This window comes from Bubalus bubalis, chromosome 22 (assembly GCF_019923935.1).
Source record: "Bubalus bubalis isolate 160015118507 breed Murrah chromosome 22, NDDB_SH_1, whole genome shotgun sequence".
In the NCBI taxonomy this organism is placed as follows: domain Eukaryota; kingdom Metazoa; phylum Chordata; class Mammalia; order Artiodactyla; family Bovidae; genus Bubalus; species Bubalus bubalis.
The window spans coordinates 22,670,865-22,815,043 of record NC_059178.1 but is presented as its reverse complement, the minus strand read 5'-3'; the positions used below and the strand labels follow the sequence as shown (position 1 = coordinate 22,815,043).

Genomic DNA, 144,179 nt, shown 5'->3' with positions numbered 1-144,179 from the left:
TGAGAAAGGCCCTCCTCTTTCTACTCGGCAGCTTCATGGGACCGTGGCTCGTATGCCAATGTCTCTAGTCCTGCTCTGAGGGTGAGGACACAGGCTGGACACATGGTCGATCTTTGCAAACGGTCTGGGGTCCTAGTCACAGGAGAGGAGTCCTGGGGGAGATCCTAAATTTCTCCTCAATCATCATTTTGTTTGGATTTGGTCTCCTTCTCACTGGTTCGCCCCCAAGGGACAGTGACAAATGCCAACTACCTCCCAGGAGGAATGGAGCCACATTTCTCGGATGAAGCTTAGTTTGCTTCATCCGAAAGGATGGAGAGGGAGAATGACATATTCAGGGACACCTGCTCCAAGGTGTTCATAAGACTCTGTTGATGGTAGGTTTTTCTTTCTTTTTTTAAAGGAAATATTTGTACTTCAATTTTTATCCTGCCCACATCAAAACAGCAACAATGAACACATTGGAGTTAACTGTCACCATATCAGCATGGAATTATTTATCATGTTAACGGTAAGCATCCCCCGACACTGTGGGAATTGTATGTTCCATCCTGATTAAGACAAGCACAGAGGTGGGCCTGGGGTGGGCAAGAAGATGACCATTTGTGGCCTGGAAAAAAGGAGCACCCCAGAAATAAGATTGTAGGAAGAGGTTACATGTCATCATTTTGCTGAGTTTTTCTTTTTCTCCCCCAAAGAGAATACTTACATCCATGGTATTTCTGCCTCAAGATGCATTTAATTTCCGGCTAATTGAGTCAGATTACAAATCAAATCTGTTTAATGTAAACAGAAATCCAGTTAGGCTTCAACCTTCCACCTGAGTCACCCTGCTAATTAAATTCCTGATTTATCAGCTTCTCTGTCTTTCTCAGTCTCTCTCTTGTTCTCTGTCTCTCCCTGTCTGATTGCCTGTGATCAGTTCACCCTCATGACTTCCCAAGACAGAAGTGAGATAAATGAATAGCCCAACATCTGGCAGCCCTTGATGCTCCAGTTTGGGGGATCAATTTACTCTAACTTGATCAGCATCGTGGCCAATATGGCCCCACCCGGTGAGAGATACTTCAGCACATGATACACTCCTTGTCATATTTTGCAATGTGAGTTTACTGTTGAAATACCCTTTCCAGAGTATGAGGCATTGATTCTGACATTAAAAAGACCCCGTGAGTTGTGTAAAACTGGCGCTATTATGGATTATTGCTAGAGGTCAGAGAGACTAAAGGAGCCTGATCAGTGTGTGTAGTATAGCTACAAAGCTAGTACGTGGGAAAGCCACGAATACGGATATGATGGTTTTTTCACTCAAGGTGTCATGGTTTGGGACTTTTTCTTTTTAACTACATCACTAAGAAGATTGAATCTCACTAGCACTAATTGTGAATCTTAAGAGCATCTGATTTTATAGGTAATAATCTGAACCTAAATAATGATGGAGAGAGCATCTGAATGGCTGGTGGAGTCATCTTGGGTTTCATGGCTTTCTGCCGAGTCCATCTTGCTTCTGGTGTCTAACCACAGTGGACAGCTGAGGGCACTGTGTTCCTCAGTATTTCTCTGGAGGCCCAACTGAAATGCAAATGTTTTTACTGGGATCCTGGGAAGGTGGTAACTAACCAAAACACACCCATTGGCTGCCACTGTAGATGGAGCAAGACTGAGAGACCATAGGAAAGGCAGGACTCAGTGGGGATGGAGAGATTTGAAAAAAGAACCTGTTCACCAGGTTCTAAGGCAGGAAGTCTCAGTTAGACTGAGGGTTGCCCCGTGCATTATCCCAACAGCCCAGCCTTGACCTGTGGAGGGGACCAAGGACAAGGCAGAGAAGGACAATTGTCATCAAAATCACCCCTCCTGCCCAACAATTTTTTTCTTGAACTGGCAGGATTTTTGCAGTGTCTCATTTCTTTTTAAGGACAAATTCTCATCAATTTCAGGAACAGAAGTTCAGGATAAAAGAATTTTTGTTCAATGTATATCTCACTTTCCAGTGACTGACATGCCCTCTTTTAATGCTAATTAGAAACCAAACAGAATGAAATACTTGACTTTGACATACTGTAGTTATTTTAAAAGACTTTTCAACTCCAGCACCCAAAACACAAAACCAGTCATCCAAAAGGCATTAGTATGGCCCTCCCACCACCTTGTGGGCACAGGAAAGGCTAAATTAATCAAAATGGTAATTGCACTGCGAATCAATTACTATTTAGGATTATTCCTACTGAACTTGGGGAAGCCCCAGTGGCTCAAGAGGCAAAGAATCCTCCTGTCAATGCAGGAGATGTAAGAGATTCGGGTTTGATCCCTGGGTCGGGAAGGTCCCCTGGAGGAGGGCATGGCAACCCGCTCCAGAATTCTTGCCTGGAGAATCCCAGAGGACAGAGAAGCCTGGTAGGCTACAGTCCATGGGGTCGCAAAGAGTTGGAAACGACAGAGTTGACAAGGCAACTACTGAACTTGACCATAAAACTATTCATATTCACTAAACTACAATCTTAACTGTTTTTCTTTTTTTGCAAAAATAAGCCCTGGCTTATAAGATACCCTCTCATACATGCTCGTGTGTATGCGCACACACACATCCTGGGCTATTAGCCAAAAGGCGATCACCTCCCTCATTTTCTCAAATAGCATATATCATTCGCATGGAGCCAAAGCATAATTTGAATGAAATAGAATGCAATTTTCCTTAGCTTCAAATGAGTTGTAGTGGGAGATAATAATGCTTTCTATTTTTTCTTATCTGAAAAAGATCAGAATTTAGATCTTTAAAAAAAGTCTCCCAAAGTGTTTCAGATTTAAATGCATTGTATTTAATGCAGTTTCTAAATCTTAACTACTTCTGATTCTTTTAACTGCTCAGAAAGACATACTAAGATGTTCACATCTCCTGATCTAATGAAATCAAGCCCACAGGCATCAGTAAAAGTCAGGATGCTGCCTGACCTTCTGGAAAATCTCCCCGTGTCTCCAGTTCTCCATGCTGGAATTGCATCCTTCCAAACTAAAATTTTTAAAAATTAAAATTTCAATCAAATCAAGTATCTTTTGAGAGAGACCAGGAGAGGGAACACTTGGGTCCAAGTTTTAGGTAAACCATCCTTTATGAGTAGATATAATTTTACAGTGGACTGGAATAGTGTTTTACTTGCTCCTATGATCTAGTTTGGGCTTCCCAGGTGGCTCAGATGGTAAGGAATCCACCTGCAATGCAGGAGACCTGGGTTTGATCCCTGGGTCAGGAAAATCCCCAAGGAAGAAATGGCTAGAAAACTCAAAAAGTTTTGAAGAAGAATAAGCAAAGCCATTCTAAATTAAGTTGCATAAATTATTTTTCACACTTTCTACTTGAATGTCTATGTCTGTATTTCATTGTCTTTCATATTATTTATAGAGGTGCAAACAACTGTTTGATATCTCAAGTGTATTCAGAGACAGCTGGATGGTTCAAAATCCCAGTTCCTGTTTTCTTAACCAAGTAATGTTGCATTCTGTGCCTCTCGATTTCCTCATCTCACAGATTCTGGTCAGTTCTCCAGTTCCTGTTTCATCTGTGCTCATAAATCTGTAATTTTTGGCTTTGTCCTCATTGGGAAAGTTACTCATGTACTAATAAACCACAGAATGTCTGTTCTGAGCCTGGTATTTCTTCAGACTGCTGATTGGTCTAACAGCAAAAAAAATGACATCACAGATACTTATTTAGCAAATGAGAATGATCCTCTCTTAAGATCACAGGTTCAGTGGGGCCTGAGGCTCAGAATAATCTCTTTTATTAGAAGTTTTAGGTTTCTTTAAATAAAATTAAAATGTCATTAGGCAGAAGTTTTTAGCTCTAAGCCCATAGGAAACAATTTGTTATCTCTTATCTTCTCTTGAATGCTTTTGCTTCTACAATGCCTCTCTGACCCCAGTGGATTAGTCAAACATATGTTGGCAGCCATCTGCACAGTGGCCCCAAACGTGAGCCTCAAGGGGAAGAAAGCCACGTTTGGAAGATAATTCATCTAGACTTTAAATGTTTCAGAGCTACTGAATCACAAATCCCTGGTGATGGGGTGAGGAATGGGGAAGAGGCCAGGGATTGGTAGTTTAAACAAAATTTCCTGGTGCATTTCTTTCTTTTCAAGATACATTCATTTTATTAATTCGTAGTTTAACTTGTGAAAAGACATATTCATGAATTCTTTTGTATACCTGCTCCCCAGGTCAGGAAGATCCCCTGGAGAAGGGAATGGCTACCCACTCCACTATTCTTGTTTGGTTAATCCCGTGGACAGAGAAGCCTGGCAGGCTACAGTCCACGCGGTCGCAGAGTCGGACATGACTGAGTGACTAACGTGCCTCATAGTTCTTTCAGTCTTTATTGAGTTTTTACAGTATTGCTTTCATTTTATGTTTTGGTTTTTTGGCTTCAAGGCATGTTGGATCTTATCTCCTGGACCAGGGATGGAAACAGCATCCCCTACACTAGAAGGTGAAATTTTAAGCACTGGACCAGAGAAATACCTCCAGGTGCATTGCTAATGAAAGTTTGCAGGAGGCTATGCTGCTGGTTCGAAGAAGGCAGTGGCACTCCACTCCAGTACTCTTGCCTGGAAAATCCCATGGATGGAGGAGCCTGGTGGGCTGTAGTCCTTGGGGTCGCTAAGAGTCAGACACAACTGAGCAACTTCTATTTCACTTTTCACTTTCATGCATTAGAGAAGGAAATGGCAACCCACGCCAGTGTTCTTGCCTGGAGAATCCCAGGGACGGGGGAGCCTGATAGGCTGCCGTCTATGGGGTCGCACAGAGTTGGACATGCCTGAAGCGACGCAGCAGCAGCAGCAGCAGCATGTCGCTGGTTAGAGAACCACAGCTTGAGAGTCAGTGGACCAATGGACAGTGTTAAGTTTTCTGAGGAAGCTGCAAATGCAGATGAAGAATTTACAGATGTTTTTTGCATATGTTAACCAAAATAGAATGATAAGGAAAGCTACCTTCAGATGATACATTTTGTGTGGATGAAACTGGTCTCTATTGGAAACAAATGTCTTCAAAGACCTACATCTTGAGGGAAGAAACTGGAGCCCCAGAATATAAGGATGCTATGATGTCTGGACTGTGAATTTAGATACAAATGCCAGTGGAGATTAAACTGTGCCAGTATTTTAATAAGGGTTGCTGTTGTTTCTGTCACTTCTCTGATTAGAAATTTTATGCGTAGTCCATTGAACCCTATTTTTGCCTTGAGTCCCGTAGGTTTCATCATGTGATAATTTTCAGGAATGCAAATATGGCAATTAGATACAGTAGATAATAAAATAATTAAAATTAATAAAGTGATAATAATACAGAATAGTATTAGAATACAGCCTCATTAGAGCTATTAATATATAAATAAATTCTTACCAAATCTAGTGATAATGACCCAAGAGTAGAAGATGGAGAAGAAACGGCAGATGTAGGTGGAATTGATGAAATGGAGATGATGTGAGTTGGATGAACGCTTCTTGCAAGACTGAGTTAAACATTTTCCCTGAATTCGTCCAAACATCATCTCCAGCTGCTAAGCTAGACATGTCTTCAGTGCCAAAACTTGAGAGATTAAGTTTGGGGACAGAATACCTTCGGCCCTTGATCTCTCTCTTAAATTAAACAAGCCTGCTCTCCTTGATCATGCTTTGAACATCATTCATCTCTCCAAATGCTTCCCTCTGGGGCTCTCTGATTAACCCTTGTCTTGCCAACCATTCACCCTCTGTTTACAAGAGACACCTGTTTGTTCTCCATGAAAACGGATCAGAGGGCAGCACTCCTGGGAGGCTAGGAGGAGAAAGCCAAGGATCAGCAGCTCTGGTGTCAGATGAGGAAAGAGCCCACAGGAAAAGGGTCCCCGGAGGAGTACTGAGATTTGAGATCTTGTCCCCTGCGTCCTCACATAGCCACGCATCTTCCTTCACGAGTAAATGAAGCAAAGATGTAGCCCCTAAGGTTAAAGTTAGAGGAGGAGAAAGAGATGGTTGTCATCCCTCATCTGTGTGGCCTGAATACCAGCTTTTCTAGGTTCTCCAGCCTATCACACGGGAATGGGTGCGGGGGCAGGTTTACAGGAAGCCAGTCTCTGAGGGTCACTAGCCCGCCAGCAGTTTACACTGTCATCCACATGGAGCTCTATGGAGGATTTATACTTGGACCAAGATGTAAGACTATGCTAATATTTTAATCCTATGTAAGCTTTCAGCAGCTGATTTGGCTAAATTAGACAATGTGGAAAACGAGTGCAAACTTGCTGAAAATGCGTTTCTCAAAGGAGCGAAGGTGGAGGAATTAAAGACAGAAATCTGGTGAGCTGCTGTCTGCAAAGTGGTCAGAACAGAACTGACTAGTTCAATTAACCAGAAATCGCAATTCTAAATGATGAGACGAGGCTCTTTGTGCAAATTTGACCTCACCCCTCACCTCCAACAATGGCTTTTATTAAAAAGCCTGCAGTCCTGTGCTGGTGGAGAGGTTCTCCTAAGTCTGGAGAGAAGGAGTAGATGGAGTTCACTTTAAGTATTCCGGTCCCCATGACTGCCAATAGGTCATTGCTGCTGCTGCTGCTGCTGCTAAGTCGCTTTAGTCGTGTCTGACTCTGTGCGACCCCATAGACGGCAGCCCATCAGGCCCCGCTGTCCCTGGGATTCTCCAGGCAAGAACACTGGAGTGGGTTGCCATTTCCTCCTCCAATGCATGAAACTGAAAAGTGAAAGTGCAGTCGCTCAGTTGTGTCTGACTCTTAGCGACCCCATGGACTGCAGCCTTCCAGGCTCCTCCGTCCATGGGATTTTCCAGGCAAGAGTACTGGAGTGGGTTGCCATTGCCTTCTCCGCAATAGGTCATTAGATGGACGTAAACTGTGGGATGTCCTTTCTTAGTGGCTCAGTGGCAAAAAAAAAAAAAAAAAAATCCACCTGCCTTGGTCAGGAAGATCCCTGGAGGAGGAAATGGCAACCCACCCCAGTGGTCTTGCCTGGAGAGTCCCATGGACAGAGGAGCCTGGCAGACTACAGTCCTTTGGGTGGCAAAGAGTCAGACACGACTTAGTGATTGAGCATGCATGCCTGTGGGACAACTATCTGAATTCACAGTTGACCTTGAGAAACACAAGGTTATGTGAGTTACAAATACAGTTTCCCATCTGCTGTCATCTTAATCATTAGCTATCAGAGTAACCAAGGTCAGGCCGCTTAGTTTTACTTGGCTTGATGTAATGGCTTCTTGCAAATCATGGTTTGAATTCTTATGTGAAAATTACTGATAAATAGAGAATTCAGCCTCAGGGTGCTGGTGAATGGTACTCTGTTAATTCTTCCAGAAATTACTGATAGTGAATGTTTTCACACAGGACACTTGAAGAAAAAAGTAACCTAAGTTGTCCTTATTGACCAATTGCTTCATAATCAGCAAACGTCCAACTTCAGAATCAGCAGGTAGTGTCTTAGGAAGGAGCTCTGACCCGTGGGCTGAGTTCCACCTCACAAACCCGAGATCCTCTGATGCCGACACTGTTTGTGAGCTTTTCATGCGATTTAGCCTGAGCTGCTTTGAGTCAAGGCTATCGGTCTAGGGATTTCAAGACACTAGGAAGGCTCATTGATTATTTTCTTTTAAATTATGTCACGTATGTTAGAAGTCACTAGGTAATAAGTTCTGTGAAAATCTCATTTGCCAGAGGAGAGGCAGCCACTTAAATCTTGTGTTTCAGGCAAGGAACAGAATAGCGGCAGGTAACCAGGAAGCATCTAGAAACCATTACTTATCGTGTTTTATGTTCACTGATGAACGATTCTCTATCTGAGCCATCCTACTTCTGAAATGGAAGTCAAGTCTGCTTCCTGTTCATGCTGGGATAGGATGGGGGTGGATCAGTGCCTCAGCTGAGACATTTGAGCTCCTTGCATGTTGTCATGTATTTTTGTTACATTGGCATTATAATTAAAATATTTATGCAAAATTTAAAAATTTTAAGTTTACATAAGTTTTGAAATATTAATACAAATGAAAAGTAGATTTTACTGTGGTAAATATTTATAACAAATTTATCATTTTAACTAATTTGAAGTATAGTTGATTTATAATATTGTGTTAGTTTCAAGTATACAACAGTGATTCACTTATACATACATAAATACCTTTTTATTTTTCCCAGATTCTTTTCATTTTAACCATTTTAAAGTGTGTAGTTCAGCAGGATGAAGTACAACCAGAGCAGCTGGGCAACCACCACTACCAAATCCATCTCCAGAACCTTATCTTCCCCAACTAAAACTCTCCAGCCATTAAAAAACAATTCCCATCCCTTCCCCCGACAGGCCCAGGTGACCACCATTCTACTCTCTGTCTGCATGAATTTGACTACTCTAAGGACCTCATAGCTTCACCAACACAATGGACATGAGTTTGGGTAGGCTCTGGGAGTTGGTGGTGGACAGGTAGGCCTGGTGTGCTGCGGTTCATGGGGTAGCACGCAGAGAGTCAGACACAACTGAGCAACAAAACTGAAGGACCTCATAAAATGGAATCATACGATATTTGTCCTTTTGTGACTGGCTTATTTCACTGAATATGATGTCTTCAAGGTTCAAGCATGCTGTAGCATGTGTTAGAATTTTTAAGGCTGCATAATATTCCATTGTGTGGATGGACCACATTTTTTATCCAGTCATCCATCGATGGGTATTTGCCTTATTTCCTCCTTTTGGCTATTGTCATTAATACCACTGTGAACATGGGTGGACAAATATCTATTAAACTCTTTGAATGTTATGTGATTGGGGGAATGTAAAACATTGGTGCATAATTCAGAAATATATAAAGAATAGTTTTGAAGTAATTCTCAGATCCCTTACCCATAAGCAGCACATCCTATTACTTATTAATGTATTTCCACTGGACATTCTACCCTTGCCCCAGACTGAATCCCACACTAGTGAACGGTCTTCCCTAGTTTCCTTATGTGGAGCCATTTGGGTATCCTTCTAGAAAACCAGTTTGGAGTATCATTTTATCTTCTTCATTGTTAACTGACCATGGACAAAATCAGCCTTTCTTTATGGATACTGATAAAGAACTTTATCAGTTTAAAAGTGAGTACTCAGCCATTTCTCTGCTCTTTCCCATTTGGGGGACATCATTTTCTGGGACAGACAAGAACGTAGTTTTTTGGTTTAAAATCTGCTACAAAACCAGAATCTTTTGATGGAAGAGAGAAAGCTGTTATGTTTTCCAATAGACAGATTTTTTTTTTTTTTTTGTATTATTGTCACTGTGATCCCAACCTTGTGTAAAAGTTTACTCATTTCTGGGATTTCCTTTCTGGTCCAGTGTTGAGACTCCAAGTGTCCCCTGCAGGGTTCCCTGGTGGGGAACTAAAATTCCACAAACTGAGTGGTGTGGTAAAAAAAAAAATTCATTTCTGCAAAATGATTTTATTTCACATTCAGAAAAGGATGTTCTAAATATTACATAATGCAGTGCATTTAGAAGACAATGATGTGAGCAAAGTATAACTGGAACACATTAAGAGGATGCTCAAACCACAAGCTGTGCACACTTTTCCCTTAAATTACCTTTGTACTAAGAAAAAAAACTACACTAATATGAAGAATATAGATTTTCAATAAAGTAGAACCAGTTATCTTTCAATTCTAAATATAACACAATCTGTACAAGCTGATGATTACTTATAGCAATAATACAAAAAATTCCATCATCCAAAGGTCTCAATGCATTTTCCAATTTTAAAGATTTCTTTAAGCATTATAAAGTTGATTTCTGAATGTTACAGTGACATTGCATAGTTAACCTTTTAAATGTCATATAAATTAGGAATAGAGAATGAATGTTAACTTTCATTTTAACAGTTTTTTGCAAATTTTTATAAACAGCTCTGTGTGTGTGCTCAGTTGCTTAGTTGTGTCTGACTCTTTGGCGACCCCATGGATTATAGCCTGCCAGGCTCCTCTGTCCATGGGATTTCCCAAGCAATAATACTGGAGCGCATTGCCATTACCTACACTAGGGGATCTTCCCAACCCAGGGATCCAACCTGTGTCTCTTGTGTCTCCTGCATTGGTAGGTGGATTCTTTACCACTGTACCACCTGGGAAACTCCAATAAACAGCTTTATTGAGATAAAATTCAATAAAGATATGCATGCAAATCACCATGCAATTTAGAGTGTACAATTCAACCGTATTTAGTTATTTACCAATTTATGCAACCATCACCACTGCCAATTTTAGAACATTTTGATCACCTCAGGAAAAAACTCTGTGTCCATTGTGTTTGGTTTCACCCCTCTACACACACCCCTCACACTCCTCAGCCAACCACTGATCTACTTTCTGTCTCTATAGGACTTTCATACGAATGAAGTTCTATTATTATTACATGTCTTTTGTGCCTGGTTTCTTTCACTCACTATAATGTTTACAATGTTCATTCACATTGTTGGGTGTATCAATATGATTCCTTCTTATGCTCAAACAATATTCCATTGTATGGATATATCACATTTTGTTCGTCTATTTGTCTGTTGGACATTCTGGTTGTTTCCAGGTTTTGGTTGTTATAAATATTGCAGCTATAAGCATCCATATAAAAGTTTTTATGCAGACAGACATTCTCATTTATCTTGGATATATATACCCAGGAAGGGAATTGCCGGATCATATGATAACTGTGTTTAAACATTTGAGAAACAACTTGTCTTCCAAAATGGCTGTACCATTTTATATTCTTGCCAGTGGTACACGAGGGTTCTGATTTCTTCACCTTCTCACCAGACCTGTTACTGTATGACTTCTGGATCCTAGTCATCCTAGTGGGCATGAAGAGTTCTCATTGTGGTTTTGATTTGCATTTCACTCATGGCTAATGATGTTAAATACTTTTTAATGTGCTTATTGGCCATTTGTATGTCTTTCTTGGAAAAATGTGATGTCTTACCCCTTGCTCATTTTTAAATTGGATTTTTTGGTCATTGTATTGAGTTTTAACAGTTATTTACCTATTTTTAGATACAAGTCCCTTTTCAGATATTTGGCAAACATGCTCTCCCATTCTGCAAATATTTCACTTTCTTAATGGTGTCCTTTGGAGCACAAATACTTTTATTTAATGAAATTCACTTTCTTTTTCTTTGGTGCTGTTTTTCATGCTTTTGTTGTTATATCTAAGAATCCTTTGCCAAATCCAAGGCAGGGCATGAAGATTTACCATTATGTTTTCTTCTATAAATTTGATAGCTTTCGGTTCAGTTCAATCACTCAGTCATCTCTGACTCTTTGCAACCCCATGGACCACAGCGTGCCAGGCTTCCCTGTCCTTCACCAACTCTCAGAGCTTACTCAAACTCATATCCATTGAGTCAGTGATGCCATCCAATCATCTCATCCTTTATCGTCCCTTTCTCCTCCTGCCCTTCAATCTTTCTCAGCATCAGGGTCTTTTCAAATCAGTTCTTTACATCAGGTGGCCAAAGTATTGGAGTTTCAGCTTCAACATCAGTCCTTCCAATGAACATTCAGGACTGATTTCCTTTAGGATGGACTGGTTGGATCTCCTTGCAATCCAAGGGACTCTCAAGAATCTTCTCCAACACCACAGTTCAAAAGCATCAATTTTTTAGCACTCAGCTTTCTTTATAATCCAATGCTCACATCCATACTTGACTAGATAGACCTTTGTTGGCAAAGTAATGTCTCTGCTTTTGAATATGCTATCTAGGTTGGTCATAACTTTTCTTCCAAGGAGTAAGTGTCTTTCAATTTCATGGCTGCAGTTACCATCTGCAGTGATTTTAGAGCCCCCCCAAAATAAAGTCTGTCACTGTTTCCATCGTTTCCCCATCTATTTGCCATGAAGTGATGGGACCAGATGCCATGATCTTAGTTTTATCAATGTTGAGTTTGAGCCCAACTTTTCACTCTCCTCTTTCACTTTCATCAAAAGTCTCTTCAGTTCTTCTTTGCTTTCTGCCATAAGGGTGGTGTCATCTGCATATCTGAGGTTATTGATATTTCTCCCAGCAATCTTCATTCCAGCTTGTGCTTCATCCAGCCCAGTATTTCTCATGATGTACTCTGCATAGAAGTTAAATAAGCAGGGTGACAATATACAGCCTTGACATACTCTTTTTCCTATTTGGAACCAGTCTGTTGTTCCATGTCCAGTTCTAACTGTTGCTTCCTGACCTGCATACAGATTTCTCAAGAGGCAGGTCAGGTGGACTGGTATTCCCATCTCTTTCAGAATTTTCCACAGTTTATTGTGATCCACACAGTCAAAGGCTTTGGCATAGTCAATAAAGTAGAAATAGATGTTTTTCTGGAACTCTCTTGCCTTTTTGATGATCCAACGGACATTGGCAATTTGATCTCTGGTTTCTCTGCCTTTTCTAAATCTAGCTTGAACATCTGGAAGTTCATGGTTCATATACTGTTGAAGCCTGGCTTGGAGAATTTTGAGCATTACTTTACTAGTGTGTGAGATGAGTGCAATTGTGCAGTAATTTGAGCATTCTTTGGCATTGCTTTTCTTTGGGATTGGAATGAAAATTGACCTTTTCCAGTCCTGTGGCCACTGCTGAGTTTTCCAAATTTGCTGGCATATTGAGCACAGCACTTTCAGAGCATCATCTTTTAGGATTTGAAATAGCTCAACTGGAATTCCATCACCTCCACTAGCTTTGTTCATAATGATGCTTCCTGAGGCCCACTTGACTTCAAATTCCAGGATGTCTGGCTCTAGGTGAGTGATCATACCATCGTGATTATCTCGGTGGTGAAGATCTTTTTTGTATAGTTCTTCTGTGTATTCTTGCCATCTCTTCTTAATATCTTTTGCTTCTGTTAGGTCCATACCATTTCTGTCCTTTATTGTGCCCATCTTTGCATGAAATATTCCCTTGATAGCTTTAGGTTTTGTTAAAACCTAAATTTTGCAAGTCATGTGAGGTAAAGGTCCAATTCCGTTTTTTTGCATGTGGCTATCTAGTTGTTTAATACCATTTATTGAGAAAAGAATTATTTTCTTATTGATTGTTTTAGAATCCTTGTGGAATATTAGTTGACCGTAGTATAGGGGTTTCTCAATTTTTTTTTTAATTGGAGTATAGTTGTTTACAGTGTTGTATTAATTTCTGCTGTACAGCAAAATGAATCAGCTATATGTATACACGTATCCTCTCTTTTTTGGAGTTCCTTCCCATTTAGGTCACAACAGACCATTGAATAGAGTTCCCTGTGCTATTTAATTGATTCTCATCAGTGATCTATTTTATGTGCCTGCTAGGTTGCTTCAGTCGTGTCTGACTCTGCATCCTATGACAATAGCCCACCAGGCTCCTCTGTCCATGGGATTCTCCAGGCAAGAATACTGGAGCGGGTTGCCATTTCCTACTCCAGGGGATCTTCCCGACTTCTCTGTTTTTCTTCTGCTGAGAAGTTAGATTTTCATGTGATAGGGGTTCTCTTGTAAGTGGTAAAAAAACACCTGTTTTGCAGTGGGTTGTGACGTGGGACGGGATTCTTGAGCCTCGAGAAGCTTAATTTTCTGTACTGAGCAGCGAACATGTTTTGCCCCCAAAACTGTAAATGTTTTAAATGTACATTTCAACATCTTATAGAACTGATACCATCCCTAGTGGTCAGAGTAATAGTGCCAATAATATTGAAGCATGGATGGCACTGTGGAACACAACTATTAGAGGCAGGAAGGCTTCTATGGGAAGATGCCCGGAAGCAGAAGACTTGGGGCAGGCAGTGGTAACGGCAGAGAGTTAGAGAGAGATGGATCCCAGAGCACTGTGTTTCACGGGGTTTGGTATTCACGATGGCTGGCTCATAGTAAGTGGTAAATAAATGACTTACTGGCGTGCTTATGGTATTACAGCCGTAGCAAACAAAGAGAGGAATCAGTTAGGAAAATTACTTCCCAAGTGTTAGAGATTTAAATTGGTCATCGTGTCCCATTTCTAATAATAATGATAAGTTGCTACTAGCCTTGCTTTTTAAGGGACATTTGCCACACTCCAGGCACTGTGCTGAGAGATAGACAGATGGATAGGACATGTATACTATGTACGCATCTAGGTATGAGTATGTGTGTGCGTTTATCCCACATACATACACATATACATACTACATAAATATGTGTGTACTGGTATATATTTAATTTTAACAACCACACACAGTATTGTTATCCCCCTTTTACAGATGAAATATTAATAACTGAGCTTATGAGCAGGTAAGTAACTAGTTCTACATAAACCAGCAATATGTCTGGGATTTGAACTTAAAGTTTTTCTGACTTTAAAACCCATATTATTATTATTATAGCCACACTGCATGGCTTGTGAGATCTTATTTCCCCAACCAGGGATTGAACCCAGGCCCTCTGCAGTGCAATCATGGAATCCTAACGCTGGACCTCCAAGGAATTCCCTAAAACCCATATTCTTAAATCCTGCCTCATTCTACTTCCTACCAAGATGCATGAACTTAGATACCCTTTGCCTTCTCTAGTCTTACTTTAGAATCATCATCATGATTTTTTTATGCTTTTCTGGCGCAGGTCTTAGAGAGGCAATCTTTTCCACTACCAAAATAATGATGGAAACTACTAGATTTTCCCTTCCTTTATGTCCTTCTTCCACTGGGCATTTACGTGATCAGGGCTATTTAGTAAGATCAATAAGGGCTTAGGCAGACAGAGGTCCTTCAAGAGCAGTTGTCTAGGGGGCAAACCACATTCTCTCATACTGATTTCATTTCAAACTCCTTCCATTCATTCTACCCCAATATTCTGTAAGAGGTATTTTGGCTGAACAGGGTCATTTTTATAAGAGAGCTGGTAAAATTCTCTATGCAGAGAGACCTGAGACAGAGTTGGGAGAAAACTCTTCTTCCCCATCGCCCCAGGAGTGCCCAGTCTTAGATATGTCAAAGCTGGCACATTTCACAAGGTGGCTAAGTTCTCACAGAGCATCCTGGATGCCTGGATGCCCAGGCTTCTTCAAGTCCTGCCAAGCAGAGCAGAGAGCACAGGTGAGTTCTGGTCCTGCTGGGGACCAATGATAGACTGGCAACTCATCCACTTCCTCCCACCCAGACAGGATCGCAACTGATGATGACCACAGATTCTAAGCAAATGTTGGAATATACTATCTGATGGACTTTTCTGCTGATTTGAATACCTACTGCAAATAAAAGCTTGTTATAAAATATGACAGTTAAGGAGTAACTTTTTAAAATTTATATAATTTTTAATTGGAGGACAATGGCTTTACAAAATTGTGTTGGTTTCTGTCATACATCAACATGAATCAGCCACAGGTATACATGCATTCCCTCCCTCTTGAACTGCCCTCCCACCTCCTCCACCCCAACCCATCCCGGCCCTCTAGGTTTCACAGAGCACTGAGTTTGAGCTCCCTGGGTCATATAGCAAACTCCCACTGGCTATCTATTTTCCATATGGTAATGTATATGTTTCCATGCTGAATTGAGAGTAGCAGGGAATAATTTTCTTTCTTATTGGAAAGAAAAACATTGCATGGGATGCAGATTATTGGTTCTGAAAGGGTTATCCTTGGATGTTCTATTCCAGAGCTCACTGAGATGCCTGCTAAAAATGTAGATGCTTAGGTTCTACTGAATCAGAATATGCCAGAATACATAAGGATCTGCATTAACACCAATTCAAGAGATTCTTTTGCCTGTGGGAGTTTGAGAAGTGGTGATTTAGGATAGTGTGTTTTTCAGATTTGTCACTATAATGTGGTATTTCAAGCTCTGTATTTGTGTGTGCCCATTTTGTCTAGGAAGGAGAGATGCCCCCTCACCCAAGTGACTAAGAATACCCAAGGGAGGGTGGTTTTAAAATTACTCTATATAAGACCACAATTATAAATTAAATTACATCTTTCTTGAACTCTTCTGCTGTATATTTTGAGATTTTTTGATGTAAGTGGCTGACACATTCTCTATCTTAGCTTTCAACCTTAATTTCCACAAGTAATGTTGGACTTGACACTTCCTTGGAGGAGAAGGTGGTCAGAGCAAAATCTAATCTAAAGGACAGGCACATTAAATCTCAACAAATCCAGTTCAATATTGTGTAAGGGGGACTGGCATGGAGCCTAAGAGAAAACGCTTAGCCATCTTTGAGAAGAGAGAGATTTGTACTGGAAATGTCGTGACATCCTATGATTATTCCAGGAGGTCTTATTTATTACAACTCACTCAACTGCCATCACGGTTGTAATGCTTTAAACAAATTTTGCATTTTAGGTAATGGAAGAGAGTGTAGATGGAGGTGAGGACAAATTTAATTTTCATAATTGGATAGAGAAGTTAATGGTTAACCTTATGCCCTACCTACTAAAATTGAACAGCAAGGGGCCATTCACATTTATGGAAAAGGACTCGACTTGGCGAGAACACTGAGGTTGACCTGAAGGAAGAAATGAAAGACCTGAATTTTAAGAGAAATTGATCGAGACTGTTGGTTGGGATTCTCCAGGGAAGTGATCAAAGCAAGGTGCAGGATTTGGTTAGTTTTCTGTGGCTGCCGTGAAACCAACTACCATAAACTGAGTGGCTTAAACCAGCAGACCCTAATCTTGGCACCAAGAACTGGTTTTGTGGAAGATGATTTTTCCAAGGACCTGAGTGTGTGTGTGTGTGTGTGTGTGTGTGTGCGCATGCATGCACATGCACACAGGGGGATGGTTTGGGGATGATTCAAGTGCATTACAGTTATTGTGCACTTTATTCCTATTATTACTTCAGCTCCTCTTTAGACCATCAGGCACTAGATCCTGGCAACTGGAGAGCCCTGACTTAAACAACAGAAGTTTGTCCTGCAGTCTTGGAGGGTACACATTCAACATTAAGGCAGTGGCAGGGCCACGTTCTCTCTGAAGACACCAGAGAAGATCTGTTCCAGGCCACACTCCTGGTTTCTGGCAATTCTTTGGCTGGAAGCAGCTCACCCCAGTCTTCACATGGCTGTCTCCCCACATTCCTGTTTCTTTGTTCAAATATCCCTTTGTGTGAGGACACCAGACATATTGCACTAGGGCTTACCCCACTCCACTATGACCTCATTTTGACTAATTTCACCTGCAATGATCCCCTTTTCCACATAAGTTCACATTCTGCGGTCCTAGGGGTTATGACTTAACATATGGATTTTGGGGGAACAAAAATCTAACCCATCACAAGGTGTATGAGAATCAGTGAGCTAGCTTCAGAGGAAAAGATGTGAATAGTACATTGATGATGAAAATGTATTCTAATTCCTACAGTGCTGTCCCAGGGTTCGTTTTTCTATCTCTTTGAGAAAAGTATTAAATACTAGAGTAGAAAGGTATCAACGGATCATGTAATTTTTTTAATCTTATGATGCAGAAGGGAAAATTGAAATCTTCAGAAGTCAGGTGTTCAGAGTCCAACATTATGATCAGTTCAGTCCAGTCGCTCAGTTGTGTCTGACTCTTTGCAACCCCATGGACTGCAATACACCAGGCTTCCCTGTCCATCATGAACTCCCAGAGCTTACTCAAACTCATGTCCATTGAGTTGGTGATGCCATACAACCTTCTCACCCTCTGTCGTCCCCTTCTCCTCCCGCCTTCAGTCTTTCCCAGCATCAGGGTCTTTTCAAGTGAGTCAGCTTTTCACATCAGGTGGCCAAAGTATTGGAGTTTCTGCTTCAGCATCAGTCCTTCCAATGAATATTCAGGACCGATTTCCTTTAGGATGGACTGGTTGGATCTCCTTGCAATCCAAGGGACTCTCAAGAGTCTTCTCCAACACCACAGTTCAAAAGCATCAACATTATGATAGAAAATGGTAGAAAATCTAAAACTTGAATCCAAGTCTTCTTATTCCCAGTCTCTGTCACCTTACAGGGAGCCGAGATACTGTGAATAGCTGCCCTTGAAACCCAACACTGGCTATCATTCTCTGCATGTTAAAGGCATGAGCCAACCCTTTCAGAAAGTAAAATTGGGCACTCCTTAAGTTGTGCCTTTCTGGTATTCACTGCATGGACCATACGACACTCTAAGGGTACAGACTGAAGTCTCATGTTGCAGCTTGGACAGGGTCCTGGGCTTTACATATCTCCCCTCTCTTCTCCAGCTCTCCTTTCACAAGTTCCCTGTCTTGTCATCTCAGAGCCCAGCCCAGCTCCAAGATGCTGATCAAAAATGCGTTCACCTAACTTACTTGTTTCTTAATAGGTGATATTTTAATGGTAACAAGCCAGCTCTCTACTCCCTCTTCCTTTACTTCAGAGCCTTGTGAGTTTTCTGAGTGCCTATCTTTGGAGGATAAAATAAGACATCATTTGTGTGGTTCATTTTGCCTAAAGAGTTGAGTCATTAGGAAAGAGTCGGCGGTCATCATGGGATTCTTCAAATTGCAAACAGTTGGTCACCAACAATTGTCTGTTCTTGAGACTTGGGCACCTTGGGTGGTCCACACTGAATTTAACACATTGATGGGTAAAGAGCTACTATTGCAATTGGGATGTTGTTCAGCTTCAGGGCTTGTCTTGAGCTGTCTGGACAAACTATATAGTGTATCTATCACACGGAGTTTTTTCTTCCCTTCCAAATTTCATCTTTTTCAACCTATTCAAAAATAAGCTTGAAACAATGCTTTCATGCTGTTTTCACTTAACTCCTCTGTGCATAGGATTTCAAAAAAGCTAAATATTGATCAGAAAACTCTCCTGGTTTGTCTGAGAAAATATCTGTTCCCTGAAACAAGTTATTACCCTCAGTTGCTTTGGAAGATGCATCAGATTCACTCTATCAAATTTATAATTGGAAAATGGCAGGAGATTAATTATGGAAATGCTTGTCAATTTCAATAGTCAATTAACAGGCAACTGTATGAAGACCACAATAATTACATTGTTCTATAAGCATTGCTCCAGAAGTCTTATTTTAGTCTACTTAGACTTGTAGAAGAGAATCTGATTAGCACTATTTGTTTAATGAATTTGACATTCAAGGGGTGCATGAATTTCCTTTGGATATTGGATTATAAATTAATGCTTATCAAATTAACATTGATTTTCTTTATCTAGGTCCATCATCATAGGGACATTTTTCTGCATGAATGCCTGCCATAGTCATTATGTTCAGGTGGAAGATTTCAGAAGGAATGTGAACTCCCATGGACCCTATTAAACCTATTTTCTTGATATCAATGGGACCTATAGGTCTTATAGATCTTTCCTTTTCCCTTCAATGTGGATATTGTTTTTCTCTGTTCTGACCAACAGGGAATATTTAGTGCAGGCTCCTGGACATGTTCAATTTCAGTAAACCTTAGGACTTATTTCGATATTATAATTGTATGCTGTCAGAAACACAGATGCTAAGTGCATAGTTGGATAAGTTAGGACAGACGTATAAGCAACGTTGAATCAAGACATAACATTCCCATCATTTTACAACAGTCTCTTGATAAGCACTCTCTCTCTACACAGACCTACTGTCGCCTAAACTGCCAGGGAATTTGCAGTTATTTTGCTTCCTTCTTCTTAGAAGTGTGGAAGAATGGGAAAGACAGAGACTATTATGGGATTATCCTTGAGGAAATCAACCCTGAATATTCACTGGAAGGACTGATGCTGAAGCTCCAATACTTTGGCCACCTGATGTGAAGAGCCAACTCACTGGAAAAGACCCTGATGCTGGGAAAGATTGAGGGCAGGAGGAAAAGGAGACAGAGGATGAGATGGTTGGAGGGCATCACTGACTTAATGGACATGAGTTTGAGCAAACTCCGGGAGATGGTGAAGGACAGGGAAGCCTTCCTTTGAACATGGTGTGTTTCAGTCCATGGGGTGGCAAAGAGTCAGACGTGACTTATCGCCTGAACAACAATTGTGGGTTGGTACCCATCGGTACCCTCCCTTCTCTTAGACTTTGGTGGAGCACTGACTCAGGAATGTAAGACCTAGGTCTCACCTCTTAGCTCTTTCCCTACTTAGAGTCATTTAGGATGTGTGAATTTTAGTTGCCTTATTTGTAAGCCAAGGATGCTAAAACCTATCTCATAAAGTTGTTGTAAAGATTAACATATGTAAGCACCTGACATGGGACTTCCCAGGTAGTCCAGTGGCTGGGACTCTGCATTCCCAATGCAGGGGGCCCAAGTTTGATCCCTAATCGGGGAACTAGACCCCACATGCCACAACTAAGACCCAGTGCAGCCAAATAAATATTTTTTTAAAGCACCTGACATTAGGAACACATTCGGCTGATATGCCATTCATCCTTCTCTGGTTAAAATCTTGGGCCCTAGGTATTTTCTCACCCCTTCCCCCACTCCAAACAACCAATCCAAAAATATATTCTAGTCTTTTAGGATAATGCATTTGAAGGAGGTACTTTTCTAATCAGAAAAACTAATCATTGCTGATGTATTAATAAACTTGAATAACTTAGAGCGATTCCCATTCCAAGTAATATGTTTGCATTTTAATTTAAGCCTTTAAGAAGTGTTGTTTTAACCCGAATAGAGGACTTTGAGCTGAAAAAGTCAGGAGACTGAGGAATGGTGTAATGTTTGAGGTCAGGGAGCTCCATTTCTAAATTTCAGACAGTTATCCAGCAGCCTGTGTGCTCAGCTGGCTGCCTTAAATGCAGGTGATTTTTCTTAGAAAAAGATGTGTACAGGTGGCAGGCAAATTTGGAACAGCCTGGTTTAAATAGGTTCATGCTGGCATTAAAATCAGAGGGTGGAATCGAAGTGCTATAGCAAGGCAGCAGCCTTCTCATGCCTGGAGGGCAGTCGCTGCTTAGTGGATGAGAGGTAGAGACTAAAGGTCAATGCTGGGGGAGACCTAGGCAGCAAGCAACCTCTCCCCCTTATGCTCCTATAGGTGAAAATCACCCTGTGGTTTCTGGAAGCACAGGAGTGTATCAGGGAGGGAAACTTATCAGCTTCCCAATTAAGGACTGGAGTTTGGGGTTAGCAGATGCAAACCATGACATATAGGATGGATAAACACCAAGGCCTTACTGTATAGCACGTAGTGCATGCGTGCTCAGTCACGTCCAGCTCTTTTGCCACCCCATGGACTGTTGCCCACCAGGCTCCTCGGTCCATGGGATTCTCCAGGCAAGAATACTGGAGTGGGTTGCCATTTCCTCCTCCAAGGGATCTTCCCAACCCAGGGACTGAACCTGTGTCTCCTGCATTGCAGGTGAATTCTTTACCCACTGAGCCATCAGGGAAGCCACTGTATAGCACAGGGAACTCTATTCAATATCCTAAGATAAATCATAATGGAAAATATTAAAAATGTACATATTTGTATAACTGAGTCACTCTGCTGTATAGCAGAAATTAACACAACATTATAAATCATCTATGTATGCGTGCATGCTAAATTGCTTCAGTTGCCTCTCTTTGTGACCCTATTGACCATAGCCTGCCAGGCTCCTTTGTCCACGGAATTCTCCAGGCAAGAATAATGGAGTTGGTTACCATGTCCTCCTCCAGGGGATCTTTCCGACCCAGGGATCAAACCTTCGTCTCTTATATCTCCTGCATTGATAGGTGCATTCTTTACCACTACTGACACCTGAGAAGCCCCAAAGTATAATATTTAAAAAGGAAGGAAAGTCAAATACTAGCACCACTAAATCTTTGGCTCTAAATTGCTTTCTTTACACCTGTCTGTTCAGCAGCAAGTTGTCAATGGAAAATATGGAGGAACTTCAGCTTACAGAAAATAGTTAATTAGACCAAATGAATTAGACACTGAGGGGAGGGTGCCCAGCAGAACATGTTCCCTTGGCCATTAATCTAGTTTATGAAGAGCAGCCTTGGTGGTGATTTCTCAGTATTTTGGTTACAATACCTGCATCAACTGTCAATGGCAATGGCATTCACCAACCAGGCAGCAAGACTGCAAGTAGGGAGTTACGGTGAAGAAGAAAAGGTCAAAGTAGATTTTTCTTTCTTAATGTGACTCAAACCTCCATTTTCCTCATGTCAAGAAGAGGCTGGATGGTGATCAATGAATTTGATGAATATGAGCAATGTGAAAGACTACTCAGTAATCAATTTGGCAGCTTTTCTTTAATCATCTTGGAGCAATTATGTGAATGCAATCCATTGGGTGTGTTACTAAAGCATAAGCTTAGGGATTTTAGCAATGTTCTTTTTGACACAAAATGCCAAGGAAAAATGTTGTGGTGGTTTAGTCGCTAAGTTTCGTCCTACTCTTACGACCCCATGGACTGTAGCCTGCCCGGCTCCTCTGTCCATGGGATTTCCCAGGCAAGAATACTGCGATGGGTTGCCATTTCCTTCTCCAAAACAGTCAGGAAGGTAAAATAGTGACCAAGAAAATTTTTTTAAAAAGTTTTTGGTCAGCCCACATAGCATCTGGGATCTTAGTTCCACAATCGGGGATTGAACCTGTTCCCTCTGCAATGGAAGTGCAGATTCTTAACCAGTAGACCACCAGAGAAGTCCCACCATGAAATTCTTGAAGCTTCTATTTGGAAACAGGCTGTTCAGTGTGTCAGTGATAAAAATGGAATAGTTGTGCAGTAATGATTAAGTTAATCAAGTCACCTTCAAATCCCTGGGCCTTCTACAGGGCTGTGGAATAAATCTGATGGCTTAAAGAGTGAGACTATTCGAAACAGGCAAGCTGGAGGCCCCGTCTTGACTCAGCATTTGTACCCCAAACCTCAGCAGGCCTTATTACAGAAGATAAATGAGAAATATTTTCCACTCACCTGTCCTTGCTTTCCACAGAGTGAACTTTAAATCAAATTTTTATTTTTATGTCACTTGAGAGCAGTGAGAAGGGCTTCCAGGTGGAAGGAGATTAAAGTCTGTGAAGGGGTGAGAACAGATAGGCGGTGAATGTATTTTTTTTTTTTTTTATGGTGCCAGGCATTTAGAGTAGCTGGGGCAGAAACAGGACACATGATACACTCCCAGGAAAGAAGGGGTATATGTTTGATAAAGAACAGTGTCCCACCACCCATCAGTGAATTTAGTGGACAGCTCTTTGCCACTACATGCTGCTGCTACTGCTGCTGCTAAGTCACTTCAGTCATGTCCGACTCTGTGCGACCCCATAGACAGCAGCCCACCAGGCTCCCCCATCCCTGGGATTTTCCAGGCAAGAACACTGGAGTGGGTTGCCATTTCCTTCTCCAATGCATAAAAGTGAAAAGTGAAAGTGAAGTCGCTCAGTCGTGTCCGACCCTCAGCGATTCCATGGACTGCAGCCTACCAGGCTCCTCCGTCCATGGGATTTTCCAGGCAGGAGTAATGGAATGGGGTGCCATTGCCTTCTCCATTGCCACTACATAACATCCGGGAAAAGAATATAGGTGAAACCTAAGGCACCAGTACATCCCGAATCGAATAACATCACTATGTGCAGGAGAGAAACCTGAAACAAGAAATAAGAAGCATCCAGTTTAGAAAAGCTGGGCTTCCCTGGTGGTTCAGTCAGTAAAGAATCTGCCCGCAGTTCAAAGATGTGGGTTCAATCCCTGGGTTGGAAGATTCCCTGGAGAAGGAAACGGCAACCCATTCCAGTATTCTTGCCTGGAGAATTCTATGGACAGAGAAGCCTGGAGGGCTACAATCCATAGGGCTGCAAAAGACTTGGACATGACTGAGTATCTGAGCACAAAGGGCATAGGTAAACTCTTCAGGTGTTCATGTGGAACTAAAAGTGGCCAGATACATGGTTAGTGGTCACTTCATGAACTAAGGCAACAGATGAGCTGAGAAGCAGATTGCATGGCCCCAGGCACCCAGCTAGGGAGGTGCAGGGGCTGAACCATATAGCCCTCACCTGGCCATGCCTCATGCCAGAGTTGCATGTCCTGAGGAAGGGGCAACTCTTTGCCCACCTAGGAAGTATAACTTAATGACTGCACAGTACACACAGGTGGAAGCCTGGCTGAGAAACCCCTGTGGTCAGAGGAAAAGTCACTTCCTTCAAGATGAAATGGAAGATCAAAATTAGGAAATTAACTGAATAATGATGGTGGCTTATGATGGTAAATAATCTATCTGCAAGGCAGGAGACACGGGTTCAGTCCCTGGGTGGGGAAGATCCCCTGGAAGAGGAAATGGCAACCCACTCCAGTATTCTTGCCTGGGAAATCCCATGGACAGAGGCTCTGAGTGTCTCCTGAGGGCAAGGTACTGGACTAGGTGCTTGGGAAAGCATGTGGTCCTTACAACTGCAAGCAGGAGGGCAGGCACTGAACAAAAGAACTGATACTGTTTAATCCCTGTTGTAACCAAGTTTACAGAAGATGCTAAGCCACCCAGAGGAATTAGAAACTCAACAGTAGTTAGGGTGGAGGAGTGTAGGTCTCATTCAAAGCCTGTTCTTGAGTCTTCAAATCGGGAGTTATGTGAATGGCACATCCACCTGCTTCCAGTCATCCTTGTATAACCTTTTATTCCTTTTACTTTGGGTGTTGCTCCCTCACCCCAGGGACCAATACTGATGAGAGACACCTCTCTTAGGTCTAAGACACCTTACTTAGACACCTAGAGTCTAAGTAAGCCCCATAAAAAGGTATCTACTGTGGGTCCCAACCTATCAATGCCGCTTGAGAAGGATAAATTGGACAAATGAGTTTATTCTACTATATTAATGGATGATTGTGTTCATGTCATCACTGGGGTAACACGTGTTTTAAAGGGGCCCTCAAATCCTTAACCTCAGAGATGCACTAACACAGGGGTGATGAGGTGGCAGGGAAGGTGTTCTGGAACAACTGGTCTTAGATCATCTTAAGTCATAGCACAAATAAAAAAGTTCTGATTTAAAACTATAGAGCTTGAACACTTATTAGCATATTTTTAAATTCCTCAACAGAATTATGGAGAAGGCCTTTGATGTATCAAATATTAAGCCTTTGATGTATCAAATGCTCTCTGCCTGGAGGGATTAGTTCTTATTAGAAAATTCTGGTCTCTGGTCTCTCTCCAGGCCTTTAATGACTTGTGTATCCTTTCAGTAATAGGCAAGTGGCAGCTGGTGTCGTCTGGGGAAGGTGCCGTGTCTGCAGCGGCAGGCTGCGTGTCCGTCCATGAAAGACAGTTCAGTTCCTATTCTGCCGAGGGTGCTTGGGAGGCAATGGAGGGGGCTCGCTGATTGTGGGGATATAGTCTGCAATAGCAGGACTGGGTGTTTCATGTATCTTTTTAAGGATGAGTACTCCTTTCTGGAGGAGCTTCCCTGGTAGCTCAGTGGTAAAGAATCTGCTGGCAATGCAGGAGACTCGGGTTTGATCCCTGGGTCAAGAAGATCCCCTGGAGAAGGAAGTGGCAACCCACTCTAGTATTCTTGCCTGGAGAATCCCATGGCCAGAGGAGCCTGGTGGGCTATCATCTTTGGAGCTGGAAAGAGTCAGACAGGACTGAGCGACTAAACAACAACTTCTTTTCCAGGTCCCTGGTGCCCATTGAGCCTCTGTTTCCTTTGTCTGCCAGGAAGGAGAAACAACACGGCGGCCTCCAGGTACTTTATGCTTCTCCTTGTGTGTGTGTCTTACACCTGGGCTCTTTGGGCACGGGGCAGAGCTAGCCTACAGTAGAAGGACTTTCCCAAAGAAAAGTCTTAATCTGACCTGATGGGCTGGGTCGCTTTCCCAGCTGAGTGGTTATGTGGAGGTGTCTGTAGAAGGACAGTGGATGCTGGGCAGGGACCTGACATCCCCGACACCAAACTGCCATTTCTGTCACGTCTATATATGTCCATCTATAGTCTGATCCTTAAAACAATCTGAAATAACTCTGCTTGAATACTGTTCAGTGGTCACACCCTATGTAATATTCACTCTGGAGGAAAAGGAAAAAATGTTCTTACAGGGAGAAGGCTGCTCAGTGTTCCAGGGAAGTGTCTGGGGATACTACTGACAGGGGCAGCGGAGGGCGGGGGTGTCTCTTGTGCTTTCTCTCCCCCTCCTCAGGAAACCACTCTGGGTCCAGCTGCCTGGTACAGACTCCAACCCATGGAGAAAGCAGAAACCAGAGCAACTCCAGCTTTGAGCCACTTCTTGTAACAGCTGAGGCTCTCAAGACTGAACGGTTGAGCCAAAGCAGAAGGTCTTTTTCTGGCCAGGGCAGTGACTCCAATTGTCCCCTCCCAGGGCTGCTTACTATGTTGAGTGAATATCTAAGCCATGCTCGGGTTCATGGCTCACCAGGTGAACCTGGAGGGGCACATTTGTTCTCCCTAAATAACTGCCTGCCCCACAAAGCAGGAAGTGGTTATTCCCCGCCACCCCCTTCCCCGTCTTGGTGAAGTCAGCATAGGTTTTATTACTGATGCCTCCAGAAGTAGCTTGGGTGAGATGAAAGAGGTACGCTGGAGGTCTACTTGGTACTTTGGGCTCTTCTCCTGCACGGGGAACACGTTCACAGAAGCCTTTCCTATTGAGCACAGCTGATGGCAGTTGCTGCTGCTTCATTTTCCCTTCCCTTAGGAATAAGGAAAATTATTTTCTTTGTTGTCTTAGCAAAAATCCCCACCCAGATTCAGAAAGGGTCACAAATTATTACAACAAAAATTTGCTAGGTGCCAAGTAGAGTTCTAGGCACACATTGACTCACACCCAAACCCCCCTCATTGTAGGAATCACCCACATCTTTAACAAATAAATTGTAAGGAGTGCTGGGTCACACACAAGACCAAATTGGAAAGCGAGGGTTTGGAACTCCGATAGTCTGATTTTGAGCCTAAGTTCCTACTCAGTTAGCTACTTCTTTATGAAAGGACTTCTCCTAAAGAAAAAGAGAATGACAACGGCTTCCTCCCACATTAAAAAGGTTGGTAGATTGGTTTTAAAATTACTAGGTTGTAAGTTTTTTTTCCTGCAGTTTGCTTAGTCCGCTAAGTTGTGTGGGACTCTTTGCGACCTCATGGACTGCAGCCCACAAGGATCCTCTGTTCATGGGATTTTCCATGCAAGAATACTGGAGTGGGTTGCCATTACTTTCTCCAGGGGATCTTCCCAACCTAGGGATCAAACCCATGTCTCCTGTGGCTCCTGCATTGTTGGCAAATTCTTTACTGCTGAGCCACCCAGGAAAGCCAAGTTTTTTTCCCCAGGTACCTAGGTCTATACAAAACTTGTCTCTGTTGAAAATGGCTAAGTATTACGAGTCATTTTAAAACTCTTCCCTCACGCTGAGGACTTGGCTAAGTAGATTTAGCTAGACAGTGAGTTTGTTTGAACTCCCTATGACAGCATAGGCTAGGAAGTCCAGACCAGGGGTCACTCCACTACCGAAGCAGGTTCGTTTTGCTTCCACGCCCAGCAAACCAAACCACTGAACCCCCCAAATTTGCAACAGAAGGAAAACTTATGCACAAAGCAGCCAAAGACCAGAGAAGAAAGTCTTCGATGTGTTCTCTTAGAGGCAGGGGAATGGGGATATTTATGGGATAAGCTGGCGACCCAGGCACGGGGAGCTTGGGGAGAGGGGGAAAGGTGATGAGAAATAGGTGCATCCACCTCATTCTGCGCAGGCGCAGCTCAGCCACAGTTCCACATGTTCAACACAGGGAGTCGGGTGCTCGGGAGGTCAAAGGTCACAGGACACTGACGCATGACCAGTTGGGAGGGCCGCGGGTCCCATCCAGTCTTAAACCAGCCAGGTTCCAACTAGACGCAGCTGATCTAAGTTCCTGGAAAACAACTCGGGCAACCGGCTCATTTTTAGGCTCCATGCAGCTGCGAGGATGCGAGCTTTTTGCAGCTACGATGGAAAAGGACCTTGATTAGCAAGGGCAGGTCAAGTGGATCTGACTAATCATTACCCAGGGTTTCATCCGTACCTGTTACGTGGAAGGAAGGTGAAGGAGAAGGGATACGAAAGGCCTTTGATAAGCTTGTCAGGCGGTCACTTGTACCTTTGTCGCTAAAACCCTGGCAGGCAGTTCCCTGCGACGGTTTATAAATACCTCCTCGTATGGACCCAAAGTCAGGATGAAGCCATCAGTTCTACCTGCCTGTTGAACTCTGGAATAAGTACACGTAATAAGTTGCTACTCATATTACCTTTCCAGGAGAGTGTTTTCTTAAGCTACTTAAGCTTTTTAAGAAGGCACTATTGACCTGCTGCTGGTAGAAACTTTAGAAGGATTAGGAGGCATTTTTCCTAAGGGCTTTCTTAGGAAAGAAAAGTTGTACCTTTTCCTGTCTACTTTTAAAAAATGCTGGCTTCTTGGTTGGAGTTGTCTTATGGGAACCTAGAGGCCGGTTCTAGGTCCCCATTGCTCACACTTACATGTATGAAGAATCTGTCTGGGGTTTCCAGGGGAAAAAGAATCCACCTGCCAATGCAGGAGACACAAGAGACACGGGTTCAATCCCTGGGTGGGGAATGTCCCCTGGAGAAGGGAATGGCAACCCACTCCAGTTTTCTTGCCTGGAAAGTCCCATGGACAGAGGAGCCTGGTGGGCCACACACACAGGACCTATTTCTGGGCGCCAGGACCTGCTGTGTATATGTGCCATCTGGACCACTCTGGCAGGGACCCTACATAAGTGTGCACAGTGCAGCGCAGGGCCGGCTCTCCACAAATCCAGCTTCTGGAGACAAACAGAGATGCTTAAAGCTTCCGTGAGGACGTTCCCGAGAAGCAATCAGGCTTGACTGAGAAGTCCCTGAATGGATGCTGATGTTGAGGGTGGCGAGTGGCAGATGAAAGGTAGGGGGGCATAAGAAGGCAAAAGCAGGATCCCTAGCATGTCAGCCAGGCTGAGGGTGGAGGTGAGGATGCCTCAGTCAGAGAGGGATTTGTTATAACAAGTCATTTTATGTGGCCCCACAATAAATGGATCTATGCTAGCTTGGACTCTTCAGTGTATAATAACTTTGATGGATTCAATTGATCAATCATTTTGCCTAGAGGATTGGAATTAAGGTGATGATATAGCCCTGTGCCCCATTTCCGTAACTGTTTAGAAATCCCTTGTTCACCCCAGATTCTGGAGGGAGCTGTTGGTGAAACTGTCACAGGCAGCAGAGGTTTGGAATCCCACCTGATGGTCCTTGAACCTCCAGAGCAGCTTGGTGCAGAAGCCTGATAATTATGTTGATTGAATCCTCATGACTGAGCTCCTTTTCCGCTGCTTTCATTTATTCTTTGGCGTATAAATGAGTTTTCAATGAGCATCACAGAATGGGCAATACCAGAGAAAAAGAGTGCCAGCAGGAGCTACGCTTCGAGATGCTGTTCCAAGTAGCTATTGAATTCCTTGAATCATTCCCTCTCTAAGCCCTGTTCCACCCTCCCTAAACCTACAAGCCTATGGCACTGAGATGAAGGAGGAAGTCTGGCACCACAGAAAGGCTCCTAGCTGTTCTGGGAGCGACATCCTGACCCTGGTCTCGGGAGCAGCAGCTTCAAGCAGGTGAGCCCCTGTCATGTTTTGCCCATACTTTCTTTTTTCTGTTTTTTAATTTTTACAATGTTGTGTTGGTTTCTGCCATATAACAATGTGCATCAGCTATAATTATACATACACCCCCTCCCTCCCTTCTGTCCCCCCTCCCCCATCCCATCCTTCCTGGTTATCACAGAGTACCAGGCTGGGCTCCCTGACTAGACCGTAAGAAATATTTTTGAATGAAACCTTCCTATCCTAAAGTCATAGCCTCTTAACAGTGGGGTCAGCAACTCATCCAGGTTTGTCCAGGATTTGACTAGTCTTAATGCAAAAGTTCAACCTCTGGGAAACACCTCAGTCTGGGACAAAGTAGGATAATTGGTCTCCCTACTTGAAAGGCATTTAAAATGCATCTTCCTAGGATCCAATGTGATTCTGTATTCGTTTTGTGGTCGAGCATGCTTGTTATAGCCCTATTCTACAGGCAGTTATCTGCATGATCAGAATGGCACCAGGGAACGCATTTAGCTGAGAGGAGGGGTGTGTGTGTGTGGCGGGGTGGAAGATAAGAGATGAGAGAGCAGGAAGATGAATGTCATGTCAGAGTCGGACTGCAGGGCTTCTTTTTCACCATAAATATTGTATGAAGTGCTGATGTAACCTTTACTGCAGCATGACATGGGAGTTGGCAGTTTTTATGGCTCGTGATTAAAGTAAGAAACAAGTCTCTGATTAGATTATTCTTTTCCCCCCATAGACCTCTGTCCTTCCCATTTCCAAGAATGCTGTTTTATTTCTGCAATCAGTCTAACTCAAACTCCAACACCAAAATACATGGGTCACAACCTAGAAAGTGCATCCTAAGAAACATTCTGTTTATTCTTTGCCCCAAATTATTTATAATCTCAGATATTGACTTCAATATGCAAGGTGGGGGCAAAAATAAAAAATAAAAAAGAGTTAAGACTTGTAAGCCCTGCCTCCTTTTAAAAAGTATTATAATTTCTGTGTGTGGGAAAGTCCATTGAAGTTCTGTTCAGGCTGCATAAGAAAATATATGGGTCTTTAATGATTTTAGTTTGTTACAATTGCAGATAGCTAAACACAGTCGGCTGAAAAGCAAATTGAGCTCTAAGGAACAGAATTCAAGCTATTGGCTTTTTCTTTCTGCTCTATCCTAGTCAGTAATTTAATTATTTGTGAAACTTTTAAACTCAATTGACTCCTATGGAATTTATCCAAGTGGAGGGTGTTTAGTGTTCCACTCATTATATCTTTTGGGCTTGATCCAGCAATTAGCAACTCGGCTTTATTCAATCATAAAGAACTAAGTGTGTTTGAAATGCCTGTGTGCAGTGTTTCGTGTCTTTAAATTATCTCTTTTTAAAATTCAGAACATTGCATCTGCTTCTTATGTGGAAATGCAGTTGGAAATATCAGGTTCAAATTAAGGGAAAAAATTTTTTTGTCTCCTGTAGCTCTTTAAGTGAATTTATTGGATGGGGATTTAAAAACTCAACTGTGATGAGTAGAGCTCAAAATTAAAATGATTCAATATGAATAACAGCGGAGGGTTGTTGCTCAGTCGCTGGGTTGCGTCTGACTTTGCAACCCCACAGACAGTAGTAGCACGGCAGGCTCCTCTGTCCTCCGCTGTCTCCCGTAGTTTGCTCAAATTCGTCTCCATTGAGTCAGTGATACTATCTAAAAATCTCATCCTCTACTGCATCCTCTGTCTTTTACTTTCAATCTTTCCCAGCACCAGCATCAGGGTCCTTTCCAAGGAATCGGCTCTTCGCATCAGGTGGCCAAATTATTGGAGCTTCATCTTCAGCATCAGTCCTTCCAATGAATATTCAGGAGGTAAGCCCTCATAAATCAGAAAATCTGATGTGAAAAATAGGTGTCAGTCTAGAACCTTGCTCTGGCAGTTAGATGCCATCTACTGGCTGTTAGTTACTGTTTGATTCAAGTAGCCATCATTTCAATGCAGAGGGAGAATCAATCACCAGGGCTTGTTGTTAAAATGCAGCGTTATACAGCATAGTTATTTTGTAAAAATCAATAAGCATAGCTACATTTTGAAATTCAGATTGTGTGTTTTAAAAAAACTGCTATGAACTTAGTCTTCTGTATATTTTACTTTTTTTTTAGTCTCCCAGGAATACCATGTTGCAGGACCATCTGACTGCTATTGATTCTACAATCTAGCTTTTTTCCAGATGTATTATTATGTACAGGCATCAGAATATAGTTCTTTGGTCTTTGAACCTTATTACATTTTGCAAAAGCAGTCAGATCCTAGCTGTTCTCCATGTAGAATGTATTAGGTGCCAATGAAGATGGTTCACGTCCTACTGACAGACACACTCAGACTCTATCTGCAGTTCTCCATTTAGGAATGATTGGCACTGGTATCTAGCATGAAATTAAATATATAAACCAATCTCTTGTCCTTCATATCTATGAATTCTAGCACTTGAGTATGGGGACTGTGTTTGTGCTCTAGGTAGGAATGCGTAGTACGAATCACTGAGTTAACAGTTCCTGGGTATCTTAAATTAGAGGCAAACATATGTATAGACATTCTGCTAGTGTTCTAGAACAGGCATTGCTTAACTGCAGCCAACAAACTAGATCCAACCTATCCCCTGTTTTTGTAAATAAAGTTTTATTGGCACCCAGCCATGCCCATTTGTTTACATTTGTTTGTCTAAGGGTCCTGGTTTGTTGTTTGGTGAAGCTGAGTCACTGAGACAGACACCCCAGGGCCCGATAAGCCTATCGTATTTACTCTCTGGGCTTTCACAAAATTTTTGCTGACTCCTGTTCTAGAAACTTAGACTGTTTATTTCATTAAGGCTATCTCTTATTTAAAATTCTGAATCAGCATCTTTGCTTCAGTCAGCAGAAACTTTCCCACAGCTCTGGGTTGCCCCATGAGAGATGATTCTGCCCAGAGAAGCGGAGGGTGGGGTGGTGGACACCCTGTTCCTGGGCAGCTCCGGGCTCCCAGTGACAGCCCAGGGCTGCCCTCTAGGGCTCAGTGCAGGGGAAGGTTTGTTCCTGAACTGAGCAGAGGGGCTTTTTTCCTTCGCCTTTTGATGTCCAATGGCTGAAATACATGCAGAAACATTGGTAATAAAATTGACCTTTGTATTCATTGAACTAGAACTACCAGCCGGCTGTGGAGGGATGTGCTTTCTCACAGTTTGGTGAATTGTCAGCAGCTTTGCGTGGTGCAGACCATAACCACTTAAAACAGCTTCACCAGGTCCCAGGATCAGAGGCGCCAAAAAGGGAACGAGTCTGAAATACATGAAAAGCAAAAGCCCATTTGTCTTTTTTTAAAAAATAAAGTCAAATAGGCCAATTGACAGGAATTGGGGGAAATGATATTTTCATATATTCAATACTGTTGTAATGTAGAAAAGAGATTCAGGAAACCCCACATGGTAATTTTTCAAATGCCCCATTTATACTAGAGAACTTTCTTTTCGTTAAAACTACCTCCATTGGTGATAACAGTGGAAAAAACAATTTATATCATGTCTTTCAAGGTCCTTTGGGGGCATTATCATTTACATTCAGACATGTTCCACGGTAGAGAGAGGGAGAGCTATCATTTATCTCCTATTTCAATGAAAAGAAAGACAAGATTCAGAACAGGACGTGTTAGAACTGAACTGGGTTTGGATGACAGCTGTTTCCTGGCTGTGTGATGTTGGGGTGAATTATCTCTTGGGGTAAAAAATCTCTAAGCCTCAAATTCTCTCAGCAGTCTCAGGAGATGCTCAGCTCTTGGATTTGTCATCAGGACCATAGGAGAAGATGTATGCAAAACAGCTAACACTGTCCCCTCCGTGTTGTGCAGTGAAATGTGAGTGATGCTCATAAGTTACTCCACTTGTCTTGGGACCCATGACACGCAGTGTATAGTTTCCTCATGCGTGCATGTGTGCTAAGTCACTTCAGTGTCCGACTCTGAGACCCTGTGGACTGTAGCCTGCTAGGCTCCTCTGTCCATGGGATTCTCTAGGCAAGAATACTGGAGAGGGTTGCCATGCCCGCCTCTGGGGGATCTTCCCGACCCAGGGATCGAACCTGGGTCTCTTATGTCTCCTGCATTGGTAGTCAGGTTCTTTACCACTAGTGCCACCTGGGAAGCCCACAGTTTTCTCATATTTTAATACTACTAATAATTTGACTAGGCTAGCCCAGGGATTCCCATCTTTGGCTGTAATTCACATTTCATGGGAAATTACACATACAGACACCCCTCCAACTGCCTGCACCCTGCCTCATGGCAGTCAGATCAGGATTTCTATTGCCTAAGATCCAGGTATCCATCTTTGGTTCTGACATTTCCACTAGGTTCTTCTTTTTATTTATTTTTTTTAACATAGTTTCTATGTCTTTCTGGAAATTCTCCTTCCCTCCAGGCATGTTGTCATCCTTCCCCACTAGATCTTTTGGCATCTTTTTTTTTTTTTTTTTGGTCTTTTAAATTTGATTTTGAAATCATTTTAGATTCACGGAAAAGTTGAAAGAACAACACAGAGGGAGCCTGCATAGCTCTCGCAGTGCTTCCTCTACTGTTCACATTGTGTGTAAAACAGAGTCTGATTGCCAAAACTAAGAATTCACATTTGCACGTTATTGTCCACTAAACTGCAGGCATCATTGGGATGTCACCAGACCTCATCAGCAATGTTCTTTTCCTGTTCCAGGATTCCACCTCCTATTTTTATAATTGTCATGTTGCCTGAGCCTCCCCAGTCTGTGAGAACTCCTCCATCTTGGTCTTTGATAACATTGACACTTGAAGGTACTGATTTTTGCAGATGGTCCCTCAATTTAGGTTTATGGGGTGTTTTCTCTTTAGATTGAGTCTATATATTTTTAGCAAACACTGCAGGAGTGATGTACTTATCTCAGTATATTATAACAAGGGCACACCATCTGACAGGTCTTACATTGGTGGTGATGTTACCCTTGATCAAGGTGGTGTCATCTGCGATTCTTCAGTGCGAAGTTACCATTTATCTCTTTGTAGTTAATAAACCTCTTTTGGAGGGACATTGAGACTCTGCAAATATCCCACTTCTCAAAACTTCTGTCCACTGACTTGAGCAGGCATCTGTGAGTCTTGGGTTGGGAAGATCCCCTGGAAGAGGGCATGGCAAACCACTCCAGTATTCTTGCCTGGAGAATCCCCATGGACAGAGGAGCCTGGCAGGCTACATAGTCTATGGGGTCACAAAGAGTCAGGCATGACTGAGCAACTAAGCATGGCACATGGTAGGCAGGATGTGTGCGTGTCATCAGTTGCTTCAGTCCTGTCCCAACTCTTTGCGACCCCCTGGACTGTAGCCTGCCAGGCTCCTCTGTTCATGGGATTTCCCAGGCTAGAATACTGGAGTGGGTTGCCATTTCCTACTCCAGGGGATCTTCCTGACCCAGGGAGCAAACCCATGTCTCCTCAGTCTCCTGCATTAGCAGGCAGGTTCTTTACCACCGAGCCACCTGGGTAGGCAGGATAATGGCCCCCAAAACATGGATACCCACATTCTGATCCTCAGAAACTGCGAATATGTTAGACTACATGGAAAAGGGGAATTAAGGTTGCAGATGGAATTAAAGTTTCTGGTCAAATGATGGTAAGAAAGGAAGATTATGCTGGATTATCCTGGTAAACCCAGTGTAATCACAAGGGTCCTTCAAAGTGGGACAGGGAGGCAGAAGAGAAGAGGTAGAGATGGAGATGGGGTGACTAAAGCAGGGTCACAGAGCCCCCAGGTACTAGCTCTGAATATGGAGGAAGGGCGCCCCCAGCCAGGGGGGCAGGCGGCTGGGAGGTCACTGAACCTGGAGCACAGCGCACTGGAGATGTTTTTTCCCTCCTTTTAACTCAGAATCTGCCCAGTAGATTAGTGGTTCTGATAGTAGTTAGCTACCAACAGTGACCCATGACAAGTTTCCCCTGGTTCCTGATTTCCTATAAAATAAGAACAAGGTACTTGGAAATGTATATGTTAGAAGATTTGCCTGTTGAGTTCTGTGTTCATGCCCCAGATTTTTCTGGGAGAATGTCCAGAGTCCGTGATGGTAAGTTATATCTCTGCTCTCCATTGTTGGAAGAAATGGACATCTTCCTGTCCAGTTCTGAGGTCTAAGTTTTTGTGTCATATTTCAATTGCTTTGACACTTCTCTTACAGGGAGGTTGTTTGCAAGCTAAGTGAACCCATCTGGATTTCTGGCACGTATCTTAGTGTTTTCTTTCATTATTGTTCATGTATAATGGCTATGATTCTCAAAAGGGGATTAGGCGTGCCCCTCAAGGGACTCATGGCAATGTCTAGAGATCTTGTTTGTCACACACAGAAGACAGAAGTGTTCCTGGCGTTCAGGGATGCTGTTAAACTTCCCACAATGCACAGCATGTGCCCTGCCTCCAACAGAATTATTTGGCCCCAAAATGTCAATAGTGTTGAAGTTGAGAAATCTTCGCCTAGGGAAAGCACCTCTAAAAACATGTAAGTTTTTTTTTTAACTTATGGTTAATTTTAGATGAAATTTATAGCTTTTCATCATGCTTTATATTCTTATTAATTAAATGATGCTTGTCTACTTTTTAATTAGCATTAAATAACTTCCTCTGTATTCCATTGCGTTTCTCTGGTGGCTCAGACAGTAAAGAATCTGCCTGCCATGCAAGAGACCCAGATTTTATCCCTGGGTTGGAAAGAGCCCCTGAAGAAGGGAATGGCAACCCACTCCAGTATTCTTGCCTGGAGAATCCCATGGACAGAGGAGCCTGGCGGGCTATAGTCCATGGAGTTGCAAAGAGACAGACATGACTGAGCGACTAACATATTACACGGCTATAGAAAGATTTGTTCAGATCTATGTAAAGACTATGGTGACAGTCCCTTTGGGGCAGAAATCTTTAGCAAAACTGCTCTGTGCTCCGGGGACAAGCAGCAGCAGGCATCTGGGTGCCATCACTGTAAATGTTCCAAATAACAGGCTCCTGGAAGCATAAAGCAAGATCACAGGACACCAACAAAGATGGATTGTTCTGAAGATACAGATGCAAAGTGCATCTCAGTCGGGTCCCAGAAGGCAGAGAGGTCAGTAGGCATTGACACTCTGTTTCCTGGGTAGCGGAGGACGCTGAGAAGCCAGATGACAATATTGCTATCATCAAGACTGAAGGAAGGCAGTTCATGAATGAGGTGTTAATTTTAAATGGGGTCTTCACTACTGATGGAGAGCCTTTGCTCTCAGCCAGATCCCACGCTTCTGCCAGTTCAGCCAAATGCAGTGAAGGGAGGAGGTAAGGGAGGAGAGAGGGCAGAGCTGACAGATGGCAATTGGTGAAGAGCTGAGTCAACATAAATTATATCTCAGCAGTGAGCAGGGAAGCAGAAGGGCGTGTGCCAGGGCTCAGCTTACCATGGGGCTGGTGCACGCGCCAAAGCACAGCTGGCAGACCACTGGGTGTCTCACAGGGCTGGGAAGCAAGTGCAAAGGGGGAGAGATGCCCTTTGAGGGAAAGCCACCTGGATTTCACTTAGTGGGGAGGAATGTATTTGAAACGATACAGTACTTAAAAGTCATGAACATTTGAAATATTGGAAAGCCGCAATTATAGACTACAGACAACCAAGGGGAAAAATTGCCGATAACTATGTTGTTGTTTAGTCGCTAAGTCATGTCTGACTCTTCTGTGTCCCCATAGACTGTAGCCCACCAGGCTCCTCTGTCCGTGGGATTTCCCAGGCAAGAATACTGGAGTGGGTTGCCATTTCCTTTGCCAGGGAATCTTCCCGACTCAGGGATCGAACTTGAGTTTCCTGCATTGGCAGGCGAATTTGTTACCACCAAGCTACCAGGGAAGCCCCACTGATAACTATATATGTTAATATACATATACTGCTTGTAAGTATCTCTATGACTAAATACTTGGAAATAAGACTCACCAGTTCAAAATCCACCTGTTTAATTGTGTCTCAAATGTAACTTATTTTCTGACATTGAGGAGAGTTCATCTAAGTCGCATATGAAATGTCCATATAATCAAATTTTTTTATCCTGTAGATTTGACACTTGCTTCCCTGGTGACTCAGAGGTTAAAGCGTCTGCCTCCAATGCAGGAGACCTGGGTTTGATCCCTGGGTCAGGAAGATCCCCTGGAGAAGGAAATGGTAACCCACTCCAGTATTCTTGCCTGGAGAATCCCATGGATGGAGGAGCCTGGTAGGCTACAGTCCATGGAGTCTTAAAGAGTCGGACACGACTGAGCGACTTCACTTCACTTCACCACTTCTTAGAGATTATATAATTATACAGTAACATTAACTTTCCAAAATATCAAGGGAAATAAAAAGTCAACCTGTCAGCCTTAATACATTATAATAATATACAATACAAAGTACTATAACACAGACATGAATAGACATATGAATGACTGGTAATTATTGCTTTAGGAGTTAAGTAAAATGGAAATATGACAAATATCAGGTGCCTGTGAAGTAAAATTGTTTTAACAAAATCTCTGGGTGAAGATTTTTTTTTATTACTTTAAAAATCTGTAACTTAGAAAAGTCTGAGTTTTTTTCAGTGTATTGACGCTTACAAACCAGAACCAGAATATCCAGACCAGCAGGTGGCACTAATAGAGAAACCAATGGTCCCTGAGATTTTTCAAGGGAATTTAAAAATTATAGACGGGGAAACTTCTGAAGTGAATGTAAAATAGGTTAAAATCTTGCATCCCCATTATGCCCATCAAAGGAATGGATTTGGGGGAAAGGAATAGAAGGCTATGACACACACTCCCTCCTTTTCCCTCTCATTTTGAATTACTGTTGACTGGTGGACAAGTTTTATAAGCCTTGAAGATTGTCTCTAATCCACAAATATATTGTCTCAAGTTTCCGTGAAAACCCTTATTAGAGATGCTCTTGTAGCAATTGTTCAGATTGGACAGGCTGCAGGCAGAGCTCACAGGGGACCGGCAGAACCCCGACAGGGTGACTTTCCCAAGGAGCCCTTTGTGGCTCAGGAAGAGTCGGGCTGCCCTCCTGGACGCCCCCACCATTTGAGGCTTTTGTGTAGGACCAACATTTGGTGAAGGTGGAAAACGGTATTTAATATTTGATGAAGTCATCCTCGGCTGAGGATTCATGGCAGGTGTGCATGAGAAAGCATCGGAAAGAATATGTAGAGGCAAATACACTAAAAATTATCAGACATTCTCATAGCCGCTCCCGAGGTGTCTCTGAAGGGTAATTATCTTGTGCCCAAGATGGAAATGAAATGGGGAAAAGCATTTTCGTATGAAAGTGCAAGAAATGATTTTACTGTTGGTGGGAGTTGTAAGCTCCAGATGCATTATTATTATTGTTTTTGCTGCTTCCAGCTTCTTTCTCCCCTTTTTATCCAGATGAGTTCTGCATTATATACAGGACTTACAGAGGAACAATAAGAGACTTTAATAATTCATATCTGAGGGGAGTGAGAGAAGGGCACTTCTTATTATGAGGACATCAAATGGATTGCTTATTCTAGTGCCTAGGAAATGCTACAGACCATTCTAGTTCCTACTGAAAAGGCCTGTTCTTTTCTGTCTTGGAAATTTCTGATATTGGAGGGTCAGTGATTCTTGGACAAGAACCTCTTTGCTAAATTGTCTGTGCTCCTTTGGAGTTTCAGCTGAAGATGTGGGTGTAATTTTGTCAGCCAGCGGGAGGAGAAAAGGGAGGGGAGGAGAGGAAGGAAGAATCTTGGAGAGTCAGAAAGGTCATCGCCCCGTCATGCTCTCTGCGTGTTCTGATGTGAACTGGCAGCGGACTCCTGCCCCAGGAAATAGCATCGCAAGTGGCCTTAGCCCAACACTGTTGAACAGACATAACGTGTGTGCTCCTTTCTCTGGACCACGTTCCATCATCTGAATCTGAAATGGCAGCTGCGTCGAAACACGTTTGCATTATGTAGACCTAATTCCAGTTTTTAAAATGCTGATTCAAAACCCTGCGTAACCAGCAGCAATCAGTTATGTTTGTCAGTTTCTTTGACTACAGTGTATGAATCTCTCAACACACCAGGACTGGATTCCATGCCATCACGTGATAGAGAAGCTGTGTTTTCTGAATCATTGATAATAGAAACTACCATTTATTGGACTTACAACGTCCAATTCTATAGCAGACCAGACATGTGGTGGGGACTGGGGAGGGGCGGGTTGGTTTGCTAAAGTCCTGCTGAATTCGGAATAGATTAAAACAAACATGCTTGTTCAAGCAGTGTAAGCAAACACGGAGAAAATATCTTTGGCTATCTGTGGAGAAAAGTTTTGTGATAGATCATTAAAATGCATACCCCTTAATCTGTGAACTCATACAGGGTCCTAGCATAAGGAGTAAGGAATGACCCATGACCACACGAGTGTGTGTGTGTTTGTGTATGTTTGTGTTACACAGTACAATTTATGATCCCCAAAGGAAACAACAAATAACAATGGCAATAGAGTGAAATGTTTATGTCTGATTCTGGTTCCACCACTTGGAAAAATCATCAGTCCTCTTTAACATCAATATCTTCCTGTATAGAATGAGAATAATTATGATCCCTACTTTATAGGGGTGTTGTAAATATGAGATTAGTGATGTCAAGTACATCACATGGTTCCTGGCACGCACTATGTGCTCAGTAAATGTCACATAGTTTTACTATTACTGCCTTGAAATACCATTCCATTGTATGAGCAATTAAAATGGTATAGAATGGTAAATTTATTTGCCTCAAAATGCATTCATAGTTTATTAAGTAAAAGGTTAAGAAGACAATATAACTAGTTCCATTTTTCTAAAGAAGAAAATCTATCAAAAAATTCTGTGAATATATACACATCATTAACATTCAGCAATGCAGGTTATTTGTGTATTTTTTTTTCTTCTGTGTATCTTTATCTTCTAATTTTTCTTCAATGACTGCATGAGTTTTCCTTCATAACTGAACAGTGTCATGACTGACACCAGAGGGCGCTGACGCTTGTGAGTTTCTTTGGCGCTAACTTGAGGGTGGAGCCCATGGTGAGCTGTCCAGGGGCTGAAGAAGGCGAGAGCCTCAGCCCAGAAGAAGGAAAGAATGGTAGCTTCCCTCCAACAAGCGAACAAAAAACCAAATACCTGCACATTAGGAGCTACTGATGCTAGGATCCCTCCCCTGGCAATTTCTATCTCACTCTCTGCAGCAGGTCCAGGCAATTCCAATGTATAACCAGTACAGCAAGGTCCAGAAGCCTGAGGAAACTGAAAGCCATCTGATCCCGGGTACCAGGCAGGATCAGGAGGAGATTTGCCTGCAGCTCTCATTCCCTCAAAGACGTGGTCCGTCTGCCCCTGCTCCACAACAGTGAGCCTCCTTTCCGCCTCTCCTGGCCCCCTCCTCAGCTCTGGGAAGGACCAGGGCTCCCGGTTCTCCTCCACCAGACCCAGAGCACAGAGCAGGGGCGGCCCTGAGAGGACCATGCGGACCACAGTCAACCCTGCTCCCTGCAGAGGCTCCACATAGTGAGTTCTCCCCAAAGCTGAGCTCCTCGTTCTTCACTGCAGACCCAAGCTCCCAAAGATGCCCATGGCATGATGAAGCTCCTGACTCACAGCTCCCCCTGCGCCCTGCTTCTGGTCACGGAGAACAGTGTCTGGAGCTCGGATAGCTTGGGGTGGTGGGAAGCCTGCAGTCTGATTCCTCGGGCTGCATGACTTGGGGCAAGCAGACCCAACGGCTCAGGAAGCAGGCAGGGGAGAGAAGTGGGTTGAGGACAGCGGGGAGCATCGTCAGTGGCTGTGGCTGTGATTATCTACCCACAGAGTGTGGAAGGCTGGCCGGGCTCTGCCCTCTCCAGCCCCAGCCCCGCCTCACACTGCATCCTTCTGGTCCTCGGCATCCTGCTGCGTGTTGGGTTTACCTGGAGGTGAGTGACCACAGAAACGTCCTGAGGTGTGCAGCCCCCATTCTCCTGGTGTGTGAACAGAATACCAGCCTCTTGTGGAGTTTTCCAGACATCCACACGCAGAATATAGGATGGATGTAACCACATCATTGTTTAACGGAGATCTCAATTCCGTGCTATTGTTTTCCTATCTCTTCTCTCCCCTCAGCATACCCCAACTAGTGCTGACTTGATTGCAATGGGGGAGCAGGACCCAGTGGTAGTTAGAAAGTCTGCACCAGTGGTGCCTATTTCCCCCAGAATTTCATTGGTTTGGTTTCATCACTGAAGACAAAGGAGCTTTAGCTGCCGTCCTCTCTGAAATCACTTTCGGCAGGTTTGTGGTAAAGATCTGGTGGACTGTGGCTTAAATGCCGGAGAAAGTAAGCTTCGTGCATCCCCATCCCAGTTAGTCACCAATAGCTGCATGGCATACCAGCCAGACCCTAGGGACGTAAAACAACTGGTTACCCTTTCTCACCGTGCTGTGCAGTGGCTGTGGGGTGCCTGGGGCTCTTCTGATGACCTCCTGGGTGCAACCAGGACAGTCTTCTATCTATTTGATCTTTCATCTTGGGCTTCTTCCAACCATGATGGTCTCAGGGCAATATCCCGAGATAACCTGGCAAGTGGTCTCAGGGAGAAGGGGCAGAAGCTAAAAGGCCTTCTGGGACCTCAGCTCAGGAACGTGAACATCACTTCCACTGCCTGCGATTGGTCCAGGCCAGCCACCGTGGGAAGCCCTCCATCTCTTGATGGAAGAAGTGGCAAAACATTTGGGGCCATATCTATATAGCACAGGGTTTCTTGTTTGGGGCACTAATCAACATTTCAAGACAATTAAATCTTTGTCGAGTGGGGTGGGGAGTGGGGAGGCGGGGGAGAGAGAGGACTCTCCTGAGCATCATAAGATCTTAGCAGCATCTGTGACCTCTGTCCACCAGATGCCAGGAGCATCCTCACACCCCAGGGGTGACAGCAGAACTACCCCCGGACCTCGCCAAGTGTCCCCAAAAAGGAGACCAAATCTCCCCCAGGAGAGAATCACCTATCTGTTGAAGGTGTGGATTTCTTTTTCTAAGATGGATTCTCTCTTTCTTGGTGTCAGCACCTACTTTGTCAGGACAACACTGACTCAGGTCTGCTTGTGTAAGTTAATATCTCCATGGGGACTAACTCACCTGGCCAGAACAATAGGTTCCCCTGCCAAAGTGTGGGTGGATTCGGGGCCCCTCTGCTGAGCAATGTGAACTGCCCCATCACACATGGACTCTCTCTTGCCTTCTTCCTTCCTTCCTTCCCTTCTTCTTCTTTTTTGTTGCCCACAGTCACATCCAGTGAGTTCTTCAGGCTCTGTGGAGCCAGAAGAAGCTGGTGGAGCCACTTCAAGGGACAAGGGACAAGAGTTCAGTCTGTGGATGGGCGTGGAAGAAGCATTTTCCAGGTCCCTAGGATGTGAGTTACTTCATTTCTATTCACACACTTAAAAGATTGACCACAGTTTGGGGGTCATATTTTGTGGAATGGCAGCTCTTTGTAATTTCAACAATTATTTCTTCCCAAGCAATGATAAATTTTCAGTTTTTTTCTTCACTGCTCCCTTCTCCCAAATACCAGAGATGTAGTTAATCTTTACCAAAGAACAGGCCATCTTAACATCCCCAAATGCTGGATGCATTTCTGGTTTGCAGATGGCATCTATGCCTGTGCTTTAACAACCCAGCTTTCTTTCCAGCTCTGCGGGGCTGTTTGTGATGATGCTAATGTCAGCTGAGAGGTGTTGCTGACACCATTATTTCTTGAAAGAGACTGAAGGACCCAGCATCTTGGTGTTCAGAAAGCATCCCATTTTGTCGCCTTGGTTCTTTGATGTTGCCAGGCATCACTGAACTGTGAGGAGCTGAGAGCAAATTCACATTCCACTGAAAATACACTTTGCTCAAAAAAGAAGGAGCATAATTTGGGGGGAGAACGTTCTGTTTATGGAATCTGACCCACAGAGGAGCCAGTGGTCAAAACCTCCAGCAGGACTCCGCCAAGATTATGAGACCCAGAGCGAAGTCCTTTTACCACTCGCCTTAGAGAGGAAGGGCTCCCCAGATTTCTTTGTCACTGAAAACAAGAAGCCGATTTGGGAAACCGGAGCCAGGTTGCACGAGTTATGTGACAAGGCTAACAACAGCTACGGCGCTGTCTTCACAGCCCTGATGAATTGCTGCCAGATTTTAATTGGAACCTACCCATGAGAAAGACTCTTTTGACATCTATAAATAATCAAACACAGCGGAAATGTAGCAGCTATAGAAATAGTTACAGCAAATAAGAACTTCCTTTGGAAAGCTGCAAAGTCTTTTTTCCTTTTTTCTCTCTCCTCTTCACCCCTCATCAACTCTTCCTGTTGGTTCATATCCCAGCTTCCTTGTCTCTAATGCGTGTGTGTGTGTGTGCACACGCACGAGTGCCTGCAAGCTTGTGCACACCCAATCACTCAGTCGTGCCAGACTCTTCATGACCCCATGGACTGTAGCCCTCCAGGCTCCTCTGTCCTCTGCCTCTGGGGATTCTCCAGGCAAGAACACTGGAGTGGGTTGCCATTTCCTTCTCTAGGGGCTCTTTCTGACCCAGGGATCGAACCCCTGTCTCTTGCAACTCCAGCATTGGCAGTTGAATTCTTAATCACTAGTTCCACCTGGGAAGCCCTTGTCCCTAGAATGACCCCCTAATCTACATTTGTTAACACTGGCCATGCAACATTTGTTCACTTCTGTTCTTCTTCAAAATCGGGCTGTGGCATTATCTGCCTTGGTTTTTAAAAGCTCGTGTATGTGATTTAAAATTTCATTTTTATTAGCATGGTGGTTTAGGTCCTTAAGTTCTGGGGGTGACAGACAGGTGTCTGTTAACCTCCCCAGGGGTTGTTTACTGTACCAGCCTGTCATTCACCCCCACTATAAGACTTCAAAGGTCGCATCAGATCTTTGAGATGCATGCGTCCTGTTAGAAGGGTTAAGACTTATTCCTCAACAGTCAGAGACCTCTTCCTATACTTCAAGAACCCAAGGACCCAGCACCAAGAAGAATATGTGGATTGAAAATAATTTAACATCGAAAGATCTCCAGTCAGACTCAGGCTCTCATCTTTAAACAAAGCATGGGCTTCAGTGTTGAGCTCTTTGTTTTTCAGATGGTTAAACAGTCTCACATGTGACCAGGTGAGCCCATTTCACCAGGTCCAGCATGTTGGGGGGCAGGACTCAGTATTTTCAGTGACATAAAGTGTGATTGTATCATATTAGGTAGAAGCATGATATTTTTCCATCTTTATTTGGAAGTTAAATATGATCCGGGAGGTGTATTGAATGGCAAGTCAATGGCAGATAGACTGTTGTTTTCTCAACTGTGTCAACTTGGTCAAGCTGGATCTTTCTTTTCTAGAATGTTCTGTGCTGTATGATTCTGAGTTAGGACTTGGCCAAAAGACCGATTTGCAGAAGGAGGAAGTAAAGAGGCTGCCGTCACCCTGGGATGATGTGGTGGGGTTACACAGATGCAGAGATGCTGGGGTCTGAGGTTTGGCCTTTGCTCTCCTCCACCCCACGTCCGCTCTTCCAGACTGATGACCCTGGGGGACAGCAGCAGGGCCAGGCCAACCCCCAGATGCGTGGTGGTACAGTCACGGGGGTGTTGATACACCAGAGTCTTGCCTCACTCAAAATACTTTCTCAAGCCAGCTGAAGGAATTTTGAGTCCCAAAGTGATGAGGGAAGAGTGCCCATCTCAGGAAACCCAGACAACTGCTGGTGATCGGTCATAGTGAAAGTGAAAGTCACTCAGTCGTGTCCGACTCTTTGTATAGACCCCATGCACTATACAGTCCATGGAATTCTCCAGGCCAGAATACTGGAGTGGGTAGCCTTTCCCTTCTCCAGGGGATCTTCTCAATGCATGGATCGAACCCGGGTCTCCCGCATTGCAGGTGGATCCTTTACCAACTGAGCCACCATGGAAGCTATCAGGTGATTGGCCATAATAGCTGGCATTTATTGATCACCAACTATAGGCCAGACACAGGGCCTTATCTGCCTTATGTGCTTTATTTCCCTCGAAAACCTTTTGAAGTAGGTACAGTTTTGCAGGTGACAAAATTTGGGGGTTTAGCTCAGAGCTGAAAACACACATTCTTAACAATGGATATGATATGTATATATACACATATGTATATGTATATTCCCTGGTGGCTCAGATGGTAAAGAATCTGCCTGCAATGTGGGAGACCTGGGTCCAATCCTTCGGTTGGGAAGGTCCTCTGGAGGAGGAAATGGCAACCCACTCTAGTATTCTAGCCTGGGAAATGCCATGGACAGGGGAGCCTGGTGGGACTGTAGCCTGGCTACACTCCACTTGTCACATATTAAATCTATTTGTTTGCATGTCAGTGTCTGCCTCTAGAATATGATAGTTCAAGCTCAAGAAGTGCATCCTTTTCATATTTCTCTGTTAATCACACGGTCTGAAAATGAGATTTATGATAGACATTTGTAGAATAAATGAACAAATAAAAGTGACAGTGATGGGAAATGTGATCGGCCTTGGCAACATAGATCAAGGAAAACTGGCAGTGACCCTTGCAGTGAATGTTTGTTCCATGGTCAGGATGTGAGCCTAGCTACATTCAAGAATTCAGAAAGATTACAGATTAGAGTGGGATTATTGATGTCAATGGGCATAGTAGTGATAGAAATGTTTATTATCTAGCTTGCCTCGCACACTGACCAAGGAGCACCCGGGCAGGGCACTAATTTTACAGAAAAAGCGTAGAATACCTTAAAACGTGGAATTTTTTTACTTTAGGGAGCAGAGACATCTTCTCAACGGTAGGGGGAGCAAGGTGCAGAAAAATGTAAAATTGTAACTCAAATGAGAAGCTCTCTGAGTCACCTAGGGATAAAAGCATGAGAAAGTGATTTTACATGAAGCAGTCTGAAAATGGGGTGTTGATAAATTTTAAAGACTGACTCTCTTTTTGAAAATGGTTTTGGAATTGCCCACCAGAGCAATTCTAGCACAAAGCAGTTCAGGGAAGATTTCACAAGGATCAATGTAAATGTTCAATAAGGATAAAGCCGGATAGATGGTTTTTAACCTAAATCAGATGATTCATCCTTCAACAGTGGTAAAATTCCCACCGTGTTTATGCCAATTAGACCCAGCCTTGAACCGTTTATTGTGATCTTTGGAAAACCAGAATTGAAGTGAATGTTACTGATGCTATTTAAATGAAGTGCATGAAATAGTGTTATCAGATAAAATTTGTGTTGCTATTGCTGTGTTTTTGTTGTTCAGTTGATAGGTTGCAGCACTCCAGGCTCCTCTGTCCTCCTCTATCTTTCAGAGGTTGCTTAAATTTATGTCCATTGAGTCGGTGATGCTATCTAACCATTGCTGTGTTTTGCTTAGGATTATATTCTGCCTTGAAATTCGAGAAGTTCATAGACTGGTTCTAAAAAGACTAAATCAGAGAAAAGTAAGTTCATGTCAAGTGTGTGATCCCCACCAGTGACTGTTCTCGGTGTGACATGCTGAGTTCTTTAAATACTCTTCCTAGCAAATCTTCCCTTAAAAATGCCCCCAACTGGCATGCATTAGAACAAACATGAGCTCTTTCAAAATTTATTGTGACCATCTCTGAATTTTCTAATTAGAGTCTAGGGGGAAAAAAATCCTGTCTATTCAAACTGAGCAAGTTAGTTGCATAATAAATTATTCCTATTTTATTTTAATTATGCAAATTTGGTCTGCAGTCAGTTCCAGGGCCTGTAAAATTGACATTTGTTTGCTTTGTTTTACTTTCAGGGCTTTTTTCTAGTTTCATTAAGCCCACTTGGCAAGGCCCAGAGCTTCTAAAGCATTTAGGTCTTCACTGAGGTTCATAGTAGTGAAAATGGCAACCTACTCCAGTGTTCTTGCCTGGAGAATCCCAGGGACAGGGGAGCCTGGTGGGCTGCAGTCTATGGGGTCGCACAGAGTCAGACACGACTGAAGTGACTTAGCAGCAGGATGTGTAAGGAGAATACCCACTACACGATAGGAAAATAAAAATACAGCATCTGAAGTGACCATGGAGTCTTACATATCTACTTTGCTGCTTATAAATATGAGCACCGTTTCTCCTAAGCCTGGGCTGTGACAGTATTCTGTGACATAGAAATGAAGTCTTGCTATTTGGTGATTTTCTTAAGGTTGCCATCTATATCATAAGAACTATTATCTGCTTGAAGCAAGGGTTTTCTGGCTATGTTGTTTTTGTCCATAGATCTCAAGGTAAAGCATACATGATCTCAAGTAAGTTGCAAACATGACCTTTTTCCATGTTGGAGTGGGACCACAGGGGTACACGTGAACACATCCGAGATCTCCCTTCCTATGTCACTTCTACTCAAAGACCCAGGAATCCTCCCACTTGATCATTCTACCATCAATCCTAATTTTCATTTCAGCAGCCTGATTCCCAAATCTGTAATTTCAGGCCAAGACCTAGACATCAGTCTCAGGCATTCATATAAGTTTCAGGACATAATGGTACAAATACCCCAGATTTTAAGAGGTCCTTGGGCTCATTTTTCTCAACTATCCCCCCTTCCTCTGCCTTGAAGATGGATTGCACAGAACTCTTATAAATCAAGAGATATGATGGCTGGGTTATTTATTCTGAGACCTGGTTTAATACCTTATCACTGTCGTTCTTCCATGAATTAAGTATGCTGAACGATCCTGGGCAAGAGAGAAAGCATTTAAGGTGAGACCTGATTGTTGTTAATGCTGTTCTTCCTAAATGAGTCAATGAAATCACAGATGAATGAAACACAATTGTGACACTTCTGGGACCTCATCATTTTCAGGGGATAGAAAAGGCTTTTCTTTCAACCACCAGCTCCAGGGCTTAGAATCCATAAGAGCCTTTCAGAGTTGGAACTTACAGTTTCCTTCTAAATGACTGTGGGAGCATGGCTAAATAATTATACGTCTCAACCATTGTGTAAAACCAGTTTAATTAACATTTTTCAGGCATGTCACATTTATACAATCACCAAATAATTTTCTAAAATTAGGCTGCATTAGAAATTGCCACTCATCAACTTGGATTATTTTTACTCACGGCCCTAATCATGCCTGAAAGAAGTTTTTTCTTTTCATATTATTTTATATACTTAATTTTTTACTATTATTTGGTAATTCCATTGAAGATGATTCATCCTCACAGGCTAGCCAGATTCTCTGTTCAATTTATTTGTAAGTGTTATGTTTAATTGCCATTGACTTAATCAAAGCTGACATTAAAAAAAAAAGCAGCTATAGCATTATTAAATTTCTTTTTTCATTTACTTTATAATAAAAGAAATCTTGGAAAGCATCCACCCCTAAATCTCAACTTAGAATATATGATAAAAATAAAAGAAAATTTTTAGGGTCCAACGTTCATGGCATTAAGAAAGGCAGATGTTGCAAACATGCATTTTAATTGTGTTTTGGCAGCACATGTTTTAAGAAGATATCATTCAATTTACTCTCTGAGAAGACATTTTTTAAAATGGGCACAAATAATTACTATATTATTAGTAAAGTATTCAGATTATTCTTTGGGTTCCTTTAAGCCTATTATAATTATTGTCATATATGTTGTTATTATTATTATGACTTTCATTATAAATGCATTCTCTTTTCCCCTAAGTTAGTAATCCCAAGCAAGACTAATAAATCAGGAAATGTTCCTAGGCATAAAGCTGAAATGAAGTTAGGAATACAAATGGAAGGAACTGTACAATAAAATGTGCAAGCAGTGAAATAATATTTTGTGCTCCAAACACATTGAGATGTGTGGTTATATAAGCAGAAGGATTAGCATTTAGGTCACCAAATTAGTCTTTTGAATTTTCTTGCTCTATCCAGAATTCTATTTTCTTCCTGACATCATTTGCCAGGCCATATTAACTATAGCATTTTAGCTCCCAGTATTTTCCAATTTTAAATCTCTTACCAATAAATATATCTCTATGAAAGATTTACGGCTCTGAAGATGACACTGCAGTTGATAATATCTGTTGAACTTGATCTGTGATGCAAAATTCTTACTTTGATGGATTAGAGAAAAGAACACATTTTATACTTTTGTTTTGACCATTTACCCACTAAAAAGATTTCAAAGAAATCAAAATGTGAGAAATACAAATAAAATAATACTGGGTTTTTTTTTTTTTACTTTATTAGAATATTTGTATTGAAAAAGTAGGTTTTCCCCCCTATCTTTTAGTTTGCAGTTTTATGTGTAAATGAAGTATTAGGTTACATTTATACAGTGCAAAACCATTATTCTGGCTGAATCTGGTTTCAGTAACTATCCTCAAATGACTGGCTACTTAGAAATTTAAAAGCTTAGCCTTTTGGTGCCAATTCATAAAGAATATTCAGATTTATCTTGTTCTTATTTGCATCAGAACAGCTAGGTTATCTTTTGCTTTGCTATGAACATGGGTGTGAAAAAATAGGAATGGGATGCTTTCTTAACAAAGATAAATTATTTTTGCCTTGATATAGATGATGTTGCAAATTAATGTGGAAATACATTCCGTTGTCATGTCTAGATTCTGGAAAGTGCCCTGCAGCTTGATAAAATAGCCCTGAGTTCATGTTCCCAGTCCTGTTCCCAGTCCTCAGGGCAGGGTGAGCAACATGACATTATCCACCTTGCTGGAAACACACACACAGCGCTGTGGATTCCCCATCCCAGTCTTATCCCTCCCTACCACACTGAGAGAAGTGATATCCAGGACTTGAACATTTAAACTATTGATAAATGGTTATTGTAAAAGCATTATATGATTCAACAAAAATAATTTTTGCTCATAAAAAGAGCTCGGTTTAGTTGCTAAGTCATGTCCAGCTCTTTGCAACTCCATGAACTGTAGCCCACCAGGCTCCTCAGTCCATGGGATTCTCCAGGCAAGAATACTGGAGTGGGTTGCTATTTCCTTCTCCATAAAGAAAGCTTAGGGCCAGTGAAAATATGATTAGTTCCATGTAGTGATTCTTCCCAGGGGAGAAGCCCTGCTGGTCAAGATAAGTTATAAAGAGGGCATAATTAAATGTGTGTGTGTGTGTGTGTGTGTGTGTGTGTGTGTGTATGTATTTATGTATGTGTGTGCTTAGTCGGTCATGTCCAACTCTTTGCAACCCCATGGACCATTAGGCTTGTTTGTCCATGGCGATTCTCCAGACAAGAATACTGGAGTGGGTTGCCATTCCCTTCTCCAGGGGATCTTCCCAACCCAGGGATAGAACCCAGGTCTCCTGCATTGCATGCAGATTCTTTACCATCTGAGCCACCAGGGAACCAAATTAAATATCTAATAAATACCAAATGGTATAGTATATACTTTTTGAGTACTTTAATGCCCAAATCACTTTAATCTTGATCCCCAAAATGCTTCTGCTGCTTATAGAAGGAGATATCTATCCGTCAACCTTTCCCATACATAGATAGATAGTATTATTGTTGTTTTTCATTGTTTTGAAACAGGTCCCTCTCCGCAAGTTGGGGGATTCTCTGGAAAAGACATATTATGTTGTGATGTGTTATAACAATCTAGCTTGTTCAGTTGCATTTTTGCCTTCACACAGTTGCTCAGGCTGGTTCTGCTGTTTGATACACCTATTGTACCTTTTTGCACCAGCTGACACTTTCTTCATTTCTTGAGATTCAGCAGCAGGGTCCATGTCATAGCACTCATATTTCTTACATTTTACTGAAGTGACTGGTAACATGCCTGTATCAACAACAATCGCAAACCCCATGGTCTGGAACTGTGTTTGCTTCATAAGCACCACCTTCCCACCTTGCACCGTGCGTACCTGCCTCCTATATGTGTGTGTTAGACTCTTTGCAACCTATGGAATATAGCCCCCCAGGCTCCTCTGTCCGTGGGATTTTCCAGGCAAGACTACTGAAGTCGGTTGCCATTCCCTTCTCCAGGGGCTCTTCCTGACCGAGGGATGGAACCCAAGTCTCCTGCATTTCAGGCAGATTCTTTACCATCTGAGGACCATAGAAGCCCTAAACATCTGAACTGATCTGAAAATGAATTTGGTTACCCAGAGGACAGCAGCTTCAGCTAAAGTTGTTTGTTCCTCCAGGTGAAATTGTTTTCTCTTGGGTTATAAGCTATGTAAAATGGAGTCAGGCAATTATCATGTAAAGTAATGGCCAAAGTCCTACACTGAGACAAAGTAGTTTTTTAGCCTGTCTGGCTTTGATGGATCTGATGGGGAAACAGTGGAAACAGTGTCAGACTTTATTCTTTTTGGGCTCTAAAATCACTGCAGATGGTGACTGCAGCCATGAAATTAAAAGACGCTTACTCCTTGGAAGGAAAGTTATGACCAACCTAGATAGTATATTCAAAAGCAGAGACATTACTTTGCCAACAAAGGTCCGTCTAGTCAAGGCTTTGGTTTTTCCTGTGGTCATGTATGGATGTGAGAGTTGGACTGTGAAGAATGCTGAGTGCCGAAGAATTGATGCTTTTGAACTGTGGTGTTGGAGAAGACTCTTGAGAGCCCCTTGGACTGCAAGGAGATCCAACCAGTCCATTCTGAAGGAGATCAGCCCTGGGATTTCTTTGGAAGGAATAATGCTAAAGCTGAAACTCCAGTACTTTGGCCACCTCATGCAAAGAGTTGACTCATTGGAAAAGACTCTGATGCTGGGAAAGATTGGGGGCAGGAGGAGAAGGGGACGACAGAGGATGAGATGGCTGGATGGCATCACTGACTCGATGGACATGAGTCTGAGTGAACTCCAGGAGTTGGTGATGGACAGGGAGGCCTGGCGTGCTGTGATTCATGGGGTTGCAAAGAGTCGGACACGACTGAGCAACTGAACTGAACTGAACAGACCAGTTACAACAACTTGTGTACTTTTCTCCCTTTGAAAGTATGGATATAGTTTAAAGGTACTTGAGTTTCTCATCAGAAAACAATTCTTTGTAAATATACAGATACATTTCCCTCCTTCCATTATTAAACATTATTAGACATTTAGCAGTCCCTAATATCAAGTGGATTAATTTCAATAATACATAGTTTGAATTTCTTAAATATTGGAAAATATTCAGCCACGCATTTGCTGAATAGTATTTTCTAAGGACTAAAAGTTACCAAAATGTTTCATTTAAAAACACTTGTCTTATAAAGAAAGGTGAGCACTGAAGAGTTGATGCTTTTGAACTGTGGTGTTGGAGAAGACTCTTGAGAGTCCCTTGGACTGCAAGGAGATCCACCCAGTCCATCCTAAAGGAAATCAGTCCTGAATATTCTTTGGAAGGACCGATGCTGAAGCTGAAAATCCAATACTTTGGCCACCTGATTCGAAGAACTGACTCATTGGAAAAGACCCTGATACTGGGAAAGATTGAAGGCGGGAGGAGAAAGGGACGACAGAGGATGAGATGGTTGGATGACATCACCGACTCAATAAGCATGAGTTTGAGTAAACTCTGGCAGTTGGCGATGGACAGGGAAGCCTGGCATCCTGCAGTCCACTGGGTCCCTAAGAGTGGGATACCACTGAGGAACTGAACTGAACTGAAAAGTTACCGTAATGTTTCATTTTAAAACACTTGTCTACATACAAATAATCTGTAAACAAGTGTAACTAAGTGCTTGTTTGTGAAACAGAAAAGCTTTCCCAGCTTAGCGTTATCTTTTCTTTTTGCAGGAGGTCAGCTCTTCCACACCTGGATCTGCCCACTTTTTTCCTCTCTTGTGGTTGACAGTCGACCGTCTCAGCCTTAGTGGCCTTGGCCGCAGCGTAGGATCAGAAGCTCAGGTAAAGTGACACAGCTGGTGAGACAGGGCATGGGCTTATGATGCTCTAGGTGGATGTGCTTAAGCTTTTTTAGTCTTTTGACAGTAACATTATGAACATAGAGAAAAAAAACAACAAACTATTATCTTAGTATTGGTTTAGCCAAACATTCTGTTTGCCATACAGGGCTATATTCCAGGCTGGCACTGTTGCTGGGGTGAGGGTTTTCGGAAGCCCATTTAAAATTGAATAAATATATCTGAGATTCTAGAAACATGAGAGAACCCTGGCTCAGGGATGCAACCTAAATTTCCAGGGTTGGGCCATTTTTAGTTCCTGCTGTGGTTCTTGCCCAGAGGGACCCACCACCAGCGCAGGGCTTTTCTGCCACTGCAGAAAATTAGCACGCCGGGAGAGGTTGCTCCCCAGGTCTTTGGAGGTGTCAGGCAGCTGTTTGACTAAAATTATTAGTACAAATGGACTCCCCAGTTTGTGGTGACTTAACTGAAAGTGTTAGTTGCTCAGTTGTGTCCGACTCTTTAAGACCCCATGGACTATAGCCTACTAGGCTCCTCTGTCCGTGGAATTCTCCAGGCAAGAATACTGAAGTGGGTTGCCATTCCCTTCTCCGGGGGATCTTCCCAACCTGGGAATGGAACCTGGATCTCTTGTATTGCAGGCAGATTCTTTACCAGGGAAGCTGGTGACTTAAATCACATAGAATTTTCCTACCTGTTAAATGGAAGTCATTCTTTTTGAAGAGAGGACCTAAAAGATGATTTTGCTAAGAGAAATGAAGGGAGAAAAGCCTTAGAATGCTTTTCAGAGTTTGTGATTCAAAAATTTAAATATTCACCCATGATTTTGTGTCCTAAATCAATCAATCGGACAATGGCCTGAGTCTAAAGAAAACAAATTCCATGAAGATCAATCCTGTTCCTTACGTGACTGTAAAATGTATTCGTATATATTTATATTTTTATATCTTGGCAAAAATACTATTCTGATTAAAATGCAAATTCATACTTTGTTTCTAATTTAATATATTTGGCAGATTTTTTTTAAGTTCTCTAAAAAGTTTCAAAATTCCATCATTAAAAACTACACAAAATGACTCAAGAAAAACTAGTATATAAAGAACTATTGTTGACATGGTTCTGAAAATCCACAAGCAGCAGCTCCTCACTTTCTCCCATGCTGGCTCCTCTCATAGAAAGGGGCTGGACCATGGGGGTGGAAGTTGGGGGTGGGAAGGGTGGGAAGGAGCTAGCTTGGCCTCTTTGATGTCACCAGCCCACCGTAAACGGAAATGAAATAATGGTGACCAAAACCAGCCAAGTAAGCTGGTTTGCATAGTCATTGCTTGTCACAAAATATTATGATGCCAGACCGTGAGGAATACACATCCAGTGCTCATTCATCCCATGGTCTATTGGGGACCATTGCAGGAGCCTCCGTTCTCACTTTTTAAATTCTCTTTTTTCTAACATGTCTAAATTATACAGATTTTTTTTTCCCAGTATAATAAGTTTATACGATTGTCCCTAACAACTGAGCAGTAAATTTAGCCTACTAATTACTTTTTTCTATTTTGCCTTTAATAACAGTATTTAACATTTACCAAAGGTTTATTTGTGCCAGGAGTTATTCTAAGTCCTTCACGGATGTTAGTTTATGTAGTTTAATTAAATAATTAATTCCAAATTATTTCCATTGAACAGATGTGGACCCCAGGTCCCATGTTCCGAACCAAACCCCAAGTCAGGCTTCCAGCCACCATGCCGTGTTGCCTTACTCTCTAGATTTCAAACCTAACATTATTCTGTTAATAAACAGGAAGGTCATATGAAATCATTCTGTTTAGCAGTTGATTCTATTTTAAATAAAGCTCTAAAAACTTTTTATAATACTCTCTACCTTCCAAGCTGGTTGTAAGCCCTCTGCACAGGTGTGAATCCATTTAATCCAGTCCTGTGAGGGGGGACACAGTTGTTATTCCTGATGTCTGAAGAAGGAAATGGAGACCCAGAGATGCTGAGTAGTCTGATAGGAATTCAGGATGTGGGGCAATGCATATGCCAATTATTGCAATTCTTTTTAACATTCTAGTCCTGCCACTGCTGTTTGCCTTCGAACAAATGACTCTATCTTTCTAGTTCTTATGTATAAATAAAGGAGGGGGGGCTGATTCTGTCATCTCTAAGATCTCTTCAACAAATGCTGCAAAGTTGACTTTAAAACAGCTTTGTCTGTCCCAGTCTGAAGTCTTAAATGCAAAGTCCAGATTTTAAGTGGCTGTGCATTCCGATTCTTCCCTGGATATCCCCAACAGTGGTTTCTGGAAAGGAATCAAGCAGGATGCTAAAAACATAGACAATATTTTGATGGTCTCTAGAAATGCCAGCTTCAGCCTGGCATATGCCAACACATACAGATAATCTTCAACACTGTAAATCTTGGCTCCGCCGGGCACCAGCTGTGTAACCTGGGTGAGTACTCCATCATGCCTTGTGTCTTTCTCTGTAAAGTGGGTGTAATAATAGCCCTATCTCCATAGAGCTGAGTGAGGGTTGAGTGGGGAGTTATTGAGATCAATGTCTAGAGTGTGCAGAAGATAACTTGGTCCATAGAAAGTAGTAAGTAAACATTTAACATTATTATTGCAGAAGATCTCTGCTCCTGTGAACAGGAAGGATCATGTACCACTATGATCATAACTGCAGAGGATTCCTTCTGAGGTCTGATGACAGCCTAGCTCCTCCCAAGATTTGGAAAATTGGGCTCATCCTTTATTTCCAGGTTAAAAAAAAAATCCATTTAAATTGCTCGGTAGTTAAGAGAGATGTGACTTGATACGGAGCTAAATTAGTTTGCTGACGTTACTCAATTTCAGAGGGCCTGTATCTAGATCAATGTGAGCTACAAGTTTTTATTTAATCTGATTAATATCATGAGGCAATCAGCGTTGTTAAGTCCAGGCAATTGGTGGAACTGAGTTTTCTGAAGTTTGTAAGATATGAATGTTCTGCCCACCCCTATTTAGTCAAACTAAGCGGCTGTGGGTTTATTATTTGCTAAACATCTGATAGTGTATTTTTTGAGGACTAGGAACAGCATTTTAGAGCACTAGAATGTTTTTCCTTTTAGACAACTCATCAGATTCTCTCAGTATATGAAGTACCCAGTGTGCAAGATAAATGAGAAGAAAAATGAGGAGATTTTTAAATACTTTGGTTAAGGGCTATAAAATAATTGAGACTTGAAATTTCACACTACCTGATGGTGTGGTTTTGTTTGTCACTCTTATTAGTGGGAACTTACTTTTGCTCTATGGAAGAGTCAAACAAATTAATCCACAGCTTTAAAGTGTGTTATGAGCATAATGCAGATTCAATCTGGGAGTAAATTAGGCCCTTTAAAAATTGATCACAGAATGTGACACTAAATGGAGTTGACAAAGTATTATGTTCACTTGGCAAAGTTGTCTGTGCAAATATGATAGGATTGTATCCGGGACAAAACAAATACCCCGAATTTAAGTAAAGCTTTTACAGCTGAAGGCAATCATAGAGATTATATCATCCACCAGAGGCCCAGAGGAATTAAGCGATATGCCTAAGGTTACACAGATAGTAAGTGGATCTTCCAGATTTGAGCCCAGGCTTTCTAGAGCTTAGTGGGAGGGAGGCCCCCTCTCCTGCAGCATGCATTCAGACACCATTATCATGATAACAGTCTCAGTAACTACTGTCTTTGAGTACTGCTCTGAACCAAGCTTTCGATCAGGCTCTGTCCACATAACCTCCTCGTCCCACCCCTCATGGCTCTATGTGGAATGTCTGGTGGTTTTTAGTCGCTCAGTCGTGTCCGACTCTGCAACCCCATGGACTACAGCGCCTCCCCCCCACCCCCAGGCTCCTCTGTCCATGGGATTCTCCAGGCAAGAATACTGGAGTGGCTTGCCATTTCCTTTTCCAGGGCATCTTCCCAACTCAGGGATCCAACCCTCGTCTCCGGTGTCTCCTGCATTGCAGGCAGATTCTTTACCCATTGAGCCATTGGGGAAGCCCTTGGTATGTCTAGTTGTCCCTCTTTTATAGATGAGATCACAGAGACCCAACATTTGTGACTTATTCACGGCTACACAGCCAGCAAATGCCCAAAGCTGGGGTCCAGCTTCACCCCTGAATCTGCATTCTGTCCCTGGGACCCACTCTTTCACCCCTGGGGGTCAAGAGGACTGCATCTTTGACAAGATTTTCCTTGAAAATCAATATTTTAAATTCCTGCAATGCTAGCCTCAGCTACCCATAACTAGAGAACCTGTTTCATCAGAGTGGTACACTAATTACTGTGTGTGTCTACTGTTCTTGAAAACTAACTAACTGACTTTTAATAATATCAAGCATAAACGACCTACCACATTATTAAAACATGACCTGCTAGCCTTTGTAGGACATGGATTCAAGATCTTGAATTTAAAAGCAAAAATCAAATAGTCAACTGCCAAAGGATGGCAGAAGAACATGAAGCATGGGTGCTCTGTAGATTAATCCTAAAGGTAAAGTAGAAGCATTGTTGAAAATTACTATTTAATATTTCATTTGGAAGAGATGCTCCCAAACGTTCAATTCTACTCTGTATTTAAGTTAAAAATATGCTTGAAATGACTGAGGATGGCGCTGAATCACAATACTAGTGTCATAGCAAAATATCTTAGGTCTACCAGCCGAACTGCCCCATGCTTTACATGCGTTAAAGTATTAGTTCCGAGGCAAAATGAGGCAATATTATGTTTAACTGTTTGTTTGGAAACTTGTTTTATTAAAAAAAGATTTTTTTCATGGTAATGCCATTTTCAGTACAGGTGTGATAATACTCCATAAAGTATCGTGTACTTGATATAGTGAATTGAGGAAGGTAACGGTCCCACTCGATGCTGGCCTCTAGTCTCCATGAGATACCCTAGTAGCAAAATGTAAATACCCTTTTCAAAAATAAAGAGGCCTTTGTGTGGTGGGATGAGCAGACAGGGGTGGGGCAGGGAACTGTGATCTCTTCAAACTCATGCTTTTGGCTTTGACGTCACTGAGTAAAATCAGTTCTCAGAGAACTGAGACAAACCCTTCTATGCTCCCCAAAAGCACAGAAGGAAGAAAGCTTGTCATTCATGAGCAGCTAGGGACAAAACCAGCGGCAGAGTACAGGTCAGGGGGATTAGAGATTAAAAAAAAAAAAAAAATGTTGGAGTAAAGTGCACAGTTACTGTCAAAAATATATTATTTTGATCCTAAGAAAATTAAGAGAATTTTATCTAAGGAACTAGATTGCTGACCTTTTAATACATTTGGTTTTCAGAGAACATACAATCACCATCGGACCTATAAGACTAGTTTGCTTTGAAAAAAAAATTGCTTGGAATTATCTACAGGAATCTCGTGAACGCAATTCAAGGCTAACATTCTGCAGCTCTTTGGGTAGTGGGCGATTTCCGCGGATAAACCCCCTGCTTCCTGCGGGCATTTCTCCTATCTTCTCTCTCTCTCCCTAAATGCCAGCACTCTCCAGTTCTCCGTCCTCAACCCCTGAGGCGTGAGACCGGGAAATCATGTAGAGTTTCTCCTTGTTTGTAAACTGCCTCTGCACCGGCTGGGAGGGCTCGGCCTCGGGGGCCTCCTGGCCGGGATCCTCTGGGGGTCTCTGCTCCGGCCCCGGGGCGATGGAAGCCTCCCCGTCTGGGTTTCCACCGGCCCGCAGGTCCCCCATCGACTCCAGGGAGGTGCCTGTCTCCCGCAGAGGGGTGTAGCCCTTATTGTTGCAGGACGGATCATCAGACTGGGAACTCGGCGAGTCCGGCCGGGCGGGGGACTCCGGGGAGGCCGCGAGCTCCGGGAGGCTGGAGTCCAGGTCCGCGCTGCGCCAGGCGGACGGGGGCTCGGGGTACGAGGCCGCCCGGTAGTCCGGCAGCCCGCTGGTGCTGCGGCGCCGCAGGGCCGCGTGCCTGCCGGTCCTGGGTAGGCGGCCGCCCTGCCCCCTGGTGGTGCGCGCGGCCGCCGGCTCCTCCGGCTCGCGGGGCGCCCAGCGCGCGCCGCCCCGGGCACCGCCCCGGAGGTCGGCGAGGCTCAGGTTGAACGGGATCTCCCGGGCGCCACGCTCCCCGGGCGGCCGCTGCCAGCCGCGGCTCGCGGCCCCCGCGGCCCCGTCGCGGTCCCCCGGCAGGGGCAGCAGCGCGAAGGCGCTCAGCGACGAGCCCACGAAGGAGCTGGCAGTGCTCGGGCGCCCCCAGGTTTCGGGGGGGCTGCCGGGCGCCGGGCTGCTGCCGCTGCTTGCGGCCCGGCGACGGCCGGCCACGCCCGGGCGCTCGCGGTAGATGCTGTACACCGCCTCCGCCAGGCTCGGGGGCTCCCGCGGGCGGCGCGGGGACGAGACCAGGTCGGGCGGGGACGCGGCGCCTGAGGTCCCCCCGCCACCCCCGCTCCGGGCCGGGGGGTGGGGCCAGGCGCCGCGGGCCAGCATCGCTGCCGCCCCGAAGGCGTCCCCGGCGGCGCCGCCGCGGGTCCCAGGCTTCAGCTCCAGGCCCCGCGACTGCACGTAGCCCAGGAAGCCGTTGAGCGGCGCGGCCCCGGGGGGCGCCGAGGCGGGGCCGGAGGACGAGGCGGCGGCCGCCAGGTCTTTGGCGCGGAGGCTGTGCACGTCGATGACGGTGGAGTAGAGGTCCCGCAGGTTGATGATCTTGGTTTCCTTGTCCCTGTTCTCGTGGAGCACGGCGTTGGCGCAGATAAAGAGGAAGATGCCGATGCCCATGATGAGGGGCCCGAAGACCTTGAGCTTGTCGGAGTGCAGGTAGCCCGAGAAGACGCGGAAGAAGAAGCCCACCGACGTGGAGGACGACGGAGAGGGGGCGGGGGATCGCGCTGGGGGCGTGCTCCTGGGCGCGCCCACCGAACTGGCAGTGACACCTTCCGGAGGCCCCGGCTGGGTCCTGGACCGGTTTCTGTTGCCCCCGCTGCTGCTGTTGGTCACGGAGGGGACGCGGTGGCCGCTGTCCCCGGGCGGCGGCGGCGGCTGCTTAGCCCCCTCCCGGTGGGCCCCGTTGGCCTTGGGCCAGTAGCCCACCACCGCCAGGGCGATGCCCACCAGCAGCACCACGATCCCGCAGAGGGCGATGAGCCCGGAGACGGAGCACAACTTCAGCTTGCCCTTCACCACCACCACGTCGTTCTTGCGCCTCTTCTTGGTTTTCCGCTTGCGCTTGGGGACCTGGCCCGGGGGCCGAAGGGGGTCCTGCTTCCGGGCGGAGATCCTCAGGAGGCCGCCGGTGGCGATCATAGCGAGCGGTGGAGAGTGGGGCTAACCCGGGGCCGGAGGCCTGTGCGGGGGGCAGGGGTGGGGGGGGTGGGTGCACCAGCTGCCCACTAGCCGCTCCTCCACCTCCTCCTGCTGCAAAGCAGAGGAAGACAGTCAGAAGGTGTAGGCTTGGCTGCGGCAACATCCCACGCGCTCTGCCATAGTCCGACTCCAGGATCCCACCACGTGTACGCGCCCCCACCCCACCCCTTCCCACATAGCCGGGCCATGACCCGCTAACATGAGTGCCCTACTTGGAGACCAGGGGGTGCCGGCAGTGGATTAGGGACGAGAAGCGCTGTTGCCGTAACTGATCCGAGACGGTTAAACACACTTGGAGAGGACTTCTTTTCTCCCCCATCCCCCGAACACTGTAGGTACTATTCCAGCAGTGCTCAATTCAAAAGCTCCAGGCTGACAGCCAACGGAGTTCTGACCATGAGTGAAAACTAACGTGGGGACTCAGCGCTCGTGGGAACGGGCTCTCCTGGTCTCCCAAGGGGGGGCGCCCCAGACTTCCAAGTCTCTTAACTGAGAGGAGGGTCTGTTTGTGGGGCCTACAAAGTCCCTGAAACAGTCACAAAAGTTACCGATTCATAAAGAGAAAAGGAAGTCCTTTCACTGGATGGAAATGAAAAGTCATATCCTGGCAGACGGCTTATTTACCCCAGGTAATTAATAAAGAGTTCACGGCTGGGGGAACACCGGAGAGCTATGTCAGTACTCCGACCATGAATCCTTCCACCAACTTGTCTCTAAGCCATCACTGTTCTCAAGCAAGCTGATCCTTCTCACAGCCCCTTCCCTCTCATCTCATTCCTGCAACATCTGGACAGCTTCTTGGGGTGGAATATTTAGTTTTAGGTAACAGGTTATGTAACTGCGCTCTTCTTTCTGGTCTCTTCTCCTCCCTCAGAGGAACTCCCTTAAAGGTATCATGTGCTCGAGTCCATCAGGGAATTTAAGCAGTCCTCCCAGCATCTCCAAGAGAAAGATCTTTTTCTCATGTGGGAAAATTCCAATCTTTAAAAAAAAGAAAGACCTGCCATCATAGCTTTCTGACCCCTTATTAATGTGCCAACAGCACATTCTGAAGAATCCAGATATTCAAATGAGGAGGCAATTAACTAGGTACAGCAGTCTACATAATAATGATGGCTTGTAGGATCTCCCAAGGGAGAGCAGTTCCCATGTTTTTCTCATGAGGTCATTTTTAGGAAAGGAGGGGGGACAACAATCAGTAGACTATCTCACAGGAAGTTTAGTGGTTTATAATAAAGCCTGGGTAGATAAACGGCACAGATGCAACTCTGTGGATATCTGTCAGCTTCTAAAAATTTCAGTCCTTCTGGATCCCCAGAGTAACACATTTTCTGTTCCACTGGTTGTGTTCCCTCCTATAATAGAGATGCTAAAATTAAGGGCATTGTATGAAATTGAAAGGCTTAGATATCACTCACAAGCCTTTGGGAATTATATCCTTTATAAAATAATTCATGTTTTAGAATAAACTGCCCTTTGAAAATGGGGGGTTGCTCAGGTTGGTGCCTGGGTGAACAGCTTTGCCCGTTGATCCCCTCTATCATACCAAGACAGGAGCATTTCTCCACTGGTGGAAAAGCAAATGGCAATCAGCTATTTACAATGCTTGCAAATCAATATCTCCTTGGAACTTGGTTGGCTTTCAGTAAGCAGGAATGTGAGGTGGGCTAGAGAGGGGTTAAACACTGGGTAGGTGAGAGAGGGCTTAGTGGAGAGAATACATTTACAAACCCTTTGAATTTTGTTTTTAAGTAGGAGCTGCACCAGTAAGCAGAGATTGGGGAAAAAAACAAAAACAAAACAGAATCCAAGAGTAGCTTACTGTCCATTCTTCCCCCCAAATAAGCACATTTATTATGTAGTTGTAACTGCAAAGACTGCAGTGATACACAAACTCCAGCATCTTTAATGTAATAATCTGGAGATGAGTGATTGTCTTAAGAAGGACTGGGGAGCCAGACATGTTAGAAGCAAAGGCAGCCTCAGTTGGCGAGGTGGCTCTCCCAGAAAAAAGAGAAGCGCTAACATTTTGTTGGGCACTGATGGGGACGCTGGACGTCTTGGGGGAGGAAGGTCCACACATGTTTTTTCTCTTCACAAGGCAGCTTTGGCTCTGGGTACAAAGTAAGGAAGACTGGAACGGATTTCAACAATCGTTTACAGAAGATCTTTAAAATTAGTTTAATAGCTAGTAATTAACTCCCTAGTTTATTATTCCTTCAGCTCTGCTGAAGCCTGAACTCCTTTATAACGTGTCTCCATCTGACGGGGAAATACTGACAAAGGTCAGATGGCGAGGAAGAACCACCTTGGAGGTTTTCTTCGTGCATAATGAAGGAAAACAAACTTAGCATTCGAGCTCGGCTGCCCTAGCAATTTACAGCCTGGTGCTGGTCTTTCCGCGGCAAAGGAATGGAGGCTGGGGGAAAAGAAAGGAGGGATGTCTAAAAATACAACTGCTTCCAAGAGAGACGTTCAAGTTCTCGGCTCGTGACGGATTAAGCCCCACTCGGTGTCTGCTGCTCCGAGCCCACAGGACTGGGAGCGCCCTGCCCTGCCCGGGTCCTCAATACCCCCGGCCCCTCCCCGGCAGGGCAGCGAGCCCCCCTTGCCCTTCCTTTTAGGTCTGCTTATTTATGTTGGAGTCACATGAGTGCAGCAGCTGGGAGTCCGCCTCTGGAACGAAGCCAGGCGGGAGCGAAGTGAGGGCAATCCTGAACTCGCTTGTATCCGGGCAGCGCGTGCCGCGTAGCCCGCCCAGGAACACGAGTGTCCCGAACACCCGCGCGGGGGACCCGGGCTGGGGCCGGGGGCTGGGGAGGGGGCGCCCGGGGGGACGGACAGAACGGCTCAAGATGGCAGCTCTGGAAGCCAAGAATATCGCTCACTTACCCGGGAAGACGGGGGCAAGTCGGGGCCGGCGAACGGGCGCTCGGGCGACACAAAGGAACCATGAAGAAACTTTTCGAGCCGGAGCCGCCGGCGGAGCGCGGGGACAGCGCCGCGGGGTCCTCGGTGCGAGCGCGGCTCAGCATCCCGGCGGGGGCGAGCGTCAGCCCCGGGTGCGCATCCCTCTCCGGCGCCGGGGCGGGAGCCATTTCCCGGAGTTTTCAAGAAGTGTCAGGTTCTCTGCATCCCGCATCCCGCCCGGAGCCGCTCTCCCCGCCGCCCCGGCCCCTAGTCCGGCCCTGCCTGCTGGTCGGCCCCGCGCCTCTTTGTGTGGCTGCTGCGCGCCGGGCACCGCCGTGTGGAGTTGAGCTCGCGGCGGCGGCGGCGGCGGCGGGGAGAGCGGCTCGGGGCGGCCGGACCCGCGGCGGTTGCTAAGAGACCGGAGCCATGACACAGGGAAATCGCTGCAGGATGGCAGTCGGTACCCGGCCCGGCTAGGCGGCTCGGGGGCGCACCCGCCCCCCGCCCCGCCCCGCCTCCCGCCTCCTCCCCGGCTCCCGTCCCCCCGCCTCGCCGGTCTCCCCTTCCACACTTCCTCTCCCGCCGGCGCGCGTCCCTTCGGAAGAACCGCTTCCCCAGGAACGAGGAGGCGCGAGGGGAGGTGGAGGAGGGGGCCCGGGCCGGGGGCGCGCGGAGAGGGCAGGGCGCGGGGCGCCTCAGCCTCGGCCCTCCCCGCCCCTGGGGCGCCCCGGGACCGCCGCCTGCCCCGGGGCTGGAGCTTTGTTCTTTCCCTCCCAACTACCTGTCTGAGCCGCGGGCCGGAGGGTCCCCAAAGGACGGGCCGCAGCTCCCGGAGGGGCTCCCCATCAACATCCGAGGGTAGCGCCCGCGTCTCCCTGCCTCCCTGCCACCCCGCCTCTCCTCTCCTCTCTTCCTCTTTTGTTGCCTCTACTCCTGGACACGACACAGCCTGGGCTGTCTCCCCCCTCCCACTCGGGAGTTGGCAGTGTGGACGCACAGCGAACACAGTAAGTTGTCCCCCAGCGAAGTCAGGCCGGGCCGAGGGGAGCCGCCCCCGCCGCGCCGCGCGCCCCGCGGGGCTCGTGGCCGCCGCTGTCCGCTGTCCACGCGCTCCAGCCCCGCCGGGCTTTTGTGGCCGCTCCCCCGGACTCGGGCAGCTGGGGCTCATCGGAGATTAGAATCGGCTCCGGGGCTCTCGCTTGGCAGCCCCTCTAACCCGCGCGCTCATCAGCAAGCTTGCAAAGGAAAACTACAATTCTCCAGGAATCAGGGTTAGCATCAGAGACGGGAGGTGGGGGGAGGGAGGCCGTCCGAACTCCCTACGTCATTTTTGAAAAAGCGAGAGGGAGAGAGGAGTCCTGTTTCCTGGCTCATCCCTGCCCTCTCAACTGTAAAGTAAAAATGACAGGAAAGCGAGCATTTCAAAGTGGAATTTCCCCATGGAGAATTGAGAAGAAAGTAAGAAAGATTTCAATTATCTATTGAAATAGGACAGCCAGGGTTCAAGAATAAAGCAACAGAAGAGCAGGTGCTGTCAGAACTTTGGGGCCCAGACAGAAATATATTGCTGGGGTGGGGTGCGGTGGTGGTGGTGGTGGTGGTAGAGGCTGTTGTGTATTCTGAGTTTGCCTGTTCAAGGGTTCACGAAGCCCACCCGGGAGGGCCTTGCAGCCCGCAGCGTCAGGGACAAGATTGTTCCTCAAGGTACACGGCATCCTCTTGTGTTTACCGCTAGAGCTTGCATTTTGCAAAAAGAACAATAAAGACCAAACATTTATGGGTTTAAAGACAGAAATGTGGACACTTGATGTGTGAGGTGGGTGTGGAGACGGTGGGGAGGCCGCAGGGGGTGGAGGAGAAATATTTCCCTCAAAGGAAACCATACATCTGCATGTTTGGAAGGTGGCGTCCGTCTCCCTTTCCAAGCAAATATTGAAGCTGGATAATGATGGGGTGATCAGAGCCCACCTCCTTCTACCTCTGTTCCTATTCAGACGCTAGAAAACAAATCAAAATAAGGGAAAGTTTTCAGTTCCACAATAGAGTGTTTCCTTTTAGAGAAATCACTGCAAAGGAGAAATCACCTGGTCTAGTAGTCATTTTCAAGGTGCTTTTTTTTTTTTTTTTTTTTGGCTCGAAACATCTAGACTTCAGGCAGATTCTTTACCCACTGAGCCATCAGAGAAGCCCTCCAGACTTCTTGAATCCCAATAAAAATCTGGTGATTTGCACAAAGACTGGATCTGAGATATCATTTCATTACACAACTGGCTGCCAGGGGCCACGGGTGGCAACTCCTGTCCTCATTGGCCTCTGCTGAGCTGTGTAAACAGGAATGGCATTGCAGAACTTCATTAGGGTCTGAGGTGGATTAAGCCATTAACAGTTTCAAATTTCAGCAGAAATGATAGCCATCATTGGCACAGTTAAAATTTATCTGAGGGATTTAGGGAGAAAGGGAAAGAATGCTTTTCTAGACAAACAGGCCTTGGGACATACTTTTCTTCTGTGGATGACTTATTATTCAAAGGCTTCCTTCCAAACTGGAGTTCTTTGGAACTTTGAACTATTACATTTCACCTGAGTGTATCATCTTCAGTTATTTTCTTTGTTTTCAGCTCAGGGTATCAGAGGAAATCAGATCACATCTGATTTCCAGTGCAGTCCTTTATCCTCTCTGTAATAATATCATATCAACATACATTCCCACGGGTTTGCAAGTGATGTGGTTATTTTGAAAAGAACAATGGTTCTCTTCTGGAGTTATTTTTTTTCTGATTTCACTGGCCGTTCAATTGGGGTGATTTCAGAGGTTGTGGGACACCCCGTCTTTCTCCCTGCTGGATACTGAAGGGTGAAGACTACCTACTCATAACAGCTCATCAGTGTTTATAGAACTGAGGGCTCAGCCGGGCATTCAGAACATGTGGCAACAGGAGAGAAATGAAGGCCTTGGGAAAAAAGAAGAGGAAAAAGATGAACTTAGTTTTGTTGTTCAGTTGCTAAGTTGTGTTCGACTTAGTGTTTGTGACCACATGGACTGCAGCATGCCAGGTTTCCCTGTCCTTTACCATCTCCTGGAGCTTACTCAAACGCATGTCCATTGAGCCAGTGATGCCATCCAACCTGTCTCATCCTCTGTCGTCCCTTTCTGCTCCAGCCTTCAATCTTTCCCAGCATCAGGGTCTTTTCCAATGAGTCAGTTCTTCACATCAGGTGGCCAAAGTATTGGAGCTTCAGCTTCAGCGTCAGTCCTTCCAATGAATATTCAGGGTTGATTTCCTAGTCTAGTACTGACTAGTTTTAACTAACTAAACTAAGAACAGTATGAGCTTAGATTAGTTGGATTAAACTTTGAACTGAAGCCTTTCATCTGCTCTTTCTTAACAATAACCCTTATGTAATATATGTAATTCACAATCCATTTACTTCCCTTGGTTGGGTCCTCAACCTGGACTGGTTCACCTGCCTGTATTTGCCGGGGGGCTCAGGAGGAGACGTGGTGGTGGGCAGCCTGCCGGGGTCCTGGGTGGTGAATGTGAACAGAACAGGAGAGAGGATAACAGTGTGCAGTGGGAGAAGCCTGCCCGTGTCTGCAGCCCCACAATTCCTGCTTCTCCCCACGCTCTGATCTCTCAGGTTTTTCAGTTGCAGGAACCAGATAGTTTGGAGGTGTGTGTTCTGGAACCAGTTCGTATCCTCCACACACTAAGTACGGAATTTAATCAGATAAGTCAGTGGTGTTGGCTTCTCTGCCTCAGTTTCCCCATATGTATTGGGATCATGACACACGCTTGCCTCATAGCATTATTGTGAGGATTAAGCAAGGTTAGTTCACGTTCACTAATGTTTGTTGCTGCAGTCATGTCCAATTCTGTGCGACCCCGTAGACGGCAGCCCACCAGGCTCCCCCGTCCCTGGGATTCTCCAGGCAAGAACCCTGGAGTGGGCTGCCATTTCCTTCTCACTAATGTTTAGCATGTGGTTAACACTCATTAGGCTTCCCTGGTAGCTCAGCTGATAAAGAATCCTCCTGCAATGCAGGAGACCCTGATTTGATTCCTGGGTCAGGAAGATCCACTGGAGAATGGATAGGCTACCCACTCTAGTATTCTTGGGCTGCCCTTGTGGCTCAGCTGGTAAAGAATCTGCCTGCAAGCGGGAGACCTGGCTTCGATCCCTGGGTTGGGAAGATCCCCTGGAGAAGAGAGATGCTACCCACTCCAGTATTCTGGCCTGGAGAATTCCATGGACTGTATAGTCCATGGGGTCTCAAAGAGTTGGACACGACTGAGTGACTTTCACCTTCACCTTAACACTCATTACATTTAGCCATCCTCCTTGGTAGTCTGAACCTCTTCTCCCACCTTGTTACCCTCCCTCTCAAGTTCTGTTCACATTCACCAACATTGATGTGGGAGGTCCCTACCCTTAATCACTCTGAAATGTGATTACAGGATTGTCTATTGTAACTGAGCAACGTTGCCCTCATGACCCACATGGCCTTGGCTCAGTGTCACTTAAGAAGCCCACTCTCTAGGGGGGCAGGGGTGAAAACCCTCTCCCCATTGCCACCTCACTCATTTTGCAATTACTAGGGCCCTTTCATTTCAGTGCTGGAGAACCCAGATTGCAAACTCAAGTCACTCTAGAGTCAGCGTAGGAGTTTGCAAAAAAAACACAACCAAGAGGACATTCTTCAGACTGGATGTTTCAGGGATTCACAGAAGAGACTTCAAAGCCTTTTTCTGGCATTGCCACAGAAGGAAAAAAAAACACTATCCCAAGGTTGAGCATGGGACACCAGATATCTCACTCCTCTTTCCTACTTCCTTCTCCATACTCCAGCCAATAAAAAAACATGACAAACAAAAACCCAATCAAAGAAAACAATAAACCAAGCACCAGATTTAGCAAATAAAATCTTAGGTGGAACATACACTAAGAAGCTCTCTGTTGTTTATCTGAAATGTAGATTTCACCAGACACAGTCTTTGATCTGCATCCCACCATTACATACATTGTTAGCCTCAGGCTTTTTTTTCATGGCACATACAAAGGATAATACAGTTTGATAAAATAGGAAATGCAACAGTGGGTTAAAGCCCCATTAGATTTCTTTTGGAACAGAATAGGCAAGAAGACACCCGGCAGAGCCTGGATGAAGCAGAACTTGGAAGCCCAAGGGTGGGAAACTGTTTCTCACAGTTCCAGATTACACGGTTTGTGTTTCCAGCCCTTCCCCAGCGACGCTGCTGTCCCAGAGGGACGGGCATTTGCCTCTGCCTCCATTCCCCAGAGGCCCACAAATGAACCTCTGGGAGAAGGAACTCGGCATCACTTTCGAGAACTTCTGTTTGAAAACTAAGGGTGAACTCATGCTGTGTCAAGGTCACAATCCAGCCTGTTTTCCTGTGCTTCTGAAACATGTCAGAGTTCAAGCGAGAACACTTCCACCGCAGAGGAAAGGGAATGATGAAACATATCAGCCAGGCACCTCTACCTCCGTTCCAGACAAACGGGGCATGTGGCAGAGACAGCCTTCGCTTTCTGCCTCCAGCCCCATTCATTCTTAATTTTGCAAGTCACCAAGAGACTGACTGGGGGTTGTCTTCTCTAATAAGAAGGCTCCTTTCTGTACATTCACTTTCCCCCGACGGCCTGTATTTTCTATCATTTTCCATGGACACCATCAAAGCTGGATTGTGTGCCTCATAAGATAATTGAGGTCTGAAATGAGAAACCAGGGTGTGTTGGCACAGCTGAAAGCACATCAAAGCCGAGCTTGGAAAGGGCTTTGCAGAGAGGGCACCAACAGCAGAACAGCCAAGAAGAAGCTCACAACTAAATGTGCTCTGTGTTCCCAAAACATATCCCAAACGTCCACACCAAGGCTGTCCCCATTATTTCTAATAATCCATGAGCACTCCAGATAGAAGACTTGTCCTGCTGAGAACTAATAGAAACTCGCATGTCGGAGCTCCTTTCAAAATTAACTGTGATGTGAGCTGCTGTGAGTTCCCGGCAGGAAGGGAGAAACACAGAGACACGGAACCCCTTTTCAAAAGTAAAGAAACCAAGACTAGAGCTTGGATGACGAGTCTCAGACTCATCCTGCAAACATTTTATTTTAAGTGCCTCTTGTGTACCCAGCTTTTTGCTTCTTGCATTTATTCACTTAACAAATATTTATTGAGCAGTTACTAGGTTATAGTTATTCTTCTAGGCACTGGGAGTAGAGTGATGAACAGGTAAACAAAGAAACATAAGATTTCAAGACTAGAGCTTGGGTGACAAGTCTCTGACTCATCCTGCAAACATTTTTTTTTAAGTGCCTCTTGTGTACCCAGCTTTTTGCTTCTTGCATTTATTCACTCAACAAATATTTACTGAGCAGTTACTATGTTATAATTACTCTTCTAGGCACTGGGGGTAGGGTGATAAACAGGTAAACAAAGTCCCTCTCTGGGAAGGGGGCAGGTAGGTAATAGAAAAGTTTGAAGCAAACAACTGAGAAAATTTCAAAGCTTGATGAGTGTTATGAAGAAATTAAAAGAGGATGCTGTGACTGGTGAAAGGAGGCAGCAGGAGAGAATAACTTAGATCAGATATTCAGGGAAGATCTTGCCAAGGAGTGGTGTCTGTACTGAGAACTGAAGGCTGAAAAGGAGCTGACCATTTGAGAGTATTCCCCAGTAAAAGAAAAGATTAAGGGACATGGCCCTGTTAGCCTATAATTTAGTTAGAGTCATCAAAAAATAACTAGTGACCAATGCAGGGCAAGAGGGCAAAATCTCTAAGTGCTAGAGGACTTTAGAAGATAATGATCACTGGGGAGAAAAAGCTAGGTCAGGAATACCTCGTGGCTCCCACCTTTGACCTGAGGTAGATTTGGGTCAGTGGAGGGAAGGCATAGAACTGGACATGTGAGCAGTTGGGACATGAACATAAGCTCTCTGATGAGTGTAAGAGGCCCAGGAGTAGGGGCCAAGCATGCCATTGATGTGAAGATGCTCAGAATGGGAAGAGCCCTTCAGATGCTCTAGTCCCTTGCTTCTCTCATGTGGTCCATGGACCAGCAGCATCAGCACTACCTGGGATTCACCTCATCTCCCATATTTACAGGCATCCAGGTGTGAGAGAAAGAATTTTGCCTTTAACTCTTTATTTCACAAAGTGCACGCAGATGTACATAATGTCTGTGACCAAATATGTGTTTCTTACACGGGGCAGCAGCATGTTTTTTAGCTCAAATGAAAGAAGAAATTAAAACCTGTGTCTTTTGGAGGTGTCTGTATCTATCTAGGAAATAGGTTTGATGGAAGTGAGGCTTGAGTCCAGTTTTCTGAAAGATCAAGTTCACTCTACTCTGGGACCAGTCTTTGGGTTCAGACCCTTTACACTCACGTAGTCCTGCCCCTTCTAGTTATGGGATGTTAGATACATTATTAGATACCCAAGTGTCTGATTGTCTGACTCCTCTCTTGCAAGGTGGTTGTGGGGAGGAAACGAGATAGTCGGGGGCAGCTTGGGGAAGAAGAGGTCCTCTGGTCCCCCATCATCTCTACCATTCCCCAGAATACCTCTAAATGAATATATAGAAGTAAAAACTGAGTACTTGCTATAGAAAGGTTTCTCATCCCATCCTATCACTAAGCCTGTTCTATGTGGAAATTTTGGGGCCGCTGCTGTAGGTGTTGCTTGGGGTACAGGTATTAATGTCTGTGCAGCCTTAGTCAGGTGTTAGTGCTGGTGATGACGGTGGGGAATCTTTACAGGGCTCATCGTGGGTCCTGGAGACAGAGTGGAGGGCAGAAGCCACCTGTGAGGTTTGGGTCTGATCCAAAGACAGAGAAGAGTTTCCCAGAGTGCCTTGCGGTTCCCAGTGAGCCCAGGCAGGCAGCGGGTGGTGACTGACACGCTCGTCTCATCTTTGGAGCCCCACGCTGCTCCTGCAGCCATTGTGTTTTGGTTTGTTTGTGGGAATTTCCTGAAGCGTGCTTGCTTTTCCTTTGCCTTCGGTTGCTGAGCCTCAGCAAGATGATCACTTCCTCCATAGATGGGACTGGAAATGGTTTTAATTGTACTTGTAAAGCTTGAGGTAAATGTTTTCATTTTCTTTCTGATGGAAGCCAATGGCATTTTCATATGCGTATCTCCTATTCGTTGTCTCAGAAGGCAGGGTCTGTATCCCTTTTACTTCTGTTCTCTACTTTCCAACTTAATTCTCATCAAAGCCAGCCCCCTTCCCCTCCTGCAAAAACAGAGGCTGAAGATCTACGTGTGTGGGTGCCGGATATTGTTCTTGTCTTATGTTTGGAACAATGCAAACTTATATATATGTTTTGTGTATGTGACTATGGACTTGTGAAATTAAATTGACTGACTAGGGTGACTTAAGAGACCTTTATTATACCTGTCCAAGGACAAAGTATTGACCAATAAAAACCTGTATTTCATTTTAAGTATCTTTTTGAATTGTGGTTTTCTCAGGGTAGATGCCCAGTAGTGGGATTGCTGGGTCATATGGTAATTTTTGTGGTTAGTTTTTTAAAGGACTCTCTGTACTTTTCTCCATAGGGGCTGTATTGAATAGGGATTTCCTCCAACATTGCCTCCAACATTTCCACCAACAAAGCAAGAGGGTTCCCTTTTCTCCACACCCTCTCCAGCATTTATTTTTTTGCAGATTTTCTGATGATGGCCATTCTGACTGCTGTGAGATGTAGATACCTCATTGTGGTTTTGATTTGCTTTTCTCTAGAGCTATGTTCGGAGAAGGCAATGGCACCCTACTCCAGTACTTTTGCCTGGAAAATCCCATGGACGGAGGAGCCTGGTAGGCTGCAGTCCATGGGGTCGCTAAGAGTCGGACACGACTGAGCGACTTCACTTTCACTTTCCACTTTCATGCATTGGAGAAGGAAATGGCAACCCACTCCAGTGTTCTTGCCTGGAGAATCCCATGGACGGAGAAGGCTGGTGGGCTGCAGTCCATGGGGTCGCACAGAATCGGACACGACTGAAGCGACTTAGTAGTAGTAGTAGTAGAGCTATGTTGGGAGAAGGCAGTGGCACCCCACTCCAGTACTCTTGCCTGGAAAATCCCATGGACGGAGGAGCCTGGTGGGCTGCAGTCCATGGGGTCGCTAAGGGTTGGACACGACTGAGGGACTTCACTTTCACTTTTCACTTTCATGCATTGGAGAAGGAAATGGTAACCCACTCCAGTGGTCTTGCCTGGAGAATCCCAGGGACAGGGGAGCCTGGTGGGTTGCCGTCTATGGGGTCGCACAGAGTCGGACATGACTGGAGTGACTTAGCAGCAGCAGCAGCCAGTGTTCTTGCCTGGAGAATCCCAGGGACGGGGGAGCCTGGTGGGATGTCGTCTATGGGGTCGCATAGAGTCAGACACGACTGAAGCGACTTAGCAGCAGCAGCAGCAGAGCTATGTTGAGCATCTTTGCATATGCCTCTTGATCGTCACCTGTATGTCTTCTTGGGAGAAATGTCTGTTTAGGTCTTCTGCTCACTTCTGATTGGGTTGTTTGTTTTTCTGATATTGAGCTGCATGAGCTGCTTGTGTATTTTGGAGGTTGATCATCTTAAGTATCACTATGAAAGGAGTCCTCACCAGAATATATCTCAAGGTCATATTGGAAACTTAGATCATTGCTTCCTTTCTGAAACAAAAGAGTGGGGAAAAAATTATGCCGTTATGTCAGGAGAGAAGTTGATATTATAAACCTATATCATTTTATTCAAAATATTAAGATAAATTAAAATATATCTACACTTGGAAAATGGCTCAGATAGTTTAAAATTAATTATGTTTTGAAGTGGGCTTGGGTTTCCTCAATCTCACACCTGGGCCATTGCAACCATTCTATGAGCCCCAGGCTTTGCTCCACTGTTCAGGTTATATGGTGGCCTCACATAACCTCACAGTGCTGGAATCCCCGCTGCTGACTTACTGATCATGTAACGATAGAATCTGCATATTTGGGGCTCAAGATCATTGGAAGCCAAACAATCACAATGAACAAGTAACTTTGCATTTTAGAGTTAATTTCTTAACGCACACCCCTTTCGGATGACCCCATTGTAACAACTATAATACATTCACATTCCTTTTAGAGTATAAATACAGTCAGAGCAAAGGAGAAAACTGCCTGCCCCAAATGACCATCACAGAATACATAGATATCTAACATATAAAGCCAGTAAATCAGCCTTGATAGAGTATTTTTACCCAGTGAAACTCTTGTCAGAACCACAAAAGAGTTACATGATTAAAGTAGGCTCAAAGTAATATTAATATAAATTTTTTTCTGAAGGGAGAAAGCATGCAGTATTTTCCCACACCTAATTTAGTTTTGAATTTCTATAAAATCTTACTGACAACAATTTCAGCTGGCTTCTTTATATTGAAGAAGACAGAAATACCACGACATCGGAAAAGTATCACAAGAAGTTATTTTCCAGAGAGAAAGATGCCACCATGATTTCTTGACAGGCAAGATAAAGTGATTACACAGCTTTTTGCAGAGGGGAAACACTGGTATGGTATACTGGAAAATGATACACAGAGAAAGCAGAGGTAATGCTTCAAAATATTCCTGGTTTTTATTATTCTCCAGAGCCACTTCCTTCCAGGATTAGGGTTGGGCCACCGAAAGGTCTGTAGCATTCTGACTGTTTCCAGCATATCATATAAGAGCTTCATTTATTCCGCTCACCAAAGGGAACCTGTGTCACAGATTGCCTTCCAATGCCTCCCAATCACTTATAACTTCTGGCTTTTGATGACATTAATATGAATGAAATGATAGAAAAATTATACTTTATGGAAATTAAATACCAATCAGTATTACAGCTCTAACCTTTTTTTTTTCCCCCAAGGAAATGATGTTTTTCCCATTTACAGAAATAAGTATATTATCATCAAGACAGAATTCACAAACCATAGGAGGAGGATTAGAAAAGATGGTCATTTGCAGCAATCACTTTAAGAGGGTACACATCAGAATGTGCATTTAATGGCTGACTTTAGAAGTATTAGAACTTATAGACTCTCTATGGCTTACCCTAGTAGGCAGTGAAGGAATCTCTCCAGGAATCTGCAAAGGCTGAGGGCACAGGTGAAAGGGGAGTGGGGCCCAGGGTGGTACACAGAATCATGGATCTCAAGTCAGAGGAAGTTACAAAGCTCCAAGGATTCCATCAGTGGAGCCAGCTTTCTGGTTTTCTGTGCCTGTCTCTACCAGCACGTAGACATGGAAATGTCAGCTAGCCTTTCCGGCTCTGAGCAAGATGGGATTCTAAACCACTTTGAAACAATACTTTTTGTACCCTTTTCCTGGGTGATCCTTCAGTGTGCTATTTATTTAAAAGATGTATAAAGTCAAACTGGATAATTTGATTCCCTCTTTGCTTTTGCAGCCATAAAAAAAAAATCTCAAGGACACGTTGCATAACCTCTTGGACACCATACATATTAATGCAGTATTTAAATGATGCATAATATTGAACAGTTGGTATTGAACAACGGGATTTGAAGAAAGCACTAGCTGGCTTTTAAAGACACCATCCTGTCTTCTGGTTCATCTTATTCTTACTTCATGCTGTGGAGACAGGGGATCAGTCATTTTTGTAATATTCATTCGGCCACTGTGTTTTCTAGAAACTCTGGTCTGTACAAAAGGTAGTAAAATTACAATGTCCACAAACAGAAGCTACTGTGTTTGGTTTTTAGATTTTGGCCTCACTTGGATTCAATTCTCAGACTTCTTCAGGAGATGGGATGTTTGAACATCTCAGACCTCCTCTTGGAATATTTTCAGGTAGCAAACAAAATTAATTCATGTATGCTTTTTGATTGAATCACGAACCATCTAACATTAGAGTCTTACATAAGAATCGAGTAAGCATCAAATATTGAAGGGATATTTATGGAAGAAAACCTTAAAACTGTGAATCTTTGTCTGATAACATTTTTCCCCCTAAAAATTGGGCAAGAACACGATCATTTATTTGCACCATGGGACATTTTGACCTAGTTACAAACACCAGTGTATTCTCCCAGAAAGTAATTTTAAAACCATGGGTTTAGTGATCTTGATGCTTAGATAACTAAGACTCTTTGTCTTCATCTATTATTTTTGCTTTTGCCTCTTTGACCTTCAGGCTCACCCTGCAAACACATCCCTGTTTCTTATTCTGTCTCTGCTGTGGCCTCTTTCAGCAGCACTGCTTTTCAGGTTTCCTTAGCTCATTAACTACCTTGTTTCTCTGGACAATTCCCTAGGGGTATAGTTGGCACTTTTCCCCAGTTGACTCTATTCTCCCCCCCTTCCCGCCCACCTCCCCACCCCAGCACATTTTCTTTGTCCAAGCAAATCCTCTGCTATCATTTCTTTATCCTTGCAGTTGTCCATGTAGCTCATTCACTGGGTATCACCATTAGGGAGGGTACTGTTTACTCCCTTCGTCTGACCGTTAGTGAACTCGCAGAAGGTTCCTGATCACCAGGGGAATTGCTCTTCTGGTTATTTGTATTCAATCCCTCCCTATCCGCAGAAGGACAAGCCCCTGGGGGCTTGTATTGTTTGAAGGCAGAGAAAGGTTCAACCCACTCTGAGTCCGCCTTTGAAGAAACAATTTCCTGCAATGTCTCTCTCTACTTACCTAAATCAGGTAAACAACTCCCGTTGAGTTCTAACAACTGTCAGTTTCCAGCTGCAGGATTGTGTAAGGAGTGTTCAGTCCCTAGATTATCTAACACGTTTTCATCACAGGATTGCTGTATGAGGTGGACGATGGGGGACTAACTGTAGAAATCTCTCGCAGGCTTTCTGGAGCCGGGGCAGTGGCGGGCGGGGGTGGGGTGGTGGGGTGGGGATGTTCCTATGCCCCACCCCGACTCTCACAGGAATCTCAGACAAACTCTGAGCTCTTCAGCTTCTGCAGGGAAGCCCTTCTTCTTACCAGAGGGCCTTCCTCACTGTCCAGTCTCTCTGGCCCCCTACTCTTCTTCTCAGCAGACCCCCGGGGTGCCGCTCACTTCCTCTTGGGAAGTAGCCTCCACCATCCCCCCACTCTCCTGGGGGGGTGCGGTTTTTTCTCCCCAAACTCATTCTCCATGTGGGATGTTTCTTCCTGGCTGCCACCTTTTTTACACCCTCCAAACAAATGTGCCAGCATTGCTGAGAGTTCTGCTGTCAATCACGTGGGCTGAGCACCTGCTTTATGTGAATAACACACTGAATAACACATGTAAAGAATATACAGGGATTTACAGGATCTAACAAACCGCTGAGATCGTAATGGAAGTCCTATTGGCTTCATCGCAGGGCGTTTTATCTCTGAGTGCGTGGGTCACCCATCGTCCCCTCCCGGCCTCAGGTTAGCAAAGATGCACAGATCCATCTGTACTTTGTCAGAGCCCCTCTTCCTGGCACCACGGACCAGATGAGTCAGGACAGAACCTTAGGTGCAGGCTTGTCTGAAGAAAATGGGTTGGTCGCATCTCAGAGACCTTCTGGGTTGGAAAGATCGTCCCCGAGTCCACCTGAAACACTGATTCCTTCGCTTCTCACTCTCAATGCTGTCACTGCTCTACCGTTCCATCAGCTGTTCAAAGCTTTGGGGCAAATCAGCCCTTCCTTCAACTAGAAAGTAACTTGAGAGAGCAGCTACTAGGTCTTGTTCATTGCCATGCCCTTAACACCAAAGAAAGTGACTGGCAAGCATCTGTCATGTACTTTTATTTATTTGTTTGTTTGGCTGCTCTGGGGTCTCAGTTGCTGCATGAGCATCTTTGATCTTTGTTGAGGTATGTGGGATCCTTAGTGGAGGCTTGTGAACTCCACTAGTTTTCATCACAGGATCGCTGTATGAGGTGGGATATGGGATCTAGTTTCCTGACCAAGGATTGAACCCAGGCCTGGAGCAAGGGAGTGTGGGAGTGCAGAGTCTTGGCCTCTGGATCACCAGGGAAGACCCCCTATGATGTACTTTCCCTGTACAAGACAGTTAATGGATTTGTGGGCAAATGGGAAGTGTACAAAAATGAAATGGAAATATTAGTATCCAATTAACCTAAGTAGAAAAATTGGAAGAAGGTTCTAACTTTTGAATAAGTGCAGGAGCACCATTTTTCTGGATGTCAAGACTCAATATGGTAAAGATGCCAATTATTCCCTTGTGTGCTCAGTCGCTCAGTCATGTCCAACTCTGTGACCCTTTGGACTGTAGCCCAGGCTCCTCCGTCCATGGAATTTCCCAGGCAAGAATACTGGAGCGGGCTACCATTTCCTTCTTCAGGGGATCTTCTTGACCCAGGGATCAAACCTGCGTCTTCTGCATTGCAGGCAGATTCTGTACCTGGTGAGCCATCTGGGGAGCCAGTTATTCCCTTAGCTGAATGCAATTCCAATAAAAATCTGACTTTTGTTTTTAATATATCAACATTACTCTAGGGGTCTATTCAAGAAACATGAAAACACATTTGCACATAAAACTTGGACATGAATGTTCATGGCAGCATTATTCATAACAGCTCAAAAGTGGAAACATCTCACACATGCATCAAGTTGTAAATGGGCAACCAAAGTGTGGTATCCATACCATGAAATACCACTCAGCAATAAAGAGGAAATACACATGCTGCAACAGGGATGAGCTCAAAATCGTTATGTTCAGTGGAAGAAACCACGTGTAAAAGATCACGCTATCACTATGTTTATTTTTTTTTTTTTTTTTCTGCCCTAACACCACCCCATCTCCTGTAGAGCCCCTCCTGGGACTTCAGGAGCCTTTCAGCCTAGAATATGCATCATCTCATCATTGTATTCAAATGTAGATTCTGATTCCCTAGACAAGGGCGGGGCCAACAACCAGTATCTGCAACCAGCTCCCAGGCGGCAGAGCTCCTGCTAGTCTGCAGGCCACAGCCTAGCTGCAGGGACCTGGGTTGGGAGGGCCCAACCTTCCACTGAACTGAGGTTCTTAGAGGGCTGATTCCAGCGGGTAAAGGGCCCTCTGGGGGTCAAGCAGTGCTTCTCAGGCCCGCTGTACATAAGGGTCAGCTACAGAGTGGTCAAACAAGACCTAGACCCCAAACCTCCAAGACTCTGATTGAGTTGGTCTGGGGTGGGATCCAGCAGGGTAGGTTCTTAAATGTCCCCCAGTGACTTCAAGATGGAGCCAAGACCAGGCCGTCTCAACACCCAGTCCTCCGTGTAGAGACCTTGAAGCAGCTGGTAGGCACAGCCTGACGCTCCATCACCTGGGCGCCCGCAAGGCAGGAGGCCTCCCTGTGTCCTGATCGGTGCTCACCCCACACAGCCTTCCGGCCCCAGGTCCAGTTCACCCGCTCACAACAGGGGGCCAATGAGAAGATTCACACACATATATACTAGAGACATGCACGTATATACATAATGCAGACATGCACGTACAACACTCTCCACTTGGGGATTGTTTCCTTTGACAACTTCCACTGAGGGGAGGACTCTTTGGCCAAAAGCAGACAGTGAGCAGGCCAGCTATGGCAGAGACATTCAACTCCGTGCAGGGGGAAGGAGGCGTGAGTGCCCCGTGCCCTGGTGGCTGACCACACAGCAGGGGCACTGGCTCTGCCCAGCGTGGGCTCGGCCTGCAGGACAACGGCCCTTGGCCCCCTGAAATCCTGTGCTCTGGAAACGAGAGTGAAAGGAAGTGGGCAGGGCAGCCAGGCAGAAGCCCACCGCAGCAGTCAGAGCCACAGGACAGAAGCCCCCTCCTCGGCCCAGATGGCGAGCGGAGGGGAGCCGGGACCAACTCCCCACCGCCCGGGTCCAGCCCCGGTGGATCCAGGGAATTCGAAGCGGGGACAGCGTCGGTGAGGATCAGGAAACAATTGCTTAATTAAACGTTAATTAAGGATATAAAGAGTGGTTAAATAAGGATAGCTCAGTGAGGAAATTCAGTGGAGAAAAGAGGCTGAATAACTTGGTTTACGTGGAAAGCTAATAAAATTCCAAGGCTAGGAATTTACGTCACCAACATAGGCCGCAGGCGTCCTCCCGTTCTCCCGAAGGAGAGGAGACACTAAGGCCTCCCCAGTCAGATATTAGAAGCCCAGGCATAATTAGTAGGCTTGACAAGCCTCCACGCCCCAAATGGAAATTCAGCCAGAAGGTGAGAGAAAGAACGACATGGGGAGACCAAGTTTCGGTGAACAAAGCCCCTATCACTATGTTTAATATTAAAAGTCTGGAAAAGCAAATCTATAGAGATTGAAAATAAATTTGTGGTTGCTTTACCCTGGGAATTGAGGAGTGATTGGAAATAGGTACAAAATTTCTTTGAGGGGGTTGGGAATATTCCAAAACGAGACTGTGGTGATGGTTGTACAACTCTGCAAATAACACTGAAAACCATTGAACTGAATACCCAAAATAGACTGATTTTTTATTATGTAAATTATGTATCCATAAAGCAAAGGTTTTTCTGCGTAAGTGTTTATATAAGAATGGAGAGAGAGGTATGCAGAGCCAAAGCACTTTTAGGGAAAAAAGAAAGCTGTGACAGGACATTAATTATTTCCTTTGGGAAAAGCCTTAGAAGGAGAATTTCTGGATTAAAGGATATACACAAAGTGAATAATAACAGTAGTTGAAGACCATACATGATATTGATAATAAACAACCCAGGGTCAAACTTCACACCTTAAATAAAATGTAATCTAAAATATATTAGAGTTTAGTATAATTATAACATGTTTAAAGCAGACATAGGAAAAAATCTGTGGGTTACTTTCGGGCTTGATGAAGTGTTCTTAAACATGCATAATCCATACAGGAATTTAAAAAATCAATAAATTGGGCCTCATCAAAATTAAAATCTTTTGCTCTGTGAAAGACCAATCCTGAGTATGAAAGAATAAGAAAGAAATAATAAGAGTATGAAAAAATAAGCTACAGACTGGGAAACAATATTTGTAAATTACATAGCTGACAAAGGACTCATATCTATAATATCTAAAGGACTTAGAACTCAACAGTTAAAAAAATGAAATCCACTTAGAAAATGGGCAATAGAGATGAACAGATATTTCACCAAAGAGGATGTCTGGATGACAAATAAGCCCACAAAAAGATGTTCAACCTCACTAACCAGTAGGAAAATGCTAATTAAAGTCATGATGAACTATCACTACATTTCCCTAGAACAACTGAAAAAAAAAATGACAACATCAAATGTTCGTTATGATGAGATGAATAGAAGTCTCGTACATTGCTGCTGTGACTATAAAATGGTACAGTCACTCTTAAAATTATTTAGTGGCTTTTACAAAAATTTAACCCACTCTTAACATATGACCCAGCACTCATAAGTCTGGGCATTTATCCCAGAGACATAAAAACTTACAGCCACACAAAATCCTGGATACAATTGTTTATAGCAGCTTCATATGTAATAGCCAAAAATTGGAAACAATATATCCCTCAAGTGAATGGCTAAATAGATCTTCATACATCCACACCATGGAAGATGACTTAGCAACAAAAAAGAACAAACTTTTAGAGAGGCAACAACTTGGATGAGTCTCCAGGGCAAGCTTCTGAAAGAAGCCAATCCTGAAGGGCTCCTATTGCATAATCCACTTTCAGGAGCCTCTCTAAATGCTAGTATTACAGAGGTGGAAAACAGGTTAGTGATAGTCAGGGGTTATGGATGGTGATGGGGTGGGGAAGGTGAAGAGGGAGGGAGCTATGTGTAATGAAATGCTAGAAGAAGGGACATCTCTGGGGTTATAGACTAGTTTTGCAACTTGATTGCATTAATGCAACTCTATACACATACTGTATCAGTGGCAATTTCCTGGTTTTGATATTGTACTATAGTTATGTAAGATGTTGTTACTGTTGTTTAGTGGCTAAGTTGTGTTTGACTCTTTGTGACTCCATGGACTGTAGCCCACCAGGCTCCTCTCTCCATGGGGTTTTCCAGGCAAGAATGCTGGAGTAGGTAGCTACGTGTTTCTCCAGGGATTCTTCCCAACTCAGGGATCAAACCCACATCTTCTGTTTGGCAGGTGGATTCTTTACCACTGAGCCATCTGGGAAGCCCTATGTAAGATAGAACCACAGGGAAATACAGGGTGAGAGGTACATGGGACCTCTCTGAACTGTGTAACTTTCTATGAATGTATAATTATTTTTAAATTAAAAATTTAGAAAATTGGTAAAGAAAAAAGGTGTGCAGATACAAATGTATTATAAAATATAATTAGAGCAAATTATTAAATTTATAATAATTAACTAATATAAATAATTTAAAAGATATAGATGGATAAATCAATGAAAGATTTTTAACATGTCAAAAATGATAACTTTTGTGAGCAAGTCAAGATTCTTTAAATAAATCTTGCTAGGAGTTATTCAGAGAAGGCAATGGCACCCCACTCCAATATTCTTGCCTGGAGAATCCCATGGAGGGAGTAGCCTGGTGGGCTGCAGTCCATGAAGTCGCTAAGAGTCAGACACGGCTGAGCGACTTCACTTTCACTTTTCACTTTCATGCATTGGAGAAGGAAATGGCAACCCACTCCAGTATTCTCGCCTGGAGAATCCCAGGGACGGGGGAGCCTGGTGGGCTGTCGTCTATGGGGTTGCACAGAGTCAGACACGACTGAAACAACTTAGCAGCAGCAGGAGTTATTCAGTTTTAAAAAAAGAAGTTAGGTTCCTGCTTTTCACTGTACTCTAGAGTGAATTCCAAATGGATTGAACAGTTAAAAGTGAAAAAAATTAGACCACTAAAAAATTAAAGAAAATGTGAATGAATATATAGTGGATCACAGGACAGCAATATTCCTTTTAACCAGGAATCAAAGATCAAAGTCATAAAGAGAAAAAATGGATAGTTTGCACTATATAAAATTTTAACATTTTAACTAATGAATATCAAAAAGAAAATTCAAAAACAAAAAATGAGGGAAAGAGTTTCAATATAGTCATCAAAGAGTTGATATCCTTAACATATAAAAGTGTTTCCAATATCTAAAAAAAAAATCTTAATTAGAAATAAGGGATAAAGAGAAAAAAACTGGCAACTCCTAAAATAAAAATTTCAAATATCAAAAATAATTTCACTAGTAACAAAAATAACAAATTTAAGAATATAATTTTATTTATTCTATAATTAATTAATAATTGTAGTTCAGTACAATTATTCACTTTCAAAACAAAATTAGACCAAAATTCCTTTTTTTTTTCATAAAGGATAAAATTCACTGTTTCTCAGAAATTAAGAAAACCTATTTGTGTGAAATGTAATATGTGTTAAAAACTGTATACTCTGCAGTTTCACTTTTAGGGATTTTGTTTATTTTTAAAATTTTTTGTGGGGATGAGAGGCTGCTCTGGGTCTTCGTTGGGGTTTGAGGGCTCTCTAGTTGTGGCTCTCAGACTTAGTTGCCCTGTGGGATGTGAGATCTTAGTTTTCTGACCAGGGATTGAACTTGTGTGCTCTGCACTGGAAGGGGAGATTCCCAACCACTGGACCACCAGGGAAGTCCTTTTTTAGGGATTTAACTTACTGCTAATAATAACAATGGTCAAAACATTTTTTCGAAGTCAATAATAGCTAATACAGGTGGCATTTACTATGTGCAGTCATTTTTCTAATCTATGCATGTTTTAACTCACATTAACCTCACTGAGGTGAGAAAACTGAAGTTCTTGAAAGTTAAATCATTTACTCAAGGTCACACAGCTGCTGATGGGCAGAACCAGGATTTGAACCCAGCAGCCAAGCTCCAGAGTACATGCTGTTAGCTACTGAACTATACTCCCCATCTTCCTATGAAAATACTTGGAGATCCATGCAAAGATGTATGTAAAAACATGGATGTTCATCACCATTTTCTTTACAATGGTGAACACGAGAGTAACTTCAATATAGTAAAGTAGAAAATCGATTAGCTAATTGAGAAGCTTTATCTATCCATTGTATTGAAAATCAGCCTCCATTAGAAATGATGCTGTCAAGTTAGGCTGGCAGACTTTTCCTGTCAAGGGCCAGGTGGTGGGGACATTGACCTTGCTGGCCATATGGTTGCTGTCAGAGTTCTCCAGTCTGGCTTTGCAGCATTAGGGCGTGCAGACTTCGTGGGGACCAGTGAGATTCAGGATGGTGTCTGAAAAAGCTTTCATGTGATTGATGAAAGGACACCTACAAGCCTGGAGATGCTGTCCAGCTTGTTCAGGATAATAGAGCCCCAAAAGATCCTGAGTCCCCAGTGCACCCCTGAGCCAGTGCCCCAGTCCTGCCCTGCCAACTCCTTGCATGTGAGAAGCAAAAAATCCCCCTTCATTTGATAAAGCCTTTATTGGTTGGATTTTTGTAATGAGCACTCAGAAGCATCCTTAACTCGTATAAAATGGAAGGGAAATTAACCATTTACAGTTTTGCTTCAGACAACCTGACCTCTCAGAACTTCAGTTTTCTACTTGATGGAACCTAGAATGAAGGACAGTGTGGAGAAACCTATTGGAATTGCACAGAGCTCAGCTCTTCAGTGGGGCTTTCCAGGTGGCGCTAGTGGTAAAGAACCCGGCTGCCAATGCAGGAGACTTAGGAGACGTGGGTTCTATCCCTGGGTGGGATGATCCCCTGGAGGAAGGCATGGCAACCCACTCCAGTATTCTTGCCTGGAAAATCCCATGGACAGAGGAGGCTGGCAGGCTACAGTCGATGGGGTTGCAAAGAGTCAGACACGACTGAGCAAGTAACACACACACACAGTCACCTTTTCAGTGAAGGGGCTTCATAGGTGATGTTTCTTTCACTTCTTTCCTTGTGTATCCTTTTCCTTTTAGAATTCTTGGCTTCATAACAAAAGAATAGAAGGTGAATGTCTGTCTATCTACCAATCATCTGTCTGTCTCTATACAATCTAAGTACCACACAGCATGAAGTGAGAATTAGAAATAACACTCCACAGTGTCATCTTTTAAGGTGAAGCTTTTGAGACAGTAATGGATTCTTCCCTATATACATTTTTCTTTATTGTTTTAAAAGTATTTTGTAGTCCTCTCAATTCTGCAGAGATCTTTACAAGGCTTGCTTTCTTCCAACCATTGGTATTTTTTTGTGTTGACTCCTGTGTTGACTCCTTTGTTAGTCAAAACAAGGGGTCCTCTGAGGACTTGAATTTTAAAGAGGATGAAGAACTGAGCATTTGCCTTAGGATACACATCCTAAACTTTCCTCCTCCTGCTTCTCTTTTAAAAGTGCCTCCAATCGAGCCACCAACATGGCCAGTCCTCGTGGGTGTGTATGTCTTTCCTTGGCATCTTTTGTGCTGAAGCTTAGGCTCCAGGAAGATTCCTGGGAAGGACCAGGATTCTGAGCTTCCGAAAGCATGTTAAGTTCCTTCCTTGTCTTGGGCAAAACCTTAAAAGCCGGAGAATACAGGGCTCCCTTCTTACAGCTACAGTCTTCCTGGCTTTACACCCATAATTCTAAACTAGGAAGGTGAATGTCTTAAAAATACACCCCGTATCCACTTGGGCCTGGCTCTTTGGGACTTCCTAGGTTTCATCCAGTCAATTTGATCAGTCAACCAGTATTAATAGGAAACATCTGGATGTGGGTCTCGGAAGACTGACCAAAGCCTTCTGGAGATAACATCCCTCCCCTTCCCCTCCGGACCCCTACCCCCAAGTCACTCAACTAACCTGAATTTCAGGAGTGGGGAACCTAATTTAAATGTTGACAGACGCATCCTGGCCAGTGGGTCTAAAGAGCTATTTGAAGTTCAGCAAAAGATGCAGTATGCTGGAAAGGTGCCAGATGGACCATGGAGCAGTCTGCGCGGCCCGGGGAGCAGCACCGCGTGAGTAACAGGGTGCTGTGCGCTCCTTTGTCAGCCTAGACATCATCTTGTCAGTCTGTTAGGACAACACAACCTAATAATAATTCTCGGAATTGTCAGAGGCAGAGATCTTCACACACCTGGGTTTATTTTCACGGCAGCCCCATCAGTGCACGTTGATGGATTATTTCCATTGTAAACATGGAGAAATCAAGGCAGCATCAGAGACAGAAAAAGATGAGTCAGAGTGAGAATGAACCCAGGTGACAGTCTGTGTATTTCTTCCTTCTGAGTTTGCCACAAAAACATTATTTATGGATTGTATGAAATGATCGCACCGAGACCACCCCTTCAATCAAAACACAGCACCTATGTTGTAGCCCCGTTTATTTTTAACTGAGCGGAGGTGGCTCGGAGCAACAATTGAAAAGGTGAAAAGTCACCACTTCCATCACCCATCTCTCGGGTTACCTACTGAGAGCAAAATGTCTGAGACTTTCTCCTTCTGGCTTTGGTTAGAGATGCTTCTTCCTCCTGGGCTCTGAGCCTTTTCCCAGAGGACTTCCTGCTCCTCTGCTTAGAGATCTCTGAGCAGACATGGGCATGCCATGTTTCCTAAATGAGTTGCCTAAGACTCAAAAGGTTATTTTAAAATAAAAATATACACCCAAACTCATTAAAATAATGGCCAAGGAAAAGTAGGGCAGAAGGCGATGACTGAATGACTGAGAAATGGCTGTTACCATGGTAATAACGGAGTGGGCGGGGCTAATTCTGGCCCTTCAACATGTGCTCCACTGGTTCTCAAATCTAGGAGGCCTCAGAATTACCTGAAGGGCTTGTTAAGAGGCAGGTATCTGACCCCACCTCCACATCTGCTAATTCAGTAGGACCTTCTAATTTGCCTTTCTAAGAAGTTCCCAGGTCTAGCCCAAGGGCCAGATCTGTTTTGCCCCCTGCTTTGGCAAGGCGCCTATGGCTTAGGGGTAGAGAATCTGCCTGCGATGCAGGAGACTCGGGAGATGCGGTTTTGATCCCTGGGTTCAGAAGGTTTGGGAAGGTCCCCTGGAGAAAGAAATGGCAACCCACACCAGCATCCTCGGCTGGAGAATCCTGTGGACAGAGGAGCCTGGTAGGCTACAGTCCCTGGGATTGGGAAGAGTTGGACAGGACTGAACAGGAGCAACCTAGTAATGGTTCTTATGGATGAAATTTTGCAATTGATTCCCTGACAGGGGACACTATCTTTGAACCCCGATTAAGCAAAATGCTGTTCCCTGCAAAAATGATTTCATTCTTCTCATTAGTATTAATGGATCTAGATTATAAAAATGTATAGCCAACGTGATGGCTTGAATTTCATCAAACTGGGGATGCTGATTTCCTCTCTTGTTATATAAGTACTCACATAATATCCTCAGTTTTGCCTATTGGCCCAAAAAGCTTAAAATATTTGCTCTCTGGCTCTTCACAGAAAATATTTGCAGCTCCCTAGTCTAGCAGAGGCTGCGGATCTGGGAATGACGTTGAGGACCACTGCTCCAAACTGATTTAACTAAACATCCCTCCTGCTCCCTGGCACAGTCCGCCCTGGCCATCACACAATGTCCAGAGACACACTCCTCAGTTTTTATTGTTCCGCCCGAGGCAGGGAAGCTGTGGGGCCAAACAATGTGGCAAATGCCTTAGCGTTTGTATAGAAGAGAAGAGACCAGGGATTCGAAAAAATACAGTCTTTAGCTCTCGGCAGATTTTAAGGGAGAAGAAATTTGTCGTGGGTGCCATCCCACTTCTTTCTATAAGCCTTGCCTCCTTGGCATCCCAAGAACTTGGTACTCTGGGGATTTTCTGACTGTTCAAGGTCCCCAGCCTCTTCTCTTCATGCGGACCTCCCCACCGCAGACCCCACAACCACAGCTCTATAATCACCTCCCAAGCTAAGTGATGGGTACGTAGTCTGTAGAGTAAATCTTCCGAATTTGTAAATCTCTTGATTCATTTCAAGTGTTTGTGGCACAAATGCTGGCCTTTTCTGTCCTTTAATATACAATTATAGGGGCTTCCTAGGTGGCTCAAATGGTAAAGAATCTGCCTGCCAATGCAGGTGCAATCCCTGGGTCAGAAAGATCACCTAGAATAAGAAATGGGAAGCCACTCCAGTGTTCTTGCATGGAAAATTACATGGATAGAGGAGCCTGGCTACAGTCCATAGGGCTGCAAAGAGTTGGACTCGACTGACCACATACGATTGTAGGTTTTAATATTATTTGGAAATGATTGCACTGAAAAATGTCACTTTTAAAGAAATGTTGACCTTTTTCTTGCCCCCACTCTTCAGCTCTGCTGTCAATAGCAGATTTTCGGTATTAAAAACTGCTGAAGGTAAAGTTTTATTTCGTAGCTTGTCTTGAAGAAGGAGCACCACCAGGCTCCTGCCAACTCATGGAAATAACAATTTTCTCCAAGAAATACTGTGGCATCTTGACTCTTCTAACCAATAGATAAGTCAGCCCAGATCCTCGTCCTGGCTGTTCCGTGGGCTCAGACTGTAGGCAAACCCCAAGGAAAGCAGCACGATCTCACAACACGATGAAGATTGCTTTTGCTATCATGTTTATTTAGCATGCCCCATGGCAGCAAATTACTCACCTTTCTCCCCTTTTTAAAATTTGAGCCACAATTTGGAAGCCTCTGGCTTTTGTGAAAGCTGAGAGAGGCCAGTATAGTAAGGCAGTTAAGAGACCTAGAGTCAGAAGACCTAAGTTTGAGTCATGACTTTATCACCAAGGGTGTGAGCTCAGGCACAAGGCATGGCTGCTCTTCACACCAGCTTCTTACACGTGCAATGGTGTGATAATCATGGCCACTCAGAGGTGCATGTCAGAATTAAAATAGGTAACTCACAGAGAGGTTGTAGGACAGTACTTGGCACGTAGCTTTGTGAAGGCTCCATAAATTGTAGCTTTGGTGTGAGTTTATAAGAAGTTCTGTATTAACCAGAAGTTAATGATGTATGTGTCTGTGCTCCCCACTAACCCATCCATCCATCCATCCCTCCCTCCCTCCATCCAGCTGTGATAAGCCAAACACTCGCCTGGATGTAGGGATCCAGTGTGAGCAGGCCAGATGAAGCCCCAGCCCCTTCACAGCCTCATTTTAGTGGATTTTGGGTTCTCAAAGATGGAGATCCTGTCCATGCAACTCCGTCTAGAGCCCAGCATGGCACTTAACCTAGAGGAGATGCTTAACAGTGTTTATTAAAGAATGACTGACTGGGTAATTGACACTTCTACAAAATGAAAAGTCAGCTGTGGTTAGACTTCCTCTCCGCTGGCACTGGGACCGGGTCGCCGCTTGGAGCAGCATCTCCACAATGTGCTGCTGGAACGAGATCAGAGCTGGGGGGTCCTCAGCCTTGCCTCAGGGGCCGTGCCAGGAACTCTCTTCCCAGGGAGCACAGATGGGAAGTGATGGCCCCTGGAGAGATGGCGGTCATTCAGACAGCGGGCTTCATATTAATTGCAGGATGTAATTCCGCACTGAATTCCAAGGGACAGTCACACGTAGGTGATTTTCCTATGTAATTCAGTACTCTTTTCATTGCCATGATGTATCAAGCTGACTGTTAGTGAATTCGGGGAAGGAAACTCTGTTATTAGGCTGCATTGCACGCTGAGAGGCAGAGAAAGCTTTCAGATTATGGAGCAATTAATTAAAGAACAATCATGAAAATGTTCCTGATAATTCACATCAAGCAGCTACTCACTATTCTTTATTATTTTGGATAATATTCATGATTATTGTTTAATTTGTTTTTAATAGGGATATACAGTTTTATGTAATCCTTCTGTAATTGTGAAGCAGTTTAGAGGTCCAGGTGCTCTGAAATTCTCCTTTATTTAATTATCCAACTTTTCAAAGAATCCCATTATGTAATTAACCCAGTTTATTAACACAGACATATACATTCTGCCTCTTTATTGCATGTAAACCTAATTATAAACTTACCTGATTTAAATTTTTAGCTTCATAGCTAAAGTCATATTTCCATCTCTTTGTGATTCTAACTAATTTTAATAGGTCCACAGCCCCTACTAAGGAAATCCATGAATAGTCAACAAATATTTCTTGGGCAGTTACCCGGTACAAGGTACAGAGTTGGAATTTGGGAGCTAAGTATATGAAGAAATTGATCAAGGTTTGTCCTGGATCTCTAGGCATTTTTAGTTTTGTTTGGTAAATAAGATAGCATAGAATGGTAGCTAATCATATAAGGCAATATTTATTGAGTGCCAAACAAGAAGACAAAAAATAACTGCTGTAGAAGTTCACAGAGACAGCAGTTTGCACAGTCGCACTGGTCGTGGAAGCGTTGCCCAGTTAATCGTATCCACTTCCTGCAAGTTTGCCCGATGAAACAGAAGGATGGCAGGTTGAGCCTTTTCCTTTGCTGCTCAGAGTGTGAACTGAGAACCAGCAGCTTCAGCAATAGCTGAAAGTTGATGGGAAATGTGTGCATCCTAATTCCCTCCAGACTGTGTGATTCTGGTACCTCACCTGGCAGATGAGGTTAAGGACCCCGTGCCAAGGAGATTATCCTGAATTGTCCAAATGGGCCCAACGTCATCACTACAGTCCTTAATAGGCTCAGAAAAGGAGAGGTGACGACAAAGGCAGAGTGTGAGAGTCAGAGGGACTCAAAGCTGCCTCCCTGCTGACTTTAAAGATGGAAGGAAGCTGTGAGCCTAGGAAGCAGCATCTTCTGAAAGGAATACCAACTCTGCTATCACCTGGATGCGAGTGCGGTGAGACCCATTTCACACCATCTCCGGAACTGTAGGATAATAGATTTGTGTAGTTCTAAGCCAATATGATGACAGTAAATTGCAGGAGCAGCAACCACAGGAAACAAATATAGTGAGAGTGGCTGGTGAAGACGCATCACTTCTTCATGTTTTTTGGTTTGTGAAATGACGCGTGCTCCAGAGCCTTCCATGTGGTCCTAATAGAGACCATAAAGTTCAAAGCACTTTAACTCAGAACAGCTGCCTCATCCCTCACTCAGAGCCTACTCACTCTTGATGTCACACACAATGCTCACAGCTTTGTGAACTAGTTATCCAGTCTGTAGCAGATTTAAAATAACAAATGAGGAGTTTTCGAAGCAAAAATAATGATGGTTACAGTCTGTGATGATGGATGACCTGGCTGCAAGGGAAAAGATAGAAGACCCACAAAGAGGCTGCAAGAGACAAGTGCTTAGCAGTAGAGGATGCTGAGAAATGTGACAGCTTGTGGAGGAGAAGCACTCAGCGACATCACAAGTCATGACTCACTGTGTGACTTGTGACCCTGAAAGGTGGAGAAAAGGCTCAGTCATAACTAAGACACCTCCCCATGTGTGGGGAGGTGTGTGCCCTACGTTTGAAAGAGATATCCATCAGCAGTAGTTAAAACTACTTTGATGCTTTAAGGCAAGGAATCTTCCTGCTAGTGTAGGAGATGTAGGAGACTTGGGTTTGATCCCTGGGTCGGGAAGATCCCCTGGAGGAGGAAATGGCAACCCGCTCCAGTGTTCTTGCCTGGAAAATTCCATGGACAGAGAAGCCTAGTGGGCTACAGTCCATGGGGTTAAAGAGAGTCGAACACGACTGAGCAACTAAACAGATGCTTCAGGGCAGCCACTTATCTGGAAGGAATTCTTCTGTAATGATATTGAAGACTGGGATATTTTGCCGCTTATCTCTTCTCATAAAAATGATCATCTAACATGGTTTTCTAGAAGATAATGAAGTGCTTCTCTACGGAACTTGATTCCTATACCCTTCCCTGAAAATGGCGTGAAGTGACGAATGGACTTTTGATTGCAGTTAGAAAAGGCCACTCCTGCCTTCTCACCATCCCCAGAGAATAGCTGTTGGTTGGAGGAGGAGGTCTCAGCAAGCTTCAGAGTTAAGTACTTCCAATACAATTAGACAGAGTCACAGTTGACATTTAAACATTTTTTCATTTTTCCCTTTTAACCACCCTATAAGCATTCACTAATTGAGCCTCCTCAGGCACCAAGGTGAAAGAATTACTTCCAATATTCTGCAGATGAAAATAGTTCATGTGAGACTTTGGCAAGTTCGCCTCTAGATGCAAAGGAGTTATGTGTCTCCCACAGGCCCTCTGCAGCATTTTAAAGCTGGCGTTACTGAAAGGAGACCATGTTTCCATACATGGCACCCCAGTGTCCCCTGGAGACAAACTCTTGCCATGCACGTGGTCTCATCGTGTGTACGCTCACAACACAGTCAGTGCCAGGTAGCCCTCCTTTCTCCTCAGCTGCTCCTCCTCTAGGCTACACCCCATCTTTTCTCCCTTGGACCAGGGAAGGTCTGGGTGGGGGAACCTCCTGACAGACCTCCTGCTGCCCCCCGCATCCCGCAATCTCTTGCCTCAGAGCAGCTGGAACAATCTTGTAAAATCTGAAATCAGATCAAGGCCACCCCCCATTGGTATCCCCTGATGGTCCGCATTGCACTTACGATCAAGGTCAGTCTCCTCACCTGGACTTCAAAGCCCTGCGGTGTCTGGGCCCAGCCGCCTCTTGAAAGCTGACCCTGCTCATTTACACTGGCCTTTTTCTCAGCTTTGATCATTGCAGGCCCATCCTCACCTTCCGACCTTTACACTGGCTGTTGCTCTGATCTTCTTCCCATCTCAGCTCAGATGTCACCTCCTTCAAGTCTTCTCCTAACAGTCCACACTGGAGGACTGATGTGAGCACCATCGTGATTCAAAAATGCACATTAATTTGAACATGTTGTTAAAGGTACTGTGGGTTTTGGCCATTTGGACTTTTCCCCTCACTTTACAGTAGTCCATGAAAGTGTTTGGCATTAAAATTTGGTCCTGATACTTGAAAAGTTGTAAAAAGGATAAATTCCAGCATGAAAGAAGACATAACTATTAAATAGGAACACAATATTTTTGAAAAAGCTACTTGATACTAAACATGAAGCCACTAGTATAACCTGAGATAGTTATTAAGCATATGTGTTTAGAACGTTTCTTTTTTTTTCTTTTTAATTTATTTTTTTATTGAAGGATAATTGCTTTACAGAATACTAATTACATTGTGACTTTAAGGATGTAGATCTAAATACCTAGCACAGAGTCAGGCATTGATTCATGGTAGTTCCTTGACCCTCAGCTATGGGATCGTGTGTTTTTCTAAGCTTCTCAAAGCCACCTGAGACTCTACCTTTATTCATCAGAGCTTCATGGCAACACAGTCAGGGTCTATAAAGAAGAGAAAATTACTATCAGTCTTACTGCAAGCAATTTATCTATCAGTCAAATTGTGAAAGGGAAAATGTATCCTTCTATAAAATTTCCATTTGGGGAGCAAATAAGTTTATTTGTTCTGTCAATGAAATGTGAAACTGAAGCCTTATAAGCTGCAAAAGTACTGGATGGTCTCTGGCAAAAAGAGGCAGAATGTTTTTTAAAAGATTAAAAATACCCAAACTTAAGGAAAATGTGTACTCTGTGATGGGACATTGATGTGTGCAACCACGTTGTCAGGGGGGAATGGGTCCCTGTAGGTGTGATGCTGTTGTGTATGTCTGGCACCTCCATGCATGTAGGGGCAGGACCTGGAGAGGGTGGAACCACCCTGCACTCCTGCAGGAAGAGTTGAGGGGAAGAATTCAGAGGACGGTCCAGGAAGTCGAGGGGGTGGGAATGGGGAGCGGGGGCTGGGTAAGACATGACGAAAGGGTGGTGAGAAGCCTCCTCAATGGAGATGGTGGACAAAGAATGGCCAAAAGGGTATTTAAGGACAGGAACATATACTGTGGGATACTCTGTCATTTGACATATGTTCAATATGTGACCTTTTCTCTTGATCCTCCAGCCTTCAACAGGGTTGGCTTTGTCTAGTGGTGTGTGTGTGTGAGTGTTGAGTCAGAAGCTGAATTTCTCATCCGTTTCTCAAGATACCGAGTGAAAAAGTGGCCATGAGAACAGGAATTCAAGGTTAACTTCCATCAAGAGTTTAGCCTGGTCTGATGTGGTTCCTAAGAGTTTAGGAAGCCACAGTGACCTCTGAGTTATGACCCCTTTAAAGCTTCCAGGGGCTTGTGGGTGGGAAAAAGCAGTGAAGGACTCATTTTAGTGCCTCCTTGTAATGAAAGCTGTGGGTGCTTCGCCGATTGTAATTTTTAACTGGAAAGCCGGAGCTTTTTTCTTACTGTTTAAAAATCTTTATTTGTGAGAGTCGGACCATAAAGAAGGCTGAGTGCCAAAGAATAGACACTTTCAAATTGTGGTGCCAGAGAAGATTCTCAAAAGTCCCTTGGACTGCAAGGAGATCTAACCAGTTAATCCTAAAGGAAATCAACCCTGAATATTTGTTGGAAGGACTGATGCTGAAGGTGCAGCTCCAATGCTTTGGCCACCTGATGCAAAGAGTTGACTCATTGGAAAAGTTCCTGATGCTGAGAAAGATTGAAGGCAGGAGGAGAAGGGGATGACAGAGGATGAGATAGTTGAATGGCATCACCAACTTGACGGACATGAATTTGAGCAAGCTCCAGGAGATAGTGAAGGACAGGGAAGCCTGGTGTACTTCAGTCCATGGGGTCGCAAAGAGTTGAAACGACTTAGTGACTGAACAACAACAACATTTGGAGGACAGACTCCCATGCTGCACACCACCACTGGAACACTTTTCATTCTCCGTTTAGTAGATTCCTACCAAGGCACATGTTTGGGGATAATAGAAACATAAATTGAGTTTCATTGAAGAAAACTCCCTAATGTGCAGTGTTCTTGCCTGGAGAATTCCACAGACAGGATCCTGGAAGACTACAGTCCATGGGGCACAAAGAGTTGGACATGACTGAAGTGACTTAGCACGCATGATAGGGTAATGGTTTCACAAACGTTCGAAAAGTAACACTAAGTGCCTCGAAGAGAAACATTGGTCTTCCAAGAAGCCATCAGAATTGTTGATGCTGTGCCAGACTCAGCGTAGTATAAGAGGCAGCTACCACAGATATGACGTCACTGTTATTTTGAATTCAATGCAGTTTATTCCACACGGCACATTTTTAAGAGGGGAAAAATAATTTTCAAATAATCTAGTTAAAGATTCTTCCCTGTGGCAGCACCTGAAAATATTAGAACTCAGGTGGATAACAGTGAGAGAGGGACTCCTTTTGGGCTGTAGTCTGAATTTCTATTTTGCAAGTTATTGTGGTTCTTTATTAAGCCAGGCTGTTGGCTTGAGGCTCCTAATATCTCCAGTTCTCAGTGACTTTATTTCATATACATTTCATATATTTTAAATGTGCCCCTTGAATACATTATTATGAAACGCTATATGAGAATGTCAATCTCCAAATAAAAAGAAAAGGTTTCAGTTCTGTGTCTGGGAAGATGACTCAGTGACTTGGAGAGAAATCTACTGCTGCGCAAACAAATATAGTCCTGAAAGAACTGGCTGCAGTTCTATCTCCTTTCCTCTAGGAAGAAATCCTTCTATGTCCTTTAGGATCCAATGACAATTATAGGAGTCTGTGCAAGGGTCTGAAAATAGGCAGAAATATGCAGCTGGCACGTTAGCCTTAAAAGGGACCATCGCCTATATGGAGAATGAAGCTTGCGTGTCGGTTGGAGTTTCAAATGAGTCATCATCATCTATCAACAGTGAAAATTAGAGAATGCCGTTGCTTTATCAAACCTGACAGTCCAACTTTCTGGAAATAGGCAGCTAGCAAGATAGCACATAAGTGATGATGGGAAACTTCTTTAAGAGGAAGGGAGCGTGGGGACTTCCCTGGCAGTCCAGTGGCTAATACTTTGCCTTCCAGTGCAGGGGGTGAGGGTTCAGTCCCTGGTTGGGGGGCTAAGATCCCCCATACCTCCTGGCTAAAAAGCCAAAACATAAAGCAGAAGCAATATTGTAACACATTCAATAAAGATTTTAAAAGTGGTCCACATCAAAAAAGTCTTTTAAAAAATGGTCAAAAATTAAAAAAAAAAAGAGGAAGAGAACGGAGATAGTGATGATATTCCCTTGGTTCCTCTGTTCCACCTAGGGCTTCCCTGGTGGCTCAAATGGTAAAGAATCTGCCTTTAATACAGGAGAGAGACCCGGGTTATCTTCTGGACTTGATCCCTGGGTCCAGAAGATCTTTTGGAGAAGGCAGTGGCAACCCACTCCAGTATTCTTACCTAGAGAATCCCACGGACAGAGGAGCCTGGCAGGCTACAGTGCATTGGGTTGCAAAGAGTCCGACATGACTGAGTGACTAACACACCACACACACCCCCGCCCCTCTCCTTCCCTCACGTCAGTCTTCCCCTGTGTGTGTGTGCTTAGTCACATCTGACTCTCTGGGACCATGGACTGTAGCCCGCCAGGCTCCTCTCTGCCCATGGGATTCCCAGGCAAGAATACTGGAGTGGGTTGCCATTCTCTCCTCCAGGGGATCTTCCGACCCAGGGATTGAGCCTGAGTCTCCTGTGTCTCCTACATTGCAGGTAGATTCTTTACTGCTGACCCATTAGGGAAGCCCTCCCTTCCCCTAGTTAGTTCCATTTTCCCTGATTAATTGGACGCCCCCCACCTCGCCCCCGAGACCCTCCATGCCATACACACATTTAACTTTAACTCAGCTTAAGAAATCCCCAGCCAGAGAATGTCTAAAGCTCTCTTCAGGTTGAAACGGTCTCTGTCCAGCAATCACGTAGTTATGGTTATGACCCATGATGGCAAAGAATGTGAAACTCCTTCCAGACCAGTAGCTGATCTCCACTGGAGCCAGGTGGTGTGTTCCCTGAGACAGATCCGCACATCAGACGGCATGTGTCACCACTGAGTCACACCAACAGCTTGTCTGTGGTTTGTGAAGGACAAGGCTGATGGTCAGCAGGCTTGGAATGGACCCTCTTGCCGGCTTCATCACCCTCACTATCACCACTTGGGACCCCACACTTCTTTCCTATCAAAGATTTCCGAGACTCCCTAAAAGGGACCACTGCTCCTGTGGAGAATGAAGCCTGCATGTTTGTTGGAGTTTGAAACCTGCCATCATTATCTATCAGTTTTGAACATTAAAGTATGTTGCTGCTTTATCGAACCTGACAGTGCAATAAAAGTGAAAAAAAGAAGCAAGTTATTTGCGTTGCTGGAGCATGGTTTTTACTTTTTTACATTTGGAGTATGGTTAACATTGTCCATGTATTTTATTTCCAAGAAGTCTGCAGCAAATTAATGCTTCTGGGCTTCAGATTTATAAGGATAGTTTGTATGTATTGAAAATCTACCTTATGTCAGATACACAGCTTGACATTCATTATGTGCTGTGCTGTGCTAAGTCACTTCAGTTGGGTCCAGCTCTTTGCGACCCTTTGGACTGTAGCCCGCCAGGCTCCTCTGCCCATAGGATTCTCCTGGCAAGAATACTGGAGTGGGTTGTCATTTCCTTCTCCAGGGGATCTTCCCGACCCAGGGATGGAACCTGCATTTCTAAAGTCTCTTGCATTGGCAAGCAAGACTCTTGACTGTTAGCGCCACCTGGGAAACCGACATTGATTATGCTTGATCTTAAAGGATCGTTGCCTCCTTTCTAAGGATTGGTATGTTACCTTTACTTTACAAATGAGGAAACTGCAGCTCAGGGATGCTGGGTCAGGCCTCTGGTGAACACCCACACAGGTGGTTTAGCTTCATAAGCTAGTCTTTCCACTACATGATGTTTCCCTCTTTATAAGAGAAAGAATGCTGATGAAAAACCGTGGGATAGTCATTTGCCACCAGTCAGAGGGCAAATGGGGGTCATATTTTATTTTGCTGTAGATAAAGAATTGGCTTAATAGGAAATCAAAAGCGTTGGAAAATATTTGCTCCTCCAGATGGAAACATGTTACGATTTTATTTAATAGTTTTATGAGCGATTTGGATCAGAAAGTACACAGTAAGATCTCTGAAATTAAAGATGGAAGTGAAATGTCAAACTGACAGGGATAAACTGTAGTACGATCTTGGGAGATTTCATGAGTGGGTAGAGAAATAGAAAATGAGCTCTAGCGTGGGTGAGTTAAAGCAGTATATTCAGGGGAAATAATATAAACTTGGCTTATGATACCTCTTGGTTTCAATATAAGAAAAGAAGCTTAGAATCAATATAAAATATTGTAAAATACGTATTTCATATTTTAAAAAAGAGGTTTTTGATTAGTTATTCTTTCACCTTCATAAGGGCTTCTCAGGTGGCTCAGTGGTGAAGAACCTACCTGCTAATGCAGGACACATAAGAGATGTGGGTTCAATTCCTGGGTCAGGAAGATCCCCCGGAGGAGGGCATGGCAACCCCCTCCAGTATGCTTGCCTGGAGGATCCCATGGACAGAGGAGCCTGGTGGGCTACAGTCCATGTGGTCTCAAAGAGTCAGAGCATGCACACACACACAAATAAAACTGGCACTGCACACTCACGCAGACACAAATAGAATTTTAAAAGAGAAAACAGTTGACACCGGGAAGTTGCAACATCCTGCTCTGTAAAATTTCCCCCAAAGTAAAATATATGTAATTTCCAGTAGTACAGCATATTTCACATCATGAAATTCTTTGGGCTTCATTGAAAGAGAGAGGTTCTCCATATACATTCACAGTAATTATTTTGGAATCTAGTCTTTGTTTTCAGATTCCTGGGGAATATTGTTCTTAAGATTTAGGAAAAGAAGATCAGTTGATCGGAATGAAGAGGAGCCCTTTGAGGGCCCGCATCTGTTTCTCTCCTCTCTGTAGTTTCAGGCAGTAGATGGGGGTGGGCGGGGAGAAGGGGGGCTTTGGGGATGGAGAGCAAGTGTGCAGGTGTGTGCCTGCTCACGCACTTACACCACTTGGAACGAGGGGATTGCTTTAAACAAACTGCGGTGATTTACAACAAGCTCTTAGTTGTCTGAAGCTTGTTCACCGTTTTGCGGGTCACCAGGCACACGCATGTCAGCACAACTTAGCTGGGCCCTGGGGGAACTGGGCACAGAAGAGCATTCCAGTGTTCTAACGGCGTGTCAGATGCAAAAGGATGTGGCGGGGCAGATGAGAAATCTTCAGATGATTGACCTAAGTGCAGATGCTGGTGCATGCCTCACTCTATGCTCATCAGAATAAAACCTCCTGCCTCGAAGGAGCCAGTGGCCGACTTGTAAGGTCTTAACCATGCGTAATTGGGCTGTTCTGGCTCTCCTAGTACTCATGTTAGCCCAGTGCGGTAATGAAATTTGAGACGTCTTTGCAACCCCTAATACTGTATGAAAGGATGCTTTGTCAGCTGGCTGAATGGCCTGGTGTGTGTATTCATATATTTTTTTCTTTCTGTAATGCTTTGAAAATAGCTCTTGGTGCCTTGTGTAACTTTTCTGAACTCAGTCTCATGTTTCTGAAAGAAAACACACACACACACACACACACACACACAAAACCCCCACCTTCCCCTGTAGTTTGTAGACCTGCTCGTTGGTCATCCCCGTGGGGACAGCCTCAGACTCGGTGGGCCCTGGAGCTGACTTGTACTGGATCCAAGAGCTCATTTTGCCTGTTTTCTTTCTAGTTCTATACTCAGCGATGCCATGTGGGCAGCTTGAGATCTGCCATTGAGAGTCCTTACACCATGGGAATTGGCACACAGTGCAGACCAGGCCTTTTTTTTTTTTCTCCTGAAGTCAGTTGTTAAAGACTTACCAGCATCCATCCACTCAGTGTCCTCTTAGACCGCAGTTCATTTCCCCTAAGATAACCTTCCAAAGCTTGAGGTAGGGTCCTCTTAGAGACTGTTCTGCTTGGAAATTTGACTGGAAAGTCATGCCAGCAATTGCACCCAGTGGCTTATAGGCAGTTCTGTTTCTCTTAGCATAAGACTGAGTACAAAGTGTTTCTTTCCAAAGCTAATAGGAACATAGTTCAGTTCAGTTCAGTTCAGTTGCTCAGTTGTGTCCGACTCTTTGTGACCCCATGAACTGCAGCACGCCAGGCCTCCCTGTCCATCACCAACTCCCGGAGTTCGCTCAGACTCACGTCCATCGAGTCAGTGATGCCATCCAGCCATCTCATCCTCTGTTGTCCCCTTCTCCTCCTGCCCCCAATCCCTCCCAGCATCAGAGTCTTTTCCAATGAGTCAACTCTTCGCATGAGGTGGCCAAAGTACTGGAGTTTCAGCTTTAGCATCATTCCTTCCAAAGAGCACCCAGGACTGATCTTTAGAATGGACTGGTTGGATCTCCTTGCAGTCCACAACATGGTTATGCCTCACCAAATAGAGTATCTTTAAAAAAAATTCCAACCAAAATGTGTCCTTTTGCTGACATCCTTGATTCTCTTCTGTTGTAAAATATTGGCTCCTCATTGTCATTTCAGAATAATTGTAATAAATATAAATAAAATAATTGGCAAACATGCTTTTCCTATCAATCAAGCAATGAAATATTTAATGGGTATTTCTCATATGTAAGGGGCTTCCCTGGTAGCTCAGATGGTAAAGAATCTGTCTGCTGTGCAGGAGACTCAGGTTTGATCCCTGAGTTGGGAAGATCCCCTGGCAAAGGGAATGGCTTACCCACTCCAGTATTCTTGCCTGGAGAATTCCATGGACAGAGAAGCCTGGCAGGCTACAGTCCAGGGGTCACAAAGAGTTGGACACGACTGAGCTACTAACACTTTTAACTTTTCCCTTTCTCGTATGTAAGACACTGATAGCCTATATGCTAGATACAGAGGATAATTATGTGGCCTCAGTTATCCTCTCAGGAAGTATGGATACATAATTTAGAGTGAGACAAGACACACACATGTGAAAATTATGTAAGAGAAGTTCCACAACACATATAATTTGAATGTATCCAGTAAGTCTTCATCTTAAGGTCAGTCTCAGTACATTGTTACATCAACACACACACACACACACACACATACACACAGGGTCCCATTGAAGATTCTTATAAAAAAGTTTGGATGCCAGAAGACAAAGGTGGGAATTGCATCTTACATTATAAAGTGAAGATTTCTAAAAATCTTCTTTGAATATTTTCCCTCTTTCCCCAAAAATGACCCCTAGAGATCCATCTATGTCTTCTCCTCCCCTTCCTTCTCTGCTTTTCTTTTTCTCCTCCTCCCAGGCCACACAACTGGCACTAGTGGTAAAGAGCCCGCCTGCCAGCGCAGGAGACATAGAGACGCGGGTTTGATCCCTGGTTTGGGAAGATCCCCTGGAGGAGGGCATGGCAGCGCACTCCAGTATTCTTGCCTGGAGAATCCCACGGACAGAGGAGCCTGGTGGGCTGCAGTCCATGGGGTTGCAAGTAGTGGACATGACCTTGCGACTGAGCACATAGCCAGGCCGTGTGCAGATTGTATGCTCCCATCTCTCCAGGTATTCTTGAGAATTTGGCAAAACAAGGATCTTTGGGGGAACCTCCTCCTCCCTCCTTAGAAGGCAAAGGAGGAAAAGAGTATAGATTTCATATGATTTCACGGGTTTCTGCCACAAATGAGACAATTCAACAAGTATCATAGGGAATATTTGAAGTCAGAGGTAACAAGCTGGGAGTTTTAAATTCAGAGGTAGATAAAAAGAGAAAAGAGTCATTTTAGGTGGTGGGAAAACTTTAAGAAGGAGAGTGTGGTAGGTGACTAGAAGGTCTCAAAGAGGAGTGTGGTCACTGGCCCTGTGGGGTCAATATTCCAGGTGTGAGCAAGTGACCGTCTCTTGCTTTTATCTTATCCTTTGCTTTCATTTCTTCAAAGTGATCCTGAATCCACTATTCTTTTTTTTTTTTTTTTCTTTCCCCAAAGAGGAGGGATCACCTGTGCTTCACATAGACTAGAAGCATAGGTGGCCCTGTAATGGACAGACGGAAATCTGTCTGTGAAAGAAAAAACAGACTTCAGGACATTGCCAGGTTGGTACAGAAGTAGGCTCATGCCTCAGATCTTTGGAGATTAACCAGGGCTCCAAGCGCTCATGGACTGAGTGGAAGAGTTTCTCCAAATAGCATTGGGATCGCAGTGTCTTTTTTGCTGTGCCCAGTTTTACAAACAAACCTCAGGAACTGGCCGGGCTGTGGTGCCGCCAGCCTGTTCAGGTCACAAAATGTCAGCTTCCAAATTCAATGGTACTTTTCTTTGTTTAGAGTCAATCGACTAGAAAACATTTTAGATCGGTTTTTGCTCTTCTTGTCCATGCAGACTCCAGTGACTTTGGAGTAAAGAGGGAACTTGGCCGTGAACTCTGTTGTCAGCAAGTTGGCAGGGTTCCTGGCTTGAGAATTTTCAGCCTCCTCCTTCCAGCCTGGTTGATTCGTTATGGAATCTCACTCCACAGTTACGAGTCATTGAAAAGTGAAAGTATTAGTCGCCCTTTGCAACCCCATGGGTTGTAGCCCACCAGGCTCCTCTGTCCATGGGATCCTCTAGGCAAGAATACTGGAGTGGGTTGCCACTTACTCTTTCAGAGAATCTTCCCGACCCAGGAATCAAGTCCAGGTCTCTTGCCAGATTCTTTACAGTCTGAGCCCACCAGGGAAGCCCTGTGAGTCATTATGAGGACCCAAAGTTACCTTGGTGAATCTCACACCTTCCTTTGTCTTTGTGATGATAGAGTTGTGAGCCTGGGACCTAGGGAGTCTGAGGCATTATGGAATTTCTCTATGCACTTGTTAAATTCACAGCTACCTGATTTCCTTCATTTTCAGGCCTGAACATCTGTAATAATCTAAATAGCCTCTTTCCTGCTAACAATCAGCTCAGAAGCACTCTCGCTTTCTGACAGCATCAAAGACACTTGAGTCATTGAACCGCATCTCACCAGGGCATCAGGGATGGTTGGCTTATCTGGATTCTGGATGCTTTTTCCATCTGCAGCAGCAGCTCCTTCCGACCACATGACCTTGAGTGAGTTGTTTAACACCCTCCTGAACCTGAGTTTTATCACCTTCTGATCGAACTAAGGTCACATCACGCATCTTCCCAGGCTCTTCTGAACATCCAGATTAGCTAATACCGAAGACATCACTTGGAAGCCAGAAAGCTCCCTCCAGTGTATTAATAACTTAGATCCTCCTGGCTGATGAGAATAGTAAGACCATGGTGAATCACATGTGGCCCCAGGAGCTGGCTTTCAAGGTCAATTCTCAGGTATCTTTTGTAGCATTTAAAAATGAGTGACATGCAAAAGCATTAGGGGTTATCTCAACAAGGTTATTCATTTTCTCTGAGCTTCTCTTACGTTGCCCCCAAATTCAAGTAGTATCGTCAACATGGCACATTATTACGGTTTCTTTGACATAGATAAATTTGGGGGAAAAAACAGTGGCAAAAAATTTCCCATACAATTAACAGTCTGCTTTCTGAAGAGGATTGTCTGCTCAACTGTAGGGGTTTTGGTTCTTCTGTTTGGGCCATGGAAACCTTGCCTTCAAATAAATATCGAGCAATTATTTATAGGGGGCGTCCCAGGTGGCTCAGTGGTAAAGAATCCGCCTGCCAATGCTGGAGTCACAGGAGATGCAGGTTCGATCCCTGGGTCAGGAAGATCCCCTGGAGGAGGAAATGGCAACTCACTCCAGTATTCTTGCCTGGAGAATCCCACAGACAGAGGAGCCTGGCAGTCTACAGTCCATGGGGTCCCAAAGAGTTGGACACGGCTGAGTGACTAAACAGCAACAAAGCCAGTCTCCCCATCTGCAGGATGAAGGTAGGAGAAGAACTTCCAGGCAGGGTTGCTGTGAGAATTAAGGAAGTTGATGAAGGAAAAGTGACAAGTGCCACTAAGCTGCTATTGTCGTTGTTGTTACTGTAAGCAGCAGCAGCTGCAGCTTACACTAGGCTAATTCTCCTTCCTAAGAGCCTCCATGGAAGGAAAATGGTCCTGTGAACTCCAAGAGGTCACAGCTCTGGTCTCCAGCAGCTCTGGGCATTCATGCAGTCAGGACTTTTCCCCAGGGCTTCATCCCAGACCCAAGGTAGGCGGTGGCTCGGCTCCACACATAGGCTCTGGAACGGAAGTCTCTGCTATTTTTGTTTCCTTTAAGGGACAGAGCAACTGGCTACTGGGTTGCCCTCAGACCTCAGTTCAGTGATGACACTGGGCTCTGAGCAGGAGCTGGAGGCTGAGCCCAGGAGTTCAGTGTTTCCAGGGAAGGAACGTGGCCAGCTCTCCATCTGCAGAAGGGAAGGGGGGTGGGGCGTGCGGGGAGCAGGGACGGGGAGCTGGGTTCCCCCCACCTTTGCACCCGTGGCCCTTGGCTTCATGGGCCCTCACCTGGCCAGCTGGTGCACTCCAGCCTGCCCTGCTGTGGACACATAACTTTGAACAAATGTTTTCCTAAGGGACAAGGTGACATTGTCTTTTCTTCCCTTCCCATCCTGGGAGCTGGGCAGAGGGCTGGACGCAGGGAGAACAGCATGGTTCCCATACCTGCCTCGGAGCTCAAGGACCCTGAAGGAACTGAATGGAATGGAAAGCAGGAGTTATTGCCTCTTTCGTTTTCTCTTTAAAAAATATAAAAAGACCCCTGAACCCGTGGTCTGGATGACACCAGCCACATGACTGCTTCCTTTTGTCATGGAAATATGTTGCATAAAAGACTGTTTCCTGGATTGGCACCTTGAGGCTGTCCATCTCCAGCAGCAGAGAACTGCTGTCTCTCCTAGAAATAGGAAGCCCCGGCCCGGGAGGAGGTGGAGTCAAGTCTGCCTGACTTTGCTTTTCTGAGGTTGACTGTGTCAAGTTCTTGGCTCTGTGGCAGAAGTGATGGCTCAGCCAGTGCTGCCCAGTAGAACTTTCTGCAGTGACGCAAGTGGTCTGGGATCCGTGCTGAGCCCATGGCAGCCACCAGCCCTGTGGCTAGTGAGAAGCTGAGTTGTTGGTTTGGGTTTTATTTTGAGGCATAATTAACATGGCTCAGCTGGTAAAGAATCTGCCTGCAATGTGGAAGACCTGGGTTCGATCCCTGGGTTGGGAAGATTCCCTGGAGAAGAGAAAGGCTCTTCACTCCAGTATTCTGGCCTGAAGAATTCCATGGACTGTATAGTCAGTCCATGGGGTCGAAAAGAGTTGGACACGATGGAGTAACTTTCACTGACATGTCACATTATATTGGTTTCAGGTGTGAAAGTGTTAGTTGCTCAGTTGTGTCCAACTCTTTGTGACCCCATGGACGGTAGCCCACCAGGCTCTTCTATCTATGAGATTCTCCAGGCCAGAATACTGGAATGAGTAGCCATTCCCTTTTCCAGGGGATCTTCCCGATTCAGGGATCGAACCCAAGTCTCCTGCATTGGCAGGTACCTTCATTACCACTGAGCCACTTGGGGAGCCCCTGTTATATGGATACATGATAAAATCTCAGCTGTGATAATAATAAATATGAGAAAATGATATTTTTATTTAAAGTTGACAGTCTTTTAAAGAAAAAGGTAACTGAAAAAAATTATTTAAAGTGATTTTACCAAGTTTTATCTTTCTTCAGTCTCAATATGTCTCTCTCTCTATATATATAGTGTATATAATTCTTAGCTATGTCATTAAATAATAGGTCATTATAATAGATGATACTTTCTGGAATCATCTCAAATTAAAATTTGTTGTTATGAAAGCATTGGTCATGTAATTAGAGAAAAATATGAGGCATCGATGTTTCAATTGAGGATACAAAGTTATTACTATTTTCAGACAATGCAGTTGTTTACATAGAAAGTACAAAAGAATCAATTGGGTGAAATTCTGAAACAACAGATGGTAATTCAGCTAGGTGGACTGATTTCAAAATTAATATCCACATTCAGCAGCATTTCAATAAACAGGCAGTATTTAGCTATAAAATGTAATGAGGCAATCTACCTCATTTATAAGAGTGTAAAAAAAAAACATCTAGAATGAACTTAATAAGAAATGTGTACACCTACATATTTTTAAAACTGTAATATTTTCTTGAAGGACATAAAAATGTAATTGAATAAATAAAAAGACCTATTTTTTCTTAATACTGTAAACAGATCAATTTACCTGAAATTAATCTGGACATGGAACAACAGACTGGTTCCAAATCTGGAAAGGAGTACGTCAAGGTTCTATATTGTCACCCTACTTATTTAACTTATATGCAGAATACATCATAAGAAACGCTGGGCTGGAGGAAGCACAAGCTGGAATCAAGACTGCTGGGAGAAATACCAATAACCTCAGATATGAAGATGACACCACCCTTATGGCAGAAATTGAAGAAGAACTAAAGAGCCTCTTGATGAAAGAGAAAGAGGAGAGTGAAAAAGTTGGCTTAAAGCTCAACATTCAGAAAACGAAGATCATGGCATCCGGTCCCATCACTTCATGGCAAATAGATGGGGAAAATGGAAACAGTGAGAAACTTTATTTTTGGGGACCCCAAAATCACTGCAGATGGTGACTGCAGCCATGAAATTAAAAGACACTTGCACCTTGGAAGAAAAGTTATGACAGCATATTAAAAAGTAGAGACATTACTTTGCCAACAAAGGCCCATCTAATCAAAGCTATGATTTTTCCAGTAGTCATGTGTGGATGTGAGAATTGGATTATAAAGAAAACTGAGTGCCGAAGAATTGATGCTTTTGAACTGTGGTGTTGGAGAAGACTCTTGAGAGTCCCTTGGACAGCAAGGAGATCCAACCAGTCCATCCTAAAGGAAATCAGTCCTGAGTATTCATTGGAAGGATTGATGTTGAAGCTGAAACTCCAATACTTTGGCCACCTGATGAGAAGAACTAACTCATTGGGAAAGACCCTAATGCTGGGAAAGATTGAAGGCAGGAAGAGAAACGGATGACAGAGGATTAAATGGTTGGAAGGCATTGCCAACTCAATGGACATGAGTTTGAGCAAGCTCTGGGAGTTGGTGATAGATGGGGAAGCCTGGTGTGCTGCAGTCCAGGGGGCTGCAAAGAATTGGACACGACTGAGTGGCTGAACTGAACTGAACTGAACTAATCCATAAATCCAAAGTAATCTTCATCAAAATACCATCAGTAACTTTTATAACTTGGAAACCTATTATTAAAGTTATTTGGAAATGTAAACTTGTGGAAACTATATATCAGTGGATTCCCCAATATGCAACAAGAGTTTTGGGGAAGGAGGTATTAATGATGTTTATCTATAGACAGCAGAAGTGAGAGGTAAGGCATTGATCCAGTGCCTCAGTTTTTATTTCATAACCATCTATGCTATTGAAATTTTTAGCAGGCGCATGTGTCACTTATATGCTTAAGGTGGTAACTGTGTATTTTAAAAGGACATTTTCCATGATATAGAGTGGTGATACTAACCCTTACTGCTCATGGGAATCAGACAGGGAGCTTTAACGTCAAAGCTCAGATCTCACCTCCAGATTTGAGTTCAGTTGGTCTGGGGTAGAGGACCAGGCATCTGTATTTTTTAATTTTTATTTATCATTATTTGTGACATTTTATTTATTTATTTGGCTCTGTTGGGTCTTAGATGAGGCACTTGAGCTTCTCTCTAGTTGTGGTGAGCAGGCTTAGTTGCCCTGAGGCATGTGGGATCTTAATTCCCTAACCAGGGATCAAACCCATGTCCCCAGCATTGGAAGGTGAGTTCTTAACCACTGGACCACCAGGGAAGTCCCTGTATTTTTTTTTAGAAAGCTCCCAGTGACTCCCCTGTGCAGCCAGGGCAGAGGGTTGCTGCTTTGGTGGCCCACGGTGGTGTCATGCCAACTGTGGTCACAACCCATGGTCAGGAGACCAATTTAATGGGTTCAGTTCAGTTCAGTTCAGTTGCTCAGTCATGTCTGACTCTTTGTGACCCCATGAACTGCAGCATACCAGGCCTCCCTGTCCATTGCCAACTCCCGGAGTTTACCCAAAATCATGCCCATTGAGTTGGTGATGCCATCCAACCATCTCATCCTCTGTTGTACTCTTCTCCTCCTGCCTTCAATCTTTCCCAGCATCAGGGTCTTTTCCAATGAGTTAGTTCTTCGCATCAGGTGGCCAAAGTATTGGAGTTTCAGCTTCAGCATCAGTCCTTCCAATGAATATTCAGGACTGGTTTCCTTGAGGATGGACTGGTTGGGTCTCCTTGCAGTCCAAAGGACTCTCAAGCGTCTTCTCCAACACCACAGTTCAAAAGTATCAATTCTTCAGCGTTCAGCTTTCTTTATAAAAGTCCATCTCTCACATCCATACATGACTACTGGAAAATCCATAGTCTTGACTAGAAGGACCTTTGTTGACAAAGTAATCTCTTTGCTTTTTAATATGCTGTCTAGGTTGGTCACAACTTTCCTTCCGAGGAATAAGCATCTTTTAATTTCATGGCTGCAATCACCATCTGCAGTGATTTTGGAGCCCCCCAAAATAAAGTCAGCCACTGTTTCCACTGTTTGCCCATCTATTTGCCATGAAGTGATGGGACTGGATGCCATGATCTTAGTTTTCTGAATGTTGAGCTTTAAGCCAACTTTTTCACTCTCCTCTTTCACTTTCATCAAGAGGCTCTTTAGTTCCTCTTCACTTTCTGCCATAAAGGTGGTGTCATCTGCATATCTCAGGTTATTGATATTTCTCCAGGCAATCTTGATTCCAGCTTGTGCTTCTTCCAGCCCAGTGTTTCTTATGATGTATTCTGCATATAAGTTAAATAAGTAGGGTGACAATATAGAGCCTTGACGTACTCCTTTTCCTATTTGGAACCACTCTGTTGTTCCATGTCCACTTCTAACTGTTGCTTTCTGACCTGCATGATTACTGGAAAAATCATAGCTTTGACTAGATGGACTTTTGTTGGCAAAGTAATATCTCTACTTTTTAATATGCTGTCTAGGTTGGTCATAATTTTTCTTCCAAGGTGCAAGCGTCTTTTAATTTCATGGTTGCAGTCACCATCTGCAGTGATTTTGGGGTCCCCCAAAATAAAGTTTCTCACTGTTTCCATTGTTTCCCCATCTATTTGCCATGAAGTGATGGGACCGGATGTCATAATCTTAGTTTTCTGAATGTTGAGTTTTAAGCCAACTTTTTTACTCTCTTCTTTCACTTTCATCAAGAGGCTCAGTGGGTTGGGATCAACAATTAAAAAAAAAACACCTGCTATTGACAGAAATGTGTGTGTGTGTGTGTGTGTGTGTGTGTGTTTACACACTGGGTTGTGATCTAAAGCATCTCTTTCTGTGGAATGAAATTTTAAAAATTCAGAAAGCCACTGCCTCATGTGACTCAAACACTTCAGACCTTCTAAAACACTGTATGAGAGTTGGTGTGAACTAATATTAAAGGCTTTCCACAGCCTAAAAATTATATTCTAATTCTGGCTTTTGTTCATTTATTCAGTCATTCATTGATGATAGTCCAAAGATAAAAAGTTCCATATGTAATATTGGTGCTTATATGATGAACACAGTGTCTGACTTAAGTCGATGCTAAAAAAAATATGATAATGAAAGAATGAATGAAATTATTCATTAAATTATAATAAATTATTAAGTAATGCTTTGCCTCATCTTTCCAGTTATTTTTTATAAACTTGTTTCTCTTCTCCCTTCTAACCACATGCTCCTAAATAATTTTTTCTGGATAGAATAAACCAAGAATACTTGGGCAGACATCCCAAGTTCAACGTGAAGGCTGAGGTGGGACTTTGCTCTTTGCTGACACACTCACCCAAGTGAGACAGTGCTTGGCTTGCATTGGACCACCCTCACCACACGGACCATGGTTACATCCATCTTATCACAATCAAAGCTTGGATCTGTGGGCAGGACATAGATATTCATAAAAGACTGAACCAGGAATAATTTGGCTGAAATGGATGTGCTTTATTCAAAACAAGTTGTGTCTTCTGAAGGTGAGGTCTTCAGGAGAACGTTCCAATTCTCTACAACTGACCTCACGTAACCGAGAAAGGTATCATGTGACCACAGTCTCAGCCCTGAGCAAGGTGCTGCAAGAAATATGAGACAGTATCAGAGTTGCTTTAACCAGGAGATGCCAATTGTAAGTGAGAAGGAAATTCAGGTTGTGCAGAAACCAAATGAAATGCACCGAACAAGAAAGTCTGTAGATAGAACAGCAAGACACATGGGACAGGAACTGTAGGAAGCACAGGAGAAGTGCTCAGTAACATTCTGAAGCCTGAAAACTGATTCTAATTTGCCTAAGGCCTCTTCATTAGGAGCTTGTGTTGTGTAATGTTTTATAAACCATTATCGAGATGACAGTCTCCAGGAATTCTTTTCCAGGATGGCAGGCCTCCCTCGCTCATTCCAGGAGTCAATGCATCACTCCATGACTCGATGGATTTCTGGGCTGTTCCACATTGTGCCTCCCAGGTCATACTATTTTGAGGGTTGACAGGGAGGAGGTTGAATAGATCTACATCATGGTTAACTTAGCAGAAATGAATCACAGGTCAGAGTGACATCAGCTGGCTTCTCAATGACTATCCAGAGATACTGAAGGGAAGGCCTTTCTAGAAGCAAACAGCTAAGAAGGTACATGGGACGAAGATTAGAAAAAAGCAGAATTAATAGTAGAAGCGAAATTTGAACATTTCAGAGTTAATCTATGAAAACAGACCAGAAGCAGGGAGGATTTAATCCCCAAAAGAGAAGACTGAGGAGTGATCTCATTAGGATCTTCAAAAATATATGAAAAATGATTTTATAGGGACTGGAGAACTAGCTCTTTTAAATCTTAAGCTGAACTTTGAATCATTGAGGCTCCTTCTGAAAAACTGCATCTTTGTTTCTATTTTACTTAATATTTCTCAAATGCCTCTTCCTTACCGTCCAGTTGTTAAATATTAGATTCAATTGACCTGTGTATGTAGTGCTCTGGGTAAGCCCTGAGAGGTGTGGAGGATTTTATAGGAGTCATCTTTATTTCCAAAGAGGTCTCAAGTGAGGCTATGCAGCATATTAGATACTTGCTTTACTAGGGAGTTTTGGGAAGGAGATACTGAAGGAAAAAGTAGTCACATGACCCAATTGTTCTGTTCTGTTCCATGGTTCTGTGTTCCATTCATCTATTACTCTATTTTCAGATTCTCACTGAAGTCTAGAAAGTCATGAAGTTGCTGCTGAGGATGGGTGTGTGTGATGGTTTCCCGTCTCCGAAGAAATGGAAATGGGGCTAAACAGGTTTGTGGAATCAAATACCTGTTACCAGTATAATACCAGTAAAAAATGGATTTTGAGACTTTGAGCTTGAGCTTTTGAAGTCAGCAAGCTCTTTATTGTTTCCTCTTGAAGACAGATATTTCCAATGTCTGTGCAGAATGTAGACAGGATCTTGAAATAAGTTTCTATAACCCAAGTTGACTGAGAGTGCTCCCAAGTTCCAAAGGACTTTTCAAGTGTCCAACAGCTACCCAGATGTGGAAAAACTGGTCTTTCCCCCACAAAGTTCATGATTCCAACTCAGATCTTAACACACAGTTTCAGACTTTTCAGGTTAAGAGAACTTGCCTAGAATGAAATAAATCACTAAATATTGCTTTTCCTAAAATGCCACATCCTCTAAGGCTAATCAGTTTTCAAATTAACATGCACCCAAGTGATTAATTTGATAAATGGGGACACTGAAAACAGCTGTGACACAGGACCTACTCTTGGAATGTTGTGTTGGCATCCATAGAAGGTCAAGTCCTTCAACCTTCTTATTAGACCCGTTTCATCAAGAATTGTTATCCTTTTATTTCAGCATTGCACTCAACAATCACATTATTAACCTTTAGCTTCCCCCTGGGAGGAAATTAATTGGTTGGATAATTTTTTTGGGGGGGGAGTGGCAGAACTACTGAGCATAGCAATATGAAAACATATTCACATTTTAAATGCTTCTGTATGCATAATAAATACTAGAACACCACCGAGATGAAATTAATGAGTCTGTATTTGAAGCATGGCTGTATTTAAAATTACCTGCCTGATGACAATTTTACTTAATCACATTACAAGTATCTCTGATTACTTCTTGTTAATTGCTACTTCCATTCTGGAGGGGAAAAGGTCCAGAAATTTCCAGGTAACAGATTACTTAATTGCTAACATCAACCTGGCACTCAAAATAACATTCCCTCCCTTGACCCAGCCAGTCAGCAATGTGTGTGGGCGATGGCACCTCTGGTAGAAAATTGTTTTAGATCCTGTGGGGAGATATGAGGGCATGTCTGCTGTTTACTACAGCAGAAGAAGAAGAAAGGCCTAGGCAGAAAAACAGAAACACCTGGGTCTGTGCAGATGTGTGTTGTTGTGGATACCACGTGGATCTGGGTGCCAGGGGCCTCCATCCACTGGTGCTGCCTGATAGCATGTCCATGAGATCGGTGGACCAGCAAGGTACCATTTCCATTACACGAGACCCTAGACCTTTCTCCTTTTCTTCCCTCCTATTCATATTTTTATGCTTATGATTTCTTGTCTGTCTCCACCCACTTGAATTTAAATCCCACGAAGGGAGAGATTTTTATTTATTTGTCTGCAGATACATTCCCAGTGCTCATTACACCTGGCACATCATGGTGTGTGTGCTCAGTCGCTCAAGTCACACCTGACTCTGTGACCACATGGACTGTAGCCCACCAGGCTCCTCTGTCCCTGGGATTTCTCAGGCAAGAATACTGGAGTGTGTTGCCCTTTCTTCCTCCAGAGGATCTTCCCAACCCAGGCACATGGTGGGCTCTCAGTAAATAGTTGTTGAATGAATGAATGCAGTAATTTCCACAGTGGATGAAGATAAGCACCTCTCTGTTCAGGTGCATTTGTTGATTCATTTAAAGAAAATTTCTGAATCAATGTTGATGCAATTCTGGGATATTTCCTTCTATTCTTTGACTTCATTTTCAAAGGCATGGCAGTAAAACTTTCTAAAAACCCAGAAGGACAACCTCAAATTTCAAACTGATAAAGCTAGAGAAAAACAGATCTATTCTTAAGGAGAGAAATGAAAAGAAAAAAAAAAAAAACAGTAAGCTGACTATTCTGGAGGAAAACTTTACAAACTCGTTGAAAAAAATGAAAGAAAAATATTCAGTCACTAACACCAAGGAACCTGTCTGAGTGCACTTCCTTTTGTAAAAGAACTAATTATTTAATTGGCTGCACTGGGTCTTCGTTGAAACATGTGGACTTTTAGTTGCCGCATGCAGGATCTAGTTCCCTGACTAGGGATCGAACCTGCTTCCTGCATTGGGGAATGTGGAGTCTTAGCCACTGGACCACCAGGGAAGTCCCAAGCTTCCTTTGGTAAAGTATTTTTTGACTGGCTTCACTCTCTTTGTTGGAAAGGCCAGGCCAAATGAAATTCGAGTTGCTTCTTGGACAAATAAAACCTGGGCTGCTCTCTGAAGCACAGTGTTTGCAAGCATCTTCAGAGCAAATCCTGAACCAGTTTATAGAAAAACAACCACATTAGTGGAAGCACACGCCACTCACACCTGACCCTTCTCAGCACAAGCTGGTGAAGCTACTCACGCATCTTTGGGAACCAGATCCTATAAACATGCTTCCTATTTTTTTCTTTATTTTTTTAAATGAAACTAGTATTGGCCAGTAGTTCTTGATTTTTTTCCTACTAAAAGACCCTTGAGGACCCAGCATTTCATGTAAAACACTGACTCCTGCATGTCCAAATAGGCCCCGTGTGTTTAACACAGTTGCTATCAGTTGCAGTTCAAGGATTGTGAAAAAGCCATCGTGGGAACATTCTTTAAAAAAAAAATTTTTTTTTGTAAGAATTTTAAACTAAAAACATTTTTTAAGAATTTTAGACTCAAATTTTTCCGAATTTGACCTGGGATTTCTTACTACTTTGTATACATCACGAATCAATTTGCCTTGATGCTGGATTCCGCAATCAAAGGGAACAAGATCTGATTTCAAGCTGAAGTAAATGGGGATATAGATGGGTGTTGCCTGTAGGCAAAATTGCACAGAACAACTCAGCCTGACTCCCAGAACCATTTGGAGAAAAACTTACTATTTTAAACTCAGTCTCATTTTTCCAACCTTTGACTTTGCCTTTCCTTTTAAATGGTGGTTTTGGCTTGTTCTTTTTTAACCCCATATCCCTTTTCCCTGAATTTTCTCCATCTCTGTGTCACTCCTGCAACCGCCATCAGCAGACAGTGATCCAATGCAGCAGCTTCGCCCCTAAAAGTTCTGAGGTCCTGAGGGAGGGACAGCCCAAGGTGTCCACATGGCATCTGCATGCCGGCTGCCCCCTGCACCCATCACCAAGTTTCACCGATGCCTTTAAGGACCTCCTGGTGCATCCCAGCCTTAGCCTGGGCACCTGGGCTTTCGGCGGGAGTGGCTGGGCTGTGTTTTATTGATCACCAGATTCAACGTCCGTCATCTGCCTGAAGGGATACATGAGGCAAAGACTTGAATGTGCAGGCAAGCTCCCCGAGAAATCAGTGTGAGCACCAGTTCACCAAGTGGCTCATCAATGGTCACTTGTTGGATTGTTTTTTAATTACTCTATTTAGCTCTGCTGGGTCTTGGTTGCTGCACCTGCTTTCTTTAGTTGTGATGAGTGGGGGCCATTCTCCGGTTGCGGTGTGTGGGCCTCTCACTGGGATGGCTTCTCTTGTTGCAGAACATGGGCTCTACACAGCACAGGCTTCAGTCGTTGTGGCGCACAGCCTTAGCTCCTTTGAGGCATGTGGAATCTTCCCAGACCAGGGATTAAACCTGTGTCCCCTGCATTAGCAGGCAGATTCTTTAAAAAAAAAAAAAAAAACAAACAAACTTTCTATTTGGTGTTGGTGTATAGCCAATTAACAACATCGTGGCAATTTCAGGTGAACAGTGAATGGACTCAGCCATACTTGTACATGTACCCACTCTCCCCAGACTCCCCTCCCATCCAGGCTGCCACATAACATTGACCAGTTCCCTGTGCTATGCAGAAGGTCCTTGTTGGTTTAGCTGTTCTATAATAAATGCAGCAGTGTGTATATGTCCATCCCCAGATCCCTCTCTCTCCCCCTCATCCTTCCCCCTGGCAACCAGAAGTTCGTTCTCTATGAGTCTGTTTCAGTTTTGTAAGTAAGTTCACTTGTATCATTTCTTTTTAGATTCCACATATAAGGGATGTCATATGATATTTCTCCTTCTCTGTCTGACTTACTTCACTCAGTATGACAATCTCAAGGTCCATCCATGTTGGTCAGGCGGATTCTTATCCACTGGACTACCAGGGAAGCCCACTTGTTTAATTCTTGAATTCTATTTGATCAGTTTTCACTCTGTCTTCCCAGCAGTATATTAAGGAGCTGGGCTGTGCTAGCTTCCTGCCACAGCTAGAAACTGAAGGGCGGAGAGAGAGACAGAGTGTAGAGCAGTATGTATTTTTGAAGAAAGACTTCCTGTGAATATATTATTCATTAATATGTTTATTCATAGGGAGAATATATTTATAAGGATTCTGAATATTCAAAAATCTATTAACAAATAGATTCTTCATGAATATATTTACAAGGAGAAATCAGTTTTTAAGAAGAATGTATTTATAAGAAAATATATTCATGACGAATATATTCTTGAATATTAAGAATGTATTCATAGGAACACTTCGTATTCAAGAATACATTTTTATGCCCCAGGAGTTGGAAAGACAAACTGAATATTCTTCAAAATGATATGGAGCAAAATGTAATGCAATCAAAACACAGTATTTCAAAAGGAACGAGTGAGTGTGGAAGTTGGTCACGTGCTGGGTGTTTGAGAAACGTTTCCAGAGCAGGCATCTGGTTGGATACAGGACTCAGGATTCAAGCCTGGGTCTGGCTCCAAAGCCCACATACTTTTCTCTCTATGTCCCTTCTTCCAGCCCTCACCCAACAGATGGAGATTCCACAGACCAAGGTGATTCAACCAAGGAATCCCAGGGATGTCTGAGAGTCAATGTCAGCCAGGGGAAGCAGTCTCAGCTCAGAGCCCTGTCCTAAGTAGGAGTCAATTTCCTACACTGTCACTTTTTTTTTTTTTTTTTAAACTTAAAGAACCTGCTTAAAATGCAGAAGACCCAGGTTCAGTCCCTGGGTCTGGAAGATCCCCTGGCGAAAGGGATGGCTACCCACTCCAGTATTCTTGCCTGGAAAATCCCATGGACAGAGGAGCCTGGTGGGCTATAGCAGTCCATAGGATTGCAAAGAGTTGGACACAACTGAATGACTAACACTTTCACTTTTTCACTTCATAGCCGATTAACAATGTTGTGATAGTTTCAGGTGAACAGCAAAGGGATTTACATGTACCCACTCTCCCCCAAACTCCCCTCCCATCCAAGCTGCCACATAACATTGAGCAGAGTTCCATGTGCTATATACAGTGGGTTCTTTTTGGTGATCCATTTTAAATACAGCAGAGTGTACATGTCCATCCCAAACTCCCTAACTATCCCTTCCCCCCATCCTTCCCCTCTGGGAACCATAAATTTGTTTTCTATGCCTGTGAATGTATTTATTTTGTAAATAAGTTCATTTCTTTAAAACAAAATTAACACATCCATTATGTATTAACCAATTTTCTTTTTACATTTTTTATTTTGTATTGGGGCATAACTGATTAATGAACAACGTTGTGATAATTTCAGGTGAACAGCAAAGGGACTCAGCCATACATATACATGCATCCATTCTCCCGCAAACTCCCCTCCCATCCAGACTGCTAGATAACATTGAGCAGAGTTCCTTGGGTTATACAATAGGTCCTTGTTGGTTATCCATTTTAAATATAGTAGAGGATACATATCCATCCCAAACTCCTGGTTATACAAGGTTAGCATCTAATCCCAGAGGGAGGAAAGGGACGTACAGAGCTGATTAAGGGTAGGTTTTTCTGAGAATGTGTGCTGGTTGTTGAAAGTGACAAAAATTTATTTTTGCAGAAATTACCTCAAATTACATATGTTTAAAGACCATGGTCTCAGAAGTGCCAGCCCCCTTAGGATTCTTGCTAATGATCTAATTTCCAGCATTGCAATATATATGAGGGCTCCTTTGTGGGAACTCTTTCTAACATCTAAGCCTGTATCTCCTGATGCCCTGGTGGCAGGTTTTTGCTTTGTCCTCGACTCACTCATGTTCTGGGTGGGACTCTGGAGGAGAAAAGGGGAGTGGGGGTGAGGCTGGTACCCAGGGTGGTGGAGGCCTTCACAGCATCTGGGTATTTCTGGATGCTGCCTGACAGCTAAGGGTGGTGAGGGCGGGGGGTGGTTCCTGGCAGAGCGGAGGCGCTCACCTCCCAACACTCCAGTTCCAAGCCCTTCCGGAGACCACAGGGACAGGGGAGGGAGCTGGCTAGAGCTGGTTCTGGGTGTGGTGGACTCATGTCCAGGACGATCCTAGGGTCTGCCCCACCTGCTCCTGGGCCCCCGACATGAGCCACATTAAGAGTGGGCCCCTTGGGGTCAAGCTTGATGCAAATTTGAGTATATATGTGGGAGATTCCTGCAGGATTGTTCAGAAAATGGATTGCGGTTGCTTTTCTGAGACCTATTTAATGGCTTCTGTTAGGTGTCCGGCAGCTTACACATGTGTTGCGTCGGTTACATTCACGCATGCGTACATGCTCAAAACCAAATTTAAAACAGCTTGATTCATGTTGAGCTTGCATCAGGTTCTTTCTGTCTGATCGTTCTGTCTTAGAGGGACACAAAGTTCAACCCTAATCTGGCTTGGAATTTTCTGTCCTGTTTTCAATCCTTCTGTGGAAATGCCATGTATTAAATACACAAACTGCAAATCTCCTGTCTTCCATGGAGCCTACATAAAAGCCATTTTGAGATGCTTTTTAATTTAAAAACCTCTCAAATCATTAACACCGTCCCTGAGGAAACACACCTCAGGCGTTCAGTAAGGGCTGACTTCTCTGCTGGCTTGGGGTGCAGGGTTACTCTCTACAGTCCTTCAGGGGGTGCAGGGAGCCAGGCTATGATATTCATGAAGGCAGTGAGGCAGGGGTTTTTATTTTATCTGTTTATTATCATTTAAAATATATTACAATTGTAATGAAGCAGAAGCAGGAATTTTAATTGTATGTGGCAGTTTAAAAAAGAAAAACCAAACAGAAAAAACGCACATCAACCAATAATACAGTAAAATGCCATGTAGGCAAAGTGAGACTCTAAAGAATGGACTCTAAGCACACCTCTGAGAGAAGAAGTTCTCTTTTCCTCATTGACTTGAAGTTTGATAAACTCTCCAAGCAACTTTCTTAAACCCTAAGATTCTTAACTGAAGCAAATGGATACCGTTGGATTGATTCTATTTATTTCTTTTCTCTCCCACCAACGAAAATAAAAAACAAACCGCATCCCGCCCCCAAACCCAACCAAAACAATGGCGCCTCCATTCCACGGGGCGTTGGTAGCTCTTACTGTTTGGTGTAAGAAAGGAGGTGCTTGTCTTTCAAAACTGTGAGGTTGACTTTGCATAGCTTCAGTCTCAAATATAGTCACTTACACAAAACAAACACTTGCTCATAACAAAAAAGACTTGTTTAAACGAGTACTAGACACCCAGCTCTAGACCTCTTTCCTTGATGAAGCCTCTGTCTGTAGACAGGTACCCAGGGCCCTGGTGAACACAGCTCCTCCTGACAGGCAGGTGGCCTGTGGGATGTCAGCCTCCCAGGTGGCCCCCAGAGTGGAAGCTGTGAGGATGTGGATGGGGCATGTTTGTGTCAGGACTTGGGTCCCTGGCAGTAAGGGCACCACAGGCAGAGAGTCCTCAGGAGGGTCCTCCCAGTTTCTGCCAAGTATCCTGCTGGCTGTTCTCAGGGGACCCAGGCATGCTCCGGGAGACCTGGCGGCACAGCTGAGAAATGGTTCGTGGAACCTAGATAAGAATTAATGGATCATGAAAACATGTGCTTATTACTGATCCGCAGTTTCCTGAGTAAAGCACACACATCTCACATGAAGTCATTAAAGCACCAGGCCTCTGCCTCTTAGACTCCCTGCACCCAGAGGGCAAATCACAGCCAAGCTCAGATGCTGTGCTGACGAAAACATTAACAGTGTGTGTCTGAAAACCGTGTTGCTCATATCCCACCCTAGAGAGTTTCATCCTTGCAAAATGAGAAGTGGCTTCTTGGACGGCGAGGGACCAGGATAAAGATGCATCCCATGGGCTTCTTGAGTCTGTTTCTGCCACGCATCAGAGCCACGGTGGTGACGGTCAGGGTCCTGCTGGGCCTGGGGGCTTCGGCATCGCTGGCACTGGATCAGCCATCAAATCTTCCAAACGTAAAAGCCACGGTCTCTTTACAAGGTCCCGTTCATACTTGGGCTTGGCCACGGAGACACTGAAATCAAGTTCCTGCGGCTGAGGTTCCTGCTGAAAGAACAAGGCACGGCGGTGGCCGTGGTCCCTCAGGTACAGCATCCCCCCCATGGCCTCCTGGCTTGAGACGGCGTCCTCCCCGGCAAGGTCCTGGGAAGTCCTGAACACGAGGATGGAGTTGTAAACCTTCAGGGCTGGACCCAGCTTGATCTTCATCACCTAGGCAATGTCCATCTGTTAGCAGCAGGAAGACTCTGCCATCGATGTGCTGTCAGTAAATAAATGCTCACAAATAAACACAGCCTGCTCCTCCAGTCTGTTTGCCCACCTCCAACCCCCCACTGCCAGGAGCCCCTGGGTGCTGAGCTGCAACCCGGACGCCATGGGTTCCCAGAGCTCAGGAGACCACGGAGCACAGTGGCATCTTAGTCAACTGCTCTCGACAGTAAGTTCTCCCCAGAACCCTGAAGCTAAGTTACATTAAAAGGTGATCATTCTGTTAAATGTGAACTCAGCATACACAAATTAGGCTAAATTTCTACTGTTACATTTAAAAATTTTTGGACTGAATTTGTATTAAGGGCCTTAACAATAACCCGCTTTCATATACCAAGTGAATCTCCAGGAATACTTCACATGAAGATGATGAGTGGTGAGGACACGCTGGTGTTATTTATGCAGTGAAATACTGCGAACAACCGGACACGCCAGGAACAGCAGAAGGAAAGAAATTACAGTGTCACTGAGGATGGGGGACCGGCAGTCACCAAAATTCACGTCTCAGTGTAATAGGTAATGACTTGGGAAACTTTTTGTGGGTTGTGAAGCAAGGGAACATGAGCTGATGACCTAGAAAGATTTGTTTTCATTTGTAAAATTAAATGTGTGTGATCACTGTAAACATACACGGAGTTGAAATATTTGAAGTCTTTACAGCAAATGTGAAGTGGTCTTTGGCCAGATGTTTGGTTTGTGTTTTCTCCTTTAACCTTACTTAAAATGCTTTTTGTGACAAACACCATTATAAGCAGAAGTACATTCAAAATGAACATGTTATTTATTAACTTTGAAAACATGGCGTGGTGGTCTGGAATGTCTTGGCTATCCTGAGACTGCGTGATGGCCAGTAGCCACTGTGCAGGCTGTGTTTCCAGCTTCTAGAAGCCCCAGGATGGTTTCAGAGTTCGAATCTCAGGGACAGGCCCATAGCCACGCCGGCTATTCACATGGGTGGGCCCAGGAGGAGTCCTGAGTCCAGAACCAAGAAGACAGAATGGAATTTGCTGTAACACCCGTCCAGGAACCCAGCCCCGTGGTTCTAACCCTTTTGGTTCACAACACAACCCCTCTGTCAGTGTCCCCCTGAGGAAGAAGAGATCCCCAAGGACCCCAAGTAGGGTGTTAGTTTTAAAAGCTTTCATGGGTTTCTCTGGTGGCTCAGATGTTAAAGAATCTGCTTGCCAATGCAGAAGACATAAGAGACACGGGTTTGATCCCTGGGTCTGGAAGATCCCCTGGAGGAGGGCATGGCAACCCACTCCAGTATTCTAGCCTGAAGAATCCCATGGACAGAGGAGCCTGGTGGGCTATAGTCCACAGGGTCACAAAGAGTCAGACACGACTGAAGTGACTTTGTGCGTGTGCACAACATGCCGCAGGTCATAGGGGGCAACACTGTGGCTGTGGGCAGATTGCTGACCTCCAGCAGGGGCCCCTCTGCTCCGCATCGCTGCCAGTCATGGAGCCCCTGCCCTGGGACAAGCCTGGGCCAGCTGCTGTAGACACACTAATGGTAACCCTTGCAGGTCCTCTCACATCAGTCTGTGTTTACAGAGCAGGGAGGAGAGAAGTGAGGCAAGCTGCCCGTGGTGACTCTGCAGGTATTAATGGCCACACTGGAGCAGCTGGACCTCAAGGAGACTGTGGATAAGGGGGTCCTGGACGTGGCAGACACAGAGGACACCGGTTCATGTGAGGCTGGCCTGGGGGGTGGGGGTTTCCCCTTCCACGTTCCCATCAGCGGCTCCAGACCACGGCCCTGATGCTGAGCTCCTTGCAAATGGAAGGCCTGGCGGGCTCAGAGGGGCCTGGGACCCACAACTCAGAGAGCACCTCCCCTGCCCTACGTGTGCCCTGAACCCAGAAACCAGGAGTGTCAGCTGCACCCTGTCCACAAGCATAGTTTCCTCAAGAGTTCTAGATCAATGGCAGAGGCTCAGGGATCAGACTGGTACGAGATGGACCTTTGCTCACGAGGCCCCAGCTCACCAGTCAGCAAACTGCCCTGCCCTCTGGGTCTGGAAGGGGAAGCCCTGTAGATGGAGCGTGCGGCTTCTCTGTGACCCTCTGAGCAGGGGCGGGGTGGGGACAGACAGGATGGCCGTACTTCCACTTTGGAGCAGAAAAGTATATCCCCTTTCCTGGATGCAGGTCCGTGGCAGGTCCCCCCTGACCCCAGGGTAGTCACAGTACAGGGGTTCAGGGGCACCCCAGGGAGTGACTGAGGGATGTGTTCCAACTGTCCCTTCCATGAGTGGCTGCAGAGCCGAGGCCACCAGCTCCAGTTGCAAGTCACAAAGCACAGCTCACATCAGCAGCCCAGACAGAGGCTGCCCTGAGACCGCTCCTGCCTGCACCTCCTCCTCTTGCCCCCCCACACCGCTCTTATTTACACGTAAGTAAACGGAAGCAGAGCACTCCTGGGTCTGGGCTGGATACATATAATTTTCCCGTTTCCTACCTCCCTCCTGAGGTACTAGGCACGCTCCTCACCGCCCAGCAGAGATGCCACAAACTCAGCCCCCCGCAGCGTGATGTGAAAAGCCTGATTCAAAACACTCACTGGAAATAACACCTTGGGTTGTAGTCCTTCAATGTTTGAGTGAAACACACTTCACATCCCTCACAACTCTGGGGGTTTAAACAGTAACCATCCAGCCACATTAGTACACGCCAGCTCAGAAGTGACACCAGCTCCTGCTGTCTTTTCTGGCCTCTTGTTTTAGGCTGACCTACGTTGGGTGACAGTCACCATGGTGCAATGGCAGCCTCCATCTCGGTGGGGCCCTGGCATTCTAGAACCTTCTATCATCTGGCCTGCAGGGTCAGGAGGGCAGGGGCAGTGGCTGCACACATCAGTAATGAAGGGGTAGTCAGGAGCTGAGGGCTGCCCACCTGCCCTTTCCAGACCCCTCTGTCTCACCTGAGCCTCCAGGGCCTCCCCTGGGGCCTGGCCAGCAACAGGGACTTGGGAACTCTCTGCTGAGGGAATTCCCAGGAAAATGATGAGGAAGCTGAAGCCCAATCAGTCAGTTCAGTCACTCAGTTGCGTTCGACTCTTTGTGACCCTATGGACTGCAGCAAGCCAGGCCTCCTTGTCCATCATCGACTCCCAGAGCTTGCAGAGCCACCTGGAGAGCTTTAAACACCATCTCAGGCCAGGCTTACGCTGCAGATTCCAAATCAGTAGTGCTGGATCTGCCCAAGAGTTGGGCACGGATTAGACTCCCAGGTTGACACTGCCCGAATGTGCAGTCAGGGCCAGGGACCCTGGGTGAGAGGACGCCTGGGAGGAAGAGACCTGGGTGCCTCTAGGGGACAGCCTGCAGCCTCTCCCCCTCAGAGAGTTCTGGGGGCTGGACATTGCACTGGGGCTGAGCCCAGAGCTGGAGGCAGGAGATGCTGGGGGTGAATCCTGAGGCTCCGCCCATAGACTGGGGGTGGGGCTGAAGGAGACGATGCTGACCGCAGGGACAATGCTCAAGGACAGCCTTCTTACCCCAGCATTACTCCCACGCTGGGCTGATCCTTCCTGCTGTGGGGCTGCCCTGCCAACTGCAGGATGTTCAGTGACATCCCTGCCTTCTGCCAGCTAAGTGACAGGAACACCCCCAACATGCACAACTGCGACAACGAGAAATGAGTCCAGATGTTGCCGATGTCAGTGGGTAAGAGCCGTGGCGAGGAAGGAGGGGTCTCCCGGGAAGGCTCTGTGCCAGGTGAGGGCTGGGGTCACAGTACGGAAATACACATAGACAAGTGGGACCAGGAATTAGCTAAGACACACCCTGGTTGTGTCTCAATTCCTGGCTGCCTGGGGAAGCCACACCAGCACCAGGGTCCCTGGGCCCTCACCCCAGGCTCAGGGACATGTTCCAGAGATGGTCTCTTGTAAACACACGCTCCAGCAACTACTGTTCTCCAAAAGGAGCTGAAGTATTGCTTTGATGTTTTCAGAGGTTAAAATGTCCTCTTCTGGACAAACAAATACAAATTTTAAAAAAGGGATCACACTTCCTCTTCTTAGTACTGTGAGCCAAGAAATCACTGTCCATGTCAGAGGTAGACTGGGTTTTTAAATGGGTATAAATGACGTGCTAAACCAAAGAGTAAACAGAGCTGCACCGCAGGCAGGTGGCCCAGCCCGCACAGCCTCACACTCTCCTTCCTGTCTTTCTTGGGTCTGAAATTCTCTTTCTGGACAGAGATTCTGATGCTACTCAACCTACCTTTTTCCAAAGTAAAGAACAAGTTCAACGAAATCTAATGAGGCGGACTTTTCTGACTAGAATTTAAAATATCCAAAGGCCTGGATCATCATTTGGCATCATCACTCAATATTGCTAGTCAGGATTTCTTCCCCCTGAGAAATTCGTTCTATGTTGAGCTTCAGGAGAAAGCCCATTTGCTACAGATTTTCTCAGCGTACAGTAGGTGAACTTTACTGGGCCGCAGAGCAGCATCGGAGGGTTTCCCTTTCATGCTTCCCTTTGGCACGTGTCTCTGTCTTCATGTTGAGGTCAGCACAGAGAACTGGTCAGATGGTGCCAAGTCCACGGAGAAGGAGGCTGTTGTCCTGTCCTTTGTCTCTACCCAGGACCGCTGTGTGGGTGCGGCTGCTTTCCAGAGGTGATGGTGGCCCAGTTGTAGCCCAGGGTGGCTGACCTTGACCTAGGTCTTGATGGGGCCAGCATACCTGGTTCCCCGAGTTCTCGGGGGTCGGCATTACATAGTAGACACCCCGGTTTTGCTTTGGAAGGACACCAAGTCAGTGAGTTCTGGGGATGACACAGCAGTTTGGAAAGACTAAGAACGATGACATTGTGTAGGCTCTGAGCTGGGCCCTTTGCCCCACATGACTTCCCTCCCAGGCAACCTCGTGCAGACCAGTGGGCCCATTTCCTTCAGTGGGGCTGCTGCTCCCTTAAATCTCTCTTGGTACCCGTGTTCCCATCTCGCTCAGCCAGCGCTGCCATGCGCCTGACTGTCCTGGTTCCAGGTCCACTGGGGACTGTGTCTCCAGCCTAGGTCTCTTTTGTCAACAATGGAGTTGATTAGTTGCCCCTTTTCATGGCCTGACTATTTAAGGCTGCTCTGCTTAGGCAGCACCATCCTGACTTTTTCTCAATACTCCCTCCTGTGCAAAGATTGTGTGGAAGTGACCACCATCTTTCAGAGCTAATGGACATGTAGGGAGCCCTTGGATGAGGCCGGGGAGATTTGCACATGCTGCTTTAAAAGGCATTTTTGAATGTAAGAAATAAAAGTGACCTTATAGACACCGGGCATCCCCGAGTGGCACCCTGTGATGAGTGTACACATCACAGCTACCTGCCTGTGCCCATGGACACCTGGCAGGAGGGGCTGTAGAAAATTCCCCTTCTAATTCACCCCTGTACTCGCACATCTGTCTCACAGCTGCTCTGACAAGACACTTGCTATAAAGATGTGAAAAGATATAAGACTAATTTAGCCCCTACTCTTAAATGCTTGCACCCATCTATAGAACACTTCCACGACTAGAGCAAGAAATACACTCCCCAGGGACTACCCCTTGCGTGTGTGCTCACCCCCACGTTCCTAACGAAGGTTTCACAAAACGGGAGCCTCTGCAACAGGATGATGTGCTGTCGTCTGGTCTCGTCTCTCTGTTTAGAACCATTGCATTGACTTCATGGCCTGCCTGTGCTCTGAAAGAATCTGCTCTGGCAGAAAGAGCCAGAGAAACAGGAAAGGAGTTCAAAGTCAGCTGCCACTTCTGGGCAAGGTACCGAAGACCCGGGCAGGTAACAGAGCTTGGAGTGGAGGCCTCCTTCTGGCCAGGAAAGCAAACAAGAGGGACTGTCCTGTGTTGCATCTCTGGCCAGAGACAACAACCTGCCTTAAGTCTCCCCCAGATGGCGCTTAACACAAGGACCCACCCATCATCTTCCACACGCCCTGTCCCTGGCCACTGAGCCCTGCTCCAGTCTCTGCCCCATGGGAACAAACAGCAGACGAATAGCGCTCCCCCAAGCCCGCTCAGCTCCTCAAGTCCTCACTCCCTCACTCGCCACTCAATGCAGTCACGGGCTTCCCAGGTGGCTCAGTGGTAAAGAACCCACTTGCCAATGCCAGAGATGCAGGTTCAATCCCTGGGTTGGGAAGATTCCCTGGAGGAGGGCGTGACAGCCCACTTGGGAAATTTCATGGACAGAGGAGTCCGGTGAGCTACAGTCCATGCGGTTGCAAAGAGTCGGACATGACTGAGCAACTGAGCATGCGTGCGCACAGACACTGTGGCCTCAGTGGATGAGACTCAGATGCCCCCTAGGGAGCCGCCTCGTTTTCAGCTGTACAAACAGAACCATCACAACACCCACACTTTGAACCTCCAAAGACTCTTCTTGGGGACCAATTTTGGTGCCAGAAAATGTGCTACAGAATGTGAGAATTCAGAGGGAAATTTAGGATATGGTCCTTGTCTTCAGGAGCATCTAATGGTAGTTAGCAAGTCAAAGGTATGTCAACGTTAGGGAATATCACAGGCTGTTGTCTCCGAGTTGCATCCCTGCGGGCGCCCATAGTCACAGAAGCCTCTCCAATGCCTGCTGTATCTTTAATCTAGAAAATGTACAAGACCTCTTCCAGCAATGAAAGGCTGGGATCCCACGTGTACCCATTAAGGAGAGCTCAGAACTGTGACTGTGGCTTCCTGATCATTTTCCAGGGCATCTTTGGTCCTCCCTCACCACCTCCCTTCTGAGACATGCCCCAGCCTGGGGAGACTTGTGCTGGGCCAGCTACTTTCCTTAATCACCCCCAGACTCCACTTTATTCAGCGTCAGACTTGAAACTTATCAGATCAGAACCCTCTCCTCGCTGCCCCACCCCACACCCCCACCAAACACAAATTTCCTAAAGAAACTCTAATATTCTGCAACTAGAATTCTAAATTCTAAACATTCTGATATTCCATAAGAGTGATTCCTGCTCTGGGATAATGCTCCTCCCACTCTCCAGAAGTTAACAAAAGCTGTGGCCCACCCCTTAAGGGAAAAAAATACACGCATATGGCAACCCACTCCAGCGTCCTTGCCTAGAGAATTCCGTGGACAGACCATGGGGTCACAAAGAGTCCAACATGACTGAGCAACTAACAACACACACGCACACACGCACACACACACACACAGTTTTCCCAAATCCCCTGCAGCCCAGTCCCACAGCCCCAGCGGGAACCTTGTGACCTGGACACTCACTGCCAGCCTCTGCCTTCCCCGCTTCCTATGCTTCCTGATCATGGACTCACTGGCCTCCATTCTTGGCCATGCTCTCTGGGGTTTGTGCCTGGTGAGGCCCCATCTGGTATTTCTGCCCCTGGTGTCACCTGCGGGGACCTGAACTCAGAAGATCCCACAATAAATTTATCATCTTATCCTCCAGCCCCCAAACTGGATCCTGTCCCCAAAGTTCCATTTTTTGATGACGCCACTGCTTTCGCATTCTTCCCAATGAAGCCTGTGGGCTGCGTCGCTGACACATCATTATCCTAATTAAGTGCCAGGCCGTGTAGCAGAAGCTATAAAAGGAATCAGCCTGGCTCATCTCACCTTTTCATCCTGTGTCCCGTCTACTTCCTGTGTGGCGGCTCCACCCGCCGAGCCCAGCCCGGCCCCGTCTCACGCTCACCTCCCAGCAGGTCTTTGCTGTTTGCACCTTCCTGAAGCACCAGCTTCAAAATAGGACTTTCGGCCTAAGACATGGGTACTGCCTGACTGGCCTGCATGCTCGGCCCAGGCTTGGCCCTTTCCCCACCCCAGGCCCACCTTCCTGAAGCCCAGTGGGCACATGCTTGGGGGTGAGACGTCAACCCAGGATGCAGCTCTGACTGTGTGACCTTAAGAGGTTCCTCTGTCTCCGGTGCCTCTACTTCCCTGTCTGTAAAATGGGCAAAGAAGCAAACGCACCTCCCGATTGTGTGAATGCAGTTCACTATCATTGCTGTCCCCTCCACTTCTGGTTTTCCTCCTGTGCTCGGCGTCCCTTCTTTTCTCCGCTTGGACATAGCCCACTTTTGCTTCAAAATCCAGTTCAAATGCCCTTGCTGTTCAACATTCATTCAACAAATGTTCACTGGGAGATCTACTCAGCGCTGGGCTCAGTGAGAGGCTCTGAGATATAGGCCCAGGGAGTGGAGTGAGGTGTCCCAGGGAGTGGAGTGAGGTGTCCACTCACTTCTCAGGGTTCAGGGTCAGCTGAGTGAGCATCGACAATGCTGTTGGACATGTTTATATTAAAATCTAATTCATTGTCCAAATTTGCTGGCATATTGAGTGCAGCACTTTCACAGCATCATCTTTCAGGATTTGAAATAGCTCAACTGGAATTCCATCACCTCCACTAGCTTTGTTCATAGTGATGCTTCCTAAGGCCCACTTGACTTTACATTCCAGGATGTCTGGCTCTAGGCGAGTATCACACCATTGTGGTTATCTGGGTCATGAAGATCTTTTTGTATAGTTCTTCTGTGTATTCTTGCCACCTCTTCGTAATATCTTCTGCTTGGTCCATACCATTTCTGTCCTTTATTGTGCCCATCTTTGCATGAAATGTTTCCTTGCATTGCAAGGAGATCCAATGAATCCACCCTAAAGGAAATCGCTCCTGAATATTTATTGGAAGGACTGATACTGAAGCTGAAACTCCAATACTTTGGCTACCTGATGCGAATAACTGACTCATTTGCAAAGACCCTGATGCTGGGAAAGATTGAAGGCAGGAGGAGAAGAGGATGAGAGAGGATGAGATGGTTGGATGGCATCACTGACCTGATGGACATGAGTTTGAGTAAGCTCCAGTAGTTGGTGATGGTCAGGGAAGCCTGGCGTGCTGCAGTCCATGAGGTTGCAATGAGTTGGACACGACTGAGCGGCTGAACTGAACTGAATCCATTTTCCCCTCCGTCCGGCGTCTTGCGCCACGTGTTGACCTACTTTACTAATAAACCTGAGGCTGACCTGCTCCCCTGTGGCTGCGGGTGGACACAGGGCAGCAGAGAGCTACCTGGAAGGAGAACAGGGGCGCTGGGGCCTTGGGGTGGGGCAGGCAGAGGGACCCCCTCAGGCACAGTGCATGGGGGGCTCACGAGGGGCTGCCAGGGCACATGCCTGGGGGCTCACATGGTACATGTTTCCTCACAGGAAACTTGTGATGCGGGGCTGAAGCCTCAATCACCACCAGCCCGGGGGGCAGGCGGTTGAGCCGGTACTGGAGAAGGCTGGGGGCGGGGGGCATGCAGGGCCCACGCAGGGGCTTCATGAGCTTCCTCAGGCCAGGTCTGCTTCTCCCTCAAGTGTGGACCTGGAATTTGACATGGGGACTCTGCAACTAAGAGAAACCTGGCCATGGGCAGGTCCACCACCCCCGCCCTGAGCAGCCTCTCAACCTCCTCCAGTGCCCATCCGGCCACCTTGCAGGCCTGCACGTCGGCCAAGCTGGCCCAGGGGAGGGTCTTGGAAAGGCTGGGCCGACAAGGAATACATGAAGACAGGCTGGTGCAGGGCCTGGGGCATCTGTGTGGCCAAGAGCCCTGCAAGAGAGGTAAGTGGGCGAGAGAGGCGGCCTCCTGGGCATCCTCGTAGCCCCTCCCCACCGAGGGCTGACCCGGTGGAACCCTGGACAGACGGCATCACTGCCCAGGTGTCACCCTCCACAACATAGCCACACTGCTGCAGCTCTGTTTCAAAACCACAGTCGTGAGAAACAGACGTTGTGAAGGCCCAAGACCACGGCCATTTGCTAAGCGGGTTCGAATAATCTCTGTGACCCGCTGATGGCAAGGAGGAGCCGGCCTGTCCCTGCACCGGCCTCTCTCCCTTAGTCGGGAGGCAGGGAAGGTGCAGAGCCTCGCTGGATGCAGCCCTAAGTGGACCGCACCGGCTGCCTGGATGCGCAGCACACAAAGCCCGCTTCCCTCCTGTAAGCCACCGCCTTCGTCACCATGGGCCCGGGTCCACGTCTGGCTCCCAGGGTGCCCCGGCAGGGTGGCATTGGGTGTGGGATGTAGCTCAGGATCCCGGGGGAACACCTGGATGCCAGCTGCTGCTGTGAGTCCCTGCAGGCACGATGACCTCGGGGGACTCAGGGAAGAGGCTGCAGCTGAGAGCGGAGCCCCAGCCAGGCCCTCCGAATGGGGTGCTCCCTGGGGACCAGAGCTCTGAGTGGCCTTGGCCCTAAGGCTGCAAGGGTGCCCGCTGCTCTCACCAAGGAGTCAGAGTCCACTTCTGCCCACACTTCTCCCCAGCCTTTCTGAACAGCCTTTTCTACCTTCAAAAGGGACTTTACTCTTCTATTATATCCAGACATTCATATGGAGCTATGGATGTCAATGGGCTTCCCAGGTGGCCCTAGTGGTAAAGAACCCACCTGCCAATGCAGGAGACATAGAGATGCGAGCTTGATCCCTGGGTGGGGAAGATCCTCTGGAGGTAGGACATGGCAAGCCACTCCAGTATTATTGCCTGGAGAATCCCATGGACAGAGGAGCCTGGCGGGCTATAATCCATGGGGTTGCAAAGAGTCGGACAGGACTGAAGCAAGTTAGAACACACAGATCTCAATTCCCTCATTATTTTGCTTTGAATATACAAACAGGCAAGGACAAAATCACTACAGAGGTTCCAGAGAAAACTCTGGACTTTATAGTGACATCTTTTAAGATTCTTTCAACACGCATTAGCCAAGTAAAGCTGTTGATATTTTAAAAGGCTCTGAAAGGGAAGACCACAAAAGGAACTGTCTTTAGCCCTCTCCATCTGCCTTTACTAATGTAGTAGACAGGGTAAGTAAGCAGTGCTCAGTCGTGTCTGATTCTTTTGTGTCTTCGCTATGGACACTATGGAGCCCGCCAGGCTCCTCTGTCCAGGGGATTCTCCAGGCAACAATGCTGGAGTGGGTTGCCATGTCCTCCTCCACGGGAATCTTCTCGACCCAGGGATCAAACCCAGGTCTCCTTTGGCTCCTGCACTGCAGGCAGAGTCTTTACCGCTGAGTCACCGGGAAAACCCTATCATGCATATATTTCCACCTCAAATTAATTACAGTTGTTAGTAGGTGAGGTTGCCCTGCATTCTACATGCTCACAGTCACCTACTGGTTAGTGATCAGAAAGGGAGCCTGTTCACATGCCCATCTCTGCCTGACCACCACACACAGACATCCTGCATCTTTACTCCCATGTGCTCTCTATACAGAGAGACAGACAGCAAAATTGCGGCCCTCTCCCAAATTCTTCTGCTCCAGTTGCCAGCAGCGGCAAATTCATTTCTAGATGCGAACTGTCCGACACTGACCTTTTTAGTATGTAAATAGGTTATCTCCTCTGAGTCGTTCAGCCAACAGTGTGTAAGGCTGAAACCTCACGTCTTCTTCGCAAAGCCAGTAGGTTTACAAGTGTGAATGTTCCTTAATGAAGTCATCAGGTTGGACAGGAGCGTATACAAAACAAGCCCTGGAAAGCCAGGGAGGAAGCCTCACAGAACAGAGGTCTGCAGTTCTGGACATGCAGAATCGCCAGGGCTCTCCTGGGAAGCCAGGAGTTAAAAGCTCTGTGCTCTTAGGGATTAAGACCTGAGCCAAAGCCCGGCTTTATTCTGGAAAAGAACTGCCGTATCCATCAGCTGGTTGCTTTCACTGAAATGCCATGGGCTTAAAAAACACATCACATATGTCTCAAACCCATGCCCTGGATGAGCCAATCACGTGTGGTTTCCAAGATATCAGGATTCTGAAAAGACATCAGGAGTGAGGCTCATGTTTTGGAGGAACAAAGATGTCCAGTGGCAGTGATCACGTTCCTGAAGGCCTCTGAAATGCAAAAAAATAAAACAAAACAAAAAACACACCAAACCTCGCTGGGCTCCGAAAAAGGAAATTTTCCACACGTTCATTTAGGAAGCAGATTGCCTTGGGCATGGAGCAGCCACTTGGAAATGAACCCAAGGTGTGGTTGGCAGCTCTGCTGAACAGCACTAGACTCTTCCGTCCGCTGCTCCCACGGCTCCCACCCTGGAGGACGGGGATGCAGTTCAAGTGGCGGGATGGCCTTGAGCTCACTGCTCAAGGCAAGGAGGGGCCAACGTGGTGCCGGGCACTTGAGCACATTGTGGTATCAGGTCTGTGTCCCCACTAAATGAATCTGTCTGTTTGGGGGAAGGTGGAGGCTGGATTTTCTGAAGGTTGAGCAGAGCTCAGGTGGTGCTAGTGGTAAAGAACCCCCCCGCCAATGCAGGAGACAAAATGAGACACGGGTTCGATCCGTGGGTCTGGAAGATCCCCTGACGGAGGACATGGCAATCCACTCCAGTATCTTCGCCTGGAGAATCCCACGGACAGAGGAGCCTGGCGGGCTGTCGTGTTGCAGAAAGTCGGACACGACTGAGCAACTAACATTTTCACACTCTCACATTTTGACCTAGATGCTAATTTTACACATTCATGATATCATACACAAATGACAGTCTCCCTAATTTCCAAGATTACAAGAGATTGGAGGGAAGCGCTGACATCTATCACGTGCCTATGTGGTGGGATAAGAGATGGCATGATTTTTTCTGGAACTAATTAATTGACTATTGTTTCCCATTTATATGATTATAATTTAATTTAAATTACAATTTAAAAATTACATATTTTATAAGTATTAGTAAAAATACCTACTAAGGAACTATGTCCAGGTAACTTCTAAGCAAGTATTCCAAACCTAACATATTAGTGCATGCGGGCTAGGTTGCTTCAGTCATGTCTGACTCTTTGCAACTCCATGGACTGTAGCCTGCCAGGCTCCTCTGTCCATGGGATTTTCCAGGCAAGAATACTGGAGTGGGTTGCCATGCCCTCCTCCAAAGGATCTTCCCATCCCAGGGGTCGAACCCACATCTCTTATGTCTCCTGCATTAGCAGGCAGTTTCTTTATCACTAGTGCCACCTGGGAAGCACCGCCCCCCATATCAGACATTCCAGTAACAACGGGCACCTGAGGACATGTGCCAGGGCTTCATCACCTCAGCAGAGAGACGGCAATTTCCTTGGGTCACTATTCAGCGTGGGCATGGAAATAATAAACACTGGTGGGTCTCTGTTTGGGGAGCCCCGAGTCACTCATACAGCAGGGAGACAGTCTATTGTAAATGGAGCCTCATTTCTGATGCAAAGGGGACCCTGTGATGACCAGGTAAGTCCCTTTCTCAAGTAAATGACCCCCGTACACAAAACCCTGCTTTCACCTCTGTTGAAAGTAACTGCGACCAGGATCTGTGATTTTTTTTGGAAAGGCTGCCTTCCACTGAAGATCCTGTGGGAGTCCAGAGAATGAGGTTATGTCTGAAGGACTAAGGCTGATGGATTTTTCAGTTGCAGGATCAATGTTAATGAGTTAGGGAAGGAAGTAGTTTCTGTGGTTTAGTCGCTAAGTCAGGTCTGACTCTTTGTGACCCCAGGCTCCTCTGTCCATGGGATTTTCCAGGCAAGAATACTGGAGTGGGTTGCCATGCCCTCCTTCAGGGGATCTTCCTGACCCAGGCATCGAACCTGAGTCTCCTGCATCGGCAAGTGGATTCTTTACCACTGAACTACCAGGGAAACCCTGAGAAAATGTTTAATGTATTTAATTATGTAACTGTAACAATGCCAGATATCCCCCACATAACTATATGGGGGAAATGCCATTCTACTTCAGACTTTGAACAGAAGTGGGGAATTCCGGGGAGCGCCCCCTCCTGCCCAGATCCCTCATCTGTCCGTGTTATTCTTTCAAACATTGGCTATTTTTGCTTACACTCTCATTTCCTTCTTGGTGAAGAAATGATGTGCTAAAGTAATTTGCATGGAGTGAATCTGAACCTTGTTTCTCAATTATTTTTGGACTTTGGTTTTCTTGAATCTTATGTCATAATCTAAGAGTCTTTAGGAGAATTTTTCTCAGAAGAAAAAATGTTACAGGTGTTGATGAGTGGTCCAAATCTTATCGGTCAATTATAGGTAGGGAAATGGAACACCAATGCTTGGGCTGCAAGTTGTGCTTCCTTAATGATTAGAAAAACATGTAACCCTCAACTTTTCCTTCCTGGGAGCCCCAGATAACAGTGATCCGGGGAGGAGGAATGATTTGACAAAAGCTTTTACCTGCTGGCTGAAACTAAGCAGGCTATTTATAAACTGCTCTGAAATGTAAGTAAAACGCTCTACCCACAAGTTCTAATGAGAAAGCTGGGTGGACGAGGGAAGACAAAAAGGAAAAACATAATGGACTGAACCAAAGGCAGTAATGTGACCGGCAGCACAGGGCAGTGGGGGCAGGGGCTGGGGGGGTGGGGGATGTGGTATAGAGGTAGATCCAGTTAAGACAGACTTGAAACAGCCCTGGAAGGGAAATGTAGGCAAAGAATGTTCTATCCAATGCTAAGGTGAAACGCTCAGCTTTTCCTGCTCAAAGCTGCTACAATTCAGCCCTCTTCTCCTTTGCCTCCCAAGCTGACCCCACCCCACAAGGCCCAGCTCTCATATAGCACTAAGTGCCAGGCACTGTTTTAAGGCACAAAGAGGGAATGGAACTTGCCCAAGAACCTTCTAGAAAGTGGCAAAGTCAGGACCTGCCGTTGGGCTGTCTGGCCTCCTGGTCTATGTCCTTAGTCTTGACATTACACAGCCTAATGAAGGGACCGATGGGCATTTAAGGAATCGAGGAATATTATCAACACACAGGCAAAGACTGGTCTGGAAATGAAGATTTAGGAAGAATCCATGGGGAGGAAGTTACTCACCTGCCTGGGAGGTAGGAGTTGGGCCTTGAGATGTGACATCTATGGGGTCAAGGTTAGAGCACACGAGATCAGGGTAAGAGCACAAGAGATCAGAAGAGAGAGGAGATTTGTAGTAAGGGGCTTATGGGGGGTGGGGAGAGGGCACTGCAGATGTATTTCAGGAGACAGTGTAAGTCAAGAGGCAGATTCTGTGGTCAGAGTTGGGGGATGGATGCGGCTGAGGGTCAGAGAAGAACACAGTGTCAGAGTGACTCTGAATGTGCCCGCCGTACGTGGGGCCAGCCAGCAGCCTGGGTGCGATCATGCCATTCTGGCTTAGGCCTGGTGAGTAAGAGTGACCTGGTCAGAGAGAGCAGTCAATTCACAGAAATGGTGTTGGTGGGGCAGCTGGGGCCCCTGAGAACAAAGTGAGAGGCCGAAGGAGATGCAGGCTTTGACCTGCTCCCTTCAGACCATGGAAGGGGCTTCCCAGGTGGCGCTAGTGGTAAAGAACCTGTCTGCCAAAGTAGGAGATATAAGATGCAGGTTCGATCCCTGGGTGGGGAAGATCCCCTGGAGAAGGACATGACAAGCCACGCCACTATTTTTGCCTGGAGAATCCCATGGCAGAGGAGCCTGGCGGGATACAGTTCGTGGGGTTGCAAAGACTTGAACATGATTGAGCGCATATGTGTTCAGAAGTTGGATCGGTAAAGGCACAGAAACAAGAACACCTTTCACCTGCAGGATACCCCCCCGGCCCCACCCCGCCAGAAGTGCAGCTAACAGGATATGTGGTTGAGCCCCACCCCAGGGGAGGCTGGGGTTCCAGATGTGTGGGTACCTAGTGACCTGGCCGCAGTCCCCAGTCCCAGGACCAGTGAAGCACAGAGGTGGGATCAAAGCCAGTCCTGGACTCCCGCCCCCCGTCACCCCTCTTCCCACAGACCTCGTGCTGTTTCTCACTTCCACGAGGTTTACGTGTTGTGTTCTCCGCAGCATCATAGAGGCTGTGGTTGGTGGTTCAGTCACTAAGTTGTGTCCAGCTCTTTGAAACTTCATGGACTGCAGCATGCCAGGCTTCATGCCCTGTCCTTCACTATCTCCAGAAGTTTGCTCAGATTCATGTCTACTGAGTCAGTGATGCCATCCAACCATCTCATCCGTCACGAACGAGGTGACCTTTAATAAACCTTCCCTGGGAGCCTCTGCTGGGAGGTTTTCTCTCCCTTCTCTCCTCTGGTGGCGGCAAGGTTTTTTTTTCTGTTGTTTCCTTTTTCTAAACTTTACAATGTGCTCTTGAGGAAAGATCTCAAAACAGGCACTGTTAAACTCTGCTAAGTGCAGAATGAACAGTTCTGAGCCAGGGAGCACTGTCCCCTGTGAGGAGCTGCCTGTGGGTGCAGCCAGGTTGCTGTGACGTGGGGACAGAGCCCTGGACTCGGCAACAGGCCGCCCCGTGCATGCCTGTGTGCGCCGCGTCCACACGTCCCACTTCTGGAGCCGCAGGTTTCTCCATTGGAAGATGGCGTGAGTCAGCAACAAGGCAGGATTCTCACGGGAACAGGGTTCCTTTGACGGGGCAGGACTGTGTGAATGTGAGGCACTGCTCCCTTTTGGGGTCTCTTTTCTGCCTTCCTCTCCCCTTCCCTTCCTCTCCTTTCATGAGTGGGCGGGCTGGCCCCTCTGTTTCTGGGGACTTTGCTGAGGCCCATGTCTGGCTGGCTGTCAGGCCCCAGGTCCCACACCTTGGGGGCCCTCACAAGGGAGATGCCTTGGTGGGGATGTGGGGTGGAGAAGGGTCTGCGCGGCCCCTACACGGGGGGTCTATATGTCAGCTCTTGCTGTCTGCGTCCAGCTGGCGTGTCTGGCCACAGTGGGCAGCACAGACCAGTGAGACCCCAGTCTTATCTTGCCATTAGTTCGAAGCTCTTCTCCCCCATTTTAATGACCATCACAGTACATGACATGTGTCTCCCACACACAGATGGCCGGTTGGTAAAAGCTCATAAAACAAAACAGAAATGACCCAAAGTAGGTTAGTGCAAGGGTGAGGAACAGCAGCTTCGAAATAATTCTCAAACAGTGTATGCTTTGGGGATTTAGCCAAGGGAGCTGATAAACTAGGCCATTCAAATATATTATGCCAATATTTTCTCTGGCAAGAGATTGCTTGTCGGATTTGCATCCAGTTTCACTTCAGGACTTAATTCCTTTTTAGAAAAAAAAAAAAACTGGAGGAAAATTTTCCACAAGCTGTATTTTACTTAGACCCGGATCCAAAGCCTGATCAATGCATTATTACAATATATAATTAAGCATAATTACATTAAAATATTAAACCACCATCAGCTATTAGAAATAATGAAATTTCTTGCATAAAGCCATCGTATGAATCACTCTGGTGATTGTCAGACTCCCTCATCAAGAGGCTCTGCCTGAAACGGCAGGTACTTCACTTGCCAGAGAGCTGCAGCACGAATCTGCAAATCTGAGGACCTGAGCGGGATCAGGGTTGGGGTGAGGGGACAGGTCCCACTAAAGCTGCGGTGTTACAGGAAGTCATCCTCTAATGTCCCTCGGATGGACGCTTCTGTGGCATGAACAGCTGAATTCCAACAGTAATAAACATTGTTCTAAAGCAATTAACGTACTAATAGAATTTTAGGCTATGTGATAATAGACAAGGCAGTAAAGCAATTCTACGGTAAAAGCAATTGTCAGAGGGGCCCTGGATGATCTACTCACAGTGCTGGCTGGTATCCTGCAAATTCTTGTTTTTGTAATCGAGAATGTAAATTATATTTAGCTCAAGGCAGCATTTGAATTTAAATCCTAAAAAAAAAAGTCTAGTTTCTATAACGCAGTTTAAAGCCATCTTGCTCACAGTACTCATCTGCTTGGCTGACTCTCTTTCTATAGGAAAGTAGATGGTCAGTCATTAGACAAAACATCTTGGATCACCAGGCTTCATTGAATCTTCAGAGAAATGAGGCTTCAATGTAATTCTGTCAATTTATATGTGTGTGTGTGTGCGTGTGTGTGTGTGCTCAGTCGTGTCTGACTCTTTGCAACCCCACAGATTGTAGCCTGTCAGGCTCCTCTGTCCATGGGATTCTCCAGGCAAGAATACTGGAATAGATTGCTATTTCCTTCTCCAAGGGATCTTCCTGACCCAGGGATGGAACCTGCATTTCCTGCATTGCTTGCAGATTCTTTACTACTTGAGCCACCTGGGAAGCCCAGGTATCCACATACACACGTATGTATGCATATTTTATTCCTCACTTTGGTTTATTTCATTTTTTTTTGCAAGTAATGTATTGATAGATGGGCTCAGTTGGTAGTTCTCAAGCCAGATTAGAATCACCTGTGGAGATTTTTAAATCTGGTAATGCCCAAACCAGTTAAGTCAGACTTTCTGGGGTGTCGATGGAAGTGGGCACTGGTGCCTTTAGGAACTCCTGCACCAGGGCTGAGGATCGCAAGCCTGGAGCTGAATATCCATCCTCACCACCAGTCCTGCCCTCTTCTCTCCTCCTGTGGGGGCTGCTTCTGAACAGAGACCCTGAAGGTGACTAAAAGGTGGCCATTCCAGGAGGCAGGGTCAGCTCTGGGGCCTCCAGTCCAGGGGACTGGTGGAGTGGGTGGGGGTGGGTAAACTGGTGAGCACGCCCCCCACTTGTAGGAGGGGCCCCCAGAGCCAGCCTGTTGTGCCATCAGGAAGGTGGGGCTGCCTGATTTTCCAGAGAAGCCAGAAGTCTGCATTTTTACGTGAAAATCTCTCAGTTTTTAAATGCTCGCAAAGGATTAAACATTTATGAAAACCCTGTGCCGGCCACACAAGCAGGTGCTTGGCCAAGCCTGCAAATACCAATTCACAACGTCTGAGCAAGCACAAATCCCCTGAATGCAAGGGTAACTGGATAAATATTTGCAGAAGGAAACATGAGCAGTGTCTGGAAAGTTGTCATTTTTCGAACAGGAGAGATAAATCTCTATTTGCTTACTTGTAATTTAGTGGCGCTCTCCAGTACCAAGGAGTGTCACTTACGTTAACAATCCCTCAAAAAGAGTTTGCTACGTGAAGGACAATTTAAACCCACAGGTATACAACCACTGTAAACTAAACATACAATCCACCCAACCAGCTCACTCCCCTACCCTGACTTGACTCTGAGTCTCAGGGCAGAGCTTCTCGGGCTCTGCTGTGCTGGGTCTCCTGGGAGTTTTGCTCATGTATTGATAGAATGGGTGGTGGGGAACTGAGGTTCTGTCATTACTACAAGCTCTCTGGTGATGCTCCTGTGACGGTTCTCAGAATCAGACTTTGAGAAGCAAAGACTTGAAAGTCACGTAGGATGGTTATAACCCCAGGAACTTTCCAAACGAGAAGCCTGATTCTCTCTGAAGGCGGAACCCTGTGTTTTTCCACTGTGCCTGGCACCTCTTAGGAGCTCAGTAAATAATGGTGCAGTGAATTAATCAACGTGTAGGGTATGGATGTGAGAGCTGGACCATAATGAAGGCTTTGCGCTGAAGAACTGATGCTTTAGAATTATAGTGCTGGACACGACTCCGCAACTGAACAACCACAATTAAATAAAAAGGAACTAAGGTAGAAGCCATGAACAATACAAGCCACAGACCTTTCCTGGAATAGGACAGAGACCTCGCACGGAAATGCAGCATTTTAGAGGGAGAAGGAGCTGATCCACCATGTATCCGCTCCACTCACTTCCCTGCAATGGAGGCCCTGTAACATGATCCATGGATCCCCCTGCCTTCCTTGCTGTAATAAAGAACCCCTTCCTGTTTTACCACAGCAGTGTGTAAGTCTACAGCAATTACTTTATTTTGCCTGAAGCGTACTACTGTGGAAAGAGTGGGCATGGATTTTAGAGCCAGAGAGATCTGGGTTCCAATCCCAGCTATGCCGGAGTCAAGCTGTGTGACCTTAGGCAAGTTACCTAACCTATCTGGACCTCACATTGCCTCCTGACAAAATGTCGTCTCATCTGAGATAGACATCAGTTCAACCTAGAGGGTAATTATACATTCTGCATCCTGATGATGCTTAATCCTAAGAAAACAGAAATGAACTCAGTCATGTGTTGCTCACGGGATGGTTTCACTGAGAGATCCTTCAAACAAAAACTTCACAGAATTATGCATTATAATCATCGCCATCATTATACAGCTCCTGCGCTTATTTCAACCTGGGTCGTAAAAGTAATGAAAAAGGGGAGTTGTAAGGACAGCTATTATTTCCTTCAAGGACACAACTTGAATAAATACTGTTTTCTCCTCCAATGGTTTTATTCAGAGAGCACAAGAATGGAATTGGCAACAAATGAAAAAACCGAACATACACTTCTAACTGAATAAAGCTTTTATTGGGCGATTTAGAAATATATATGCTTTTGTACGCAGAAGCTCTAGATTCTTACCTGTTACTAAAGGTAAGTGAATGAGTAAATGTGTGAGTCGGGGGCTGTAATGAACCACGGCTCCAGATGAAATCAGCGGAGTCTGAGTGTCTGCAGCAGTGGGGACCAGGGTAGGAATCGTCCAGCCCAGGGCCCCGGGTTCCAGATGCCACGGGAGCCCCGGCCCTGAGTCCCCATGCCCAAAGTCCTGTCCAGGCCACGCTGGGTACCTGCCTGACTCCTTCTCCAGCCCGAGATCTGAGACGTGTGCAGGCGGCACCCGTGTCCACCTTGTTTACTGCTTAGTGGAAAAGAGGCCCTCAGAAAAGATCTCTGGTGTTCCTCAGACACCTTAGAACATATTTCCTTTATTCATCTTTAAGAGACAGCTGCTGCTGTTCAGACGTTCCGTTGTGTCTGACTGCGACCCCATGGACTGCAGCATACCAGGTCTCCCTGTCCTTCACTATCTCCTGGAGTTTGCTCAAACTCATGTCCATTGAGTCAGTGATGCTATTTATATGGCACTCGTTATGTCCATGTTACTCATTGTTTTAAGTTAACAATTTTTTTCTAAATATCTGTAAGTAAAAGTTGCTTAGTTGTGTCCGACTGTTTGCAACCCCTTGGACTGTTGACTACCTGGCTCTGCTGTCTGTGGGATTCTCCAGACAAGAATACTGGAGTGGGTAGCGAGGATCTTCCCAACTCAGGGTTCAAACCCAGGTCTCCTGCACTGCAGGCAGATTCTTTACCCTTTGAGCCACCAGGGAAGACTTTCCTTAGGCTGGAGTAAAACTGTCTCCTTACACTTGTGTCCACTGGCCAGCATTCAGCTCTCTGGAATTGCTGTGAATCACTCCATTTTCTCCTCCCTGTAAAAATAATCATGATCATGTCATCCATGAAGATGTCACATTTTTATCTGCTTTTATAAACGGCCCACAAGTCAATTTTTTTCCCCCTCAAATGGAGATGAGGCTCCCTTTCATCATTCTGATTTACTGAGACTTTGTTAGGAGCAGAAGAAGGTGCATCCAGAAATGTGGTTTTTTTTTTTTTTTTTTCAAAAGTATATTTAAGGCTAATTTTCAAAATGGTTGGAAAATAGCTACATTCAGGATGCCAGCCGGAGGACACAGCTGCCTCCAGGAGGGCCATGAGTTTGATGCATGGGTCTGACAGTCACCATCTGTGCTTTCTGCAGGGGCAGCCACACCACGCCGGGATGTGCAAGGCAGAGATGCAATCAAGGGCTTTAAAATAAAGCAGCGGTGGGCTCCTCGAATTTGATTAAATCCCAACTTCCCACCACGGTGTGTTCCACCTGCCTCTAGCCTTCCCGTCATGAGGCATGAACGCTGGAGGCCAAATCCGAAACTCGTCCTCTAAAAACTTCAACATTTTTCAGATGAGCTGATTCTGAAAAGTTATTTACATGATGGTCTTCCTCTTTTATGAAAATAAAAACAATAGAAACTCAGAATTTGGCCATTTCTATACAAAGTAGAAAAGCAATCATTTGAGGAAGAGATAACAAGTTAACAGAAAGAGAGCCAGAACACACACATACACACACATAAAATAAGTAGAAAGAAAAATAAAACCTTAACAGAAATGAAGATGAAACTGGAGGAAGCAGAAAGGGAGAACAGACCTTGCTGAACACTGAGCAAGGGACGCAAAAGATAAAAATGAAAAATCCTAGCAAAATACAGTTGAAGTTAAAAAAAAAAAGAATTTTTAAGAAAAAATTAGAGAAGGAGATCCAGCAAATGCATAGCTAGTGTCTCTGAGAAAAAAGCAAAACAACGAAACAAACAAACTCTCTCTCGCTATATATGTATGTATACACACATGTATACATACACACACACACACACACAGTAAAACCTTCCCTGGTGGCTCAGATTATTAAAAAAATCTGTCTGCAATGTGGGAGACTTGGAGCGGATCCCTGAGTTGGGAAGATCCCCTGGAGAGGGCATGGCAACCCCCTCCAGTACTCTCGCCTGGAGAATCCCCACGGACATTGGAGTCTGGGCTACAGTTTATGGAGTCGCAAAGAGTCGGACACGACTGAGCAACTAACACACTTAACACACATACAATAAAGCTACCCATTCTCCTGAGCGTTCTGTATCTATAAGCTCAAAGATACTTGAATCTATAACTGAAAGGGCCATCAAGTGAATGAGAATCCAGAATTGGGGTGTATCTTGGTAAAGTTACCGTCATCTAGAGATAAACACCCGTGTGGGCAGTCAGGAAAGCCTCCACTCTCTGCCCAGACCTTCAGCAGCAGAGCCTGGGAACGGCAGAGAGGATGGTGAGTAGGAAGTGCCAGGAATCTGCTTCCTCTCTAGACAGCGACGACACTGGCAGAAGCTGTCTGATGCAACTATTTTGGAACCTGGAGTCTATTTGAAGGCGTGCAGCTTCCAGGGGAGGCTTGGGAGATAAGTCACGGTTAATTTTGGTCAACTCTGGCTTGTGCAGTGGTGGCTACCCATGCCCTGCCCTCAGCCCTCTGGCCAGAAGCTGTACCCATGTTCCTGGAGCAGTTGGCGTGTGACTTGTAGGATGTACAGGGTGGACAACCAGGACCTTGTCCTCCAAATGCCAGGGTTCTGTGTTCTGGTGGCTGACTGTGGAGCTGTGGGCACGGAGGAGCCAGATGCTGTTGCTGCAACCCCTGCTGGCTGAAGTGGCTTTTAGGGTATTTCAGAGTGCCTTGAAATTTTTTCCCATTCATTCTCCCCTTCGCCTTTTGGGAGCCAGGTATTTAAGGATTGTGGTTTAGTTGCTAAGTCGTGTCCAACTCTCTGTTACCCCATGGGCTGCAGCACACCAGGCCTCCCTGTCCTTCACCATCTCCTGGAGTTTGCTCAGGTTCATGTCCATTGTGTTGGTGATGCCATCCAACCATCTCACCCTTTGTCGTCCCCTTCTCCTCCTGCCCTCAATTTTTGCCAGCATCAGGGTCTTTTACAATGAGTCAACTGTACAAATAAGGTGATCAAAGTATTGGAGTTTCAGCTTCAGTATCAGTCCTTCCTTCCACTGAATATTCAGGGTTAATTTCCTTTAGGATTGACTGGTTTGATCTTCGTGCAATGCAGCAAGTAAGAAAGTTGTTTATCCCACCCTCTCTCCCAGAACACTATCTACTGCAGGAAAGAAAGAACAAGGAAAACTACCAGGGCCCCAGCAACGAACTCAGAGCTCTGCTGGTAAAAGTAACAAAAACTGAACACATAATCCAATAGATAGAACAACCAGACATGAAGATAAGTACAGAAATAGAGGACTAGAACCATAACCTAACCAGATCTAACAGAAACCATATGGAATAGTATACCCAACAACAGAATACACATTCTTCTCAAGTTCACATGGGACATTTTCTAAGACAAACCTTATGTTAGGCCACAAGTCAAGTCTTAATACAGTTTAAAACGTGTATCATACAAAGAATCTTTGTTGACTATGACAGTATAAAACTGGAAATCAGTAACAGCAGGAAATCTGGGAAATTCACAAATTTGTAGAAATTAAATGACAAACTCTTAATCAATGACTCAAAGAGGAAATCAGAAAGAAAATTAGAAAATACAAGTATTTGTCCCTTAAAGATACAGATTTAAATGAAAACACAACATACCAAAACTTAGGGGATTCTGAGAAGGCAGTGCTATGAGGAAAATTTATGGCTGTAAATGCTGCATCAAGAAAAGAAAAAAGAACTCAAATCAACAATCTGCCTTCACAATTTAAGGATCTAGAAAAAGAAGAAAAACTAAGAGCTAGCAGAAGGAAGGAAATAATAAACAGTAGAGTGGAGACTGACAGAATAAAGAAAACAATAAAGACAATGAAAGCAAGAGTTGTTTTTTTTTTCTTGAAAAACTAACAAAATCAAAAAGATTAACTGAGAAAGAAAAGACGCAACCTATTGAAATCAGAAATGAAAGTGGGTGAATTACTACCAACTCTACAGAAATAAAAAAGATTATGAGAGACCACTATGAACAGCTATATGCCCTTATATGCCCACAAATTAACACAGATGCAGTGAACACATTCTTAGAAACACAAAACCTACCAAGAGTGAATCATGAAGAAATGGAGAATCTGAATAGATCTATAATTAGTAAGAACATTGAACCAGGAACCAAAAACTCCTTGACAAAAAAATCCCTGGACCAGATGGCTCCATGGGTGAATTCTACCAAACACTGAAAGAACTTGCATAAATTCTTCTCAAAAGTGAAAGTGTTAGTTGCTCAGTCGTGTCCGACTCTTTGCAATGGACTGTAGCCGGCCAGGCTCCTCTGTCCATGGGATTCTCCAGGCCAGAATACTGGAGTGGGTAGCCATTCCCTTCTCCAGGGGATCTTCCCAACCCAGGGATTGAACCCAGGTCTCCCATGGTTCTTGCACTGGCAGGCAGATTCTCTCCCATCTGAGCCACCAGTGAAGCCCAAATTTTTCTCAGACTTTTCCCAAAAACTGAAGAGAAGGGAACATTTCCTAACCCACAGGAAGGCATCTCAATTGGAAAAGAAGCAGGGAAATGATCTCTGTCCAAAAATGACATGAACTTCAGTGCCCATTGATGGCAAGGGAATAAACAAAATGTGGTAGATACATACAGTGGGAATTTATTTAGCCTTAGAAAGGAATGAAATTCTGATACATACTGCAACATGGATAAACCTTGAAGACATTATGCTAAGTGAAATAAGCCAGACACAAAAGGATAAATATTGTATGACTCTATTTATATGAAATACCTAGAACAGTCAAATACACAGAGACAGAGAGTAGAGCAGTGATGGCCTGGGGCTTG

General features: G+C 44.9%; 2 protein-coding genes and 1 long non-coding RNA gene across 4 annotated transcripts; 2 read left to right on the top strand and 1 right to left on the bottom strand.

The window, feature by feature from the left end:
* The first annotated feature begins 31,261 nt into the window (after window positions 1-31,261).
* LOC123331112 lies at window positions 31,262-37,624 on the top strand. Of its 2 annotated transcripts, none has more exons than XR_006547570.1 (3): window positions 31,262-31,327; window positions 33,246-33,344; window positions 37,569-37,624. It is a non-coding gene; the product is annotated as an uncharacterized LOC123331112 (long non-coding RNA). The 2 variants fall into 2 exon arrangements; XR_006547571.1 differs by having other exon boundaries at window positions 31,271-31,327; window positions 33,243-33,344.
* A 20,492-nt stretch (window positions 37,625-58,116) lies between these two features.
* TMEM200C (transmembrane protein 200C) lies at window positions 58,117-64,131 on the bottom strand. Its single transcript, XM_025273200.3, has 2 exons — window positions 63,608-64,131; window positions 58,117-60,766 (listed from the first exon to the last, which is right to left on the bottom strand). The coding sequence occupies exon 2, from the start codon at window positions 60,653-60,655 to the stop codon at window positions 58,874-58,876; it is 1,782 nt and encodes a 593-aa protein (XP_025128985.3). The 5' UTR covers window positions 60,656-60,766; window positions 63,608-64,131; the 3' UTR covers window positions 58,117-58,873.
* Window positions 63,571-140,810, top strand: LOC112581371 (translation initiation factor IF-2-like). The gene is made up of 4 exons (XM_044934604.2): window positions 63,571-63,913; window positions 63,974-64,632; window positions 110,590-110,686; window positions 140,535-140,810. Exons 1-3 carry the CDS (start codon window positions 63,571-63,573, stop codon window positions 110,605-110,607), a joined length of 1,020 nt encoding a protein of 339 aa, XP_044790539.1. The 3' UTR covers window positions 110,608-110,686; window positions 140,535-140,810.
* Window positions 140,811-144,179: the final 3,369 nt, after the last annotated feature.

Excerpts from the sequence above, each read along its gene's own strand:
- TMEM200C (XM_025273200.3), bottom strand. The coding sequence starts at position 60,655 with ATGATCGCCACCGGCGGCCTCCTGAGGATCTCCGCCCGGAAGCAGGAC.
- LOC112581371 (XM_044934604.2), top strand. The coding sequence starts at position 63,571 with ATGGCAGCTCTGGAAGCCAAGAATATCGCTCACTTACCCGGGAAGACG. Across the intron at positions 63,914-63,973 it reads TAGTCCGGCCCTGCCTGCTG|CTCGCGGCGGCGGCGGCGGC; the intron begins GTCGGCCCCGCG and ends TGTGGAGTTGAG.